General features: G+C 54.0%; 2 protein-coding genes across 2 annotated transcripts; both read right to left on the reverse strand.

Annotated features, from left to right (window-relative positions):
* Positions 1-16,748: 16,748 nt before the first annotated feature.
* On the reverse strand, positions 16,749-23,285 carry LOC120909784 (zinc finger protein 132-like). Its single transcript, XM_040321517.1, has 2 exons — positions 21,285-23,285; positions 16,749-18,179 (listed from the first exon to the last, which is right to left on the reverse strand). Exon 2 carries the CDS (start codon positions 18,143-18,145, stop codon positions 16,955-16,957), a length of 1,191 nt encoding a protein of 396 aa, XP_040177451.1. The 5' UTR covers positions 18,146-18,179; positions 21,285-23,285; the 3' UTR covers positions 16,749-16,954.
* A 2,594-nt stretch (positions 23,286-25,879) lies between these two features.
* LOC120909785 lies at positions 25,880-83,529 on the reverse strand. Its single transcript, XM_040321518.1, has 9 exons — positions 83,419-83,529; positions 82,474-82,568; positions 71,520-71,604; positions 66,941-67,060; positions 48,797-48,919; positions 48,018-48,095; positions 30,828-30,873; positions 27,042-27,090; positions 25,880-26,071 (listed from the first exon to the last, which is right to left on the reverse strand). The coding sequence occupies exons 2-9, from the start codon at positions 82,559-82,561 to the stop codon at positions 26,055-26,057; spliced, it is 606 nt and encodes a 201-aa protein (XP_040177452.1). The 5' UTR covers positions 82,562-82,568; positions 83,419-83,529; the 3' UTR covers positions 25,880-26,054.
* Between the last annotated feature and the right edge of the window lie 28,242 nt (positions 83,530-111,771).

Consider the following 111,771-nt stretch of genomic DNA (forward strand, 5'->3'; position numbering starts at 1 on the left):
ACACGCCCATTATGTGACAGGAGTGACACGCCCCTTATGTAACGGGAGGGACACGCCCCTTATGTGACGGGAGGGACACGCCCTTGTGTGATGGGAGTGACACGCCTCTTATGGGACACGCCCCTTATGTGACGGGAGTGACGCCCCTTATGTGACGGGAGTGACATGCCCCTTATGTGACGGGAGTGACACGCCCCTTATGTGACAGGAGTGACACGCCCCTTATGTGACAGGAGGGACACGCCCCTTATGTGACAGGAGGGACATGCCCCTTATGTGACAGGAGTGACACGCCCCTTATGTGACGGGAGTGACACGCCCTTGTGTGACGGGAGTGACACGCCCCTTATGTGACGGGATGGACACGCCCCTTATGTGATGGGAGTGACACGCCCCTTATGTGATGGGATGGACACGCCCCTTATGTGACGGGAGTGACACACCCCTTATGTGACGGGATGGACACGCCCCTTATGTGACGGGAGTGACACGCCCCTTATGTGACGGGAGTGACACGCCCCTTATGTGACGGGAGTGACACGCCCCTTATGTGACGGGAGTGACACGCCCCTTATGTGACGGGAGTGACACGCCCCTTATGTGACGGGAGTGACACACCCCTTATGTGACGGGAGGGACACGGCCCTTATGTGACACGCCCCTTATGTGACGGGAGTGACACGCCCCTTATGTGACGGGAGTGACACGCCCCTTATGTGACGGGAGTGACGCGCCCCTTATGTGACGGGAGTGACGCGCCCCTCTCCATGGAGACATCGGGGGTCTTCACCCCAAGAACAGAACATACCATGAAATCCTGGAAGGAAACTTTCCCCTAAACTAGGAAAAGAGATGAAAGTTCTCGGGAATATCTGGGAATTGTCTCTGTTACCCGGGATGAGGATCTGCTCTCTTCAGAGGAAGACTTTTCCTCCCCTCACAATCTATACTTCACTTTCTCTGCATTCTGCAGGTCTGTCCCGGGTCCCGGGCACCTTCACTCTGGGACAATACAGTGTCCCAGAATGAACCAGGTCCCAGCATGACCCCCCCAGAGCTAAAGATGTGACCCCCCACCCCCCAAATAGTGAAGAACTACAGGTCCCAGCATGACCCCCCCCGAGCTAAAGATGTGAGACCCCCCACCCCCCAAATAGTGAAGAACTACAGGTCCCAGCATGACCCCCCCCCCGAGCTAAAGATGTGAGACCCCCCACCCCCCAAATAGTGAAGAACTACAGGTCCCAGCATGACCCCCCCAGAGCTAAAGATGTGACCCCCCACCCCCCAAATAGTGAAGAACTACAGGTCCCAGCATGACCCCCCCCCCGAGCTAAAGATGTGAGACCCCCCACCCCCCAAATAGTGAAGAACTACAGGTCCCAGCATGACCCCCCCAGAGCTAAAGATGTGACCGCCCCCCAAATAGTGAAGGACTACAGGTCCCAGCATGACCCCCCCCCCAGAGCTAAAGATGTGACCCCCCCCACCCCCCAAATAGTGAAGAACTACAGATCCCAGCAAGACCCCCCCCAGAGCTAAAGATGTGACCCCCCACCCCCCAAATAGTGAAGGACTACAGGTCCCAGCATGACCCCCCCCCCCCGAGCTAAAGATGTGAGACCCCCCACCCCCCAAATAGTGAAGAACTACAGGTCCCAGCATGACCCCCCCCCGAGCTAAAGATGTGAGACCCCCCACCCCCCAAATAGTGAAGAACTACAGGTCCCAGCATGACCCCCCCAGAGCTAAAGATGTGACCGCCCCCCAAATAGTGAAGGACTACAGGTCTCAGCATGACCCCCCCCCAGAGCTAAAGATGTGACCCCCCACCCCCCAAATAGTGAAGAACTACAGATCCCAGCAAGACCCCCCCCAGAGCTAAAGATGTGACCCCCCACCCCCCAAATAGTGAAGAACTACAGGTCCCAGCATGACCCCCCCAGAGCTAAAGATGTGACCCCCCGCCCCCCAAATAGTGAAGAACTACAGGTCCCAGCATGACCCCCCCCCCAGAGCTAAAGATGTGACCCCCCACCCCCCAAATAGTGAAGAACTACAGGTCCCAGCATGACCCCCCCAGAGCTAAAGATGTGACCCCCCCGCCCCCCAAATAGTGAAGAACTACAGGTCCCAGCATGACCCCCCCCCCAGAGCTAAAGATGTGACCCCCCCACCCCCCAAATAGTGAAGAACTACAGGTCCCAGCATGACCCCCCCAGTGCTAAAGATGTGACCCCCCACCCCCCAAATAGTGAAGAACTACAGGTCCCAGCATGACCCCCCCAGAGCTAAAGATGTGACCCCCCCGCCCCCAAATAGTGAAGAACTACAGGTCCCAGCATGACCCCCCCAGAGCTAAAGATGTGACCCCCGCCCCCCAAATAGTGAAGAACTACAGATCCCAGCATGACCCCCCCAGAGCTAAAGATGTGACCCCCCCGCCCCCCAAATAGTGAAGAACTACAGGTCCCAGCATGACCCCCCCCAGAGCTAAAGATGTGACCCCCCCACCCCCCAAATAGTGAAGAACTACAGGTCCCAGCATGACCCCCCCAGAGCTAAAGATGTGACCCCCCCGCCCCCAAATAGTGAAGAACTACAGGTCCCAGCATGACCCCCCCAGAGCTAAAGATGTGACCCCCCACCCCCCAAATAGTGAAGAACTACAGGTCCCAGCATGACCCCCCCAGAGCTAAAGACGTGACCCCCCGCCCCCCAAATAGTGAAGGACTACAGGTCCCAACATGACCCCCCCAGAGCTAAAGATGTGACCCCCCGCCCCCCAAATAGTGAAGAACTACAGGTCCCAGCATCACCCCCCCCAGAGCTAAAGATGTGACCCCCCTACCCCCCAAATAGTGAAGAACTACAGGTCCCAACATGACCCCCCCAGAGCTAAAGATGTGACCCCCCCACCCCCCAAATAGTGAAGAACTACAGGTCCCAGCATGACCCCCCCCAGAGCTAAAGATGTGACCCCCCCCGCCCCCCAAATAGTGAAGAACTACAGGTCCCAGCATGACCCCCCCCCCCAGAGCTAAAGATGTGACCCCCCCGCCCCCCAAATAGTGAAGAACTACAGGTCCCAACATGACCCCCCCAGAGCTAAAGATGTGCCCCCCCCCCCCCCCAAATAGTGAAGAACTACAGGTCCCAGCATGACCCCCCCCAGAGCTAAAGATGTGACCCCCCCGCCCCCCAAATAGTGAAGAACTACAGGTCCCAGCATGACCCCCCCCCAGAGCTAAAGATGTGACCCCCCCGCCCCCCAAATAGTGAAGGACTACAGGTCCCAGCATGACCCCCCCAGAGCTAAAGACGTGACCCCCCCGCCCCCCAAATAGTGAAGGACTACAGGTCCCAGCATGACCCCCCCCAGAGCTAAAGATGTGACCCCCCCGCCCCCCAAATAGTGAAGAACTACAGGTCCCAACATGACCCCCCCAGAGCTAAAGATGTGACCCCCGCCCCCCAAATAGTGAAGAACTACAGGTCCCAACATGACACCCCCAGAGCTAAAGATGTGACCCCCCCGCCCCCCAAATAGTGAAGAACTACAGGTCCCAGCATGACCCCCCCCCCAGAGCTAAAAATGTGACCCCCCCACCCCCCAAATAGTGAAGAACTACAGGTCCCAGCATGACCCCCCCCAGAGCTAAAGATGTGAGACCCCCCACCCCCCAAATAGTGAAGAACTACAGGTCCCAGCATGACCCCCCCAGAGCTAAAGATGTGACCCCCCACCCCCCAAATAGTGAAGGACTACAGGTCCCAGCATGCCCCCCCCAGAGCTAAAGATGTGACCCCCCACCCCCCAAATAGTGAAGAACTACAGGTCCCAGCATGACCCCCCCAGAGCTAAAGATGTGACCCCCCCGCCCCCCAAATAGTGAAGAACTACAGGTCCCAGCATGACCCCCCCAGAGCTAAAGATGTGACCCCCCAAATAGTGAAGAACTACAGGTCCCAGCATGACCCCCCCAGAGCTAAAGATGTGACCCCCCCGCCCCCCAAATAGTGAAGGACTACAGGTCCCAGCATGACCCCCCCCAGAGCTAAAGATGTGACCCCCCACCCCCCAAATAGTGAAGAACTACAGGTCCCAGCATGACCCCCCCCCGCCCCCAAATAGTGAAGAACTACAGGTCCCAGCATGACCTCCCCCCCAGAGCTAAAGATGTGACCCCCCACCCCCCAAATAGTGAAGAACTACAGGTCCCAGCATGACCCCCCCGCCCCCCAAATAGTGAAGAACTACAGGTCCCAGCATGACCCCCCCCCCCCCAGAGCTAAAGATGTGACCCCCCCACCCCCCAAATAGTGAAGAACTACAGGTCCCAGCATGACCCCCCCGCCCCCCAAATAGTGAAGAACTACAGGTCCCAGCATGACCCCCCCCAGAGCTAAAGATGTGACCCCCAACCCCCCAAATAGTGAAGAACTACAGGTCCCAGCATGACCCCCCAGAGCTAAAGATGTGACCCCCCCGCCCCCCAAATAGTGAAGAACTACAGGTCCCAGCATGACCCCCCCCAGAGCTAAAGATGTGACCCCCCCGCCCCCCAAATAGTGAAGAACTACAGGTCCCAGCATGACCCCCCCCCCAGAGCTAAAGATGTGACCCCCACCCCCCAAATAGTGAAGAACTACAGGTCCCAGCATGACCCCCCCCCAGAGCTAAAGATGTGAGACCCCGCCCCCCAAATAGTGAAGAACTACAGGTCCCAGCATGACCCCCCCCCAGAGCTAAAGATGTGACCCCCCACCCCCCAAATAGTGAAGAACTACAGGTCCCAGCATGACCCCCCCAGAGCTAAAGATGTGACCCCCCAAATAGTGAAGAACTACAGGTCCCAGCATGACCCCCCCCCCAGAGCTAAAGATGTGAGACCCCCCACCCCCCAAATAGTGAAGAACTACAGGTCCCAGCATGACCCCCCCCCAGAGCTAAAGATGTGACCCCCGCCCCCCAAATAGTGAAGAACTACAGGTCCCAGCATGACCCCCCCCCCCCAGAGCTAAAGATGTGACCCCCCCGCCCCCCAAATAGTGAAGAACTACAGGTCCCAGCATGACCCCCCCCCAGAGCTAAAGATGTGAGACCCCCCACCCCCCAAATAGTGAAGAACTACAGGTCCCAGCATGACCCCCCCCCCCAGAGCTAAAGATGTGACCCCCACCCCCCAAATAGTGAAGAACTACAGGTCCCAGCATGACCCCCCCAGAGCTAAAGATGTGACCCCCCGCCCCCCAAATAGTGAAGAACTACAGGTCCCAGCATGACCCCCCCCCAGGCGTTGTGTGCTATGACTCCTCTACATGCAGGCGTTGTGTGTTATGACTCCTCTACATGCAGGCGTTGTGTGTAATGACTCCTCTACATGCAGGCGTTGTGTGCTATGACTCCTCTACATGCAGGTGTTGTGTGTTATGGCTCCTCTACATGCAGGCGTTGTGTGTTATGGCTCCTCTACATGCAGGCGTTGTGTGTTATGGCTCCTCTACATGCAGGCGTTGTGTGTTATGACTCCTCTACATGCAGGCGTTGTGTGTTATGGCTCCTCTACATGCAGGCGTTGTGTGTTATGGCTCCTCTACATGCAGGCGTTGTGTGTTATGGCTCCTCTACATGCAGGCGTTGTGTGTTATGACTCCTCTGCATGCAGGCGTTGTGTGTTATGGCTCCTCTACATGCAGGCGTTGTGTGTTATGGCTCCTCTACATGCAGGCGTTGTGTGTTATGGCTCCTCTACATGCAGGCGTTGTGTGTTATGGCTCCTCTACATGCAGGCGTTGTGTGTTATGACTCCTCTACATGCAGGCGTTGTGTGCTATGACTCCTCTACATGCAGGCGTTGTGTGTTATGACTCCTCTACATGCAGGCGTTGTGTGTTATGGCTCCTCTACATGCAGGCGTTGTGTGTTATGACTCCTCTACATGCAGGCGTTGTGTGTTATGGCTCCTCTACATGCAGGCGTTGTGTGCTATGACTCCTCTACATGCAGGCGTTGTGTGTTATGACTCCTCTACATGCAGGCATTGTGTGCTATGACTCCTCTACATGCAGGCGTTGTGTGTTATGACTCCTCTACATGCAGGCGTTGTGTGTTATGACTCCTCTACATGCAGGCGTTGTGTGTTATGACTCCTCTACATGCAGGCATTGTGTGCTATGACTCCTCTACATGCAGGCGTTGTGGGTTATGACTCCTCTACATGCAGGCGTTGTGTGCTATGACTCCTCTACATGCAGGCGTTGTGTGTTATGACTCCTCTACATGCAGGCATTGTGTGCTATGACTCCTCTACATGCAGGCGTTGTGTGTTATGGCTCCTCTACATGCAGGCGTTGTGTGTTATGACTCCTCTACATGCAGGCGTTGTGTGCTATGACTCCTCTACATGCAGGCGTTGTGTGTTATGGCTCCTCTACATGCAGGCGTTGTGTGCTATGACTCCTCTACATGCAGGCGTTGTGTGCTATGACTCCTCTACATGCAGGCGTTGTGTGTTATGACTCCTCTACATGCAGGCATTGTGTGCTATGACTCCTCTACATGCAGGCGTTGTGTGTTATGACTCCTCTACATGCAGGCATTGTGTGCTATGACTCCTCTACATGCAGGCGTTGTGTGTTATGGCTCCTCTACATGCAGGCGTTGTGTGTTATGACTCCTCTACATGCAGGCATTGTGTGCTATGACTCCTCTACATGCAGGCGTTGTGGGTTATGACTCCTCTACATGCAGGCATTGTGTGCTATGACTCCTCTACATGCAGGCGTTGTGTGTTATGACTCCTCTACATGCAGGCATTGTGTGCTATGACTCCTCTACATGCAGGCGTTGTGTGTTATGGCTCCTCTACATGCAGGCGTTGTGTGTTATGACTCCTCTACATGCAGGCGTTGTGTGTTATGACTCCTCTACATGCAGGCATTGTGTGCTATGACTCCTCTACATGCAGGCGTTGTGTGTTATGGCTCCTCTACATGCAGGCGTTGTGTGTTATGACTCCTCTACATGCAGGCGTTGTGTGTTATGGCTCCTCTACATGCAGGCGTTGTGTGTTATGGCTCCTCTACATGCAGGCGTTGTGTGTTATGGCTCCTCTACATGCAGGCGTTGTGTGTTATGGCTCCTCTACATGCAGGCGTTGTGTGTTATGGCTCCTCTACATGCAGGCGTTGTGTGTTATGGCTCCTCTACATGCAGGCGTTGTGTGTTATGGCTCCTCTACATGCAGGCGTTGTGTGCTATGACTCCTCTACATGCAGGCGTTGTGTGCTATGACTCCTCTACATGCAGGCGTTGTGTGCTATGGCTCCTGTACATGCAGGCGTTGTGTGTTATGGCTCCTGTACATGCAGGCGTTGTGTGTTATGACTCCTCTACATGCAGGCGTTGTGTGTTATGACTCCTCTACATGCAGGCGTTGTGTGTTATGACTCCTCTACATGCAGGCGTTGTGTGTTATGGCTCCTCTACATGCAGGCGTTGTGTGTTATGACTCCTCTACATGCAGGCGTTGTGTCTTATGGCTCCTCTACATGCAGGCGTTGTGTTATGACTCCTCTACATGCAGGCGTTGTGTGTTATGACTCCTCTACATGCAGGCGTTGTGTGCTATGACTCCTCTACATGCAGGCGTTGTGTGTTATGACTCCTCTACATGCAGGCGTTGTGTGTTATGACTCCTCTACATGCAGGCGTTGTGTGTTATGGCTCCTCTACATGCAGGCGTTGTGTGTTATGGCTCCTCTACATGCAGGCATTGTGTGTTATGACTCCTCTACATGCAGGCGTTGTGTGTTATGACTCCTCTACATGCAGGCGTTGTGTGTTATGACTCCTCTACATGCAGGCGTTGTGTGTTATGGCTCCTCTACATGCAGGCGTTGTGTGTTATGGCTCCTCTACATGCAGGCGTTGTGTGTTATGGCTCCTCTACATGCAGGCGTTGTGTGTTATGACTCCTCTACATGCAGGCGTTCTGTGTTATGGCTCCTCTACATGCAGGCGTTGTGTGTTATGACTCCTCTACATGCAGGCGTTGTGTGTTATGGCTCCTCTACATGCAGGCGTTGTGTGTTATGACTCCTCTACATGCAGGCATGTGTGTTATGACTCCTCTACATGCAGGCGTTGTGTGTTATGGCTCCTCTACATGCAGGCGTTGTGTGTTATGGCTCCTCTACATGCAGGCATTGTGTGTTATGACTCCTCTACATGCAGGCGTTGTGTGTTATGACTCCTCTACATGCAGGCGTTGTGTGTTATGACTCCTCTACATGCAGGCGTTGTGTGCTATGGCTCCTCTACATGCAGGCGTTGTGTGTTATGACTCCTCTACATGCAGGCGTTGTGTGTTATGACTCCTCTACATGCAGGCGTTGTGTGTTATGGCTCCTCTACATGCAGGCGTTGTGTGTTATGACTCCTCTACATGCAGGCGTTGTGTGCTATGACTCCTCTACATGCAGGCGTTGTGTGTTATGACTCCTCTACATGCAGGCAGGATACGGTGGGAAATATTCATGTGAAGAAAAGGACAAGTCGTAATTTTTCCCTCAAAGTTTTATAACAATAAAATATTTCAATATCTTTATAAATGAGAAAAGGAACTGAAAATAAAATGCAGATTTTCGCTCGGCTTCCACCCTCTCCAGACTCCGCCCCCAATCTATGGATAGTGACCACGCCCATAAGGCGGGGCTCACACTATTGTGGATCTCTATGGAGCCGGTTCACATATCTCCGGTGCGAATTTGCCTGGGAGTCCCGTGCGACTTTTGTTCCATTTCAGGGCTGAAATCGGACCTGAAATGGTGAACCAAGACGCACGGGACCCCCCAGCTGAGAGACGCACGGGACCCCCAGATGGGAGACGCACGGAACCCCCCCCAGCTGGCAGACGCACGGGACCCCCCACTGGGAGACGCACGGGACCCCCCAGCTGGGAGACGCACGGGACCCCCCCCAGCTGGCAGACGCACGGGACCCCCCAGCTGGGAGACGCACGGGACCCCCCAGCTGGGAGACGCACGGGACCCCCGCTGGGAGACGCACGGGACCCCCGCTGGGAGACGCACGGGACCCTCTGCTGGGAGACGCACGGGACCCCTGCTGGGAGACGCACGGGACCCCCCGCTGGGAGACGCACGGGACCCCCACTGGGAGACGCACGGGACCCCCCCAGCTGGGAGACGCACGGGACCCCCCCCAGCTGGGAGACGCACGGGACCCCCCCCAGCTGGGAGACGCACGGGACCCCCAGCTGGGAGACGCACGGGACCCCCAGCTGGGAGACGCACGGGACCCCCCAGCTGGGAAATGCACGGGACCCCCCCAGCTGGGAAATGCACGGGACCCCCCCCAGCTGGGAGACGCACGGGACCCCCAGCTGGGAGAAGCACGGGACCCCCCAGCTGGGAAATGCACGGGACCCCCCCCAGCTGGGAGACGCACGGGACCCCCCAGCTGGGAGACGCACTGGACCCCCCAGCTGGGAGACGCACGGGACCCCCCAGCTGGGAGACGCACGGGACCCCCCCCCAGCTGGGAGACGCACGGGACCCCCCCCCCCAGCTGGGAGACGCACGGGACCCCCCCAGCTGGGAGACGCACGGGACCCCCCCAGCTGGGAGACGTACGGGACCCCCCCAGCTGGGAGACGTACGGGACCCCCCCAGCTGGGAGACGCACGGGACCCCCCCAGCTGGGAGACGCACGGGACCCCCCCAGCTGGGAGACGTACGGGACCCCCCCAGCTGGGAGACGCACGGGACCCCCCAGCTGGGAGATGCACGGGACCCCCCCAGCTGGGAGATGCACGGGACCCCCCCAGCTGGGAGACGCACGGGACCCCCCCAGCTGGGAGACGCACGGGACCCCCCCAGCTGGGAGACGCACGGGACCCCCCAGCTGGGAGACGCACGGGACCCCCCCAGCTGGGAGACGCACGGGACCCCCCCAGCTGGGAGACGCACGGGACCCCCCGCTGGGAGACGATTGAGTTGTAGGTGGAGGCGGGGTGACCCAACTAATAACCTTCCATATTACCCCCGGGCTCCTTCCTCCCTACTGAACAGAGGCTCCATCACAATGTCTGTGTCTCCCCCCAGCTGGGAGACGCACGGGACCCCCACTGGGAGACGCACGGGACCCCCCCAGCTGGGAGACGCACGGGACCCCCCCCAGCTGGGAGACGCACGGGACCCCCCCCAGCTGGGAGACGCACGGGACCCCCAGCTGGGAGACGCACGGGACCCCCCAGCTGGGAAATGCACGGGACCCCCCCCAGCTGGGAGACGCACGGGACCCCCAGCTGGGAGAAGCACGGGACCCCCCAGCTGGGAAATGCACGGGACCCCCCCCAGCTGGGAGACGCACGGGACCCCCCAGCTGGGAGACGCACGGGACCCCCCAGCTGGGAGACGCACGGGACCCCCCCCAGCTGGGAGACGCACGGGACCCCCCAGCTGGGAGACGCACTGGACCCCCCAGCTGGGAGACGCACGGGACCCCCCAGCTGGGAGACGCACGGGACCCCCCCCCCAGCTGGGAGACGCACGGGACCCCCCCCCCCAGCTGGGAGACGCACGGGACCCCCCCCCCCAGCTGGGAGACGCACGGGACCCCCCCCCCCAGCTGGGAGACGCACGGGACCCCCCCCCCCAGCTGGGAGACGCACGGGACCCCCCCCCCAGCTGGGAGACGCACGGGACCCCCCCCAGCTGGGAGACGCACGGGACCCCCCCAGCTGGGAGACGCACGGGACCCCCCCAGCTGGGAGACGTACGGGACCCCCCCAGCTGGGAGACGCACGGGACCCCCCCAGCTGGGAGACGCACGGGACCCCCCCAGCTGGGAGACGTACGGGACCCCCCCAGCTGGGAGACGCACGGGACCCCCCAGCTGGGAGATGCACGGGACCCCCCCAGCTGGGAGATGCACGGGACCCCCCCCAGCTGGGAGACGTACGGGACCCCCCCAGCTGGGAGACGCACGGGACCCCCCAGCTGGGAGATGCACGGGACCCCCCCCAGCTGGGAGACGCACGGGACCCCCCCAGCTGGGAGACGCACGGGACCCCCCGCTGGGAGACGCACGGGACCCCCCAGCTGGGAGACGCACTGGACCCCCCAGCTGGGAGACGCACGGGACCCCCCCCCAGCTGGGAGACGCACGGGACCCCCCCCCAGCTGGGAGACGCACGGGACCCCCCCCCAGCTGGGAGACGCACGGGACCCCCCACTGGGAGACGCACGGGACCCCCCCAGCTGGGAGACGTACGGGACCCCCCCAGCTGGGAGACGTACGGGACCCCCCCAGCTCGGAGACGCACGGGACCCCCCCAGCTGGGAGACGCACGGGACCCCCCCAGCTGGGAGACGTACGGGACCCCCCCAGCTGGGAGACGCACGGGACCCCCCAGCTGGGAGATGCACGGGACCCCCCCAGCTGGGAGACGCACGGGACCCCCCCAGCTGGGAGACGCACGGGACCCCCCAGCTGGGAGATGCACGGGACCCCCCCAGCTGGGAGACGCACGGGACCCCCCCAGCTGGGAGACGCACGGGACCCCCCGCTGGGAGACGATTGAGTTGTAGGTGGAGGCGGGGTGACCCAACCAATAACCTTCCATATTACCCCCGGGCTCCTTCCTCCCTACTGAACAGAGGCTCCATCACAATGTCTGTGCTGGATGGGCGGAGCTGGGAACTCCATCACAATGTCTGTGCTGGATGGGCGGAGCTGGGAACTTCATTACAATGTCTGTGCTGGATGGGCGGAGCTGGGAACTTCATTACAATGTCTGTGCTGGATGGGCGGAGCTGGGAACTTCATTACAATGTCTGTGCTGGATGGGCGGAGCTGGGAACTTCATTACAATGTCTGTGCTGGATGGGCGGAGCTGGGAACTTTATCACAATGTCTGTGCTGGATGGGCGGAGCTGGGAACTCCATCACAATGTCTGTGCTGGATGGGCGGAGCTGGGAACTCCATCACAATGTCTGTGCTGGATGGGCGGATCTGGGAACTCCATCACAATGTCTGTGCTGGAGGGGGCGGAGCTGGGATCTCAATCACAATGTCTGTGCTGGAGGGGGCGGAGCTGGGAACTCCATCACAATGTCTGTGCTGGAGGGGGCGGAGCTGGGAACTCCATCACAATGTCTGTGCTGGATGGGCGGAGCTGGGAACTCCATCACAATGTCTTTGCTGGATGGGAGGAGCTGGGAACTCCATCACAATGTCTGTGCTGGATGGGCGGAGCTGGGAACTCCATCACAATGTCTTTGCTGGATGGGAGGAGCTGGGAACTCCATCACAATGTCTGTGCTGAATGGGCGGAGCTGGGAACTTCATTACAATGTCTGTGCTGGATGGGAGGAGCTGGGAACTCCATCACAATGTCTGTGCTGAATGGGCGGAGCTGGGAACTTCATTACAATGTCTGTGCTGGATGGGCGGAGCTGGGAACTTCATTACAATGTCTGTGCTGGATGGGCGGAGCTGGGAACTCCATCACAATGTCTGTGCTGGATGGGCGGAGCTGGGAACTCCATCACAATGTCTGTGCTGGATGGGCGGAGCTGGGAACTCCATCACAATGTCTGTGCTGGATGGGCGGAGCTGGGATCTCAATCACAATGTCTGTGCTAGATGGGCGGAGCTGGGAACTCCATCACAATGTCTGTGCTGTATGGGAGGAGCTGGGAACTCCATCACAATGTCTGTGCTGGATGGGAGGAGCTGGGAACTCCATCACAATGTCTGTGCTGGAAGGGCGGAGCTGGGAACTTCATTACAATGTCTGCGCTGGAGGGGGCGGAGCTGGGATCTCAATCACAATGTCTGTGCTGGAGGGGGCGGAGCTGGGAACTCCATCACAATGTCTGTGCTGGAGGGGGCGGAGCTGGGAACTCCATCACAATGTCTGTGCTGGATGGGCGGAGCTGGGAACTCCATCACAATGTCTGTGCTGGATGGGAGGAGCTGGGATCTCAATCACAATGTCTGTGCTGGAGGGGGCGGAGCTGGGAACTCCATCACAATGTCTGTGCTGGAGGGGGCGGAGCTGGGAACTCCATCACAATGTCTGTGCTGGATGGGCGGAGCTGGGAACTCCATCACAATGTCTGTGCTGGATGGGAGGAGCTGGGATCTCCATCACAATGTCTGTGCTGGATGGGAGGAGCTGGGAACTCCATCACAATGTCTGTGCTGGATGGGCGGAGCTGGGAACTTCATTACAATGTCTTTGCTGGATGGGCGAAGCTGGGAACTTTGCTGGATGGGCGGAGCTGGGAACTCCATCACAATGTCTGTGCTGGATGGGCGGAGCTGGGAACTCTATCACAATGTCTGTGCTGGAGGGGGCGGAGCTGGGAACTCCATCACAATGTCTGTGCTGGAGGGGGCGGAGCTGGGAACTCCATCACAATGTCTGTGCTGGATGGGCGGAGCTGGGAACTTCATTACAATGTCTGTGCTGGATGGGCGGAGCTGGGAACTTCATTACAATGTCTGTGCTGGATGGGCGGAGCTGGGAACTTCATTACAATGTCTGTGCTGGATGGGCGGAGCTGGGAACTTTATCACAATGTCTGTGCTGGATGGGCGGAGCTGGGAACTCCATCACAATGTCTGTGCTGGATGGGCGGAGCTGGGAACTCCATCACAATGTCTGTGCTGGATGGGCGGAGCTGGGAACTCCATCACAATGTCTGTGCTGGAGGGGGCGGAGCTGGGATCTCAATCACAATGTCTGTGCTGGAGGGGGCGGAGCTGGGAACTCCATCACAATGTCTGTGCTGGAGGGGGCGGAGCTGGGAACTCCATCACAATGTCTGTGCTGGATGGGCGGAGCTGGGAACTCCATCACAATGTCTGTGCTGGATGGGAGGAGCTGGGAACTCCATCACAATGTCTGTGCTGGATGGGCGGAGCTGGGAACTCCATCACAATGTCTTTGCTGGATGGGAGGAGCTGGGAACTCCATCACAATGTCTGTGCTGAATGGGCGGAGCTGGGAACTTCATTACAATGTCTGTGCTGGATGGGAGGAGCTGGGAACTCCATCACAATGTCTGTGCTGAATGGGCGGAGCTGGGAACTTCATTACAATGTCTGTGCTGGATGGGCGGAGCTGGGAACTTCATTACAATGTCTGTGCTGGATGGGCGGAGCTGGGAACTCCATCACAATGTCTGTGCTGGATGGGCGGAGCTGGGAACTCCATCACAATGTCTGTGCTGGATGGGCGGAGCTGGGAACTCCATCACAATGTCTGTGCTGGATGGGCGGAGCTGGGATCTCAATCACAATGTCTGTGCTAGATGGGCGGAGCTGGGAACTCCATCACAATGTCTGTGCTGTATGGGAGGAGCTGGGAACTCCATCACAATGTCTGTGCTGGATGGGAGGAGCTGGGAACTCCATCACAATGTCTGTGCTGGAAGGGCGGAGCTGGGAACTTCATTACAATGTCTGCGCTGGAGGGGGCGGAGCTGGGATCTCAATCACAATGTCTGTGCTGGAGGGGGCGGAGCTGGGAACTCCATCACAATGTCTGTGCTGGAGGGGGCGGAGCTGGGAACTCCATCACAATGTCTGTGCTGGATGGGCGGAGCTGGGAACTCCATCACAATGTCTGTGCTGGATGGGAGGAGCTGGGATCTCAATCACAATGTCTGTGCTGGAGGGGGCGGAGCTGGGAACTCCATCACAATGTCTGTGCTGGAGGGGGCGGAGCTGGGAACTCCATCACAATGTCTGTGCTGGATGGGCGGAGCTGGGAACTCCATCACAATGTCTGTGCTGGATGGGAGGAGCTGGGATCTCAATCACAATGTCTGTGCTGGATGGGAGGAGCTGGGAACTCCATCACAATGTCTGTGCTGGATGGGCGGAGCTGGGAACTTCATTACAATGTCTTTGCTGGATGGGCGAAGCTGGGAACTTTGCTGGATGGGCGGAGCTGGGAACTCCATCACAATGTCTGTGCTGGATGGGCGGAGCTGGGAACTCTATCACAATGTCTGTGCTGGAGGGGGCGGAGCTGGGAACTCCATCACAATGTCTGTGCTGGAGGGGGCGGAGCTGGGAACTCCATCACAATGTCTGTGCTGGATGGGCGGAGATGGGAACTCTATCACAATGTCTGTGCTGGAGGGGGCGGAGCTGGGAACTCCATCACAATGTCTGTGCTGGATGGGCGGAGCTGGGAACTTCATTACAATGTCTGTGCTGGATGGGCGGAGCTGGGAACTTCATTACAATGTCTGTGCTGGATGGGCGGAGCTGGGAACCTCATTACAATGTCTGTGCTGGATGGGCGGAGCTGGGAACTCCATCACAATGTCTGTGCTGGATGGGCGGAGCTGGGAACTTCATTACAATGTCTGTGCTGGATGGGCGGAGCTGGGAACTCCATCACAAAGTCTGTACTGGATGGGCGGAGCTGGGAACTTTATCACAATGTCTGTGCTGGATGGGCGGAGCTGGGAACTCCATCACAATGTCTGTGCTGGATGGGCGGAGCTGGGAACCTCATTACAATGTCTGTGCTGGATGGGCGGAGCTGGGAACTCCATCACAAAGTCTGTACTGGATGGGCTGAGCTGGGAACTCCATCACAATGTCTGTGCTGGATGGGCGGAGCTGGGAACTCCATCACAATGTCTGTGCTGGTTGGGCGGAGCTGGGAACTCCATCACAATGTCTGTGCTGGATGGGCGGAGCTGGGAACCTCATTACAATGTCTGTGCTGGATGGGCGGAGCTGGGAACTCCATCACAATGTCTGTGCTGGATGGGCGGAGCTGGGAACTCCATCACAGTGTCTGTGCTGGATGGGAGGAGCTGGGAACTCCATCACAATGTCTGTGCTGGATGGGAGGAGCTGGGAACCTCATTACAATGTCTGTGCTGGATGGGCGGAGCTGGGAACTCCATCACAAAGTCTGTACTGGATGGGCTGAGCTGGGAACTCCATCACAATGTCTGTGCTGGATGGGCGGAGCTGGGAACTCCATCACAATGTCTGTGCTGGTTGGGCGGAGCTGGGAACTCCATCACAATGTCTGTGCTGGATGGGCGGAGCTGGGAACCTCATTACAATGTCTGTGCTGGATGGGCGGAGCTGGGAACTCCATCACAATGTCTGTGCTGGATGGGAGGAGCTGGGAACTCCATCACAATGTCTGTGCTGGATGGGAGGAGCTGGGAACTTCATTACAATCTCTGTGCTGGATGGGCGGAGCTGGGAACTCCATCACAATGTCTGTGCTGAATGGGCGGAGCTGGGAACTTTGCTGGATGGGCGGAGCTGGGAACTTTGCTGGATGGGCGGAGCTGGGAACTCCATCACAATGTCTGTGCTGGATGGGAGGAGCTGGGAACTTCATTACAATGTCTGTGCTGGATGGGCGGAGCTGGGAACTTTGCTGGATGGGCGGAGCTGGGAACTCCATCACAATGTCTGTGCTGGATGGGCGGAGCTGGGAACTCCATCACAATGTCTGTGCTGGATGGGCGGAGCTGGGAACTTTGCTGGATGGGCGGAGCTGGGAACTCCATCACAATGTCTGTGCTGGATGGGCGGAGCTGGGAACTCTATCACAATGTCTGTGCTGGATGGGCGGAGCTGGGAACTCCATCACAATGTCTGTGCTGGATGGGCGGAGCTGGGAACTTTGCTGGATGGGCGGAGCTGGGAACTTTGCTGGATGGGCGGAGCTGGGAACTCCATCACAATGTCTGTGCTGGATGGGCGGAGCTGGGAACTCCATCACAATGTCTGTGCTGGATGGGCGGAGCTGGGAACTCCATCACAATGTCTGTGCTGGATGGGCGGAGCTGGGAACTCAAGGTCAGATAACCCAACTGGTGCTCTTTCAGATCTGTGAATCCAAGGACAACTAACCTGACCCTGCATGCTTCCTAACCAGAGTGGTCAGTTTTGGGTGGACTGTCTGGTAATAAGGGTCCTCCGGCTTTGCCGGGCGCCGCCCCCTCGGGGTGCTTGAAGTGGATCTTCCTCCAGGAGAAGGCTTTGATGACGGTGTGGACCTTCCAGTGGGCGGAGAGCTCCGCCTTGGTCTGGAACTTCTCGCCGCACTCGGAGCACACGAAGGATTGCCGCACGGGGTGGAGGATCTCGTGGTTGATCAAATCCGACTTGTTGTGAAAGGTGACGCCACACTTGGGGCACACCAGGCGCCGGTCGGTGTAGTGGACCCGCTGGTGCTGGATAAGAGCCGAGTTACTGGTGAAGGATTTGGCGCAGTCCTTGCAGCTGAAGGCGGGCTCTCGGTTGTGGACACGCTGGTGAAGGGTCAGCCCCAGCTTGGAGGAGAAGTAGCGGTCGCAGTTGGGACACTCGAAGGACTTCTCTCGGCTGTGGGCGGCCTCTTGGTGCTTCAGACACGATCCCTTCCGGGAGAACTTCTTCCCGCAGGTGGCGCAGGCGTAGATGGCCTCCCCCCGGTGAAGTCTCTGGTGGAGCCGATAGGCAGCTTTGCCGAAGAAGACTTTCCCGCACTCGCTGCAGTTCAGAGTCTTGTGGAGTTTGCGGATGTTGCAGGGGGCCCTCATGCAGTCATCCGTGCGGGTCACCATGTAGGTGTGGTCTCGTGTGGCGTAGTTGTCAGAGACCACCTCCGCAAAGTCTTCATGGGATGACTCCTCCCCCTTGATGCGCACTGTAGTGTATTCGATCTCTGTGTGGTCACTTAGGCTATCCGACTCCTCGTCTCCACCCAGGGCGGAGCCATCTGGTAACACCCCCGAGGTACGCCACTCCCCAACATCTGCTGAAGGAAAGACACCTTCGTCACCGGAGATTGGCTCCTCCTTTATGAAGACGGTGGTGTACTCCAGCGCCTCCTCCAGGCCATCCTCGCCTGACTCGCCTTTAATACATAAGGGGGTGGAGTTTAGAGGTGGGAACCGATCCTCACAACCATTACCCAGAGACTGATCTGCAGGTGGGCGGAGCACTCCCTCATAGTCATATGGCTCTTCTTTAATATGATTGGTCAGAAATAGAGAGTGAGTATCTTCATCCTCGGGGGGTTCCACTTTAATTTTATTATCTGAGCCGAGTTCCTCCATAACACCAGCATCGGCCATATTGTCCTCATTGGTGGCGAGTCGCAGTTCTCACCTCGAAGGAAACACATCCAATTACTGCCATGTATGCAAAAGGGGCGGAGCCATGGGCTCACTAACCAATATAATATAGTAATGGTAATATAAGCTCCTCCCCCTACAGAAGAGGATGAGGGGTATTGATACATGGGGGGGGGTAATAAAAATCCCCCCCATATCATTTACCATCATCCTCCACTGTGGTGGGAGGAGCTTATATTACCCCCCCCCCTATGTATCAATAACTCTAAGGGGGTAATATAATCTCCCCCTGCAGGATGATGGATAATGATGGGGGTAACATAAGCTCCTCCCCCCACAGGGGAGGATGGGTAATGGTACGGGGGAAGGGCCATCACAGATGGTGACAGGTAGTAATTTAGAGGTGTCATAACAGAATTTCCCCCAGTACAAGAGGATGATGGGTAATAATAATACTTGTGGGGGGGGGGGTGACTCATAATATAATTACACCCCAAGAAGGATGCTGGTTAGTAGTAATAACACATAAGCGGATTATTACTGGAGGGGGTGGTAGTATTAATACTCAGGAGGGGGTGGTATCAATAATACTTGGGGGGAGGGGGTGGTAATATTAATACTTGGGGGGAGGGGTGGTAATAATAATACTTGGAGGGATGGGGTGGTAATAATACTTGGGGGAGGGGTGGTAATAATAATACTTGGGGGAGGGGGTGGTAATAATACTTGGGGGGAGGGGTGGTAATAATAATACTTGGAGGGATGGGGTGGTAATAATACTTGGGGGAGGGGTGGTAATAATAATACTTGGGGGAGGGGTGGTAATAATACTTGGGGGGAGGGGTGGTAATAATAATACTTGGGGGAGGGGTGGTAATACTACTTGGGGGGGGTGGTAATAATAATACTTGGGGAGAGGGAGGGGGATAATATTAATACTTGGGGGGTAATATTAATACTGGGGGAGGGGTGGTAACAATACTACTTGGGGGGAGTAATAATACTACTTGGGGGGAGGGGTGGTAATAATAATACTTGGAGGGCTGGTAATAATACTTGGGGGAGGGGTGGTAATAATAATACTTGGGGGAGGGGTGGTAATAATAATACTTGGGGGAGGGGGTGGTAATAATAATACTTAGGGGAAGGGGGTGGTAATAATAATACTTGGGGGAGGGGTGGTAATAATAATACTTGGGGGAGGGGTGGTAATAATAATACTTGGGGGAGGGGTGGTAATAATAATACTTGGGGGAGGGGGTGGTAATAATAATACTTAGGGGAAGGGGGTGGTAATAATAATACTTGGGGGAGGGGTGGTAATAATAATACTTGGGGGAGGGGGTGGTAATAATAATACTTGGGGGGAGGGGTGGTAACAATAATACTTGGGGGAGGGGTGGTAATATTACTTGGGGGGGGGGTAATATTAATACTTGGGGAGAGGGAGGGGGATAATAATAATACTTGGGGGAGGGGTGGTAACAATAATACTTGGGGGAGGGGCGGTAATAATACTTGGGAAGAGGGAGGGGGATAATATAAATACTTGGGGGGTAATATTAATACTGGGGGAGGGGTGGTAATAATAATACTTGGGGGGAGTAATAATAATACTTGGGGGTGGGGGGTAACAATAATACTTGGGGGGAGTAATAATAATACTTGGGGAGAGGGAGGGGGATAATATTAATACTTGGGGGGTGGGGGTAATATTAATACTGGGGGAGGGGTGGTAATAATAATACTTGTGGGGGGGGTAACAATAATACTTGGGGGGAGTAATAATAATACTTGGGGGGTGGGTGGTAACAATAATACTTGGGGGAGGGGTAATAATAATACTTGGGGGGTGGGTGGTAACAATAATACTTGGGGGGGAGGGGTAATAATAATACTTGGGGAGGGGTAATAATAATACTTGTGGGGGTGGGGGGGGTAACAATAATACTTGGGGGGAGTAATAATAATACTTGGGGGGTGGGTGGTAACAATAATACTTGGGGGAGGGGGTGGTAATAATAATACTTGGGGGAGGGGGTGGTAATAATAATACTTGGGGGAGGGGTGGTAATAATAATACTTGGGGGGAGGGGTGGTAACAATAATACTTGGGGGAGGGGTGGTAATATTACTTGGGGGGGGGGGTAATATTAATACTTGGGGAGAGGGAGGGGGATAATAATAATACTTGGGGGGTAATATTAATATTGGGGGAGGGGTGGTAATAATAATACTTGTGGGGGTGGGTGGTAACAATAATACTTGGGGGAGTAATAATAATACTTGGGGGAGGGGTGGTAACAATAATACTTGGGGGAGGGGCGGTAATAATACTTGGGAAGAGGGAGGGGGATAATATAAATACTTGGGGGGTAATATTAATACTGGGGGAGGGGTGGTAATAATAATACTTGTGTGGGTGGGGGGTAACAATAATACTTGGGGGGAGTAATAATAATACTTGGGGAGAGGGAGGGGGATAATATTAATACTTGGGGGGTGGGGGTAATATTAATACTGGGGGAGGGGTGGTAATAATAATACTTGTGGGGGGGGTAACAATAATACTTGGGGGGAGTAATAATAATACTTGGGGGGTGGGTGGTAACAATAATACTTGGGGGAGGGGTAATAATAATACTTGGGGGGTGGGTGGTAACAATAATACTTGGGGGGGAGGGGTAATAATAATACTTGGGGAGGGGTAATAATAATACTTGTGGGGGGGGGTAACAATAATACTTGGGGGGAGTAATAATAATACTTGGGGGGTGGGTGGTAACAATAATACTTGGGGGAGGGGTAATAATAATACTTGGGGGGGGGGTAATAATAATACTTGGGGGGTGGGTGGTAACAATAATACTTGGGGGAGGGGTAATAATAATACTTGGGGGGGGGGTGGTAACAATAATACTTGGGGGGAGTAATAATAATACTTGTGGGGGGGGGGGGTAACAATAATACTTGGGGGAGTAATAATAATACTTGGGGGGGGGTAATAATAATACTTGGGGGGTGGGTGGTAACAATAATACTTGGGGGAGGGGTAATAATAATACTTGGGGGGGGGTGGTAACAATAATACTTGGGGGAGGGGTAATAATAATACTTGGGGGGGGGGTAATATTAATACCTGTATCTGTAGAGTGACTGCGAATATTTTCATCTGCAGCTTCTCCTTCCCTCCCCCTCCCATAATCCTTTTCTTGCCGCCATCTTTCCGGAGACCGGATGTTCCCCTCTAGAAACACTAGAAGACGACTTCATTTCCGGTCACATGACCTCTCTGGTTTTCCTTCACGCTCTTCTATTAGGAGGAATACATTTCCTCTGCTGCCATCTTGTGGCCGCAACTAATAACATCACCCACAAAATATCTCCGCTGCTCTGCTGCCATCTTGTGGTGACATGTGATAATTCACCTCTCAGTCTCAGACCAATTACAGTGAGCTCTGACAGGCTGGTGATGACATGAAACCACTTCAGCTGCCTCCCTCTGATCGATGTCCAGGAAGCCGAGACATTCTACTGGAACTGGTATTAGGCTAGGGTTATGTGATTAGGGTTTCGGCATTGGGATAGGGTTATGTGAATAGGGTTAGGGCATTGGGATAGGGTTATGTGATTAGGGTTTCGGCATTGGGATAGGGTTATGTGATTAGGGTTTCGGCATTGGGCTAGGGTTATGTGATTAGGGTTTCGGCATTGGGATAGGGTTATGTGATTAGGGTTTTGGCATTGGGCTAGGGTTATGTGAATAGGGTTAGGGCATTGGGCTAGGGTTATGTGATTAGGGTTTCGGCATTGGGATAGGGTTATGTGATTAGGGTTTCGGCATTGGGCTAGGGTTATGTGATTAGGGTTTCGGCATTGGGCTAGGGTTATGTGATTAGGGTTTCGGCATTGGGATAGGGTTATGTGATTAGGGTTTTGGCATTGGGCTAGGGTTATGTGAATAGGGTTAGGGCATTGGGATAGGGTTATGTGATTAGGGTTTCGGCATTGGGCTAGGGTTATGTGATTAGGGTTTCGGCATTGGGATAGGGTTATGTGATTAGGGTTTCGGCATTGGGCTAGGGTTATGTGATTAGGGTTTCGGCATTGGGCTAGGGTTATGTGATTAGGGTTAGGGCATTGGGATAGGGTTATGTGATTAGGGTTTTGGGATTGGGCTAGGGTTATGTGATTAGGGTTTCGGCATTGGGATAGGGTTATGTGATTAGGGTTTCGGCATTGGGATAGGGTTATGTGATTAGGGTTAGGGCATTGGGCTAGGGTTATGTGATTAGGGTTAGGGCATTGGGATAGGGTTATGTGATTAGGGTTAGGGCATTGGGATAGGGTTATGTGATTAGGGTTAGGGCATTGGGCTAGGGTTATGTGATTAGGGTTTCGGCATTGGGCTAGGGTTATGTGATTAGGGTTTCGGCATTAGGATAGGGTTATGTGATTAGGGTTTCGGCTTTGGCATAGGGTTATGTGATTAGGGTTAGGGCATTGGGATAGGGTTATGTGATTAGGGTTTCGGCATTGGGCTAGGGTTATGTGAATAGGGTTAGGGCATCGGGCTAGGGTTATGTGATTAGGGTTTCGTCATTGGGCTAGGGTTATGTGATTAGGGTTAGGACATTGGGCTAGGGTTATGTTTTTAGGGTTTCGGCATTGGGATAGGGTTATGTGATTAGGGTTAGGGCATTGAGCTAGGGTTATGTGATTAGGGTTTCGGCATTGGGATAGGGTTATGTGATTAGGGTTTTGGCATTGGGCTAGGGTTATGTGATTAGGGTTTCGGCATTGGGCTAGGGTAATGTGATTAGGGTTAGGGCATTGGGCTAGGGTTATGTGATTAGGGTTTCGGCATTGGGCTAGGGTTATGTGATTAGGGTTTCGGCATTGGGCTAGGGTAATGTGATTAGGGTTAGGGCATTGAGCTAGTGTTATGTGATTAGGGTTTCGGCATTGAGCTAGGGTTATGTGATTAGGGTTTCGGTATTGAGCTAGGGTTATGTGATTAGGGTTATGTGATTAGGGTTAGGACATTGGGCTAGGGTTATGTGATTAGGGTTATGTGATTAGGGTTAGGACATTGGGCTAGGGTTATGTGATTAGGGTTAGGGCATCGGGCTAGGGTTATGTGATTAGGGCATCGGGCTAGGGTTATGTGATTAGGGCATCGGGCTAGGGTTATGTGATTAGGGTTTCGGCATTGGGCTAGGGTTATGTGATTAGGGTTAGGGCATTGGGCTTGGATTATGTGATTAGGGTTTCGGCATTGGGATAGGGTTATGTAATTAGGGTTTCGGCATTGGGCTAGGGTTATGTGATTAGGGTTTCGGCATTGGGCTAGGGTTATGTGATTAGGGTTTCGGCATTGGGCTAGGGTTATGTGATTAGGGTTAGGGCATTGGGCTAGGGTTATGTGATTAGGGTTAGGGCATTGGGCTTGGATTATGTGATTAGGGTTTCGGCATTGGGATAGGGTTATGTAATTAGGGTTTTGGCATTGGGCTAGGGTTATGTGATTAGGGTTTCGGCATTGGGATAGGGTTATGTGATTAGGGTTTCGGGATTGGGCTAGGGTTATGTGATTAGGGTTTCGGCATTGGGATAGGGTTATGTGATTAGGGTTTCGGCATTGGGATAGGGTTATGTGATTAGGGTTTCGGCATTGGGCTAGGGTTATGTGATTAGGGTTAGGGCATTGGGATAGGGTTATGTGATTAGGGTTTCATCATTGGGCTAGGGTTATGTGATTAGGGTTTCGGCATTGGGCTAGGGTTATGTGAATAGGGTTAGGGCATTGGGCTAGGGTTATGTGATTAGGGTTTCGGCATTGGGCTAGGGTTATGTGATTAGGGTTAGGGCATTGGGCTAGGGTTATGTGATTAGGGTTTCGGCATTGGGATAGGGTTTCGGCATTGGGATAGGGTTTCGGCATTGGGATAGGGTTATGTGAATAGGGTTTTGGGGTAGGGTTATGTGATTAGGTTTTCGGCATTGGGATAGGGTTATGTGATTAGGGTTTTGGCATTGGGCTAGGGTTATGTGAATAGGGTTAGGGCATTGGCCTAGGGTTATGTGATTAGGGTTAGGGCATTGGGTTATGTGATTAGGGTTTCGGCATTGGGCTAGGGTTATGTGATTAGGGTTTCGGCATTGGGATAGGGTTATGTGAATAGGGTTAGGGCATTGGGATAGGGTTATGTGATTAGGGTTTCGGCATTGGGATAGGATTATGTGAATAGGGTTAGGGCATTGGCCTAGGGTTATGTGAATAGGGTTAGGGCATTGGCCTAGGGTTATGTGATTAGGGTTAGGGCATTGGGCTAGGGTTATGTGATTAGGGTTTTGGCATTGGGATAGGGTTATGTGATTAGGGTTTCGGCATTGGGATAGGGTTATGTGAATAGGGTTAGGGCATTGGCCTAGGGTTATGTGATTAGGGTTAGGGCATCGGGATAGGGTTATGTGAATAGGGTTAGGGCATTGGGATAGGGTTATGTGATTAGGGTTTCGGCATTGGGATAGGGTTATGTGATTAGGGTTTCGGCATTGGGCTAGGGTTATGTGATTAGGGTTTCGGCATTGGGATAGGGTTATGTGATTAGGGTTTCGGCATTGGGCTAGGGTTATGTGAATAGGGTTAGGGCATTGGCCTAGGGTTATGTGATTAGGGTTAGGGCATTGGGATAGGGTTATGTGATTAGGGTTTCGGCATTGGGATAGGGTTATGTGATTAGGGTTAGGGCATTGGGCTAGGGTTATGTGAATAGGGTTAGGGCATTGGCCTAGGGTTATGTGATTAGGGTTAGGGCATTAGGGTTAGGGTTATGTGATTAGGGTTAGGGCATTGGGATAGGGTTATGTGAATAGGGTTAGGGCATTGGCCTAGGGTTATGTGATTAGGGTTAGGGCATCGGGCTAGGGTTATGTGATTAGGGTTTCGGCATTAAGCTAGGGTTATGGCCGGCTAGGGTTGCAGTGACAGGGCTGTAGTTGGGTTTTTAGGATTAGTAATCAAGCTTCGATCTTAAGCTGGTAGGACAATGACATATCATAATGCTAAGCTTGGGGCCAGGTTTAGGAAAACATCTGGGACTGGAGGGTTAGGGTCAAGGTTATGGCTCCAGGGTTGAACAAGAGCTGGATAAGGATTAGGGTTTTGGATAGCGAGATAACCCCGCCCATGGTGAAATTGGGGCATCAGAATAGCACTAGGACTAATCCTAAATTTGTTAGGACTGTGTTTTGGGATGAGCAACCTCTGAAAGGCTGGGAGTAGGATAGACTCGGGGGTGGGTTTAGGGGAGAAGCCATATCAATGGGCTAAGGTTACAACTAGGGTTAGAGTTCATATTAGGTCAGCACTAAGGACGTGGTTCAGCCTATGGTTGTGGCAAAGGTTAGGACTAGATTTTGGGTTCCAGGTCTATAGGTTGGGGATAGGTTTAAGGTTATGGTTGGGCCTTGCATAGTTTTAGGAGTGTGCCTGAGATTATAGGGTTAATGTGAATCCTTGGTTGGGTCTAATGCCAGGACTAGGATCTAGGACAGGAGACTTGGGAGTAGGAAATTGGGTTGGTCTATAAACAGGACTGGAGTTGGGTGAATAGGATTGACTTTTATCAAAAACAAAACCCTTCCCTGGAAAATATCACTTTCAATTCTCTCCTCATTTTGTCAGATTGAACCCCCAGGAGCTGAAATTCCTCCAATCAGAAACAAGAGTCAGCAAAGTCCATTTTATTGGTACATTTAATGTTCCAGACTCATCATGTGACCAGCGGATGTTCCAGACTCATCATGTGACCAGCGGATGTTCCAGACTCATCATGTGACCAGCGGATGTTCCAGACTCATCATGTGACCAGCGGATGTTCCATTAGAAGAGGCTTCGCGAAGCTCACTCTGTGGCGTCAACTGTCAAAAAAGGAGATAAAAATGTGACCCCCAAGAAAGCCAACCCACAATCCCCACATGTCCAGGGCGAGGCCCATCCACCGCACAATCCCCACATGTCCAGGGTGAGGCCCATCCAACCCACAATCCCCACACGTCCAGGGTGAGGCCCATCCACCCCACACGTCCAGGGTGAGGCCCATCCAACCCACAATCCCCACACGTCAAGGGCGAGGTCCATCCACCCCACACGTCCAGGGTGAGGCCCATCCAACCCACACGTCTAGGGTGAGGCCCATCCAACCCACAATCCCCACACGTCAAGGGCGAGGCCCATCCAACCCACACGTCCAGGGTGAGGCCCATCCAACCCACAATCCCCACACGTCCAGGGCGAGGCCCATCCAACCAACACGTCCAGGGCAAGGCCCATCCACCCCACATGTCCAGGGCGAGGCCCATCCACCGCACAATCCCCACACGTCCAGGGCGAGGCCCATCCAACCCACACGTCCAGGGCAAGGCCCATCCACCCCACAATCCCCACACGTCCAGGGCGAGGCCCATCCACCGCACAATCCCCACATGTCCAGGGTGAGGCCCATCCACCCCACAATCCCCACACGTCCAGGGCAAGGCCCATCCAACCCACAATCCCCACACGTCCAGGGCGAGGCCCATCCAACCCACAATCCCCACACGTCCAGGAGGAGGCCCATCCAACCCACAATCCCCACACGTCCAGGAGGAGGCCCATCCACCGCACAAGTCCAGGGCGAGGCCCATCCACCCCACGATTCCCACACGTCCAGGGCAAGGCCCATCCAACCCACAATCCATACACATCCAGGGCACGTGACAAATTCTACACTGATTGGTTGGAACTCTGGGGGTGGACTTGCTGGATGGATTGTTTTCTGGGGTGGAGCTTCCTGATCTCTTCTCCAATGAACATTATTGTTAGTGTTTTATATTTGTTTTGCTTTCTTACGTAGACACAAGGCCATCTGGAGCCAATAACGCTTAATTCCTTTAACGAGCTGTAAAAAAACAGGGATGGAAATTATCAATAAGATGATCAGATAAGAGACAATAAGATTGATAACTAATAAGATGATTTTCAGTCAATTGCATCAGACCAGCTTCTGCTCTGAAAGGGAAGATGAGGCCTGTAAAGGGAAAGACGAGGCCCAGAAAGGGAAAGACGAGGCCCGGAAAGGGAAAGACGAGGCCCGGAAAGGGAAAGACGAGGCCGGGAAAGGGAAGACGAGGCCCAGAAAGGGAAAGACGAGGCCGGGAAAGGGGAAGACGAGGCCCAGAAAGGGAAAGACGAGGCCCAGAAAGGGAAAGACGAGGCCCGGAAAGGGAAAGACGAGGCCGGGAAAGGGGAAGACGAGGCCCAGAAAGGGAAAGACGAGGCCCAGAAAGGGAAAGACGAGGCCGGGAAAGGGGAAGACGAGGCCCAGAAAGGGAAAGACGAGGCCCAGAAAGGGAAAGACGAGGCCCGGGAAGGTGAAGACGAGGCCCGGGAAGGTGAAGACGAGGCCCAGAAAGGGTAAGACGAGGCCCGGAAGGGGAAGAAGAGGACCGGAAGGGGAAGACGAGGATTGGAAAGAGAAGACGAGGCACAGAAGGGGGAAGACGAGGACCGGAAAGGGGAAGACGAGGCACAGAAGGGGGAAGACGAGGCCCGGAATGGGAAAGACGAGGCCCGAAAAGGAGAAGACGAGGCCCGAAAAGGAGAAGACGAGGCCCGGGAAAGGGAAAGACGAGGCCCGGAAAGGGAAAGACGAGGCCGGGAAAGGGAAGACGAGGCCCAGAAAGGGAAAGACGAGGCCCAGAAAGGGAAAGACGAGGCCCGGGAAGGTGAAGACGAGGCCCGGGAAGGTGAAGACGAGGCCCAGAAAGGGTAAGACGAGGCCCGGAAGGGGAAGAAGAGGACCGGAAGGGGAAGACGAGGATTGGAAAGAGAAGACGAGGCACAGAAGGGGGAAGAAGAGGACCGGAAAGGGGAAGACGAGGCACAGAAGGGGGAAGACGAGGCCCGGAATGGGAAAGACGAGGCCCGAAAAGGAGAAGACGAGGCCCGAAAAGGAGAAGACGAGGCCCGAAAAGGAGAAGACGAGGCCCGGGAAAGGGAAAGACGAGGCCCAGAAAGGGAAAGACGAGGCCCAGAAATGGAAAGACGAGGCCCAGAAAGGGAAGACGAGGCCCAGAAAGGGAAAGACGAGGCCCGGGAAGGGAAAGACGAGGCCCAGAAAGGGAAGACGAGGCCCGGGAAGGGGAAGACGAGGCCCGGAAGGGGAAGACGAGGACCGGAAGGGGAAGACAAGGACCGTAAGGGGAAGACGAGGACCGGAAGGGGAAGACGAGGACCGGAAGGGGAAGACGAGGACCGGAAAGAGAAGACGAGGCACAGAAGGGGGAAGACGAGGACCGGAAAGGGGAAGACGAGGCACAGAAGGGGGAAGACGAGGCCCGGAATGGAGAAGACGAGGCCCGAAAAGGAGAAGACGAGGCCCGGGAAAGGGGAAGACGAGGCCCAGAAGGGGGAAGACGAGTACCGGAAAGGGGAAGACGAGGCCCAGAAAGGGAAGACGAGGCCCAGAAAGGGAAAGACGAGGCCCAGAAAGGGAAAGACGAGGCCCAGAAAGGGAAGACGAGGACCGGAAGGGGAAGACGAGGACCGGAAAGAGAAGACGAGGCACAGAAGGGGAAGACGAGGACCGGAAAGGGGAAGACGAGGCACAGAAGGGGGAAGACGAGGCCCGGAATGGAGAAGACGAGGCCCGAAAAGGAGAAGACGAGGCCCGGGAAAGGGGAAGACGAGGCCCAGAAGGGGGAAGACGAGTACCGGAAAGGGGAAGACGAGGCGAGGAAAGGGAAGACGAGGCCCAGAAAGGGAAAGACGAGGCCCAGAAAGGGAAAGACGGGGCCCAGAAAGGGAAGACGAGGCCCAGAAAGGGGAAGACGAGGCCCGGGAAGGGAAGACGAGGCCCGGGAAGGGAAGACGAGGCCCGGGAAGGGGAAGACGAGGCCCGGAAGGGGAAGACGAGGACCGGAAAGAGAAGACGAGGCACAGAAGGGGGAAGACGAGGACCGGAAAGGGGAAGACGAGGCACAGAAGGGGGAAGACGAGGACCGGAAAGGGGAAGACGAGGCCCGGAAAGGGAAGACGAGGACCGGAAAGGGGAAGACGAGGCCCGGAAAGGGGAAGACGAGGCCCGGAAAGGGAAGACAAGGCCCGGAAAGGGAAGACGAGGCCCGGAAAGGGGAAGACGAGGCCCGGAAAGGGGAAGACGAGGCCTGGAAGGGGGAAGACGAGGCACGGAAGGGGGAAGACGAGGCACGGAAGGGGGAAGACGAGGCACGGAAGAGGGAAGACGAGGCACGGAAGAAGGAAGGTGAGGCCCGGAAAGGGGAAGACGAGGCCCAGAAAGGGGAAGACGAGGATCGGAAGGGTGAAGATGAGGCCGGGCAAGGAGAAGATGAGGCTCGGAAAGGGTAGACGAGGCCCGGAAGGGGGAAGACGAGGCCCGGAAGGGGGAAGACGAGGCCTGGAAGGGGGAAGACGAGGCCCGGAAAAGGGAAGACGAGGCCCGGAAAGGGGAAGATGAGGCCCGGAAAGGAGAAGACGAGGACCGGAAAGGAGAAGACGAGGACCGGAAAGGGAAGACGAGGCCCAGAAAAGGGAAGACGAGGCATGGAAGAAGGAAGACGAGGACCGGAAAGGGGAAGACGCGGAACGGAAAGGGGAAGATGAGGCAAGGAAAGGGGAAGACGAGCACCGGAAAGGGGAAGACGAGGACCGGAAAGGGGAAGACGAGGACCGGAAAGGGGAAGACGAGGCAAGGAAAGGGGAAGACGAGGCGAGGAAAGGGGAAGATGAGGACCGGAAAGGGGAAGACGAGGCCCGGAAAGGGGAAGACGAGGCAAGGAAAGGGGAAGACGAGCACCGGAAAGGGGAAGACGAGGACCGGAAAGGGGAAGACGAGGACCGGAAAGGGGAAGACGAGGCAAGGAAAGGGGAAGACGAGGCGAGGAAAGGGGAAGACGAGGCCCGGAATTGGGAAGACGAGGACCGGAAAGGGGAAGACGAGGACCGGAAAGGGGAAGACGAGGACCGGAAAGGGGAAGACGAGGACCGGAAAGAGGAAGACGAGGACCGGAAAGGGGAAGACGAGGACCGGAAAGGGGAAGACGAGGACCGGAAAGAGGAAGACGAGGCAAGGAAAGGGGAAAACGAGGACCGGAAAGGGGAAGACGAGGACCGGAAAGGGGAAGACGAGGACCGGAAAGAGGAAGACGAGGACCGGAAAGGGGAAGACGAGGACCGGAAAGGGGAAGACGAGGACCGGAAAGGGGAAGACGAGGCGAGGAAAGGGGAAGACGAGGCGAGGAAAGGGGAAGACGAGGCCCGGAATTGGGAAGACGAGGACCGGAAAGGGGAAGACGAGGACCGGAAAGGGGAAGACGAGGACCGGAAAGGGGAAGACGAGGACCGGAAAGAGGAAGACGAGGACCGGAAAGGGGAAGACGAGGACCGGAAAGGGGAAGACGAGGACCGGAAAGAGGAAGACGAGGACCGGAAAGGGGAAGACGAGGCAAGGAAAGGAGAAGACGAGGCAAGGAAAGGGGAAGACGAGAGGGGTTATGAAGGAGGAAAAAAGACAGTGAACGGGAGGAAGAGAAGAAGGGATTGGAGGAGAAAACAGAGGAAGGAAAAAATATAAGAAAGGAAACGAGGTCTATTGATGGATTTGATTTTTATATTTACCAAAGACTCCGTCTGATCCTTCATATCACAGGTGGATTCTCCGTCTCTGTGACAGAAGAGGAAGAAAACACAGCATATAAAACCTCTGAGATGGGTGGAGCTACAAAAACTACTGCAGGAAACCTCCCCATTGTGGGAGGAGCTACAAAAACTACTGCAGGAAACCTCCCCATTGTGGGAGGAGCTACAAAAACTACTGCAGGAAACCTCCCCATTGTGGGAGGGGCAGAGACACAAACTACTGCAGGAAATCTCCCCATTGTGGGAGGGGCAGAGACACAAACTACTGCAGGAAACCTCCCCATTGTGGGAGGGGCAGAGACACAAACTACTGCAGGAAATCTCCCCATTGTGGGAGGGGCAGAGACACAAACTACTGCAGGAAATCTCCCCATTGTGGGAGGGGCAGAGACACAAACTACTGCAGGAAATCTCATCATTGTGGGAGGGGCAGAGACACAAACTACTGCAGGAAATCTCATCATTGTGGGAGGGGCAGAGACACAAACTACTGCAGGGAAACCTCCCCATTGTGGGAGGGGCAGAGACACAAACTACTGCAGGGAAACCTCCCCATTGTGGGAGGGGCAGAGACACAAACTACTGCAGGAAATCTCCCCATTGTGGGAGGGGCAGAGACACAAACTACTGCAGGAAATCTCACCATTGTGGGAGGGGCAGAGACACAAACTACTGCAGGAAATTTCCCCATTGTGGGAGGGGCAGAGACACAAACTACTGCAGGAAATTTCCCCATAGTGGGAGGGGCAGAGACACAAACTACTGCAGGAAATCTCCCCATTGTGGGAGGGGCAGAGACACAAACTACTGCAGGGAATCTCCCCATTGTGGGAGGGGCAGAGACACAAACTACTGCAGGGAAATCTCACCATTGTGGGAGGGGCAGAGACACAAACTACTGCAGGAAATCTCCCCATTGTGGGAGGGGCAGAGACACAAACTACTGCAGGAAATTTCCCCATTGTGGGAGGGGCAGAGACACAAACTACTGCAGGGAACCTCCCCATTGTGGGAGGGGCAGAGACACAAACTACTGCAGGAAATCTCCCCATTGTGGGAGGGGCAGAGACACAAACTACTGCAGGAAATCTCCCCATTGTGGGAGGGGCAGAGACACAAACTACTGCAGGGAAATCTCACCATTGTGGGAGGGGCAGAGACACAAACTACTGCAGGAAATCTCCCCATTGTGGGAGGGGCAGAGACACAAACTACTGCAGGAAATTTCCCCATAGTGGGAGGGGCAGAGACACAAACTACTGCAGGAAATCTCCCCATTGTGGGAGGGGCAGAGACACAAACTACTGCAGGAAATCTCATCATTGTGGGAGGGGCAGAGACACAAACTACTGCAGGAAATCTCCGCATTGTGGGAGGGGCAGAGACACAAACTACTGCAGGAAATCTCCCCATTGTGGGAGGGGCAGAGACACAAACTACTGCAGGGAAATCTCTCCATTGTGGGAGGGGCAGAGACACAAACTACTGCAGGAAATCTCCCCATTGTGGGAGGGGCAGAGACACAAACTACTGCAGGAAATCTCCCCATTGTGGGAGGGGCAGAGACACAAACTACTGCAGGGAAATTTCCCCATTGTGGGAGGGGCAGAGACACAAACTACTGCAGGAAATCTCCCCATTGTGGGAGGGGCAGAGACACAAACTACTGCAGGAAATCTCACCATTGTGGGAGGGGCAGAGACACAAACTACTGCAGGAAATCTCACCATTGTGGGAGGGGCAGAGACACAAACTACTGCAGGAAATCTCACCATTGTGGGAGGGGCAGAGACACAAACTACTGCAGGAAATCTCACCATTGTGGGAGGGGCAGAGACACAAACTACTGCAGGAAATCTCACCATTGTGGGAGGGGCAGAGACACAAACTACTGCAGGAAATCTCCTCATTGTGGGAGGGGCAGAGACACAAACTACTGCAGGAAATCTCACCATTGTGGGAGGGGCAGAGACACAAACTACTGCGGGAAATCTCTCCATTGTGGGAGGGGCAGAGACACAAACTACTGCAGGAAATCTCCCCATTGTGGGAGGGGCAGAGACACAAACTACTGCAGGAAATCTCATCATTGTGGGAGGGGCAGAGACACAAACTACTGCAGGAAATCTCCCCATTGTGGGAGGGGCAGAGACACAAACTACTGCAGGAAATCTCCCCATTGTGGGAGGGGCAGAGACACAAACTACTGCAGGAAATCTCCCCATTGTGGGAGGGGCAGAGACACAAACTACTGCAGGAAATCTCCCCATTGTGGGAGGGGCAGAGACACAAACTACTGCAGGAAATCTCCCCATTGTGGGAGGGGCAGAGACAAAAACTACTGCAGGAAACCTCCCCATTGTGGGAGGGGCAGAGACACAAACTACTGCAGGAAATCTCCCCATTGTGGGAGGGGCAGAGACACAAACTACTGCAGGAAATCTCACCATTGTGGGAGGGGCAGAGACACAAACTACTGCAGGGAAATTTCCCCATTGTGGGAGGGGCAGAGACACAAACTACTGCAGGAAATCTCCCCATTGTGGGAGGGGCAGAGACACAAACTACTGCAGGAAACCTCCCCATTGTGGGAGGGGCAGAGACACAAACTACTGCAGGAAATCTCCCCATTGTGGGAGGGGCAGAGACACAAACTACTGCAGGAAATCTCATCATTGTGGGAGGGGCAGAGACACAAACTACTGCAGGAAATCTCCCCATTGTGGGAGGGGCAGAGACACAAACTACTGCAGGAAATCTCCTCATTGTGGGAGGGGCAGAGACACAAACTACTGCAGGAAATCTCCCCATTGTGGGAGGGGCAGAGACACAAACTACTGCAGGAAATCTCCCCATTGTGGGAGGGGCAGAGACACAAACTACTGCAGGAAATCTCTCCATTGTGGGAGGGGCAGAGACACAAACTACTGCAGGGAACCTCCCCATTGTGGGAGGGGCAGAGACACAAACTACTGCAGGAAACCTCCCCATTGTGGGAGGGGCAGAGACACAAACTACTGCGGGAAATCTCCCCATTGTGGGAGGGGCAGAGACACAAACTACTGCAGGAAATCTCATCATTGTGGGAGGGGCAGAGACACAAACTACTGCAGGAAATCTCCCCATTGTGGGAGGGGCAGAGACACAAACTACTGCAGGAAATCTCCCCATTGTGGGAGGGGCAGAGACACAAACTACTGCAGGAAATCTCCCCATTGTGGGAGGGGCAGAGACACAAACTACTGCAGGGAAATCTCCCCATTGTGGGAGGGGCAGAGACACAAACTACTGCAGGGAAATTTCCCCATTGTGGGAGGGGCAGAGACACAAACTACTGCAGGAAATCTCATCATTGTGGGAGGGGCAGAGACACAAACTACTGCAGGAAATCTCCCCATTGTGGGAGGGGCAGAGACACAAACTACTGCGGGAAATCTCCCCATTGTGGGAGGGGCAGAGACACAAACTACTGCGGGAAATCTCATCATTGTGGGAGGGGCAGAGACACAAACTACTGCAGGAAATCTCACCATTGTGGGAGGGGCAGAGACACAAACTACTGCAGGAAATCTCCCCATTGTGGGAGGGGCAGAGACACAAACTACTGCAGGAAATCTCACCATTGTGGGAGGGGCAGAGACACAAACTACTGCAGGAAATCTCCCCATTGTGGGAGGGGCAGAGACACAAACTACTGCAGGAAATCTCACCATTGTGGGAGGGGCAGAGACACAAACTACTGCAGGAAATCTCCCCATTGTGGGAGGGGCAGAGACACAAACTACTGCAGGAAATCTCACCATTGTGGGAGGGGCAGAGACACAAACTACTGCAGGAAATCTCCCCATTGTGGGAGGGGCAGAGACACAAACTACTGCAGGAAATCTCACCATTGTGGGAGGGGCAGAGACACAAACTACTGCGGGAAATCTCATCATTGTGGGAGGGGCAGAGACACAAACTACTGCAGGAAATCTCACCATTGTGGGAGGGGCAGAGACACAAACTACTGCAGGAAATCTCCCCATTGTGGGAGGGGCAGAGACACAAACTACTGCAGGAAATCTCACCATTGTGGGAGGGGCAGAGACACAAACTACTGCAGGAAATCTCCCCATTGTGGGAGGGGCAGAGACACAAACTACTGCGGGAAATCTCTCCATTGTGGGAGGGGCAGAGACACAAACTACTGCAGGAAATCTCCCCATTGTGGGAGGGGCAGAGACACAAACTACTGCAGGAAATCTCCCCATTGTGGGAGGGGCAGAGACACAAACTACTGCAGGAAATCTCCCCATTGTGGGAGGGGCAGAGACACAAACTACTGCAGGGAAATCTCCCCATTGTGGGAGGGGCAGAGACACAAACTACTGCAGGAAATCTCCCCATTGTGGGAGGGGCAGAGACACAAACTACTGCAGGGAAATCCCACCCTAGTGGGAGGGGCAAAGACACAAACTACTGCAGGGAAATTTCCCCATTGTGGGAGGGGCAGAGACACAAACTACTGCAGGGAAATCTCCCCATTGTGGGAGGGGCAGAGACACAAACTACTGCAGGGAAATTTCCCCATTGTGGGAGGGGCAGAGACACAAACTACTGCAGGAAATCTCATCATTGTGGGAGGGGCAGAGACACAAACTACTGCAGGAAATCTCCCCATTGTGGGAGGGGCAGAGACACAAACTACTGCGGGAAATCTCCCCATTGTGGGAGGGGCAGAGACACAAACTACTGCGGGAAATCTCATCATTGTGGGAGGGGCAGAGACACAAACTACTGCAGGAAATCTCACCATTGTGGGAGGGGCAGAGACACAAACTACTGCAGGAAATCTCCCCATTGTGGGAGGGGCAGAGACACAAACTACTGCAGGAAATCTCACCATTGTGGGAGGGGCAGAGACACAAACTACTGCAGGAAATCTCCCCATTGTGGGAGGGGCAGAGACACAAACTACTGCAGGAAATCTCATCATTGTGGGAGGGGCAGAGACACAAACTACTGCAGGAAATCTCACCATTGTGGGAGGGGCAGAGACACAAACTACTGCAGGAAATCTCCCCATTGTGGGAGGGGCAGAGACACAAACTACTGCAGGAAACCTCCCCATTGTGGGAGGGGCAGAGACACAAACTACTGCAGGAAACCTCCCCATTGTGGGAGGGGTAGAGACACAAACTACTGCAGGAAACCTCCCCATTGTGGGAGGGGCAGAGACACAAACTACTGCAGGAAATCTCACCATTGTGGGAGGGGCAGAGACACAAACTACTGCAGGAAATCTCATCATTGTGGGAGGGGCAGAGACACAAACTACTGCAGGAAATCTCCCCATTGTGGGAGGGGCAGAGACACAAACTACTGCAGGAAATCTCCCCATTGTGGGAGGGGCAGAGACACAAACTACTGCGGGAAATCTCATCATTGTGGGAGGGGCAGAGACACAAACTACTGCAGGAAATCTCACCATTGTGGGAGGGGCAGAGACACAAACTACTGCAGGAAATCTCCCCATTGTGGGAGGGGCAGAGACACAAACTACTGCAGGAAATCTCACCATTGTGGGAGGGGCAGAGACACAAACTACTGCAGGAAATCTCCCCATTGTGGGAGGGGCAGAGACACAAACTACTGCAGGAAATCTCACCATTGTGGGAGGGGCAGAGACACAAACTACTGCAGGAAATCTCCTCATTGTGGGAGGGGCAGAGACACAAACTACTGCAGGAAATCTCCCCATTGTGGGAGGGGCAGAGACACAAACTACTGCAGGAAATCTCCCCATTGTGGGAGGGGCAGAGACACAAACTACTGCAGGAAATCTCTCCATTGTGGGAGGGGCAGAGACACAAACTACTGCAGGGAACCTCCCCATTGTGGGAGGGGCAGAGACACAAACTACTGCAGGAAACCTCCCCATTGTGGGAGGGGCAGAGACACAAACTACTGCGGGAAATCTCCCCATTGTGGGAGGGGCAGAGACACAAACTACTGCAGGAAATCTCATCATTGTGGGAGGGGCAGAGACACAAACTACTGCAGGAAATCTCCCCATTGTGGGAGGGGCAGAGACACAAACTACTGCAGGAAATCTCCCCATTGTGGGAGGGGCAGAGACACAAACTACTGCAGGAAATCTCCCCATTGTGGGAGGGGCAGAGACACAAACTACTGCAGGGAAATCTCCCCATTGTGGGAGGGGCAGAGACACAAACTACTGCAGGGAAATTTCCCCATTGTGGGAGGGGCAGAGACACAAACTACTGCAGGAAATCTCACCATTGTGGGAGGGGCAGAGACACAAACTACTGCAGGAAATCTCCCCATTGTGGGAGGGGCAGAGACACAAACTACTGCGGGAAATCTCCCCATTGTGGGAGGGGCAGAGACACAAACTACTGCGGGAAATCTCACCATTGTGGGAGGGGCAGAGACACAAACTACTGCAGGAAATCTCACCATTGTGGGAGGGGCAGAGACACAAACTACTGCAGGAAATCTCCCCATTGTGGGAGGGGCAGAGACACAAACTACTGCAGGAAATCTCACCATTGTGGGAGGGGCAGAGACACAAACTACTGCAGGAAATCTCCCCATTGTGGGAGGGGCAGAGACACAAACTACTGCAGGAAATCTCACCATTGTGGGAGGGGCAGAGACACAAACTACTGCAGGAAATCTCCCCATTGTGGGAGGGGCAGAGACACAAACTACTGCAGGAAATCTCACCATTGTGGGAGGGGCAGAGACACAAACTACTGCAGGAAATCTCCCCATTGTGGGAGGGGCAGAGACACAAACTACTGCAGGAAATCTCACCATTGTGGGAGGGGCAGAGACACAAACTACTGCAGGAAATCTCCCCATTGTGGGAGGGGCAGAGACACAAACTACTGCGGGAAATCTCATCATTGTGGGAGGGGCAGAGACACAAACTACTGCAGGAAATCTCACCATTGTGGGAGGGGCAGAGACACAAACTACTGCAGGAAATCTCCCCATTGTGGGAGGGGCAGAGACACAAACTACTGCAGGAAATCTCCCCATTGTGGGAGGGGCAGAGACACAAACTACTGCAGGAAATCTCCCCATTGTGGGAGGGGCAGAGACACAAACTACTGCGGGAAATCTCTCCATTGTGGGAGGGGCAGAGACACAAACTACTGCAGGAAATCTCCCCATTGTGGGAGGGGCAGAGACACAAACTACTGCAGGAAATCTCCCCATTGTGGGAGGGGCAGAGACACAAACTACTGCAGGAAATCTCCCCATTGTGGGAGGGGCAGAGACACAAACTACTGCAGGGAAATCTCTCCATTGTGGGAGGGGCAGAGACACAAACTACTGCAGGAAATCTCCCCATTGTGGGAGGGGCAGAGACACAAACTACTGCAGGGAAATCCCACCCTAGTGGGAGGGGCAAAGACACAAACTACTGCAGGGAAATTTCCCCATTGTGGGAGGGGCAGAGACACAAACTACTGCAGGGAAATCTCCCCATTGTGGGAGGGGCAGAGACACAAACTACTGCAGGGAAATTTCCCCATTGTGGGAGGGGCAGAGACACAAACTACTGCAGGAAATCTCATCATTGTGGGAGGGGCAGAGACACAAACTACTGCGGGAAATCTCCCCATTGTGGGAGGGGCAGAGACACAAACTACTGCGGGAAATCTCCCCATTGTGGGAGGGGCAGAGACACAAACTACTGCGGGAAATCTCATCATTGTGGGAGGGGCAGAGACACAAACTACTGCAGGAAATCTCACCATTGTGGGAGGGGCAGAGACACAAACTACTGCAGGAAATCTCCCCATTGTGGGAGGGGCAGAGACACAAACTACTGCAGGAAATCTCACCATTGTGGGAGGGGCAGAGACACAAACTACTGCAGGAAATCTCCCCATTGTGGGAGGGGCAGAGACACAAACTACTGCAGGAAATCTCATCATTGTGGGAGGGGCAGAGACACAAACTACTGCAGGAAATCTCACCATTGTGGGAGGGGCAGAGACACAAACTACTGCAGGAAATCTCCCCATTGTGGGAGGGGCAGAGACACAAACTACTGCAGGAAACCTCCCCATTGTGGGAGGGGCAGAGACACAAACTACTGCAGGAAACCTCCCCATTGTGGGAGGGGCAGAGACACAAACTACTGCAGGAAACCTCCCCATTGTGGGAGGGGCAGAGACACAAACTACTGCAGGAAATCTCACCATTGTGGGAGGGGCAGAGACACAAACTACTGCAGGAAATCTCATCATTGTGGGAGGGGCAGAGACACAAACTACTGCAGGAAATCTCCCCATTGTGGGAGGGGCAGAGACACAAACTACTGCAGGAAATCTCCCCATTGTGGGAGGGGCAGAGACACAAACTACTGCGGGAAATCTCATCATTGTGGGAGGGGCAGAGACACAAACTACTGCAGGAAATCTCACCATTGTGGGAGGGGCAGAGACACAAACTACTGCAGGAAATCTCCCCATTGTGGGAGGGGCAGAGACACAAACTACTGCAGGAAATCTCACCATTGTGGGAGGGGCAGAGACACAAACTACTGCAGGAAATCTCCCCATTGTGGGAGGGGCAGAGACACAAACTACTGCAGGAAATCTCACCATTGTGGGAGGGGCAGAGACACAAACTACTGCAGGAAATCTCCCCATTGTGGGAGGGGCAGAGACACAAACTACTGCAGGAAATCTCCCCATTGTGGGAGGGGCAGAGACACAAACTACTGCAGGAAATCTCCCCATTGTGGGAGGGGCAGAGACACAAACTACTGCAGGAAATCTCCCCATAGTGGGAGGGGCAGAGACACAAACTACTGCAGGAAATCTCCCCATTGTGGGAGGGGCAGAGACACAAACTACTGCAGGAAACCTCCCCATTGTGGGAGGGGCAGAGACACAAACTACTGCAGGAAACCTCCCCATTGTGGGAGGGGCAGAGACACAAACTACTGCAGGAAATCTCCCCATTGTGGGAGGGGCAGAGACACAAACTACTGCAGGAAATCTCACCATTGTGGGAGGGGCAGAGACACAAACTACTGCAGGAAATCTCACCATTGTGGGAGGGGCAGAGACACAAACTACTGCAGGAAATCTCCCCATTGTGGGAGGGGCAGAGACACAAACTACTGCAGGAAATCTCACCATTGTGGGAGGGGCAGAGACACAAACTACTGCAGGAAATCTCACCATTGTGGGAGGGGCAGAGACACAAACTACTGCAGGAAATCTCACCATTGTGGGAGGGGCAGAGACACAAACTACTGCAGGAAATCTCTCCATTGTGGGAGGGGCAGAGACACAAACTACTGCAGGGAAATTTCCCCATTGTGGGAGGGGCAGAGATACAAACTACTGCAGGAAATCTCCCCATTGTGGGAGGGGCAGAGACACAAACTACTGCAGGAAATCTCCCCATTGTGGGAGGGGCAGAGACACAAACTACTGCAGGAAATCTCACCATTGTGGGAGGGGCAGAGACACAAACTACTGCGGGAAATCTCATCATTGTGGGAGGGGCAGAGACACAAACTACTGCAGGAAATCTCCTCATTGTGGGAGGGGCAGAGACACAAACTACTGCAGGAAATCTCCCCATTGTGGGAGGGGCAGAGACACAAACTACTGCGGGAAATCTCCCCATTGTGGGAGGGGCAGAGACACAAACTACTGCAGGAAATCTCACCATTGTGGGAGGGGCAGAGACACAAACTACTGCAGGAAATCTCCCCATTGTGGGAGGGGCAGAGACACAAACTACTGCAGGAAATCTCACCATTGTGGGAGGGGCAGAGACACAAACTACTGCAGGAAATCTCCCCATTGTGGGAGGGGCAGAGACACAAACTACTGCGGGAAATCTCTCCATTGTGGGAGGGGCAGAGACACAAACTACTGCAGGAAATCTCCCCATTGTGGGAGGGGCAGAGACACAAACTACTGCAGGAAATCTCCCCATTGTGGGAGGGGCAGAGACACAAACTACTGCAGGAAATCTCCCCATTGTGGGAGGGGCAGAGACACAAACTACTGCAGGGAAATCTCTCCATTGTGGGAGGGGCAGAGACACAAACTACTGCAGGAAATCTCCCCATTGTGGGAGGGGCAGAGACACAAACTACTGCAGGGAAATCCCACCCTAGTGGGAGGGGCAAAGACACAAACTACTGCAGGGAAATTTCCCCATTGTGGGAGGGGCAGAGACACAAACTACTGCAGGGAAATCTCCCCATTGTGGGAGGGGCAGAGACACAAACTACTGCAGGGAAATTTCCCCATTGTGGGAGGGGCAGAGACACAAACTACTGCAGGAAATCTCATCATTGTGGGAGGGGCAGAGACACAAACTACTGCAGGAAATCTCCCCATTGTGGGAGGGGCAGAGACACAAACTACTGCGGGAAATCTCCCCATTGTGGGAGGGGCAGAGACACAAACTACTGCGGGAAATCTCATCATTGTGGGAGGGGCAGAGACACAAACTACTGCAGGAAATCTCCCCATTGTGGGAGGGGCAGAGACACAAACTACTGCAGGAAATCTCACCATTGTGGGAGGGGCAGAGACACAAACTACTGCAGGAAATCTCACCATTGTGGGAGGGGCAGAGACACAAACTACTGCAGGAAATCTCCCCATTGTGGGAGGGGCAGAGACACAAACTACTGCAGGAAATCTCCCCATTGTGGGAGGGGCAGAGACACAAACTACTGCAGGAAATCTCCCCATTGTGGGAGGGGCAGAGACACAAACTACTGCAGGAAATCTCCCCATTGTGGGAGGGGCAGAGACACAAACTACTGCAGGAAATCTCCCCATTGTGGGAGGGGCAGAGACACAAACTACTGCAGGAAATCTCCTCATTGTGGGAGGGGCAGAGACACAAACTACTGCAGGGAAATTTCCCCATTGTGGGAGGGGCAGAGACACAAACTACTGCAGGGAAATTTCATCATTGTGGGAGGAGCAGAGACACAAACTACTGCAGGAAAATCTCACCATTGTGGGAGGGGCAGAGACACAAACTACTGCAGGAAATCTCCCCATTGTGGGAGGGGCAGAGACACAAACTACTGCAGGAAATCTCCCCATTGTGGGAGGGGCAGAGACACAAACTACTGCAGGAAATCTCACCATTGTGGGAGGGGCAGAGACACAAACTACTGCAGGAAATCTCTCCATTGTGGGAGGGGCAGAGACACAAACTACTGCAGGGAAATTTCCCCATTGTGGGAGGGGCAGAGACACAAACTACTGCAGGAAATCTCCCCATTGTGGGAGGGGCAGAGACACAAACTACTGCAGGAAATCTCCCCATTGTGGGAGGGGCAGAGACACAAACTACTGCAGGGAAATTTCCCCATTGTGGGAGGGGCAGAGACACAAACTACTGCAGGAAATCTCACCATTGTGGAAGGGGCAGAGACACAAACTACTGCGGGAAATCTCTCCATTGTGGGAGGGGCAGAGACACAAACTACTGCAGGAAATCTCCCCATTGTGGGAGGGGCAGAGACACAAACTACTGCAGGAAATCTCCCCATTGTGGGAGGGGCAGAGACACAAACTACTGCAGGAAATCTCCCCATTGTGGGAGGGGCAGAGACACAAACTACTGCAGGGAAATCTCTCCATTGTGGGAGGGGCAGAGACACAAACTACTGCAGGAAATCTCCCCATTGTGGGAGGGGCAGAGACACAAACTACTGCAGGGAAATCCCACCCTAGTGGGAGGGGCAAAGACACAAACTACTGCAGGGAAATTTCCCCATTGTGGGAGGGGCAGAGACACAAACTACTGCAGGAAATCTCCCCATTGTGGGAGGGGCAGAGACACAAACTACTGCAGGGAAATTTCCCCATTGTGGGAGGGGCAGAGACACAAACTACTGCAGGAAATCTCCCCATTGTGGGAGGGGCAGAGACACAAACTACTGCAGGAAATCTCCCCATTGTGGGAGGGGCAGAGACACAAACTACTGCAGGAAATCTCCCCATTGTGGGAGGGGCAGAGACACAAACTACTGCAGGGAAATCTCCCCATTGTGGGAGGGGCAGAGACACAAACTACTGCAGGGAAATTTCCCCATTGTGGGAGGGGCAGAGACACAAACTACTGCAGGAAATCTCATCATTGTGGGAGGGGCAGAGACACAAACTACTGCAGGAAATCTCCCCATTGTGGGAGGGGCAGAGACACAAACTACTGCGGGAAATCTCCCCATTGTGGGAGGGGCAGAGACACAAACTACTGCAGGAAATCTCCCCATTGTGGGAGGGGCAGAGACACAAACTACTGCGGGAAATCTCATCATTGTGGGAGGGGCAGAGACACAAACTACTGCAGGAAATCTCACCATTGTGGGAGGGGCAGAGACACAAACTACTGCAGGAAATCTCCCCATTGTGGGAGGGGCAGAGACACAAACTACTGCAGGAAATCTCACCATTGTGGGAGGGGCAGAGACACAAACTACTGCAGGAAATCTCATCATTGTGGGAGGGGCAGAGACACAAACTACTGCAGGAAATCTCCCCATTGTGGGAGGGGCAGAGACACAAACTACTGCAGGAAATCTCACCATTGTGGGAGGGGCAGAGACACAAACTACTGCGGGAAATCTCTCCATTGTGGGAGGGGCAGAGACACAAACTACTGCAGGAAATCTCCCCATTGTGGGAGGGGCAGAGACACAAACTACTGCAGGAAATCTCCCCATTGTGGGAGGGGCAGAGACACAAACTACTGCAGGAAATCTCCCCATTGTGGGAGGGGCAGAGACACAAACTACTGCAGGGAAATCTCTCCATTGTGGGAGGGGCAGAGACACAAACTACTGCAGGAAATCTCCCCATTGTGGGAGGGGCAGAGACACAAACTACTGCAGGGAAATCCCACCCTAGTGGGAGGGGCAGAGACACAAACTACTGCAGGAAATCTCACCATTGTGGGAGGGGCAGAGACACAAACTACTGCAGGAAATCTCCCCATTGTGGGAGGGGCAGAGACACAAACTACTGCAGGAAATCTCCCCATTGTGGGAGGGGCAGAGACACAAACTACTGCAGGAAATCTCCCCATTGTGGGAGGGGCAGAGACACAAACTACTGCAGGAAATCTCCCCATAGTGGGAGGGGCAGAGACACAAACTACTGCAGGAAATCTCCCCATTGTGGGAGGGGCAGAGACACAAACTACTGCAGGAAACCTCCCCATTGTGGGAGGGGCAGAGACACAAACTACTGCAGGAAACCTCCCCATTGTGGGAGGGGCAGAGACACAAACTACTGCAGGAAATCTCCCCATTGTGGGAGGGGCAGAGACACAAACTACTGCAGGAAATCTCACCATTGTGGGAGGGGCAGAGACACAAACTACTGCAGGAAATCTCACCATTGTGGGAGGGGCAGAGACACAAACTACTGCAGGAAATCTCCCCATTGTGGGAGGGGCAGAGACACAAACTACTGCAGGAAATCTCACCATTGTGGGAGGGGCAGAGACACAAACTACTGCAGGAAATCTCACCATTGTGGGAGGGGCAGAGACACAAACTACTGCAGGAAATCTCCTCATTGTGGGAGGGGCAGAGACACAAACTACTGCAGGAAATCTCACCATTGTGGGAGGGGCAGAGACACAAACTACTGCAGGGAAATTTCCCCATTGTGGGAGGGGCAGAGATACAAACTACTGCAGGAAATCTCCCCATTGTGGGAGGGGCAGAGACACAAACTACTGCAGGAAATCTCCCCATTGTGGGAGGGGCAGAGACACAAACTACTGCAGGAAATCTCACCATTGTGGGAGGGGCAGAGACACAAACTACTGCGGGAAATCTCATCATTGTGGGAGGGGCAGAGACACAAACTACTGCAGGAAATCTCACCATTGTGGGAGGGGCAGAGACACAAACTACTGCAGGAAATCTCCCCATTGTGGGAGGGGCAGAGACACAAACTACTGCAGGAAATCTCACCATTGTGGGAGGGGCAGAGACACAAACTACTGCAGGAAATCTCCCCATTGTGGGAGGGGCAGAGACACAAACTACTGCGGGAAATCTCTCCATTGTGGGAGGGGCAGAGACACAAACTACTGCAGGAAATCTCCCCATTGTGGGAGGGGCAGAGACACAAACTACTGCAGGAAATCTCCCCATTGTGGGAGGGGCAGAGACACAAACTACTGCAGGAAATCTCCCCATTGTGGGAGGGGGAGAGACACAAACTACTGCAGGGAAATCTCTCCATTGTGGGAGGGGCAGAGACACAAACTACTGCAGGAAATCTCCCCATTGTGGGAGGGGCAGAGACACAAACTACTGCAGGGAAATCCCACCCTAGTGGGAGGGGCAAAGACACAAACTACTGCAGGGAAATTTCCCCATTGTGGGAGGGGCAGAGACACAAACTACTGCAGGGAAATCTCCCCATTGTGGGAGGGGCAGAGACACAAACTACTGCAGGGAAATTTCCCCATTGTGGGAGGGGCAGAGACACAAACTACTGCAGGAAATCTCATCATTGTGGGAGGGGCAGAGACACAAACTACTGCAGGAAATCTCCCCATTGTGGGAGGGGCAGAGACACAAACTACTGCGGGAAATCTCCCCATTGTGGGAGGGGCAGAGACACAAACTACTGCGGGAAATCTCATCATTGTGGGAGGGGCAGAGACACAAACTACTGCAGGAAATCTCACCATTGTGGGAGGGGCAGAGACACAAACTACTGCAGGAAATCTCCCCATTGTGGGAGGGGCAGAGACACAAACTACTGCAGGAAATCTCACCATTGTGGGAGGGGCAGAGACACAAACTACTGCAGGAAATCTCCCCATTGTGGGAGGGGCAGAGACACAAACTACTGCAGGAAATCTCACCATTGTGGGAGGGGCAGAGACACAAACTACTGCAGGAAATCTCCCCATTGTGGGAGGGGCAGAGACACAAACTACTGCAGGAAATCTCCCCATTGTGGGAGGGGCAGAGACACAAACTACTGCAGGAAATCTCCCCATTGTGGGAGGGGCAGAGACACAAACTACTGCAGGAAATCTCCCCATAGTGGGAGGGGCAGAGACACAAACTACTGCAGGAAATCTCCCCATTGTGGGAGGGGCAGAGACACAAACTACTGCAGGAAACCTCCCCATTGTGGGAGGGGCAGAGACACAAACTACTGCAGGAAACCTCCCCATTGTGGGAGGGGCAGAGACACAAACTACTGCAGGAAACCTCCCCATTGTGGGAGGGGCAGAGACACAAACTACTGCAGGAAATCTCACCATTGTGGGAGGGGCAGAGACACAAACTACTGCAGGAAATCTCACCATTGTGGGAGGGGCAGAGACACAAACTACTGCAGGAAATCTCCCCATTGTGGGAGGGGCAGAGACACAAACTACTGCAGGAAATCTCCCCATTGTGGGAGGGGCAGAGACACAAACTACTGCAGGAAATCTCACCATTGTGGGAGGGGCAGAGACACAAACTACTGCAGGAAATCTCCCCATTGTGGGAGGGGCAGAGACACAAACTACTGCAGGAAATCTCCCCATTGTGGGAGGGGCAGAGACACAAACTACTGCAGGAAATCTCCCCATTGTGGGAGGGGCAGAGACACAAACTACTGCAGGAAATCTCCCCATTGTGGGAGGGGCAGAGACACAAACTACTGCAGGAAATCTCCCCATTGTGGGAGGGGCAGAGACACAAACTACTGCAGGAAATCTCCCCATTGTGGGAGGGGCAGAGACACAAACTACTGCAGGAAATCTCACCATTGTGGGAGGGGCAGAGACACAAACTACTGCAGGAAATCTCCTCATTGTGGGAGGGGCAGAGACACAAACTACTGCAGGGAAATTTCCCCATTGTGGGAGGGGCAGAGACACAAACTACTGCAGGGAAATTTCATCATTGTGGGAGGAGCAGAGACACAAACTACTGCAGGAAATCTCCCCATTGTGGGAGGGGCAGAGACACAAACTACTGCAGGAAATCTCCCCATTGTGGGAGGGGCAGAGACACAAACTACTGCAGGAAATCTCACCATTGTGGGAGGGGCAGAGACACAAACTACTGCAGGAAATCTCTCCATTGTGGGAGGGGCAGAGACACAAACTACTGCAGGGAAATTTCCCCATTGTGGGAGGGGCAGAGACACAAACTACTGCAGGAAATCTCCCCATTGTGGGAGGGGCAGAGACACAAACTACTGCAGGAAATCTCCCCATTGTGGGAGGGGCAGAGACACAAACTACTGCAGGGAAATTTCCCCATTGTGGGAGGGGCAGAGACACAAACTACTGCAGGAAATCTCACCATTGTGGGAGGGGCAGAGACACAAACTACTGCGGGAAATCTCTCCATTGTGGGAGGGGCAGAGACACAAACTACTGCAGGAAATCTCCCCATTGTGGGAGGGGCAGAGACACAAACTACTGCAGGAAATCTCCCCATTGTGGGAGGGGCAGAGACACAAACTACTGCAGGAAATCTCCCCATTGTGGGAGGGGCAGAGACACAAACTACTGCAGGGAAATCTCTCCATTGTGGGAGGGGCAGAGACACAAACTACTGCAGGAAATCTCCCCATTGTGGGAGGGGCAGAGACACAAACTACTGCAGGGAAATCCCACCCTAGTGGGAGGGGCAAAGACACAAACTACTGCAGGGAAATTTCCCCATTGTGGGAGGGGCAGAGACACAAACTACTGCAGGAAATCTCCCCATTGTGGGAGGGGCAGAGACACAAACTACTGCAGGGAAATTTCCCCATTGTGGGAGGGGCAGAGACACAAACTACTGCAGGAAATCCCACCCTAGTGGGAGGGGCAAAGACACAAACTACTGCAGGAAATCCCACCCTAGTGGGAGGGGCAAAGCAGCATGTTATTACACTGGAAGTACTTTAAAGGGTAACTCCACTTTCATGGGAAAAAAGCATTGGAGTTACAATATGGTGACCTGGAGGTGCTCTGCATGCTATTGGTATATGGACCACCCACAGAAAAAGTGAAGTTACACCTTTAAGAATCAGAAATGGTCCCAGCAGAATGTGAACACGACCCGTTCCAGGTGAAGCCCCTCCCCCTGTACAATCCATTCTTCAGTATACACAGAGCGATCGAAGTACGTACAATCTGACGGCTATGTTGAAGGTCATGAAGCTGAAGGGCATTATTTCCCGTCTTCTTCTCTTTATGGCGATGACGTACCTGGCGGGAAAAATAAAACCTTCTTAGTACATCTACATTGTCTTTGTGGAGAGCGCCATCCGGAGGAAGATTCCCGCCATTGTGTCCAGGATGTCACCCGGAAATCACAGAGAAATGGACTCATTGCAGAGGATTTTTACCCTCTAATGCCGCGTACACACGGTCCTTTTTTCTAGCAAAGCGCGGTTACGTACAACACGTACGACGGCACTCTGTTCCATTCAAGCTCCCGTCCCATAACGTTGTTTTAGCGCACACACAATCATTTTTTATGACAAAAAATGACATTTTGAAAAACGACATAAAAAATTGAAGCATGTTCGAATTTTTTTTTGGACGTTTTTTTGAAGACAAAAAACTATGTGAAGCTCACACACCATCATTTTAAATGACGTTTTATATCATCACAAAAAACGACCGTGTGTACGCGGCATAAGGCTACCTTGGGCCTTTTATTACATAGTTCAGCCTATGGGGGAAGGGTGGTATTTCCAAATGTTTTTCTTGAACTGTCAGAGAATCTTCTCATCTCTTCCTAACAACAGTTCTGAACTGGGAAAGGTCAAAGGTCGATAAAAGGGCACCCCTTTATTGGCACAGCCCAACGAAACCCGTGACAGATTGAGCGAAGGGTGGGTGGTGCCTATGCGTTTCAGGTGTCCTGCCTAATTATCGGAGGTCATTAAAGTAGGAGAACTCACTTCTTTAGGGGCTCCGAGGTGTAAAGTTTACCCTCTGCCACATCTAGTTTAAAGCTGAACTCCATCTCGTCCTCGGGATTGCTTTGGTCTGCCGTCATCATGGTGCCGTCCACGTCTTGTGACCTGAGGACATAGAAGATGGGATGTCACCTTCGGAGTACGGAATACGGGGTATGGGGTACGGAATACGGGGTACGGAATACGGGGTACGGAATACGGGGTACGGAATACGGGGTATGGGGTACGGAATACGGGGTACGGAATACGGGGTATGGGGTACGGAATACGGAATACGGGGTACGGAATACGGGGTATGGGGTACGGAATACGGGGTACGGAATACGGGGTACGGAATACGGAATACGGGGTACGGAATACGGGGTATGGGGTACGGAATACGGAATACGGGGTATGGGGTACGGAATACGGGGTACGGGGTACGGAATACGGGGTATGGAATACGGGGTACGGAATACGGGGTATGGGGTACGGAATACGGGGTATGGGGTACGGGGTAAGGAATACGGGGTATGGGGTACAGGGTACGGAATACGGGGTATGGGGTACGGAAAACGGGGTATGGGGTACGGGGTAAGGAATACAGGGTATGGGGTACGGGGTATGGGGTACGGAATACGGGGTATGGGGTACGGAATACGGGGTATGGGGTACGGGGTACGGAATACGGGGTATGGGGTACGGGGTACGGAATACGGGGTATGGGGTACGGAATACGGGGTATGGGGTACGGAATACGGGGTATGTATCAACACATGACATGCATTGGCTCTTTTACACCATCGTCACCAGTCCTGACCATGGAAGACCTTCAAAGGGTTCAACCGAAATTGCTTCCTCCATGAGCGGAGCAGCCATTAGGAATGTGCCACCCATTACACCTGGAACCACCAACCTTCCCCTATGACCAGAGATCTCAGATAATAGGTGAAGTCCTCCTCCTCCTCCAACACGAGGGCAGACAGTACAGTCACCACACAATTCAGTACAGGAGGAATCAGAAGACCCTGAGAGTGGAGGGATTGGTAGAGAGGAGTGGAGGACACTGAATGGAGGTCAGTGGAGGGATTGGTAGAGAGGAGTGGAGGACACTGAATGGAGGTCAGTGGAGGGATTGGCAGAGAGAGGTGGAGGACACTGAATGGAGGTCAGTGGAGGGATTGGTAGAGAGGGGTGGAGGACACTGAATGGAGACCAGTGGAGGGATTGGTAGAGAGGGGTGGAGGACACTGAATGGAGGTCAGTGGAGGGATTGGTAGAGAGGGGTGGAGGACACTGAATGGAGGTCAGTGGAGGGATTGGTAGAGAGGGGTGGAGGACACTGAATAGAGGTCAGTGGAGGGATTGGTAGAGAGGGGTGGAGGACACTGAATAGAGGTCAGTGGAGGGATTGGTAGAGAGGGGTGGAGGACACTGAATGGAGGTCAGTGGAGGGATTGGTAGAGAGGGGTGGAGGACACTGAATGGAGACCAGTGGAGGGATTGGTAGAGAGGGGTGGAGGACAATGAATGGAGGCCAGTGGAGGGATTGGTAGAGAGGGGTGGAGGACACTGAATGGAGACCAGTGGAGGGATTGGTAGAGAGGGGTGGAGGACACTGAATGGAGACCAGTGGAGGGATTGGTAGAGAGGGATGGAGGACACTGAATGGAGGTCAGTGGAGGGATTGGTAGAGAGGAATGGAGGACACTGAATGGAGGTCAGTGGAGGGATTGGTAGAGAGGGGTGGAGGACACTGAATGGAGGTCAGTGGAGGGATTGGTAGAGAGGGGTGGAGGACACTGAATGGAGGTCAGTGGAGGGATTGGTAGAGAGGGGTGGAGGACACTGAATGGAGGTCAGTGGAGGGATTGGTAGAGAGGGGTGGAGGACACTGAATGGAGGTCAGTAGAGGGATTGGTAGAGAGGGGTGGAGGACACTGAATGGAGATCAGTGGGGGGATTGGTAGAGAGGGGTGGAGGACACTGAATGGAGGCCAGTGGAGGGATTGGTAGAGAGGGGTGGAGGACAATGAATGGAGGTCAGTGGAGGGATTGGTAGAGAGGAGTGGAGGACACTGAATGGAGGTCAGTGGAGGGATTGGTAGAGAGGGGTGGAGGACACTGAATGGAGGTCAGTGGAGGGATTGGTAGAGAGGGGTGGAGGACACTGAATGGAGGTCAGTGGAGGGATTGGTAGAGAGGGGTGGAGGACACTGAATGGAGGTCAGTGGAGGGATTGGTAGAGAGGGGTGGAGGACACTGAATGGAGGCCAGTGGAGGGATTGGTAGAGAGGGGTGGAGGACAATGAATGGAGACCAGTGGAGGGATTGGTAGAGAGGGGTGGAGGACACTGAATGGAGATCAGTGGGGGGATTGGTAGAGAGGGGTGGAAGACACTGAATGGAGGTCAGTGGAGGGATTGGTAGAGAGGGGTGGAGGACACTGAATGGAGGCCAGTGGAGGGATTGGTAGAGAGGGGTGGAGGACAATGAATGGAGGTCAGTGGAGGGATTGGTAGAGAGGGGTGGAGGACACTGAATGGAGGTCAGTGGAGGGATTGGTAGAGAGGGGTGGAGGACACTGAATGGAGGTCAGTGGAGGGATTGGTAGAGAGGGGTGGAGGACACTGAATGGAGGTCAGTGGAGGGATTGGTAGAGAGGGGTGGAGGACACTGAATGGAGACCAGTGGAGGGATTGGTAGAGAGGGGTGGAGGACACTGAATGGAGACCAGTGGAGAGGTTGGTAGAGAGGGGTGGAGGACAATGAATGGAGACCAGTGGAGGGATTGGTAGAGAGGGGTGGAGGACACTATATGTAGACCAGTGGAGGGATTGGTAGAGAGGGGTGGAGGACACTGAATGGAGGCCAGTGGAGGGATTGGTAGAGAGGGGTGGAGGACACTGAATGGAGGTCAGTGGAGGGATTGGTAGAGAGGGGTGGAGGACACTGAATGGAGACCAGTGGAGGGATTGGTAGAGAGGGGTGGAGGACACTATATGTAGACCAGTGGAGGGATTGGTAGAGAGGGGTGGAGGACACTGAATGGAGGTCAGTGGAGGGATTGTTAGAGAGGGGTGGAGGACACTATATGTAGACCAGTGGAGGGATTGGTAGAGAGGGGTGGAGGACACTGAATGGAGACCAGTGGAGGGATTGGTAGAGAGGGGTGGAGGACACTGAATGGAGGTCAGTGGAGGGATTGGAGGAGAGGGGTGGAGGACACTGAATGGAGGTCAGTGGAGGGATTGGTAGAGAGGGGTGGAGGACACTGAATGGAGGTCAGTGGAGGGATTGGTAGAGAGGGGTGGAGGACACTGAATGGAGGTCAGTGGAGGGATTGGTGGAGAGGGGTGGAGGACACTGAATGGAGGTCAGTGGAGGGATTGGTAGAGAGGGGTGGAGGACACTGAATGGAGACCAGTGGACGGATTGGTAGAGAGGGGTGGAGGACACTGAATGGAGGTCAGTGGAGGGATTGGTAGAGAGGGGTGGAGGACACTGAATGGAGACCAGTGGAGGGATTGGTAGAGAGGGGTGGAGGACACTGAATGGAGGTCAGTGGAGGGATTGGTAGAGAGGGGTGGAGGACACTGAATGGAGGTCAGTGGAGGGATTGGTAGAGAGGGGTGGAGGACACTGAATGGAGGTCAGTGGAGGGATTGGTAGAGAGGGGTGGAGGACACTGAATGGAGACCAGTGGAGGGATTGGTAGAGAGGGGTGGAGGACACTGAATGGAGGTCAGTGGAGGGATTGGTAGAGAGGGGTGGAGGACACTGAATGGAGGTCAGTGGAGGGATTGGTAGAGAGGGGTGGAGGACACTGAATGGAGACCAGTGGAGGGATTGGTAGAGAGGGGTGGAGGACACTGAATGGAGGTCAGTGGAGAGATTGGTAGAGAGGGGTGGAGGACACTGAATGTAGACCAGTGGAAAGATTGGTAGAGAGGGGTGGAGGACACTGAATGGAGACCAGTGGAGGGATTGGTAGAGAGGGGTGGAGGACACTGAATGGAGGTCAGTGGAGGGATTGGTAGAGAGGGGTGGAGGACACTGAATGGAGACCAGTGGAGGGATTGGTAGAGAGGGGTGGAGGACACTGAATGGAGGTCAGTGGAGGGATTGGTAGAGAGGGGTGGAGGACACTGAATGGAGGTCAGTGGAGGGATTGGTAGAGAGGGGTGGAGGACACTGAATGGAGGTCAGTGGAGGGATTGGTAGAGAGGGGTGGAGGACACTGAATGGAGGTCAGTGGAGGGATTGGTAGAGAGGGGTGGAGGACACTGAATGGAGACCAGTGGAGGGATTGGTAGAGAGGGGTGGAGGACACTGAATGGAGACCAGTGGAGAGGTTGGTAGAGAGGGGTGGAGGACAATGAATGGAGACCAGTGGAGGGATTGGTAGAGAGGGGTGGAGGACACTATATGTAGACCAGTGGAGGGATTGGTAGAGAGGGGTGGAGGACACTGAATGGAGGTCAGTGGAGGGATTGGTAGAGAGGGGTGGAGGACACAGAATGGAGGTCAGTGGAGGGATTGGTAGAGAGGGGTGGAGGACACTGAATGGAGGTCAGTGGAGGGATTGGCAGAGAGAGGTGGAGGACACTGAATGGAGGTCAGTGGAGGGATTGGTAGAGAGGGGTGGAGGACACTGAATGGAGATCAGTGGAGGGATTGGCAGAGAGAGGTGGAGGACACAGAATGGAGGTCAGTGGAGGGATTGGCAGAGAGAGGTGGAGGACACTGAATGGAGGTCAGTGGAGGGATTGGTAGAGAGGGGTGGAGGACACTGAATGGAGACCAGTGGAGGGATTGGTAGAGAGGGGTGGAGGACACTGAATGGAGGTCAGTGGAGAGATTGGTAGAGAGGGGTGGAGGACACTGAATGTAGACCAGTGGAGAGATTGGTAGAGAGGGGTGGAGGACACTGAATGGAGACCAGTGGAGGGATTGGTAGAGAGGGGTGGAGGACACTGAATGGAGGTCAGTGGAGGGATTGGTAGAGAGGGGTGGAGGACACTGAATGGAGACCAGTGGAGGGATTGGTAGAGAGGGGTGGAGGACACTGAATGGAGGTCAGTGGAGGGATTGGTAGAGAGGGGTGGAGGACACTGAATGGAGGTCAGTGGAGGGATTGGTAGAGAGGGGTGGAGGACACTGAATGGAGGTCAGTGGAGGGATTGGTAGAGAGGGGTGGAGGACACTGAATGGAGGTCAGTGGAGGGATTGGTAGAGAGGGGTGGAGGACACTGAATGGAGACCAGTGGAGGGATTGGTAGAGAGGGGTGGAGGACACTGAATGGAGACCAGTGGAGAGGTTGGTAGAGAGGGGTGGAGGACAATGAATGGAGACCAGTGGAGGGATTGGTAGAGAGGGGTGGAGGACACTATATGTAGACCAGTGGAGGGATTGGTAGAGAGGGGTGGAGGACACTGAATGGAGGCCAGTGGAGGGATTGGTAGAGAGGGGTGGAGGACACTGAATGGAGGTCAGTGGAGGGATTGGTAGAGAGGGGTGGAGGACACTGAATAGAGGTCAGTGGAGGGATTGGTAGAGAGGGGTGGAGGACACTGAATGGAGGTCAGTGGAGGGATTGGTAGAGAGGGGTGGAGGACACTGAATGGAGGTCAGTGGAGGGATTGGTAGAGAGGGGTGGAGGACACTGAATGGAGGTCAGTGGAGGGATTGGTAGAGAGGGGTGGAGGACACTGAATGGAGACCAGTGGAGGGATTGGTAGAGAGGGGTGGAGGACACTGAATGTAGACCAGTGGAGGGATTGGCAGAGAGGGGTGGAGGACACTGAATGGGGGTCAATGGAGGGATTGGTAGAGAGGGGTGGAGGACACTGAATGGAGACCAGTGGAGTGATTGGTAGAGAGGGGTGGAGGACACTGAATGGAGGTCAGTGGAGGGATTGGAGGAGAGGGGTGGAGGACACTGAATAGAGGTCAGTGGAGGGATTGGTAGAGAGGGGTGGAGGACACTGAATGGAGGTCAGTGGAGGGATTGGTAGAGAGGGGTGGAGGACACTGAATGTAGACCAGTGGAGAGATTGGTAGAGAGGGGTGGAGGACACTGAATGGAGACCAGTGGAGGGATTGGTAGAGAGGGGTGGAGGACACTGAATGGAGGTCAGTGGAGGGATTGGTAGAGAGGGGTGGAGGACACTGAATGGAGACCAGTGGAGGGATTGGTAGAGAGGGGTGGAGGACACTGAATGGAGGTCAGTGGAGGGATTGGTAGAGAGGGGTGGAGGACACTGAATGGAGGTCAGTGGAGGGATTGGTAGAGAGGGGTGGAGGACACTGAATGGAGGTCAGTGGAGGGATTGGTAGAGAGGGGTGGAGGACACTGAATGGAGGTCAGTGGAGGGATTGGTAGAGAGGGGTGGAGGACACTGAATGGAGACCAGTGGAGGGATTGGTAGAGAGGGGTGGAGGACACTGAATGGAGACCAGTGGAGAGGTTGGTAGAGAGGGGTGGAGGACAATGAATGGAGACCAGTGGAGGGATTGGTAGAGAGGGGTGGAGGACACTATATGTAGACCAGTGGAGGGATTGGTAGAGAGGGGTGGAGGACACTGAATGGAGGTCAGTGGAGGGATTGGTAGAGAGGGGTGGAGGACACTGAATGTAGACCAGTGGAGGGATTGGTAGAGAGGGGTGGAGGACACTGAATGGAGACCAGTGGAGGGATTGGTAGAGAGGGGTGGAGGACACAGAATGGAGGTCAGTGGAGGGATTGGTAGAGAGGGGTGGAGGACACAGAATGGAGGTCAGTGGAGGGATTGGTAAAGAGGGGTGGAGGACACTGAATGGAGACCAGTGGAGGGATTGGTAGAGAGGGGTGGAGGACACAGAATGGAGGTCAGTGGAGGGATTGGTAGAGAGGGGTGGAGGACACTGAATGGAGGTCAGTGGAGGGATTGGTAGAGAGGGGTGGAGGACACTGAATGGAGACCAGTGGAGAGGTTGGTAGAGAGGGGTGGAGGACAATGAATGGAGACCAGTGGAGGGATTGGTAGAGAGGGGTGGAGGACAATGAATGGAGACCAGTGGAGAGATTGGTAGAGAGGGGTGGAGGACACTATATGTAGACCAGTGGAGGGATTGGTAGAGAGGGGTGGAGGACACTGAATGGAGGTCAGTGGAGGGATTGGTAGAGAGGGGTGGAGGACACTGAATGTAGACCAGTGGAGGGATTGGTAGAGAGGGGTGGAGGACACTGAATGGAGACCAGTGGAGGGATTGGTAGAGAGGGGTGGAGGACACAGAATGGAGGTCAGTGGAGGGATTGGTAGAGAGGGGTGGAGGACACAGAATGGAGGTCAGTGGAGGGATTGGTAGAGAGGGGTGGAGGACACTGAATGTAGACCAGTGGAGGGATTGGTAGAGAGGGGTGGAGGACACTGAATGGAGGTCAGTGGAGGGATTGGTAGAGAGGGGTGGAGGACACTGAATGGAGGTCAGTGGGGGGATTGGTAGAGAGGGGTGGAGGACACTGAATGGAGGTCAGTGGAGGGATTGGTAGAGAGGGGTGGAGGACACTGAATGGAGGTCAGTGGAGGGATTGGTAGAGAGGGGTGGAGGACACTGAATGGAGGTCAGTGGAGGGATTGGTAGAGAGGGGTGGAGGACACTGAATGGAGGTCAGTGGAGGGATTGGTAGAGAGGGGTGGAGGACACTGAATGGAGGTCAGTGGAGGGATTGGTAGAGAGGGGTGGAGGACACTGAATGGAGGTCAGTGGAGGGATTGGTAGAGAAGGGTGGAGGACACTGAATGGAGGTCAGTGGAGGGATTGGTAGAGAGGGGTGGAGGACACTGAATGTAGACCAGTGGAGGGATTGGTAGAGAGGGGTGGAGGACACTGAATGGAGGTCAGTGGAGGGATTGGTAGAGAGGGGTGGAGGACACTGAATGGAGACCAGTGGAGGGATTGGTAGAGAGGGGTGGAGGACACTGAATGGAGGTCAGTGGAGGGATTGGTAGAGAGGGGTGGAGGACACTGAATGGAGGTCAGTGGAGGGATTGGTAGAGAGGGGTGGAGGACACTGAATGGAGGTCAGTGGAGGGATTGGTAGAGAGGGGTGGAGGACACTGAATGGAGGTCAGTGGAGGGATTGGTAGAGAGGGGTGGAGGACACTGAATGGAGACCAGTGGAGGGATTGGTAGAGAGGGGTGGAGGACACTGAATGGAGACCAGTGGAGAGGTTGGTAGAGAGGGGTGGAGGACAATGAATGGAGACCAGTGGAGGGATTGGTAGAGAGGGGTGGAGGACACTATATGTAGACCAGTGGAGGGATTGGTAGAGAGGGGTGGAGGACACTGAATGGAGGTCAGTGGAGGGATTGGTAGAGAGGGGTGGAGGACACAGAATGGAGGTCAGTGGAGGGATTGGTAGAGAGGGGTGGAGGACACTGAATGGAGGTCAGTGGAGGGATTGGCAGAGAGAGGTGGAGGACACAGAATGGAGGTCAGTGGAGGGATTGGCAGAGAGAGGTGGAGGACACTGAATGGAGGTCAGTGGAGGGATTGGTAGAGAGGGGTGGAGGACACTGAATGGAGGTCAGTGGAGGGATTGGTAGAGAGGGGTGGAGGACACTGAATGGAGACCAGTGGAGGGATTGGCAGAGAGAGGTGGAGGACACTGAATGGAGGTCAGTGGAGGGATTGGTAGAGAGGGGTGGAGGACAGTGAATGGAGATCAGTGGAGGGATTGGTAGAGAGGGGTGGAGGACACTGAATGGAGACCAGTGGAGGGATTGGTAGAGAGGGGTGGAGGACACTGAATGGAGGTCAGTGGAGAGATTGGTAGAGAGGGGTGGAGGACACTGAATGTAGACCAGTGGAGAGATTGGTAGAGAGGGGTGGAGGACACTGAATGGAGACCAGTGGAGGGATTGGTAGAGAGGGGTGGAGGACACTGAATGGAGGTCAGTGGAGGGATTGGTAGAGAGGGGTGGAGGACACTGAATGGAGACCAGTGGAGGGATTGGTAGAGAGGGGTGGAGGACACTGAATGGAGGTCAGTGGAGGATTGGTAGAGAGGGGTGGAGGACACTGAATGGAGGTCAGTGGAGGGATTGGTAGAGAGGGGTGGAGGACACTGAATGGAGGTCAGTGGAGGGATTGGTAGAGAGGGGTGGAGGACACTGAATGGAGGTCAGTGGAGGGATTGGTAGAGAGGGGTGGAGGACACTGAATGGAGACCAGTGGAGGGATTGGTAGAGAGGGGTGGAGGACACTGAATGGAGACCAGTGGAGAGGTTGGTAGAGAGGGGTGGAGGACAATGAATGGAGACCAGTGGAGGGATTGGTAGAGAGGGGTGGAGGACACTATATGTAGACCAGTGGAGGGATTGGTAGAGAGGGGTGGAGGACACTGAATGGAGGCCAGTGGAGGGATTGGTAGAGAGGGGTGGAGGACACTGAATGGAGGTCAGTGGAGGGATTGGTAGAGAGGGGTGGAGGACACTGAATAGAGGTCAGTGGAGGGATTGGTAGAGAGGGGTGGAGGACACTGAATGGAGGTCAGTGGAGGGATTGGTAGAGAGGGGTGGAGGACACTGAATGGAGGTCAGTGGAGGGATTGGTAGAGAGGGGTGGAGGACACTGAATGGAGGTCAGTGGAGGGATTGGTAGAGAGGGGTGGAGGACACTGAATGGAGACCAGTGGAGGAATTGGTAGAGAGGGGTGGAGGACACTGAATGTAGACCAGTGGAGGGATTGGCAGAGAGGGGTGGAGGACACTGAATGGGGGTCAATGGAGGGATTGGTAGAGAGGGGTGGAGGACACTGAATGGAGACCAGTGGAGTGATTGGTAGAGAGGGGTGGAGGACACTGAATGGAGGTCAGTGGAGGGATTGGAGGAGAGGGGTGGAGGACACTGAATAGAGGTCAGTGGAGGGATTGGTAGAGAGGGGTGGAGGACACTGAATGGAGGTCAGTGGAGGGATTGGTAGAGAGGGGTGGAGGACACTGAATGTAGACCAGTGGAGTGATTGGTAGAGAGGGGTGGAGGACACTGAATGGAGGTCAGTGGAGGGATTGGTAGAGAGGGGTGGAGGACACTGAATGGAGGTCAGTGGAGGGATTGGTAGAGAGGGGTGGAGGACACTGAATGGAGGTCAGTGGAGGGATTGGTAGAGAGGGGTGGAGGACACTGAATGGAGACCAGTGGAGGGATTGGTAGAGAGGGGTGGAGGACACTGAATGGAGACCAGTGGAGAGGTTGGTAGAGAGGGGTGGAGGACAATGAATGGAGACCAGTGGAGGGATTGGTAGAGAGGGGTGGAGGACACTATATGTAGACCAGTGGAGGGATTGGTAGAGAGGGTGGAGGACACTGAATGGAGGTCAGTGGAGGGATTGGTAGAGAGGGGTGGAGGACACTGAATGTAGACCAGTGGAGGGATTGGTAGAGAGGGGTGGAGGACACTGAATGGAGACCAGTGGAGGGATTGGTAGAGAGGGGTGGAGGACACAGAATGGAGGTCAGTGGAGGGATTGGTAGAGAGGGGTGGAGGACACAGAATGGAGGTCAGTGGAGGGATTGGTAGAGAGGGGTGGAGGACACTGAATGGAGGTCAGTGGAGGGATTGGTAGAGAGGGGTGGAGGACACTGAATGGAGACCAGTGGAGAGGTTGGTAGAGAGGGGTGGAGGACAATGAATGGAGACCAGTGGAGGGATTGGTAGAGAGGGGTGGAGGACAATGAATGGAGACCAGTGGAGAGATTGGTAGAGAGGGGTGGAGGACACTATATGTAGACCAGTGGAGGGATTGGTAGAGAGGGGTGGAGGACACTGAATGGAGGTCAGTGGAGGGATTGGTAGAGAGGGGTGGAGGACACTGAATGGAGACCAGTGGAGGGATTGGTAGAGAGGGGTGGAGGACACTGAATGGAGACCAGTGGAGGGATTGGTAGAGAGGGGTGGAGGACACTGAATGGAGGTCAGTGGAGGGATTGGTAGAGAGGGGTGGAGGACACTGAATGGAGACCAGTGGAGGGATTGGTAGAGAGGGGTGGAGGACACTGAATGGAGACCAGTGGAGAGGTTGGTAGAGAGGGGTGGAGGACAATGAATGGAGACCAGTGGAGGGATTGGTAGAGAGGGGTGGAGGACACTATATGTAGACCAGTGGAGGGATTGGTAGAGAGGGGTGGAGGACACTGAATGGAGGTCAGTGGAGGGATTGGTAGAGAGGGGTGGAGGACACTGAATGGAGACCAGTGGAGGGATTGGTAGAGAGGGGGGTGGAGGACACTGAATGGAGACCAGTGGAGGGATTGGTAGAGAGGGGTGGAGGACACAGAATGGAGGTCAGTGGAGGGATTGGTAGAGAGGGGTGGAGGACACAGAATGGAGGTCAGTGGAGGGATTGGTAGAGAGGGGTGGAGGACACTGAATGGAGACCAGTGGAGGGATTGGTAGAGAGGGGTGGAGGACACAGAATGGAGGTCAGTGGAGGGATTGGTAGAGAGGGGTGGAGGACACTGAATGGAGGTCAGTGGAGGGATTGGTAGAGAGGGGTGGAGGACACTGAATGGAGACCAGTGGAGAGGTTGGTAGAGAGGGGTGGAGGACAATGAATGGAGACCAGTGGAGGGATTGGTAGAGAGGGGTGGAGGACAATGAATGGAGACCAGTGGAGAGATTGGTAGAGAGGGGTGGAGGACACTATATGTAGACCAGTGGAGGGATTGGTAGAGAGGGGTGGAGGACACTGAATGGAGGTCAGTGGAGGGATTGGTAGAGAGGGGTGGAGGACACTGAATGTAGACCAGTGGAGGATTGGTAGAGAGGGGGTGGAGGACACTGAATGGAGACCAGTGGAGGGATTGGTAGAGAGGGGTGGAGGACACAGAATGGAGGTCAGTGGAGGGATTGGTAGAGAGGGGTGGAGGACACAGAATGGAGGTCAGTGGAGGGATTGGTAGAGAGGGGTGGAGGACATGAATGTAGACCAGTGGAGGGATTGGTAGAGAGGGGTGGAGGACACTGAATGGAGGTCAGTGGAGGGATTGGTAGAGAGGGGTGGAGGACACTGAATGGAGGTCAGTGGGGGGATTGGTAGAGAGGGGTGGAGGACACTGAATGGAGGTCAGTGGAGGGATTGGTAGAGAGGGGTGGAGGACACTGAATGGAGGTCAGTGGAGGGATTGGTAGAGAGGGGTGGAGGACACTGAATGGAGGTCAGTGGAGGGATTGGTAGAGAGGGTGGAGGACACTGAATGGAGGTCAGTGGAGGGATTGGTAGAGAGGGGTGGAGGACACTGAATGGAGGTCAGTGGAGGGATTGGTAGAGAGGGGTGGAGGACACTGAATGGAGGTCAGTGGAGGGATTGGTAGAGAAGGGTGGAGGACACTGAATGGAGGTCAGTGGAGGGATTGGTAGAGAGGGGTGGAGGACACTGAATGTAGACCAGTGGAGGGATTGGTAGAGAGGGGTGGAGGACACTGAATGGAGGTCAGTGGAGGGATTGGTAGAGAGGGGTGGAGGACACTGAATGGAGACCAGTGGAGGGATTGGTAGAGAGGGGTGGAGGACACTGAATGGAGGTCAGTGGAGGGATTGGTAGAGAGGGGTGGAGGACACTGAATGGAGGTCAGTGGAGGGATTGGTAGAGAGGGGTGGAGGACACTGAATGGAGGTCAGTGGAGGGATTGGTAGAGAGGGGGTGGAGGACACTGAATGGAGGTCAGTGGAGGGATTGGTAGAGAGGGGTGGAGGACACTGAATGGAGACCAGTGGAGGGATTGGTAGAGAGGGGTGGAGGACACTGAATGGAGACCAGTGGAGAGGTTGGTAGAGAGGGGGTGGAGGACAATGAATGGAGACCAGTGGAGGGATTGGTAGAGAGGGGTGGAGGACACTATATGTAGACCAGTGGGAGGATTGGTAGAGAGGGGTGGAGGACACTGAATGGAGGCCAGTGGAGGGATTGGTAGAGAGGGGTGGAGGACACAGAATGGAGGTCAGTGGAGGGATTGGTAGAGAGGGGTGGAGGACACTGAATGGAGGTCAGTGGAGGGATTGGCAGAGAGAGGTGGAGGACACAGAATGGAGGTCAGTGGAGGGATTGGCAGAGAGAGGTGGAGGACACTGAATGGAGGTCAGTGGAGGGATTGGTAGAGAGGGGTGGAGGACACTGAATGGAGGTCAGTGGAGGGATTGGTAGAGAGGGGTGGAGGACACTGAATGGAGACCAGTGGAGGGATTGGCAGAGAGAGGTGGAGGACACTGAATGGAGGTCAGTGGAGGGATTGGTAGAGAGGGGTGGAGGACAGTGAATGGAGATCAGTGGAGGGATTGGTAGAGAGGGGTGGAGGACACTGAATGGAGACAGTGAGGGATTGGTAGAGAGGGGTGGAGGACACTGAATGGAGGTCAGTGGAGAGATTGGTAGAGAGGGGTGGAGGACACTGAATGTAGACCAGTGGAGGGATTGGTAGAGAGGGGTGGAGGACACTGAATGGAGACCAGTGGAGGGATTGGTAGAGAGGGGTGGAGGACACTGAATGGAGGTCAGTGGAGGGATTGGTAGAGAGGGGTGGAGGACACTGAATGGAGACCAGTGGGGGATTGGTAGAGAGGGGTGGAGGACACAGAATGGAGGTCAGTGGAGGGATTGGTAGAGAGGGGTGGAGGACACTGAATGGAGGTCAGTGGAGGGATTGGTAGAGAGGGGGTGGAGGACACTGAATGGAGGTCAGTGGAGGGATTGGTAGAGAGGGGTGGAGGACACTGAATGGAGGTCAGTGGAGGGATTGGTAGAGAGGGGTGGAGGACACTGAATGGAGACCAGTGGAGGGATTGGTAGAGAGGGGTGGAGGACACTGAATGGAGACCAGTGGAGAGGTTGGTAGAGAGGGGTGGAGGACAATGAATGGAGACCAGTGGAGGGATTGGTAGAGAGGGGTGGAGGACACTATATGTAGACCAGTGGAGGGATTGGTAGAGAGGGGTGGAGGACACTGAATGGAGGCCAGTGGAGGGATTGGTAGAGAGGGGTGGAGGACACTGAATGGAGGTCAGTGGAGGGATTGGTAGAGAGGGGTGGAGGACACTGAATAGAGGTCAGTGGAGGGATTGTAGAGAGGGGTGGAGGACACTGAATGGAGGTCAGTGGAGGGATTGGTAGAGAGGGGTGGAGGACACTGAATGGAGGTCAGTGGAGGGATTGGTAGAGAGGGGTGGAGGACACTGAATGGAGGTCAGAGGAGGGATTGGTAGAGAGGGGTGGAGGACACTGAATTGGAGACCAGTGGAGGAATTGGTAGAGAGGGGTGGAGGACACTGAATGTAGACAGTGGAGGGATTGGCAGAGAGGGTGGAGGACACTGAATGGGGGTCAATGGAGGGATTGGTAGAGAGGGGTGGAGGACACTGAATGGAGACCAGTGGAGTGATTGGTAGAGAGGGGTGGAGGACACTGAATGGAGGTCAGTGGAGGGATTGGAGGAGAGGGGTGAGGACACTGAATAGAGGTCAGTGGAGGGATTGGTAGAGAGGGGTGGAGGACACTGAATGGAGGTCAGTGGAGGGATTGGTAGAGAGGGGTGGAGGACACTGAATGTAGACCAGTGAGTGATGGATAGAGAGGGGTGGAGGACACTGAATGGAGGTCAGTGGAGGGATTGGTAGAGAGGGGTGGAGACACTGAATGGAGGTCAGTGGAGGGATTGGTAGAGAGGGGTGGAGGACACTGAATGGAGGTCAGTGGAGGGATTGGTAGAGAGGGGTGGAGGACCACTGAATGGAGACCAGTGGAGGGATGGTAGAGAGGGGTGGAGGACACTGAATGGAGACAGTGGAGAGGTTGGTAGAGAGGGGTGGAGGACAATGAATGGAGACCAGTGGAGGGATTGTAGAGAGGGGTGGAGGACACTATATGTAGACCAGTGGAGGGATTGGTAGAGAGGGGTGGAGGACACGGAATGGAGGTCAGTGGAGGGATTGGTAGAGAGGGTGGAGGGACACTGAATGTAGACCAGTGGAGGGTTTGGTAGAGAGGGGTGGAGGACACTGAATGGAGACCAGTGGAGGGATTGGTAGAGAGGGGTGGAGGACACAGAATGGAGGTCAGTGGAGGGATTGGTAGAGAGGGTGGAGGACACAGAATGGAGGTCAGTGGAGGGGATTGGTAGAGAGGGGTGGAGGACACTGAATGGAGGTCAGTGGAGGATTGGGAGAGAGGGGTGGAGGCCACTGAATGGAGACAGTGGAGAGGTTGGTAGAGAGGGGTGGAGGACAATGAATGGAGACCAGTGGAGGGATTGGTAGAGAGGGGTGGAGGACAATGAATGGAGACCAGTGGAGAGATTTGGTAGAGAGGGGTGGAGGACACTATATGTAGACCAGTGGAGGGATTGGTAGAGAGGGGTGGAGGGACACTGAATGGAGGTCAGTGGAGGGATTGGTAAGAGAGGGTGGAGGACACTGAATGGAGACCAGTGGAGTGATTGGTAGAGAGGGGTGGAGGACACTGAATGGAGACCAAGTGGAGGGATTGGTAGAGAGGGGTGGAGGACACTGAATGGAGGTCAGTGGAGGGATTGGTAGAGAGGGGTGGAGACACTGAATGGAGGTCAGTGGAGGGATTGTAGAGAGGGGTGGAGGACACTGAATGGAGACCAGTGGAGGGATTGGTAGAGAGGGGTGGAGGACAATGAATGGAGACCAGTGGAGGGATTGGTAGAGAGGGGTGGAGGACACTGAATGGAGACCAGTGGAGGGATTGGTAGAGAGGGGTGGAGGACACTGAATGGAGGTCAGTGGAGGGATTGGTAGAGAGGAGTTGGAGGACACTGAATGGGGGAGGTCAGTGGAGGGATTGGTAGAGAGGGGTGGAGGACACTGAATGGAGGTCAGTGGAGGGATTGGTAGAGAGGGGTGGAGGACACAGAATGGAGGTCAGTGGAGGGATTGGTATGAGAGGGGTGGAGGACACAGATGGAGGTCAGGTGGAGGATTGGTAGAGAGGGGTGGAGGACACTGAATGTAGACCAGTGGAGGATGGTAGAGAGGGGTGGAGGACACTGAATGGAGACCAGTGGAGGGATTGGTAGAGAGGGGTGGAGGGACACTGATGGAGACCAGTGGAGGATTGGTAGAGAGGGGTGGAGGACACTGAATGGAGACCAGTGGAGGGATCGGTAGAGAGGAGTGGAGGACACTGAATGGAGGTCAGTGGAGGGATTGGTAGAGAGGGGTGGAGGACACAGAATGGAGGTCAGTGGAGGGATTGGTAGAGAGGGGTGGAGGACACTGAATGGAGGTCAGTGGAGGGATTGGTAGAGAGGGGTGGAGGACACTGAATGGAGGTCAGTGGAGGGATTGGTAGAGAGGGGTGGAGGACACTGAATGGAGGTCAGTGGAGGGATGGTAGAGAGGGGTGGAGGACACTGAATGGAGGTCAGTGGAGGGATTGGTAGAGAGGGGTGGAGGACAATGAATGAGACCAGTGGAGAGAATTGGTAGAGAGGGTGGAGGACACTATATGTAGACCAGTGGAGGGATTGGTAGAGAGGGGTGGAGGACACTGAATGGAGGTCAGTGGAGGGATTGGTAGAGAGGGATGGAGGACACAGAATGGAGGTCAGTGGAGGGATTGGTAGTAGAGGGGGTGGAGGACACTGAATGGAGACCAGTGGAGGGATTGGTAGAGAGGGGTGGAGGACACAGAATGGAGGTCAGTGGAGGGATTGGTAGAGAGGGGTGGAGGACACTGAATGGAGGTCAGTGGAGGGATTGGTAGAGAGGGGTGGAGGACACTGATATGGAGGTCAGTGGAGAGATTGGTAGAGAGGGTGGAGGACACTGAATGGAGACCAGTGGAGGGATTGGTAGAGAGGGGTGGAGGACACTGAATGGAGGTCAGTGGAGGGATTGGTAGAGAGGGGTGGAGGACACTGAATGGAGACCAGTGGAGAGGTTGGTAGAGAGGGGTGGAGGACAATGAATGGAGACCAGTGGAGGGATTGGTAGAGAGGGGTGGAGGACAATGAATGGAGACCAGTGGAGAGATTGGTAGAGAGGGGTGGAGGACACTATATGTAGACCAGTGGAGGGATTGGTAGAGAGGGGTGGAGGACACTGAATGGAGACCAGTGGAGGGATTGTTAGAGAGGGGTGGAGGACACTGAATGGAGGTCAGTGGAGGGATTGGTAGAGAGGGGTGGAGGACACTGAATGGAGGTCAGTGGGGGGATTTGGTAGAGAGGGGTGGAGGACACTGAATGGAGGTCAGTGGAGGATTGGTAGAGAGGGGTGGAGGACACTGAATGGAGGTCAGTGGAGGGATTGGTAGAGAGGGGTGGAGGACACTGAATGGAGGTCAGTGGAGGGATTGGTAGAGAGGGGTGGAGGACACTGAATGGAGACCAGTGGGGGGATTGGTAGAGAGGGGTGGAGGACACTGAATGGAGACCAGTGGAGGGATTGGTAGAGAGGGGTGGAGGACACTGAATGTAGACCAGTGGAGGGATTGGTGGAGAGGGGTGGAGGACACTGAATGGAGGGATTGGTAGAGGGGTGGAGGACACTGAATGGAGACCAGTGGAGGGATTGGTAGAGAGGGGTGGAGGGACACTGAATGGAGGTCAGTGGAGGGATTGGTAGAGAGGGGTGGAGGACACTGAATGGAGGTCAGTGGAGGGATTGGTAGAGAGGGGTGGAGGACACTGAATGTAGACAGTGGAGGGATTGGTAGAGAGGGGTGGAGGACACTGAATGGAGACCAGTGGAGGGATTGGTAGAGAGGGGTGGAGGACACAGAATGGAGGTCAGTGGAGGGATTGGTAGAGAGGGGTGGAGGACACAGAATGGAGGAAAAAGCCTTACGGAAACGACGTAAAAAAAAAAAGCGACGGCCGGACGTACGTTTGTGGATTGGCGTATCTACCTAATATGTACTAAAACGAACGCCAGTCGGATCGAGCCCAGCTTCAGGCGTATCTTGTTTTGTGGATACAAAAATTACTCGGCGTATCCATAGATACGCGGCGTATCGTTTGTGGATCTGGCCCCATGTGCTCATGTTGGCTCCGCCCATGATGTCAGATTTGTCAGTGAAAGATGGGTTCTGATTGGTCCCTGCTGGTTACGTTGCTCTCATGCTTAGTAAACTTACCGCTTTGTGGCGTCATCCAGTTTTCCGTTGTAGTTCATAATGACGTAGATCTCCCCGGGAGACGCTTCATGGAGGATGGAGGCAATGCAGCCATCGTGTTCTGAAGGGGACAGTCTCAGCCTATAACAGAGAGAAGAGGGGTTAGCACTTCCGCCTGGCAGCACTGGGGTTCAAAGGGAAGGTGGGGTAGAGGTGGGAAGGTGCGTGACGGGAAGGTGGGGTAGAGGTGGGGGACGGGAAGGTGGGGTAGAGGTGGGGGACGGGAAGGTGGGGTAGAGGTGGGAAGGTGCGTGACGGGAAGGTGAGGTAGAGGTGGAAGGTGGGGGACGGAAGGTGGGGGACGGCAAGGTGGGGTAGAGGTGGGGGGTGGGGGACGGGAAGGTGGGTGACGGGAAGGTGGGGGACGGGAAGGTGGGGTAGAGGTGGGGGACGGGAAGGTGGGGTAGAGGTGGGAAGGTGCGTGACGGGAAGGTGGGGTAGAGGTGGGAAGGTGGGGGGTGGGGTAGAGGTAGTGGACGGGAAGGTGAGGTAGAGGTGGGAAGGTGGGGGACGGGAAGGTGGGGGACGGCAAGGTGGGGTAGAGGTGGGGGGTGGGGGGACGGGAAGGTGGGGTAGAGGTGGGAAGGTGGGGGACGGGAAGGTGCGTGACGGAAAGGTGGGGTAGAGGTGGGGGACGGGAAGGTGGGGTAGAGGTGGGGGGTTGGGTAGAGGTGGGGGGTTGGGAAGGTGGGGTAGTGGGGGACGGGAAGGTGGGGTAGAGGTGGGAAGGTGCGTGACTGGAAAGTGGGGGACGGGAAGGTGGGGTAGAGGTGGGGGGTGGGGTAGAGGTGGGGGACGGGAGGGTGGGTGACGGGAAGGTGGGGTAGAGGTGGGAAGGTGCGTGACGGGAAGGTGGGGGACGGGAAGGTGGGGTAGAGGTGGGGGACGGGAAGGTGCGTGACGGGAAGGTGGGGTAGAGGTGGGGGGTGGGAAGGTGGGGTAGAGGTGGGAAGGTGGTGGACGGGAAGGTGGGGTAGAGGTGGGAAGGTGGGGGACGGGAAGGTGGGGTAGAGGTGGGGGACGGGAAGGGGGGAAGAGGTGGGAAGGTGGGGACGGGAAGGTGGGGTAGAGGTGGGGGGACGGGAAGGTGGGGTAGAGGTGGGAACGGGAAGGTGGGGTAGAGGTGGGAAGGTGGGGGACGGGAAGGTGGGGGACGGGAAAGTGGGGTAGAGGTGGGAAGGTGGGGGACGGGAAGGTGGGGTAGAGGTGGGAAGGTGGGGGACGGGAAGGTGGGGTAGAGGTGGGGGACGGGAAGGTGGGGTAGAGGTGGGAAGGTGGGGTAGAGGTGGGGGACGGGAAGGTGGGGTAGAGGTGGGAAGGTGGGGTAGAGGTGGGGGACGGGAAGGTGGGGTAGAGGTGGGAAGGTGGGGGACGGGAAGGTGGGGGACGGGAAGGTGGGGTAGAGGTGGGAAGGTGGGTGACGGGAAGGTGGGGTAGAGGTGGGGGACGGGAAGGTGGGGTAGAGGTGGGGAACGGGAAGGTGGGGTAGAGGTGGGAAGGTGGGGACGGGAAGGTGGGGTAGAGGTGGGGGACGGGAAGGTGCGTGACGGGAAGGTGGGGGACGGGAAGGTGGGGTAGAGGTGGGGGACGGGAAGGTGCGTGACGGGAAGGTGGGGTAGAGGTGGGAAGGTGCGTGACGGGAAGGTGGGGGACGGGAAGGTGGGGTAGAGGTGGGGGACGGGAAGGTGCGTGACGGGAAGGTGGGGTAGAGGTGGGAAGGTGCGTGACGGGAAGGTGGGGTAGAGGTGGGGGACGGGAAGGTGCGTGACGGGAAGGTGGGGTAGAGGTGGGAAGGTGCGTGACGGGAAGGTGGGGGACGGGAAGGTGGGGTAGAGGTGGGAAGGTGGGGGACGGGAAGGTGGGGGTAGAGGTGGGAAGGTGCGTGACGGGAAGGTGGGGGACGGGAAGGTGGGGTAGAGGTGGGGGACGGGAAGGTGGGTGATGGGAAGGTGGGGTAGAGGTGGGGGGTGGGAAGGTGGGGGACGGGAAGGTGGGGTAGAGGTGGGAAGGTGCGTGACGGGAAGGTGGGGGACGGGAAGGTGGGGTAGAGATGGGAAGGTGGGGTAGAGGTGGGGGGTGGGAAGGTGGGGGACGGGAAGGTGGGGTAGAGGTGGGGGACGGGAAGGTGGGGTAGAGGTGGGAAGGTGGGGGACGGGAAGGTGGGGACGGGAAGGTGGGGTAGAGGTGGGGGACGGGAAGGTGGGGTAGAGGTGGGAAGGTGCGTGACGGGAAGGTGGGGGACGGGAAGGTGGGGGACGGGAAGGTGGGGTAGAGGTGGGAAGGTGCGGGACGGGAAGGTGGGGTACGGGAAGGTGGGGGACGGGAAGGTGGGGTAGAGGTGGGGGACGGGAAGGTGGGTGACGGGAAGGTGGGGTAGAGGTGGGAGGTGGGGTAGAGGTGGGAAGGTGGGGGACGGGAAGGTGGGGGACGGGAAGGTGGGGGACGGGAAGGTGGGGTAGAGGTGGGAAGGTGGGTGACGGGAAGGTGGGGTAGAGGTGGGGGACGGGAAGGTGGGGTAGAGGTGGGGAACGGGAAGGTGGGTAGAGGTGGAAGGTGGGGGACGGGAAGGTGGGGTAGAGGTGGGAAGGTGGGGTAGAGGTGGGAAGGTGGGTGACGGGAAGGTGGGGTAGAGGTGGGGGACGGGAAGGTGGGGTAGAGGTGGGGAACGGGAAGGTGGGGTAGAGGTGGGAAGGTGGGGGACGGGAAGGTGGGGGACGGGAAGGTGGGGTAGAGGTGTGAAGGTGGGGGACGGGAAGGTGGGGTAGAGGTGGGAAGGTGGGGGACGGGAAGGTGGGGTAGAGGTGGGGGACGGGAAGGTGGGGTAGAGGTGGGAAGGTGGGGGACGGGAAGGTGGGGTAGAGGTGGGAAGGTGGGTGACGGGAAGGTGGGGTAGAGGTGGGGGACGGGAAGGTGGGGTAGAGGTGGGGAACGGGAAGGTGGGGTAGAGGTGGGAAGGTGGGGTAGAGGTGGGGGACGGGAAGGTGGGGTAGAGGTGGGAAGGTGGGGGACGGGAAGGTGGGGTAGAGGTGGGAAGGTGGGGGACGGGAAGGTGGGGTAGAGGTGGGAAGGTGGGGGACGGGAAGGTGGGGTAGAGGTGGGAAGGTGGGGGACGGGAAGGTGGGGTAGAGGTGGGAAGGTGGGGTAGAGGTGGGAAGGTGGGTGACGGGAAGGTGGGGTAGAGGTGGGGGACGGGAAGGTGGGGTAGAGGTGGGGAACGGGAAGGTGGGGTAGAGGTGGGAAGGTGGGGTAGAGGTGGGGGACGGGAAGGTGGGGTAGAGGTGGGAAGGTGGGGGGACGGGAAGGTGGGGTAGAGGTGGGAAGGTGGGGGACGGGAAGGTGGGGTAGAGGTGGGAAGGTGGGGGACGGGAAGGTGGGGTAGAGGTGGGAAGGTGGGGGACGGGAAGGTGGGGTAGAGGTGGGAAGGTGGGGTAGAGGTGGGAAGGTGGGGGACGGGAAGGTGGGGTAGAGGTGGGGGACGGGAAGGTGGGGTAGAGGTGGGGAACGGGAAGGTGGGGTAGAGGTGGGAAGGTGGGGTAGAGGTGGGGGACGGGAAGGTGGGGTAGAGGTGGGAAGGTGGGGGACGGGAAGGTGGGGTAGAGGTGGGAAGGTGGGGGACGGGAAGGTGGGGTAGAGGTGGGAAGGTGGGGTAGAGGTGGGGGACGGGAAGGTGGGGTAGAGGTGGGAAGGTGGGGGACGGGAAGGTGGGGTAGAGGTGGGAAGGTGGGGGACGGGAAGGTGGGGTAGAGGTGGGTGACGGGAAGGTGGGGTGGGAAGGTGGGGGACGGGAAGGTGGGGGACAGGAAGGTGGGGTAGAGGTGGGGGACGGGAAGGTGGGGTACTGCAGACACAAGTGCTGCCCTGGCATACCCTTCTAATTGAGATGGAGGGGTACAGGCACACGGGGGGAGGGGCGCACCTCAAGTTTCTTTTAATGAACCTTCCCTGTAACCCCTGAACCCGATATGCAAACTTGACTTTCTGTGGAAAAACCCCACAAGGGCTGGTCGGCCTCCGCACAAATTCTGCATCTTCCTATTGGTTCTTCTGCTTGATGGGTGGTCCCATTGTCTGAATGGGGGGGACCACATATCTTGTTTATGTCGGGGACACGGGTGGGATTTCAGGTGCTTGTGAAGTTAACGCCCCCAAGGGTCTCCACCAATCCCTTTCTATGGAAAGAATTCCGGACCTTTCATGGAATAAAGCTTTTGAATCTTTGGACGGTTCTCGTGGAACGGTCGCCTCCGCACACGTGCGTTCTTCAGCGATGGTTACATTTAGAAGCTCAGGTTCTGCTTTTATGGGTGTTCCCGTACAGGGCGGGGCCACATGAATTATTTATTCGATAGATAAAGCCAACAAACGAGGCAACACCCTTCCCAACCTCATTTCCCAACTCGAGAGCCACAATCCTTCTCACAGATCCCGGGGGAAGATATTCTCCTACACACAGCTGACTTCCTGTCCAAGAATCTGATGAAAGCTTCTTATCCAATCACAGGATACATTGAACAATATCATTCTCATTTCTATAACTTACGTGACTCTCTGTCCCTGGGGGTCTGTAATGCAGCCTCGGGCCACGGCTGATGGGATTTCCTTTGTTGCATTCATTGAGCACGTACCTGCAGGAAAAGAAGGCTGGTGTGAACCTCAGGGGTGGGCATTCCGCCCACTGCCCCGCCCACTTCTGCTCTCATTGTTTCAATGTCTCAGTCTATTCCTTCCCACCTTACAAAGAATACGAAATTCCACTTTCCAATGTAACTGCAGGAGGGGCCGACTCTAGAACTTCCGACCCCAGGAGCCAATCAATGGAGACTTTCCCGACTTTGTGGGTTTGTACAATCTCTGAGAAACGTCCAATGGGCACCAAGAGACTTTACATGCAGGATCGATCGTCTTCTGGTCTTTGGAAAGTAGTGCTACGAAAATGATCTCAACTTCCAATCTAATCCTAAGCCTAACCCTTCACCTTTACCCCTGAATCTAACCCTAAACCTCAACCTAACCTTCACCTTTACCCCCGAATCTAACCTTAAACCTCAACCTAACCTTCACCTTTACCCCTAAATCTAACCCTAAACCACAACCTAACCTTCACCTTTACCCCCGAATCTAACCTTAAACCTCAACCTAACCTTCACCTTTACCCCTGTATCTAACCCTAAACCACAACCTAACCTTCACCTTTACCCCTGAATCTAACCCTAAGCCTCAACCTAACCTTCACCTTTACCCCTGAATCTAACCCTAAACCTCAACCTAACCTTCACCCTTACCCCTGAATCTAACCCTAAGCCTCAACCTAACCCTTACCCCTGAATCTAACCCTAAGCCTCAACCTAACCCTTACCCCTGAATCTAACCCTAAGCCTCAACCTAACCTTCACCTTTACCCCTGAATCTAACCCTAAACCTCAACCTAACCTTCACCTTTACCCCTAAATCTAACCCTAACCATAACCCCTTAATCTAACCCTAAACCTCAACCTAACCCCTGAATCCAACCCCAAACCTCAGCCTAACCCTTTACCTTTACCCCTAAATCTAACCCTAAATCTCAACCCAACCTTCACCTTTACCCCAAACCTCAACCTAACCTTCAGCTTTACCCCTAAATCTAACCCTAACCTTAACCCCTTAATCTAACCCTAAACCTCAACCGAACCCTTACCCCTGAATCCAACCCCAAACCTCAGCCTAACCCTTCACCTTTACCCCCAAACCTCAACCTAACCCTTACCTTTACCCCTGAATCTAACTCCAAAACTCAATCTAACTTCTACCCCTAAATATAACCCTCAACTCTACCCCTTAATCTAACCCCAAACCTCAGCCTAACCCTTAATCACAACCTCTAACCTAACAAACTATTAACCCTAAACCAACACTTAGCCCTAAACCTCAATCTAACCGTAAATTAGAACCTTTACCCCAACATAACCTACTAACCCCAACCTAAGCCTTAACCCAGTACTTAACCCCACCCCTCAAGGTAAGCCCTAATTTTTTTTAACCTAAATGTAACCACTAGCCCCAACCTAACCCTTAATGTTAACCCTGAACCTAACCCCAACCCTCATTTCCCTAAACATAACCTTTAACCACTAACACAACCTTTTACTCTAACCCAGAATCCAACCCCAACCCTCAATCTAAGCCCCAAACATAACCTCTAACCACTAAAAAGTAACCTCAACCCTGAACCTAACCACTCAATAAAACATGGGGATAAGGTCACCTAGGGATGCCCCTGAGCTATGGGGGTCCTTCATGTATAGAAGTCCCTGATCTGTAGGAGCCCCTGATCCATAAAGGCCACCAATCTATGAAAAGCCCCTGGTCTGTGGAAGCCCCTGGTCTATAGGGCTCCCTGGTCTATGGAAGCCCCTGGTCTATAGGGCTCACTGGTCTATGGAAGCCCCTGGTCTATAGGGCTCCCTGGTCTATGGAAGCCCCTGGTCTGTGGAAGCCCCTGGTCTACAGAGCTCCCTGGTCTATGGAAGCCCCTGGTCTATGGAAGCCCCTGGTCTATAGGGCTCCCTGGTCTATAGGGCTCCCTGGTCTATAGGGCTCCCTGGTCTATGGAAGCCCCTGGTCTATAGGGCTCCCTGGTCTATGGAAGCCCCTGGTCTATAGGGCTCACTGGTCTATGGAAGCCCCTGGTCTATAGGGCTCCCTGGTCTATGGAAGCCCCTGGTCTGTGGAAGCCCCTGGTCTACAGAGCTCCCTGGTCTATGGAAGCACCTGGTCTATGGAAGCCCCTGGTCTATAGGGCTCCCTGGTCTATAGGTCTCCCTGGTCTATGGGGCTCCCTGGTCTATGGAAGCCCCTGATCTATAGGGCTCCCTGGTCTACAGAGCTCCCTGGTCTATAGGGCTCCCTGGTCTATGGAAGCCCCTGGTCTATAAGGCTCCCTGGTCTATGGAAGCCCCTGGTCTATAGGGCTCCCTGGTCTACAGAGCTCCCTGGTCTATAGGGCTCCCTGGTCTATGGAAGCCCCTGGTCTATGGAAGCCCCTGGTCTATAGGGCTCCCTGGTCTATGGAAGCCCCTGGTCTATGGAAGCCCCTGGTCTGTGGAAGCCCCTGGTCTATAGGGCTCCCTGGTCTATGGAAGCCCCTGGTCTATAGGGCTCCCTGGTCTATGGAAGCCCCTGGTCTGTGGAAGCCCCTGGTCTATAGGGCTCCCTGGCCTGTGGAAGCCCCTGGTCTATAGGGCTCCCTGGTCTGTGGAAGCCCCTGGTCTATAGGGCTCCCTGGTCTGTGGAAGCCCCTGGTCTATAGGGCTCCCTGGTCTATAGGGCTCCCTGGTCTATAGGGCTCCCTGGTCTATGGAAGCCCCTGGTCTATGGAAGCCCCTGGTCTATAGGGCTCCCTGGTCTATGGAAGCCCCTGGTCTGTGGAAGCCCCTGGTCTGTGGAAGCCCCTGGTCTACAGAGCTCCCTGGTCTACAGGGCTCCCTGGTCTATGGAAGCCCCTGGTCTATAGGGCTCCCTGGTCTGTGGAAGCCCCTGGTCTATAGGGCTCCCTGGTCTATGGAAGCCCCTGGTCTATAGGGCTCCCTGGTCTATGGAAGCCCCTGGTCTATGGAAGCCCCTGGTCTATGGAAGCCCCTGGTCTATAGGGCTCCCTGGTCTATGGAAGCCCCTGGTCTGTGGAAGCCCCTGGTCTATAGGGCTCCCTGGTCTGTGGAAGCCCCTGGTCTATAGGGCTCCCTGGTCTATGGAAGCCCCTGGTCTATAGGGCTCCCTGATCTATGGAAGCCCCTGGTCTATAGGGCTCCCTGGTCTGTGGAAGCCCCTGGGCTATAGGGCTCCCTGGTCTGTGGAAGCCCCTGGTCTATAGGGCTCCCTGGTCTGTGGAAGCCCCTGGTCTATAGGGCTCCCTGGTCTGTGGAAGCCCCTGGTCTATAGGACTCCCTGGTCTATGGAAGCCCCTGGTCTATAGGGCTCCCTGGTCTGTGGAAGCCCCTGGTCTATGGGGCTCCCTGGTCTGTGGAAGCCCCTGGTCTATAGGGCTCCCTGGTCTGTGGAAGCCCCTGGTCTATATGGCTCCCTGGTCTGTGGAAGCCCCTGGTCTATAGGGCTCCCTGATCTATGGAAGCCCCTGGTCTATAAAGATCCCTGATCTATGGAAGCCCCTGGTCTGTGGAAGCCCCTGGTCTACAGAGCTCCCTGGTCTATGGAAGCCCCTGGTCTATAGGGCTCCCTGGTCTATAGGGCTCCCTGGTCTATGGAAGCCCCTGGTCTGTGGAAGCCCCTGGTCTATAGGGCTCCCTGGTCTGTGGAAGCCCCTGGTCTATAGGGCTCCCTGATCTATGGAAGCCCCTGGTCTATAGGGCTCCCTGATCTATGGAAGCCCCTGGACTATAGGGCTCCCTGATCATCTATAATGCTCCCTGGTCTATAGGGCTCCCTGATCTATGGAAGCCTCTGGTATATAGGGTTCCCTGGTCTATAGATGCCCCTGGTCTATAGGGCTCCCTGGTCTATAGGGCTCCCTGGTCTATGGAAGCCTCTGGTCTATAGGGCTCCCTGGTCTATGGAGGCCCCTGGTCTATAGGGCTCCCTGGTCTATAGGGCTCCCTGGTCTATGGAAGCCCCTGGTCTATAGGACTCCCTGGTCTATGGAAGCCTCTGGTCTATAGGGCTCCCTGATCTATGGAAGCCTTTGGACTATAGGTCTCCCTGATCTATAGGGCTCCCTGATTTATAAGGCTCCATGATCATCTATAGGGCTCCCTGGTCTATGGAGGCTCCCTGGTCTATAGAAAATTATTTTAGGGGAAAAGGGTAAAGGGAAAATGCAAGTTGTGTCACTTATTGGATAGGTGTCATTAATTGAGTACACCTATAGGGGGTCATCCGTCAAGTGGGCGGTGCTGGTACTGTAACCGTATTGAGCATATAAATAAATTAAAGAAATAGAGAAGTGGGGGGGTGGGGGATAGTCTAAGTGAAGACTGCAGTATCTAGATAAGAGGGTTACTTTTAGTAGCAGAAATTGACCAAAAAACTTGATTTAGAAATGTATCAAAATGAAATTTATTTAGCACAGATTGGTGCAATTTGACAAATAATCAGATAAAAAATCTAATTAGTATTTGAGAGTTCCTGTACACATAAAACAAGACTTACAAGACTCACTGGACTACAAATAACGGCGCCCGTCTACGCGCGCTGAAGGTTCACACATCAGTGACATGCATCATAAGTTAGTTTCAATTTTTGGATGCCCCGATCATGAATCGTCGGGACTATAACCAGGATGGTTATATGTGGGGAACGTTAAATCTCACCACATGTATAATACTAAAGTATCTAATTGGTGCTTTACCTGATGGGTGAACCTGTGACTAGGGGGATGGGGGGAGGTGGGGAGTGTGGAGTATGTTGTATGTTGTCAGAGCTCTGAGTAATTTTAGAACGTTTTTTTCCAAAAAGGAAGTATGTATGTGCATTAAATGTATATACAAATTCGGTGGAAGTCCATAGATAATGTGGATCCAAAATTCAGTAGGTTTGATACTAGGTAGTTATTAGAAATTCTGACTGTATTAGTACCATGCTAAAATAGCGATACTTTGTTGGTATAGTTAATTCGAATAGCATCAATATTGGTTAATCAATCAAAGAATTTCCATAGATGTTGCTTGAAGTTATCGTTGGAATCAATTTGGAAATGAATTTCAGGTAATTCTATAATGTTTATAGTGTAATTTTATGACAACAATGGATCATGCTCTCGGCACCATGAGGGACTGCTGACCATAGTCTGTATTAGGATTACAGTATGGTAGTGTTGCTTGCTATGCATTCTTTCATTTGTTACCTTGACTTAAATACAGTTGCATCTTTGATCATCCGATCGAATATAGGTAAAATTACCGACCTGTATTTGTTGTGTGTTCGTCTTATTGGTAACGGCGTCTATGACTGTGTAGTAGCAAGTTTATCAGCTGTGTTCAGTTGGTCCGTGTGATCACTAAGGACCTTGATGGGCTGGTTGCCGTGATTCGCACAGCTGTTTTTTCCTCCCTTCTTCCGCGATCCCCTCCCTTTGGTCGAGGGAGGCTGCTCGAGGAGCGCTGGGTAGCGTGTAAGTCTTGGTGCTGGCTTTCAAGCAGTCATATTGGCACTGGGCGCCTCGTCTGCTCAACAACCCGTAGGTTGTATTTCGATGGAGCAGTCCCTCCGATCTCCCTTCGGTCAGCTGAGCGCCGGTGTAGACGTAGCGGGCGTCGGGTTGTGACGTCGACGCGTTTCGCCGTGCTTAGTGGCGTAGCTTCTTCCTGGACGTACTGCACAGATAGTCGGTGGGTGTTATATATTGTTGTCTTGATTGGTGTCAATCGAAAATAACGATCGTTCTAGGAGTTCTGTCAGAAATTAACTCAATGTAATACACCAGTGTAGAGGAACTTGTAATTTAAATGAAGTAAGCCCTGATTTGATTTTGTACTACCGTGGAAGTTTACGCCTTGGTTAAAGCAGCATGACAAAACTTTAAAAATATATTTTATATGTTGGAACATTTGTAATGTAGCAGAAAAACGAGAACAAAACAAAAATTAGAGGTAAAAAATTAGAAGTAAAGAATGAATAATAGCATTGTTTGTTGTGAGACTTAAATAGGTGTCTCTATGTTATCAAAGGTAATTTTCGTATGAGTATGTATTAATATCAAGGAATACAGTAGGGGATTTACATAAAGGACAGTCAACATAGACTAAGGTGGTGCATTTGTATAAACATTATTTTAGAAGGAGGTAAGGAGTGAAAGAACTATTATTATGTTGTTTGTGGAGGAAGAAAAATTAGTATATCAGCTGAATTAATAGATGACCAATTAGTTTATTCGCTTGTATTGATTTGGTCATATAATTTTAATTTTAAGTATTAGGATGTCATATAGTAGATGAGCTAAGGATTCAAGAAAATCTGTAAATTTAGCTCTGTATTTAAGCCGGCCGGCGTGAGCGATTGTAAGCGATAAATCCAGAGTTTTTCTTTTTGTAACAATATTTTGTCAAAGTCGCCACGTCGACTCGACAGTTTTAGATGATAAATTCCTTTTACTGTTAGTCCACGCGAGTCTCGGTTGTGGAATTGAGCAAAGTGTTTTGCTAGGGGCTTTTCTGGGGTTTTTACTTTCTCGTTTATCTCCCTCAAGTGCTCGCCAATTCGTACCTTTAGGGGGCGTTTTGTTTTCCCGATGTAGATTTTTTTACACGGGCATGTGATCATATAGATCACACGTTCCGTAAGGCAATTGATTAGATCCTGGATCTCAAGGGAGATAAACGAGAAAGTAAAAACCCCAGAAAAGCCCCTAGCAAAACACTTTGCTCAATTCCACAACCGAGACTCGCGTGGACTAACAGTAAAAGGAATTTATCATCTAAAACTGTCGAGTCGACGTGGCGACTTTGACAAAATATTGTTACAAAAAGAAAAACTCTGGATTTATCGCTTACAATCGCTCACGCCGGCCGGCTTAAATACAGAGCTAAATTTACAGATTTTCTTGAATCCTTAGCTCATCTACTATATGACATCCTAATACTTAAAATTAAAATTATATGACCAAATCAATACAAGCGAATAAACTAATTGGTCATCTATTAATTCAGCTGATATACTAATTTTTCTTCCTCCACAAACAACATAATAATAGTTCTTTCACTCCTTACCTCCTTCTAAAATAATGTTTATACAAATGCACCACCTTAGTCTATGTTGACTGTCCTTTATGTAAATCCCCTACTGTATTCCTTGATATTAATACATACTCATACGAAAATTACCTTTGATAACATAGAGACACCTATTTAAGTCTCACAACAAACAATGCTATTATTCATTCTTTACTTCTAATTTTTTACCTCTAATTTTTGTTTTGTTCTCGTTTTTCTGCTACATTACAAATGTTCCAACATATAAAATATATTTTTAAAGTTTTGTCATGCTGCTTTAACCAAGGCGTAAACTTCCACGGTAGTACAAAATCAAATCAGGGCTTACTTCATTTAAATTACAAGTTCCTCTACACTGGTGTATTACATTGAGTTAATTTCTGACAGAACTCCTAGAACGATCGTTATTTTCGATTGACACCAATCAAGACAACAATATATAACACCCACCGACTATCTGTGCAGTACGTCCAGGAAGAAGCTACGCCACTAAGCACGGCGAAACGCGTCGACGTCACAACCCGACGCCCGCTACGTCTACACCGGCGCTCAGCTGACCGAAGGGAGATCGGAGGGACTGCTCCATCGAAATACAACCTACGGGTTGTTGAGCAGACGAGGCGCCCAGTGCCAATATGACTGCTTGAAAGCCAGCACCAAGACTTACACGCTACCCAGCGCTCCTCGAGCAGCCTCCCTCGACCAAAGGGAGGGGATCGCGGAAGAAGGGAGGAAAAAACAGCTGTGCGAATCACGGCAACCAGCCCATCAAGGTCCTTAGTGATCACACGGACCAACTGAACACAGCTGATAAACTTGCTACTACACAGTCATAGACGCCGTTACCAATAAGACGAACACACAACAAATACAGGTCGGTAATTTTACCTATATTCGATCGGATGATCAAAGATGCAACTGTATTTAAGTCAAGGTAACAAATGAAAGAATGCATAGCAAGCAACACTACCATACTGTAATCCTAATACAGACTATGGTCAGCAGTCCCTCATGGTGCCGAGAGCATGATCCATTGTTGTCATAAAATTACACTATAAACATTATAGAATTACCTGAAATTCATTTCCAAATTGATTCCAACGATAACTTCAAGCAACATCTATGGAAATTCTTTGATTGATTAACCAATATTGATGCTATTCGAATTAACTATACCAACAAAGTATCGCTATTTTAGCATGGTACTAATACAGTCAGAATTTCTAATAACTACCTAGTATCAAACCTACTGAATTTTGGATCCACATTATCTATGGACTTCCACCGAATTTGTATATACATTTAATGCACATACATACTTCCTTTTTGGAAAAAAACGTTCTAAAATTACTCAGAGCTCTGACAACATACAACATACTCCACACTCCCCACCTCCCCCCATCCCCCTAGTCACAGGTTCACCCATCAGGTAAAGCACCAATTAGATACTTTAGTATTATACATGTGGTGAGATTTAACGTTCCCCACATATAACCATCCTGGTTATAGTCCCGACGATTCATGATCGGGGCATCCAAAAATTGAAACTAACTTATGATGCATGTCACTGATGTGTGAACCTTCAGCGCGCGTAGACGGGCGCCGTTATTTGTAGTCCAGTGAGTCTTGTAAGTCTTGTTTTATGTGTACAGGAACTCTCAAATACTAATTAGATTTTTTATCTGATTATTTGTCAAATTGCACCAATCTGTGCTAAATAAATTTCATTTTGATACATTTCTAAATCAAGTTTTTTGGTCAATTTCTGCTACTAAAAGTAACCCTCTTATCTAGATACTGCAGTCTTCACTTAGACTATCCCCCACCCCCCCACTTCTCCCTGGTCTATAGGGCTCCCTGGAAGCCACTGGTCTATAGGGCTCCCTGATCTATGGAAGCCTCTGGTATATAGGGTTCCCTGGTCTATAGGCCTTCCTGGTCTATGAAAGTCCCTGGTCTATGAAAGCCCCTAGTCTATAGGGCTACCTGGTCTATGGAAGCCCCTAGTCTATAGGCCTCCCTGGTCTATGAAAGTCCCTGGTCTATAGGGCTCCCTGGTCTATGGAAGCCCCTGGTCTATAGGGCTCCCTGGTCTATGGAAGCCCCTGGTCTATGGAAGCCCCTGGTCTATAGGGCTCCCTGGTCTATAGGGCTCCCTGGTCTATGGAAGCCCCTGGTCTATAGGACTCCCTGGTCTATAAGGCTCCCTGGTCTATGGAAGCCCCAGGTCTATAGGACTCCCTGGTCTAAAAGGCTCCCTGGTCTATAGGGCTCCCTGGTCTATGGAAGCCCCTGGTCTATGGAAGCCCCTGGTCTATAGGGCTCCCTGGTCTATAGGGCTCCCTGGTCTATGGAAGCCCCTGGTCTATAGGGATCCCTGGTCTATAGGGCTCCCTGGTCTATAGGGCTCCCTGGTCTATAGAAACCCCTGGTCTATATGGCTCACTGGTCTATGGAAGCACCTGGTCTATAGGGCTCCCTGGTCTATAGGGCTCCCTGGTCTATAGGGCTCCCTGGTCTATGGAAGCCCCTGGTTTATAGGGCTCACTGGTCTATGGAAGTCCATGGTCTATGGAAGCCCCTGGTCTATAGGGGTCCCTGGTCTATAGGGCTCCTTAGTCGAAGCCCCTGGTCTATGGAAGCCCCTGGTCTACGGAAGCCCCTGGTCTTTAGTGCTCCCTGGTCTATGGAAGCCCCTGGTCTATAGGGCTCCCTGGTCTATGGAAGCCCCTGGTCTATAGGGCTCCCTGGTGTATGGAAGCCCCTGGTCTATAGTGCTCCCTGGTCTATGGAAGCCCCTGGTCTATAGGGCTCCCTGGTGTATGGAAGCCCCTGGTCTATAGTGCTCCCTGGTCTATGGAAGCCCCTGGTCTATAGGGCTCCCTGGTGTATGGAAGCCCCTGGTCTATAGGGCTCCCTGGTGTATGGAAGCCCCTGGTCTATAGTGCTCCCTGGTCTATGGAAGCCCCTGGTCTATAGTGCTCCCTGGTCTATGGAAGCCCCTGGTCTATAGGGCTCCCTGGTCTATGGAAGCCCCTGGTCTATAGGGCTCCCTGGTGTATGGAAGCCCCTGGTCTATAGGGCTCCCTGGTGTATGGAAGCCCCTGGTCTATAGTGCTCCCTGGTGTATGGAAGCCCCTGGTCTAAAGGGCTCCCTGGTGTATGGAAGCCCCTGGTCTATAGGGCTCCATGGTCTATGGGGCTCCCTGGTCTATAGGGCTCCATGGTCTATGGGGCTCCCTGGTCTATGGGGCTCCATGGTCTATGGGGCTCCCTGGTCTATAGGGCTCCATGGTCTATGGGGCTCCCTGGTCTATAGGGCTCCATGGTCTATGGGGCTCCCTGGTCTATGGGGCTCCATGGTCTATGGGGCTCCCTGGTCTATAGGGCTCCATGGTCTATGGGGCTCCCTGGTGTATGGAAGCCCCTGGTGTATGGAAGCCCCTGGTCTATAGGGCTCCCTGGTCTATAGGGCTCCATGGTCTATAGGGCTCCCTGGTCTATGGGGCTCCATGGTCTATGGGGCTCCATGGTCTATGGGGCTCCATGGTCTATGGGGCTCCCTGGTCTATGGGGCTCCCTGGTGTATGGAAGCCCCTGGTCTATGGGGCTCCCTAGTGTATGGAAGCCCCTGGTCTATAGGGCTCCATGGTCTATGGGGCTCCCTGGTCTATAGGGCTCCATGGTCTATGGAAGCCTCTAAGACTGGGCTGATGTTATACATGATATAGAATGATAGTTTTAGTTCTACATTCAGATGATCTGTACTTCCAGTCCTTTAAATTCCAGACTTACATTGTCTCATCTTCTCCAGATCCCAGTCCTCAGCGCTGGCAGAAGGGAGGAGAACCCCGAAGATCATAGTGATGTACAACGTCCTCATGTCTGATCTGTATAGAAGGAAAGCCGTGTTATCTCCTATGAAAGGATCTCCAGGATCTCCTTCCCACATTCCGCCTCAGACACAGACAATCACTCAGCACAGTGCCGATCCTGACTTCCCTGGGGCCCTAAGCGGCTTGCATAGTGAGCCTATAGGGCGGATCGGCCCTGACTCAGCATTATGTGATCCGCCATCACAGGCTAGGACAGGAAATGAGCTGTGCGCAGGAGAATCCCTTCCTCTCAGGAACAGACAATTATCTCCTGAAAATTATTTTCTATAAGTTGAATGGGGAGTTCCTCTTCCTGACATTCCTTTATTTCTTAGGACTATTCACTACTTCACGCGTTCCATTGCTTTTTCTGCATCCGAAATGCATAGAAAGTAAGTTGCATTGTTTCCAATGGCATAGTTCACACCAGTGCTTGCAGTTCCAGCGTCTTCTGATTTCATAAAGAAGAAGAAAATAGAACATGCTGCATTTTTCCTGCACAGAACTTTACTGGAACGTGGAAAAGCAAATCAAAAACGCACCAGACCCCCTGAGTACATTGAAAAAGGAACAGAAAGGTTCACACCTAAAAAACGTCCTCCATATCCAGCAGCATGTTCTACTTCTTTCCTGGAACTGCGAGCACTGTGTGAACTTTGCCATTGGAAACCATGGAACCTCCTTACTAGGTGCACCGGAACGCGTGAGGACTCAAGTATCACGAGGAAGAGAAAATAAAGGAGAAAAGGATTTGGAACGCATAAAAAAACGCATCAAACACACACATTCAGAAACACACCTGTGACCTGGTCTTCATACTCCCCCCATTTTTATATCTTGTATTAGAGGCCCTGGAAGGTCTTACCTGAGTCCGGTGTTGTGAAGGAGAAGAATTTTCCCAGAATGAAGAGATGACCTGACACGACACCTTAATAAGACGAGATAATGCGGTGACACCCTACAAGGGAGAGAGAATACGGTGACACCCTAATAGGGAGAGATAATACGGTGACACCCTAATAGGGAGAGATAATACGGTGACACCCTATCAGGGAGTCACACCATTTCATCAGACCTCGGGGTGGAGTACATTGGGCACAAGGTGGAATCATCAGTCTGAGAAATGACACTTTGGGCAATTTTCCAATTCCTGGCATGTCTGTAAACTCCATGGCCCAGATTCTCAAAGAAGTTACGCCGGCGTATCTCGAGATGCGCGGCGTACGTGTAAATATACGCCGGCGTGTCTTTGTGCCGTACCCACAGAACCAGATACACCTGAAAATAGGCTTCTTCCGACCGACGTAACTTTTCTACGCTGGCGTAGCGTGGGCGCATATTTACGCTGGGCGCATCTGGCGCTCACATTGATTTTGTATTCAAATATGCAAATGAGGGAGATACGCTGATTCCCGAACGTACGTAAGCCCGACGCAGGCTACGCCCGGTGCGCATAAGCTGTACGTCCGGTCTAAAGTTACCCCTCATAAAGCAGGGGTAACTTTGCACCAGACGTGTGCAGGGCAGCTCCAGCAGCACCGTTACGGACGAGCTGAGCAACCACACTTGCTGGACAACATCTGTGTGCCAACATGCCAGGGGCAGGCATGGTCATAGCACTACTAGTGTGTTCAGAGGCATGTAGTAGGAGGGCACGGGAGAGGATATACCGCACGTGCATGAACGTCATTGGCATAGGAGATTCGGAGGTGTATCGTATCTTCAGATTCAGCCCTGCTGCCATCCTGGAATTAGCCACACCCCTGCATGATGACATCACCAGCCAGACACACCGCTCACATGCAGTGCAGCCACTGGTCAAGGTAATGGCAACACTGCATTTCCTCGCCACTGGATCTTTTCAGCGCACAAGTGGAGTCGTGTCTGGGATGTCACAATCCACCATGAGCAGATGTGTGCACCAGGTTGTCCCCGCAATCCTCAGACGCATGTCCCACCACATCATCAGACCCACCCAGGAGGACCTGCGGCAGAAGGCAATGACAGATTTCTACAGAATTGCAGGATTCCCACGCACTGTGGGGACCATTGATTGCACCCATGTGGCACTACGGCCCCCCCCGTGACACAGAGCACATATACCGCAATCGGAAGCAGTGGCATTCCATCAACGTTCAGGTGATAGCCGATGCCCAATGCCTCATATGGCACGTCCGTGCCAAACACCCCGGGTCCAGCCACGACAGCTACATATACCATCAAAGCAACATCCCAACAGAACGTGTATGGGGACAGCTGGCTGGTTGGTGAGTGACATGGGTGTCAGGTATGACTGTCCCCCCCCATGATGCAGACATCACGAGGGGCACATGCACGACTAACATCCTCCTGTCTTTTCCCTTCCAGGTGACTCTGCATATGCACTTGGACCCCATCTCATGACTCCATTCCGGAACCCCCAAACCAGAGGAGAGAGAAGATACAATGCTGCACACATACGTACCCGGGGAGTGGTGGAACGCACCTTTGGCCTCCTGAAGTCCCGTTTCCGATGTCTGGATAAGTCTGGGGGTACCCTGATGTATTCCCCAAACTTTGTGTGCCAGATCATTGGTGCATGTTGCATGCTGCACAACTACGCCATGAGAAAGGGCCTGGAGATTGACCTACGTGATGACCTGACCCCCGAACCACACAGTCCCCCCCTGCCCGAGGCTACCCCGTCTGCTGAGGGAACAGCAGTCAGAAGACGCCTCACAGAAGACATGTTTGCACGTTAAACACACACATTCACATTCATGACACAAGGAGAATGCACGCATGCACACCACTGTGGTCCCTAGCTCACACACCCCACATCCACCTCACATTGGATTAGCCCAAGTCCACCATGCCGGACATGGGAGCAGCAACGCCACGCCAAGGCTCCAATTATGTCGCTGAACATTCATACCACATTCACACGACCGTGGGGAACACTTCTCCCCAACGACCGAGGGTGAAACCCCTTTGCTGGCAGGAGTGTCACCCCCCCATTCACACACCAGTCACACTATAATCTGCACGCCTCACCGTGTGCAGTAATTGAAAAAAAAAAAACTCATGACCTGAGGAAAAACAAACAAAAACGCTCTTCACCAGAGCAAAAAAAAGGCAAAACCAAAAAATCAGTTGCCCTGTCGTGGGCCAAGCCTGCTGCCACGGCCACGGCTACGCAATTGCCTGGTAGAAGGCTCAGGTGGGGGGCATCAGTTGGAGGAGCATCCCCTGGTCTCTCCCTGACTGGAGGCCTGCCCTCTAAAGCCACGGCAATGCGGGTGAGGATGGTATTTGTCTCTGCCTGCACCAGCCGCGACTGCCTCCCCTCCGCCTCAATGGCAGCTGTGTTGCCCTGTACGGCCTCTGTCAGGGACCTCACCTCTGACACGAGGGTAGCCGTTGTGGCCTGCAGCTCCCCCAGGCAGGTGATCACCGCTACACTGTTGCCAGAGAGATCTTGAAGGGCGTCATTTATGTTGCCCGTGGAGGCCAGGCTGACTGCCACATGCCGCATCTCAACGGCCATCTCACCCAATTGGCGGGTCTGAGAGTCCTGTGCCCTGGTTAAATGTTCCGGAAGGAGTCTTCCTGGTAGCCTTCCTGGGGCCAGGAGAGGCTTGAGGCCTGGCATACGGGGAGGCACTTGAGGGAGTGGGTGTGTTGGGGATGGATCCTGAGGGGCTGGAAGAGATGGGGCTTGAGGTCCGCGACGGCTCACCCGATACGGAGGATTCCTCCAAATAGAGGCACACCTCCTCACCCATAGGGACTACATCCTCCTCAACCACCTCTTCATTGGAGGTCTGGGCACTCCCCTCCACCAATGTCTCTTGGCCTCCCAGGGGGTCAGGGGCATGAGGATCAGGGGGTGAAGGTGTGGGACGGGCAGAGGCACCAGATGGCCCAGCTCCCTCCTGGACATCTGTGGATGACACAAAACATTCACATGTTGGAGGACCCACACACTTGTCACATGTTCCCTTCCACCCCCTCACATGCTACACACCAGATAGGAGAAAAAACACACTTACCTGTCCTCAAGGCCGACTCAACTGAGTCATAGCCCGGCATTCCCTCCACTTGCTCCCTCTCAAGGCACCGGGCAACCACCTGCTCCTCAGGAGTCAGCCTAACAGTAGAGGCTGGTCCACCTCCAGTGCCCCTGGCATGCCTCCTCATCTTGCCCAGCTTCTCCTTGACCTTCCTGCGCAGGTCGTTCATTTTTTTGGCAATGTCCTGGGGCCTCCTCACCTCATTCCCTAGGGCATTGACCTGGGTGGTGATCCTCATCAGGATCTCATCCCTCTTCCCCTTGCTGGTGTCCTTGCTCTGTGCCCCATGGAGGCGAGCGTCATACCTCTCCATGGCCGATATTATAATGGCCCTCTCCTCTGGGGAGAAGTTTTTCTTCCTCTTGTCACTGCGACGAGCAGACATGGCACACAGGAAGATAGTACTTACACCACTAACAAACAGGCGGGTGTACTTTTGCACTCGACGGGCGCATGTCTGGGCGTATTTATGCCCTGGGCGTAAACGGTGGGCAGGCGTATCTCAGGGTTTACGCCGGGCGTAGTTGTGAGCATGCGCAGAGGGGCGCGGGACATACGATCACGTCACGGCGCATGCGCCGTTCGTTCGCCCCTTCATTTGCATGGGGTCACGCTTCATTTAAATGGATCACGCCCACTTGCTTTGTACTTTGAATTACGCCTTTGCTATGAGAATACGGACCTTACCTCTCTAAGTTACGTCGGCGTAACGCATATGAGATGCGCTACGCCGGCATAAAGATGCGCCGATCTACGTGAATCTCGGCCCATGTGTCCCCCAATACCATGTGATCAGACGTGGAAGGACAACGTGGGGCCCCAATGATCACTGTAAAACCTCATACACACGATCGGACTTCCATCTGACTTTTCCGTGGATTTTGACCCGAATGGGCGTTGGCCATGAACTTGTTCTGCATACACACGGCACAACTTTTTCAGCCAGCTTTCAACAAATCACGTGGTTTTTCAGCTCTTTACCGCCACCCTGTGGGCAACATCTGCTATTGTTGTCTGATCTCTTTAGCATTGGTCCTGAGCATGCGTGTGTAGCACTACCCCCCCGACAGGTGTCTTTTCTGTGCTTTTATTATCCAACGGGGTAAAAATGGTAAATAGTAGAAAGGTGAAGAGATAGAAGGAATAGAAGGTGACAGATTCAGGTGTAACTGGTTCCTGGAAACAGTCCTGCTTCCAATGACAATTCTCTTCACCACTCCAGCCAGAGTGGGTACAGTGCACCCGGACAGGCCTCTCTCACCAGCCTGGCAGCCAGAGTGGGTACAGTGCAACCGGACAGGCCTCTCTCACCAGCCTGGCAGCCAGAGTGGGTACAGTGCACCCGGACAGGCCTCTCTCACCAGCCTGGCAGCCAGAGTGGGTACAGTGCACCCGGACAGGCCTCTCTCACCAGCCTGGCAGCCAGAGTGGGTACAGTGCAACCGGACAGGCCTCTCTCACCAGCCTGGCAGCCAGAGTGGGCACAGTGCACCCGGACAGGCCTCTCTCACCAGCCTGGCAGCCAGAGTGGGTACAGTGCAACCGGACAGGCCTCTCTCACCAGCCTGGCAGCCAGAGTGGGTACAGTGCACCCGGACAGGCCTCTCTCACCAGCCTGGCAGCCAGAGTGGGTATAGTGCACCCGGACAGGCCTCTCTCACCAGCCTGGCAGCCAGAGTGGGTATAGTGCACCCGGACAGGCCTCTCTCACCAGCCTGGCAGCCAGAGTGGGTACAGTGCACCCGGACAGGCCTCTCTCACCAGCCTGGCAGCCAGAGTGGGTACAGTGCACCCGGACAGGCCTCTCTCACCAGCCTGGCAGCCAGAGTGGGTATAGTGCATCCGGACAGGCCTTTCTCACCAGCCTGGCAGCCAGAGTGGGTATAGTGCATCCGGACAGGCCTCTCTCACCAGCCTGGCAGCCAGAGCGGGTACAGTGCACCCGGACAGGCCTCTCTCACCAGCCTGGCAGCCAGAGCGGGTACAGTGCACCCGGACAGGCCTCTCTCACCAGCCTGGCAGCCAGAGTGGGTACAGTGCACCCGGACAGGCCTCTCTCACCAGCCTGGCAGCCAGAGTGGGTATAGTGCATCCGGACAGGCCTCTCTCACCAGCCTGGCAGCCAGAGTGGGCACAGTGCATCCGGACAGGCCTCTCTCACCAGCCTGGCAGCCAGAGTGGGTATAGTGCATCCGGACAGGCCTCTCTCACCAGCCTGGCAGCCAGAGTGGGTACAGTGCACCCGGACAGGCCTCTCTCACCAGCCTGGCAGCCAGAGTGGGTACAGTGCACCCGGACAGGCCTCTCTCACCAGCCTGGCAGCCAGAGCGGGTATAGTGCATCCGGACAGGCCTCTCTCACCAGCCTGGCAGCCAGAGTGGGCACAGTGCATCCGGACAGGCCTCTCTCACCAGCCTGGCAGCCAGAGTGGGTATAGTGCATCCGGACAGGCCTCTCTCACCAGCCTGGCAGCCAGAGTGGGTATAGTGCATCCGGACAGGCCTCTCTCACCAGCCTGGCAGCCAGAGTGGGCACAGTGCACCTGGACAGGCCTCTCTCACCAGCCTGGCAGCCAGAGTGGGTACAGTGCACCCGGACAGGCCTCTCTCACCAGCCTGGCAGCCAGAGTGGGTACAGTGCACCCGGACAGGCCTCTCTCACCAGCCTGGCAGCCAGAGTGGGTACAGTGCACCCGGACAGGCCTCTCTCACCAGCCTGGCAGCCAGAGCGGGTACAGTGCACCCGGACAGGCCTCTCTCACCAGCCTGGCAGCCAGAGCGGGTACAGTGCACCCGGACAGGCCTCTCTCACCAGCCTGGCAGCCAGAGCGGGTACAGTGCACCCGGACAGGCCTCTCTCACCAGCCTGGCAGCCAGAGTGGGTACAGTGCATCCGGACAGGCCTCTCTCACCAGCCTGGCAGCCAGAGTGGGTACAGTGCACCCGGACAGGCCTCTCTTACCAGCCTGGCAGCCAGAGTGGGTACAGTGCACCCGGACAGGCCTCTCTCACCAGCCTTTCAGCCAGAGTGGGTACAGTGCATCCGGACAGACCTCTCTCACCAGCCTGGCAGCCAGAGTGGGTACAGTGCACCCGGACAGGCCTCTCTCACCAGCCTGGCAGCCAGAGTGGGTACAGTGCACCTGGACAGGCCTCTCTCACCAGCCTGGCAGCCAGAGTGGGTACAGTGCATCCGGACAGGCCTCTCTCACCAGCCTGGCAGCCAGAGTGGGTACAGTGCACCCGGACAGGCCTCTCTCACCAGCCTGGCAGCCAGAGCGGGTACAGTGCATCCGGACAGGCCTCTCTCACCAGCCTGGCAGCCAGAGTGGGTACAGTGCATCCGGACAGGCCTCTCTCACCAGCCTTTCAGCCAGAGTGGGTACAGTGCACCCGGACAGGCCTCTCTCACCAGCCTGGCAGCCAGAGTGGGTACAGTGCACCCGGACAGGCCTCTCTTACCAGCCTGGCAGCCAGAGTGGGTACAGTGCATCCGGACAGGCCTCTCTCACCAGCCTGGCAGCCAGAGTGGGTACAGTGCACCCGGACAGGCCTCTCTCACCAGCCTTTCAGCCAGAGTGGGTACAGTGCACCCGGACAGGCCTCTCTCACCAGCCTGGCAGCCAGAGTGGGTACAGTAGTACGCCGCTAAAGCGTCCGGGTTCAGCTTGAAGAAAAAGTGGCAACCCGAACTCAGCATAGGACGCCGCTGTTCTATCAGATTACCGCTACCCATCAGATTGTATAATGGAAGAGACGTTTCAACCAAAAAATACTTATTGTGCATGCGCATGCGTTCCAACATGCGTTCCGCAGCACTATGCCTTCCAAACACTTCATGATCTGATGGGCAACGATAATCTATTAGAAAGCGGCAGCGGACATCTTACTACACCCAGCTACATCGTGACATTCAGAGAAATTTAGGCAATAACATTTGTGTATATAAAGAAATATAGTATATTGATATTTGTGATGCTGTTTTTATGATACATTGTGAAAGAAGCTGGAGGTGAGCAGTAGGAAGGTGGCGGAGGACATATTGGTACACCCAGCAGTAGGAAGGTGGAGGAGGACATGTTGGTACACCCAGCAGTAGGAAGGTGGAGGAGGACATGTTGGTACACCCAGCAGTAGGAAGGTGGAGGAGGACATATTGGTACACCCAGCAGTAGGAAGGTGGAGGAGGACATGTTGGTACACCCAGCAGTAGGAAGGTGACGGAGGACATATTGGTACACCCAGCAGTAGGAAGGTGGAGGAGGAGGACATGTTGGTACACCCAGCAGTAGGAAGGTGGAGGAGGACATATTGGTACACCCAGCAATAGGAAGGTGGTGGAGGAGGACATGTTGGTACACCCAGCAGTAGGAAGGTGGAGGAGGAGGACATGTTGGTACACCCAGCAGTAGGAGGGTGGAGGAGGACATGTTGGTACACCCAGCAGTAGGAAGGTGGAGGAGGACATGTTGGTACACCCAGCAGTAGGAAGGTGGAGGAGGACATATTGGTACACCCAGCAGTAGGAAGGTGGAGGAGGAGGACATGTTGGTACACCCAGCAGTAGGAAGGTGGAGGAGGAGGACATGTTGGTACACCCAGCAGTAGGAAGGTGGAGGAGGAGGACATGTTGGTACACCCAGCAGTAGGAAGGTGGAGGAGGACATGTTGGTACACCCAGCAGTAGGAAGGTGACGGAGGCCATGTTGGTACACCCAGCAGTAGGAAGGTGGAGGAGGAGGACATGTTGGTACACCCAGCAGTAGGAAGGTGGAGGAGGACATGTTGGTACACCCAGCAGTAGGATGGTGGCGGAGGACATGTTGGTACACCCAGCAGTAGGAAGGTGGAGGAGGACATGTTGGTACACCCAGCAGTAGGAAGGTGACGGAGGCCATATTGGTACACCCAGCAGTAGGAAGGTGGAGGAGGACATGTTGGTACACCCAGCAGTAGGAAGGTGGAGGAGGACATGTTGGTACACCCAGCAGTAGGAAGGTGGAGGAGGAGGACATATTGGTACACCCAGCAGTAGGAAGGTGACGGAGGCCATATTGGTACACCCAGCAGTAGGAAGGTGACGGAGGCCATATTGGTACACCCAGCAGTAGGAAGGTGGAAGAGGACATGTTGGTACACCCAGCAGTAGGAAGGTGACGGAGGCCATGTTGGTACACCCAGCAGTAGGAAGGTGACGGAGGCCATATTGGTACACCCAGCAGTAGGAAGGTGGAGGAGGACATGTTGGTACACCCAGCAGTAGGAAGGTGGAGGAGGACATGTTGGTACACCCAGCAGTAGGAAGGTGGAGGAGGACATGTTGGTACACCCAGCAGTAGGAAGGTGGAGGAGGACATGTTGGTACACCCAGCAGTAGGAAGGTGGAGGAGGACATGTCGGTACACCCAGCAGTAGGAAGGTGACGGAGGCCATATTGGTACACCCAGCAGTAGGAAGGTGACGGAGGCCATATTGGTACACCCAGCAGTAGGAAGGTGACGGAGGCCATATTGGTACACCCAGCAGTAGGAAGGTGACGGAGGCCATATTGGTACACCCAGCAGTAGGAAGGTGACGGAGGCCATATTAGTACACCCAGCAGTAGGAAGGGGACGGAGGCCATATTGGTACACTCAGCAGTAGGAAGGGGACGGAGGCCATATTGGTACACCCAGCAGTAGGAAGGGGATGGAGGCCATATTGGTACACCCAGCAGTAGGAAGGGGACGGAGGCCATATTGGTACACCCAGCAGTAGGAAGGGGACGGAGGCCATATTGGTACACCCAGCAGTAGGAGGGTGGCGGAGGCCATATTGGTACACCCAGCAGTAGGAAGGTGACGGAGGCCATATTGGTACACCCAGCAGTAGGAAGGTGACAGAGGCCGTGTTGGTACACCCAGCAGTAGGAAGGGGACGGAGGCCATATTGGTACACTCAGCAGTAGGAAGGGGACGGAGGCCATATTGGTACACCCAGCAGTAGGAAGGGGATGGAGGCCATATTGGTACACCCAGCAGTAGGAAGGGGACGGAGGCCATATTGGTACACCCAGCAGTAGGAAGGGGACGGAGGCCATATTGGTACACCCAGCAGTAGGAGGGTGGCGGAGGCCATATTGGTACACCCAGCAGTAGGAAGGTGACGGAGGCCATATTGGTACACCCAGCAGTAGGAAGGTGACAGAGGCCGTGTTGGTACACCCAGCAGTAGGAAGGTGACAGAGGCCGTGTTGGTACACCCATCACTAGGAAGGTGGCGGAGGCCATATTGGTACACCCAGCAGTAGGATGGTGGCGGAGGCCATATTGGTACACCCAGCAGTAGGAAGGTGGTGGAGGCCGTGTTGGTACACCCATCACTAGGAAGGTGTCAGAGGCCATGTTGGTAATCCCAGCAGTAGGAAGGTGGTAGAGGTCATGTTGGTACACCCAGAAGTAGGAAGGTGGTAGAGGTCATGTTGGTACACCCAGAAGTAGGAAGGTGGTAGAGGTCATGTTGGTACACCCAGAAGTAGGAAGGTGGTAGAGGTCATGTTGGTACACCCAGCAGTCTGATGGGCTCTGTTGGTAGTGAAGTGGAGAAGTGTGTGGAATGCATATCGCGACGTGAAATGCATGTTGGAACATATAGTCCAAAACCTGTCTGCTGCGGCCATCATCCCGAAAAACACTGCAACTTTCTCCACTGCAAAATGGCAGCACAAGCATGCGCAGTAGTATACATATGGATACTCTGATGCCCCTGGTGGTTTGACTTGGTAGGACACCTCTTATTATATCAAACACACAATGATACTGGTACTCTGATGCCCCTGGTGGATTGACTTGGTAGGACACCTCCTATCTTATCACACATAAGTTATCATCGGTACTCTGATGCCCCTTGTGGTTATAACTGGTAGGACACTATGATATCAAACACACAATGTTACACGCTAACTTTAGCCTTATCCCCCTCTATTGCTTACCCCAAAACCATAATGTGTACTTTAATCTTTCCTTCCCCCTAGGCCCTAACCCATAATTGACACCAAACCCTCAACCCCACACCTTTAACAACAGTCCTATCCTAACCTCCTAAACCCATCCTTTACCCCCCTTATCCTATCCCATCAGACACAACTAAACAAACCTTAAGACGTAGCTCTAACCTTATCTCAACCCATCTTTAATTTTATACAAACCATAACACATCCTTATACTGATCACACTAAACCTACCCTTCCCTAACCTCTAACACCAAACCCTTACCCCCTGATCCAAACATAAATCCACCAAACCCTTATACTACACCCTCATGGTCCTTCTATCATAACCACAAACCGAACTACCCTAACCCTCCCCCCACACTTCAGCCATCTAACCCTCATCCCTTCTTCTCAACCTCTAACTCATAAAACCTCTGCCTTTCGCACCCCTTCCTAACCCTCGTCCCAGGGGCCCAACGCCCCGAATTACCTGCACTGCCCCCAAACACTACCACTTCCCTATTCTTTCTAACCCTAAGGTTCATCCCAACCCTAAAACTCTAACCACCTAAACACTGCTGTAACCCCAACACTGATCCCCTAATTCCCATCCCTACTCCTCTCCACCCCCCCCCCCCAGGAGAAAGATACATGACCATACAGAGGGAGAGGGAAGAAAGGGGAGATCCATCACTGACCACACTAAGGGAGCAGGAAGGAAAGGCGAGAATGATGAGTGATGATCCTGGGGAGCAGGGAGAAGGACAAGCCACCATTCTGGGGGAGCAGGGAGAAGGATAAGCCACCATTCTGGGGGAGCAGGGAGAAGGATAAGCCACCATTCTGGGGGAGCAGGGAGAAGGATAATCTACCATTCTGGAGGAGCAGGGAGAAGGATAAGCCACCATTCTGGGGGAGCAGGGAGAAGGATAAGCCAAAGCCACCATTCTGGGGGAGCAGGGAGAAGGATAAGCCACCATTCTGGGGGAGCAGGGAGAAGGATAAGCCACCATTCTGGGGGAGCAGGGAGAAGAATAAGCCACCATTCTGGGGGAGCAGGGAGAAGGATAAGCCACCATTCTGGGGGAGCAGGGAGAAGAATAAGCCACCATTCTGGAGGAGCAGGGGGAAGGATAAGCCACCATTCTGGAGGAGCAGGGAGAAGGGTAAGCCACCATTCTGGGGGAGCAGGGAGAAGGATAAGCCACCATTCTGGGGGAGCAGGGGGAAGGATAATCTACCATTCTGGAGGAGCAGGGAGAAGGATAATCTACCATTCTGGGGGAGCAGGGAGAAGGATAAGCCACCATTCTGGGGGAGCAGGGGGAAGGATAAGCCACCATTCTGGGGGAGCAGGGAGAAGGATAAGCCACCATTCTGGGGGAGCAGGGAGAAGGATAAGCCACCATTCTGGGGAAGCAGGGGGAAGGATAAGTCACCATTCTGGGGGAGCAGGGAGAAGGATAAGCCACCATTCTGGGGGAGCAGGGAGAAGGATAAGCCACCATTCTGGGGGAGCAGGGAGAAGGATAAGCCACCATTCTGGGGGAGCAGGGAGAAGGATAAGCCACCATTCTGGGGGAGCAGGGGGAAGGATAAGCCACCATTCTGGGGGAGCAGGGAGAAGGATAAGCCACCATTCTGGGGGAGCAGGGAGAAGGATAAGCCACCATTCTGGGGGAGCAGGGAGAAGAATAAGCCACCATTCTGGGGGAGCAGGGAGAAGGATAAGCCACCATTCTGGAGGAGCAGGGGGAAGGATAAGCCACCATTCTGGGGGAGCAGGGAGAAGGATAAGCCACCATTCTGGAGGAGCAGGGAGAAGGATAAGCCACCATTCTGGGGGAGCAGGGAGAAGGATAAGCCACCATTCTGGGGGAGCAGGGAGAAGAATAAGCCACCATTCTGGAGGAGCAGGGGGAAGGATAAGCCACCATTCTGGGGGAGCAGGGAGAAGGATAATCTACCATTCTGGGGGAGCAGGGAGAAGGATAAGCCACCATTCTGGGGGAGCAGGGAGAAGGATAAGCCACCATTCTGGGGGAGCAGGGAGAAGGATAAGCCACCATTCTGGGGGAGCAGGGAGAAGAATAAGCCACCATTCTGGGGGAGCAGGGAGAAGAATAAGCTACTATTCTGGGGGAGCAGGGAGAAGGATAAGCCACCATTCTGGAGGAGCAGGGGGAAGGATAAGCCACCATTCTGGGGGAGCAGGGAGAAGGATAAGCCACCATTCTGGAGGAGCAGGGAGAAGGATAAGCCACCATTCTGGAGGAGCAGGGGGAAGGATAAGCCACCATTCTGGGGGAGCAGGGAGAAGGATAAGCCACCATTCTGGGGGAGCAGGGAGAAGAATAAGCCACCATTCTGGGGGAGCAGGGAGAAGGATAAGCCACCATTCTGGAGGAGCAGGGGGAAGGATAAGCCACCATTCTGGGGGAGCAGGGAGAAGGATAAGCCACCATTCTGGAGGAGCAGGGAGAAGGATAAGCCACCATTCTGGGGGAGCAGGGAGAAGGATAAGCCACCATTCTGGGGGAGCAGGGAGAAGAATAAGCCACCATTCTGGAGGAGCAGGGGGAAGGATAAGCCACCATTCTGGGGGAGCAGGGAGAAGGATAATCTACCATTCTGGGGGAGCAGGGAGAAGGATAAGCCACCATTCTGGGGGAGCAGGGAGAAGGATAAGCCACCATTCTGGGGGAGCAGGGAGAAGGATAAGCCACCATTCTGGGGGAGCAGGGAGAAGGATAAGCCACCATTCTGGGGGAGCAGGGAGAAGGATAAGCCACCATTCTGGGGGAGCAGGGGGAAGGATAAGCCACCATTCTGGGGGAGCAGGGAGAAGGATAAGCCACCATTCTGGGGGAGCAGGGAGAAGGATAAGCCACCATTCTGGGGGAGCAGGGAGAAGAATAAGCCACCATTCTGGGGGAGCAGGGAGAAGGATAAGCCACCATTCTGGAGGAGCAGGGGGAAGGATAAGCCACCATTCTGGGGGAGCAGGGAGAAGGATAAGCCACCATTCTGGAGGAGCAGGGAGAAGGATAAGCCACCATTCTGGGGGAGCAGGGAGAAGGATAAGCCACCATTCTGGGGGAGCAGGGAGAAGGATAAGCCACCATTCTGGGGGAGCAGGGAGAAGGATAAGCCACCATTCTGGGGGAGCAGGGAGAAGGATAAGCCACCATTCTGGGGGAGCAGGGAGAAGAATAAGCCACCATTCTGGAGGAGCAGGGAGAAGGATAAGCCACCATTCTGGGGGAGCAGGGAGAAGGATAAGCCACCATTCTGGAGGAGCAGGGAGAAGGATAAGCCACCATTCTGGAGGAGCAGGGGGAAGGATAAGCCACCATTCTGGGGGAGCAGGGGGAAGGATAAGCCACCATTCTGGGGGAGCAGGGAGAAGGATAAGCCACCATTCTGGGGGAGCAGGGAGAAGAATAAGCCACCATTCTGGGGGAGCAGGGAGAAGAATAAGCTACTATTCTGGGGGAGCAGGGAGAAGGATAAGCCACCATTCTGGAGGAGCAGGGGGAAGGATAAGCCACCATTCTGGGGGAGCAGGGAGAAGGATAAGCCACCATTCTGGAGGAGCAGGGAGAAGGATAAGCCACCATTCTGGAGGAGCAGGGGGAAGGATAAGCCACCATTCTGGGGGAGCAGGGAGAAGGATAAGCCACCATTCTGGGGGAGCAGGGAGAAGAATAAGCCACCATTCTGGGGGAGCAGGGAGAAGGATAAGCCACCATTCTGGAGGAGCAGGGGGAAGGATAAGCCACCATTCTGGGGGAGCAGGGAGAAGGATAAGCCACCATTCTGGAGGAGCAGGGAGAAGGATAAGCCACCATTCTGGGGGAGCAGGGAGAAGGATAAGCCACCATTCTGGGGGAGCAGGGAGAAGAATAAGCCACCATTCTGGAGGAGCAGGGGGAAGGATAAGCCACCATTCTGGGGGAGCAGGGAGAAGGATAATCTACCATTCTGGGGGAGCAGGGAGAAGGATAAGCCACCATTCTGGGGGAGCAGGGAGAAGGATAAGCCACCATTCTGGGGGAGCAGGGAGAAGGATAAGCCACCATTCTGGGGGAGCAGGGAGAAGGATAAGCCACCATTCGGCGACAGAGTAGCATGTAATATATTCTGTATAGAAAATCAATGTGAGTGTTACCAGAATCAGCCACTAGATGGCAGAATAGTGTTTGCATGAGATTAGGAGACCTGTCACAATGTGTAACGGAAGTGAGGTTCCGTCTCCGCCATCTTGGTACACCTCACACTCCTCCATAGTAAGGATACACTGAGAAGGGGAAGCGGACATCTTGGTACACCCACCCTAGTTTTGCATTTTCCAGTTATTTTTAACATTAAAGTGACTTTATATCGTGATATACAGGACTTAGAACTCCGTATTACTGGTTAGATTGAATTTTACAAGCCGCGGCAAGCCTTCTGATATCACATGTTTGCTGATCTGACAGAAGTTCACTGCTTTTAAAAATCAACATCCAACCAATCAGACGGAGTTCTAAGTCCTGTATATCTCTATATAAACGCACTTAACCGGTAAAAAATAAGTGTAAAATGCAAAACTGCGGTGGGTGTAGCAAGATGTCCGCTTCCCCTTCTCAGTGTATCCTTACTATGGAGGAGTGCGGGGTGTACCAAGATGGCGGCGATGTAACGTCAATTCCGTTACACGTTTTGACGCTTCTCGTAGCTCCGGGGTCATTATGTGACGTCATCTCCATGCGGGGAATTGTGTCTATAACAAACTGACGTCACTGGCTCCAAATCTAAGAAACATTATAAACTGTCCAATAAGAATAATGGGGGCGGAGCATGGCACACTTCCCCGCCCCTGTAAAACACGGCACTCTATCATGACATGGTCACGCCCCCTCACAGTGATTGGACAGTGAGGGAACTTCTGAAAAACGAGTCCAATAGGGAAATCTAACCCTGTGAGTAAAATGAACAGCGGACCGGCCGCCATATTACTGTAGACCAAAGTACTCTTTACTGCTCGCCCAACTGGCTGCTGCTTAGGTAATGCGCAGTACACTAAAACAAAAATTCCGCCGCGCTGCCATTTTCTTGAAGACCTAGGCAATTCTCTACAGTAAAATGGCGGCGGACTGGGCATGCGCTTTATCTCATGTAAAAACTGTGCTGCCATCTGGTGGCTGATTCTGGTAACGCTCACATTGATTTTCTATACAGAATATATTACATGCTACTCTGTCGCCGCCTTGTGGATGAATGTGGTAGCACTTCATATTTCTACACTATATATATATATGACATAATAATACTGCCATCTGGTGGCTGAATTTCGTATGTCTCCCTCTGAAGGTCCTGCACAGAATATTATATTTCCTCGGTATAATCCGGGTCGGGAAGGAATCGGCGGGATGAATAATGTGTCACATCCACATGTTGTGTTTGATATCATAAGTGGTGTATTACCAGTTACAGCCACCAGAGGGCATCAGAGTACCGATTAGACCGTAAGCGTGATATAATGGGACATGTCCTACCAAGTCGAACCACCAGGGGCATCATCAGAATATCCGTGTTCTGTGCAGTACTGCGCATGCGTGTGCTGCCATTTTGCGGTAGGAATGTTCTTCAAGAAGATGGCGGCCTCAGCAGACAGGTTGCAGGCGATGTTCGCATTGGGGTTTATCGGAACACTCAGGTGGTGCGGATGTTTCCTCATAGCAGGGGACACTATGCTCAGCGCACTTTCCATACAATTCTGTGCGGGTGAAAAGTCTCCATAATAGAGTATCCCTCGTTGTGTATACTACTGCGCATGCGTGTGCTGCCATTTTGCGGTAGGAATGTTCTTCAAGAAGATGGCGGCCTCAGCAGACAGGTTTCAGGCGATGTTCGCATTGAGGTTTATCGGAACACTCAGGAGTGGTGCGGATGTTTCCTCATAGCAGGGAACACTATGCTCAGCGCACTTTCCATACAATTCTGCGCGGGTGAAAAGTCTCCATAATAGTGTATCCCTTGTTGTGTATACTACTGCGCATGCTTGTGCTGCCATTTTGGAGTGGATAAATTTGCCGTACTCTTCGAGAAAATGGCGGTGTTTCGCCAGATATGGCGACCCGTCAGAATTGGTAACGAACGTGTCGCCATCTTGCTACACCCCGCACTCCTCCATATTGAGGATACCCTGAGAAAAGGAAAGCGGACATCTTGTTACACCCACCGGAGTTTGGCATTTTACACTTATATCTAGCAGTAAAGTGAGTTTATATTCGGAAATACAGGACTTAGAACTCCGTCTGACTGTTATGATGTAGAATTTAAAAAGCAGCGACAAGCATGCGCCTCTCAGGTTTGCTGATCTGACAGAAGATCGCTGCTTTTAAAATTCAATATCTATCCAGTCAGACGGACTTCTAAGCTCTGCATTCCACGGTATAAACCCACTTTCCTTTTACAAATAAGTGTGAAATGGAAAACTCCGGTGGGTGTACCAAGATGTCCGCTTTCCCCCTTATCAGGGTACCCTTACTATGGAGGAGTGCGAGGTGTAGAAAAATGGCAGCGACGGGACGTCACTTCCGTTACCAATTCTGTCAGGTCGCCAAAATCGACGAAACAGCGGCCGCAGCCGATAGATTTTCGGTGCAACCTGTAGTGTCACATTCCGCTCCCTATCATAGATTGCTCCGGAAGTGACGTTTTGTCGCCGCCATCTTTCTTCACCCCACACTCCTGCACAGTAATGATGGAGTGAGAAGGGGCAAGCGGACATGTTGTTACACCCACCGGAGTTTTAGAATTAAAAATACTGTATTTAAGCAAATAATCTCAGTTTTGTGTTGAAAATAAGTGTAAAATCTAAAACTCCGGGGGGGTGTAACAAGATGTCCGCTTGCCCCTTCTCACTCTATCATTACTGTAAAGGAGTTTGGGGTGTAGCAAGATGGCGGCGACAAAACGTCACTTCCGGAGCGATCTGTGGTGGGGAGCCGAATGTTACAAAACAACGGCGATGTTCGCATTGCCGGTGTTCTATCAGATTACTTCTACTCATCAGATTACTGCTCGCCTAAAAGAAAGCTGCTCTGGTCATGCGCAGTACATTAAAACGAAACGTCCGCCGCGCCGCCATTTTCTTGAAGACCAAAACTATGGGCATGCGCTGTATCTCATGTACTGTTGCCACCTGCTGGCTGGTTCTGGTAACGCTCACATTGATTTTCTATACAGAGGATATTACTTGCTACTCGGCTGCCGCCTTGTGGATGAATGTGGTATTACTTCGCATCTCTACACTATCTATATATATGACATAATAATACTGCCATCTGGTGGCTGAATTTGGTATGACTCCCTCTGAAGGCCCCGAACCGAATATTATATTTCCTCGGTATAATCCGGTCGGGAATTAATCGGCGGGATGATCTCCTCACACAGCGCCGCTCCGGGACTCTTTTTCTCCAGCGTGTCCCTCTGTGCGGCGCTGTGTGTCTGGATGTGAGCAGCGCAGGGGCGGGGCTCTGTGTTAGTGGACCTCCCGGCCAGCAGGGACACCATAGAGCGGCTGGATGGCAGGGAACGGCCAATAAATACTTCCCGTGAGGAGAGGCCCGGATGTGACGGTGAGGAGAGGCCGGATGTCAGGTAGGTGGGTCGGTCGGTCAGTGTGTGTGAAGTAGGTGAGCCAGTATATTCTTCTGGTAGGTTAGGTAGGTGGGTGAACCAGTGTATGGGTCAGGTAGGTGGAATGGGGGTCTGGGGTCTGTGTATATGGGGGGAATAGGAGGATGGAATGGAGGAGATGGAGGCTCCTGGGGGGGGGGGGTGTATGGGGTGAATAAGGAGATGGAATGGTGATTTTTTTGGGGGGGAGGGGCAATAGGGGGATGGAATAGAGGTCATGGGGGTGTGTATGGGGGGGATGGAATGGGGGTCTGGTGGGTGTGTTTGGGGATGGAATGGGGGTGATGAGGGCATGGGGTGTATGGGGGGTGTATAGGGAATGGAATGGGGGTCTGGTGGGTGTGTTTGGGGATGGAATGGGGGTGATGAGGGCATGGGGTGTATGGGGGGAGTAGCGGAATGGAATGGGGGTCTGGTGGGTGTGTTTGGGGATGGAATGGGGGTGATGAGGGCATGGGGTGTATGGGGGGAGTTGTGGAATGGAATGGGGGTCTGGGGGGTGTGTTTGGGGATGGAATGGGTGTGTATGGGGTAATGGGTGTATGGGGGGAGTAGCGGAATGGTCTGGGGGTCTGGGGGTGTGTTTTGGGATGGAATGGGGTGATAAGGGGCCTGGGGGTGTATGAGGGGAGACTAGTCAGATGGAATGGGGGTCTGCTGGGGAATAGGATGATGCAATTGGGGTGATGGGTGTATGGGGGGAGTAGTGGAATGGAATGGGGGTCTGGGGGGTGTGTTTGGTGATGGAATGGGTGATTAGGGCATGGGGTGTATGGGGGCAGTAGCGGAATGGAATGGGGGTCTGGGGGGTGTGGGTGTATGGGGGGAGTAGCGGAATGGAATGGGGGTCTGGTGGGTGTGTTTGGGGATGGAATGGGGTGATGAGGGCATGGGGTGTATGGGGGGAGTAGCGGAATGGAATAGGGATCTGGTGGGTGTGTTTGGGGATGAAATGGGGGTGATGAGGGCATGGGGGTGTATGGGGAGATGGGTGTATGGGGGGAGTAGCGGAATGGAATGGGGGTCTGGGGGGTGTGTTTGGTGATGGAATGGGGTGATGAGGGCATGGGGTGTATGGGGGGAGTAGCGGAATGGAATGGGGGTCTGGTAGGTGTGTTTGGGGATGGAATGGGTGTGTATGGGGTAATGGGTGTATGGGGGGGAGTAGCGGAATGGTCTGGGGGTGTGTTTTGGGATGGAATGGGGTAATGAGGGCCTGGGGGTGTATGGGGGGAGACTAGTCAGATGGAATGGGGGTCTGGTGGGGAATAGGGTGATGCAATTGGGGTGATGGGTGTATGGGGGGAATAGAGGGATGTAATTGGGGTCATGGGGAAGGGGGGGTTATGTGGGTGGAGTAGGATGGAAGATAGTCAGGAGGCAGCAGTCTTCCCCCCTATCACCCCAGACTCTCAGCTTATTTCTCTCCTCTCGGGGTAACTCGGAGTCTTATGAGGTTTTTCTCGTCACCTTTCAGATGGTCTGTGGAGTGAAGAGTCTTCTGAGGACAGAGAAGAAAGAAGCTGTGATCTTCCTTCCCTGACAGATGTCAGACACGTCCCGTCATCTACAGAGGACTTCTCCTGGATTGGGGGATGGGAGGAGCCCCAAGAACACCTGGCTGTGATGTAAGGTAGGAGGATTTTCCCAGCACATCCCATCAGATCCCGGCCTCCTCGCTGCTGATATTCCTAGTAATGGGACTGTGCAGCGGCTAGGATGTTGTCTCTGACTCAGACACACTCTAACACAGTCACACTATACCGGCCTCTTCTCTATTGCTGAGTCTGAACAAGGAAAGACATTGAGCCGGACTTCCCCGGACACTCACCCTGGAATGCCACTTTCTATGGGGGCACACCTGCAGCTCAATCCTGTGCCATGCAGTGTTTGTCTGTTGATGCACGCAGTGCTGCTCAACCCGTCACTCACTTTCTATTCCATGATTTGATGGACAGCAACAGGAGCCAATGTCTCCCGCTGCTGCCTCTGTGACCAGAGAGAGAGGAGAGAGCTGCTGTAGACGGGCACAGCGCCTGGATCATGATAGGACTCAGGTAAGTGTAACAAAACGCCTCACACTCCGCTTGTGTGATTTCATCATACGCCGCTTCCTCCAGTCTGAATACATAGATCAGATGTTCCAACCAATGACAACCAAGGACTGGACAGTACTGACTGCTGAACATGAACTGTTTATTAACACACAGGTACACAGAAGTAACACTCGGGACCATCCCCCCTCCCTTTCATTCAGGGCGAGGTAGACTGTCCAATCAGCAGGGAGAGCTGTGGGAGGATCTCCCGCCTCCCTCCTCACAGCACATCCCATAATACCTTTCTCCCAAGGCAGACACCATAGAACAATGGAATACAGCCACACCCCAAACAACCCAGCAGAAGGCAGACTACAGTATGAGACAATCTATGTATATACAACATTCTAGTGTGGTTGTACAATGAGTCTTATTAGTACAGATCAGACCGGGGTTCTTGTCACCCTGTGCCCCTAATAGACACGCCCCTCCCCCCCGCCCAAGTGACTCCCGTCACACATCTCTTTTGGCAGAGGACTAACACAGGAGGAGACCCCAGATGGGTTGACTCTAAAGTTAGTCAGTAGTTCCAGTCCCCCAATGCCCGTACCCCCACAGTACCCCAAATAAATTGTCCCAAACATAGAATTACTCACCCAGCCAACCTCTGTCTCCCTCAGAGAACATGCCCGCCGCTGGGGAGAAGAGTGGACTGACCCTTCTCCCTGGAGTCTTTTCAGCCGCTGGGGAGAAGTGTGGACAGGTCCTTCTCTCTGGAGTCTTTTCAGCCGCTGGGGAGAAGTGTGGACTGGTCCTTCTCCCTGGAGTCTTTTCAGTCGCTGGGGAGAAGTGTGGACTGGTCCTTCTCTCTGGAGTCTTTTCAGCCGCTGGGGAGAAGTGTGGACTGACCCTTCTCTCTGGAGTCTTTTCAGCCGCTGGGGAGAAGTGTGGACTGACCCTTCTCTCTGGAGTCTTTTCAGCCGCTGGGGAGAAGTGTGGACTGGCCCTTCTCTCTGGAGTCTTTTCAGCCGCTGGGGAGAAGTGTGGACTGGTCCTTCTCTCTGGAGTCTTTTCAGCCGCTGGGGAGAAGTGTGGACTGGTCCTTCTCTCTGTAGTCTTTTCAGCCGCTGGGGAGAAGTGTGGACTGGTCCTTCTCTCTGGAGTCTTTTCAGCCGCTGGGGAGAAGTGTGGACTGGTCCTTCTCTCTGGAGTCTTTTCAGCCGCTGGGGAGAAGTGTGGACTGGCCCTTCTCCCTGGAGTCTTTTCAGCCGCTGGGGAGAAGTGTGGACTGGTCCTTCTCCCTGGAGTCTTTTCAGCCGCTGGGGAGAAGTGTGGACTGGCCCTTCTCTCTGGAGTCTTTTCAGCCGCTGGGGAGAAGTGTGGACTGGTCCTTCTCTCTGGAGTCTTTTCAGCTGTTGGGGAGAAGTGTGGACTGGTCCTTCTCTCTGGAGTCTTTTCAGCCGCTGGGGAGAAGTGTGGACTGACCCTTCTCTCTGGAGTCTTTTCAGCCGCTGGGGAGAAGTGTGGACTGGTCCTTCTCCCTGGAGTCTTTTCAGCCGCTGGGGAGAAGTGTGGACTGGTCCTTCTCTCTGGAGTCTTTTCAGCCGCTGGGGAGAAGTGTGGACTGACCCTTCTCTCTGGAGTCTTTTCAGCCGCTGGGGAGAAGTGTGGACTGACCCTTCTCCCTGGAGTCTTTTCAGCCGCTGGGGAGAAGTGTGGACTGGTCCTTCTCCCTGGAGTCTTTTCAGCCGCTGGGGAGAAGTGTGGACTGGTCCTTCTCCCTGGAGTCTTTTCAGCCGCTGGGGAGAAGTGTGGACTGGCCCTTCTCTCTGGAGTCTTTTCATCCGCTGGGGAGAAGTGTGGACTGGTCCTTCTCTCTGGAGTCTTTTCAGCCGCTGGGGAGAAGTGTGGACTGGTCCTTCTCTCTGGAGTCTTTTCAGCCGCTGGGGAGAAGTGTGGACTGGTCCTTCTCTCTGGAGTCTTTTCAGCCGCTGGGGAGAAGTGTGGACTGACCCTTCTCTCTGGAGTCTTTTCAGCCGCTGGGGAGAAGTGTGGACTGGTCCTTCTCTCTGGAGTCTTTTCAGCCGCTGGGGAGAAGTGTGGACTGGCCCTTCTCCCTGGAGTCTTTTCAGCCGCTGGGGAGAAGTGTGGACTGACCCTTCTCTCTGGAGTCTTTTCAGCCGCTGGGGAGAAGTGTGGACTGGTCCTTCTCTCTGGAGTCTTTTCAGCCGCTGGGGAGAAGTGTGGACTGGTCCTTCTCTCTGGAGTCTTTTCAGCTGCTGGGGAGAAGTGTGGACTGGTCCTTCTCTCTGGAGTCTTTTCAGCCGCTGGGGAGAAGTGTGGACTGGCCCTTCTCCCTGGAGTCTTTTCAGCCGCTGGGGAGAAGTGTGGACTGGTCCTTCTCTCTGGAGTCTTTTCAGCCGCTGGGGAGAAGTGTGGACTGGTCCTTCTCTCTGGAGTCTTTTCAGCCGCTGGGGAGAAGTGTGGACTGGTCCTTCTCTCTGGAGTCTTTTCAGCCGCTGGGGAGAAGTGTGGACTGGTCCTTCTCCCTGGAGTCTTTTCAGCCGCTGGGGAGAAGTGTGGACTGACCCTTCTCCCTGGAGTCTTTTCAGCCGCTGGGGAGAAGTGTGGACTGGTCCTTCTCTCTGGAGTCTTTTCAGCCGCTGGGGAGAAGTGTGGACTGGTCCTTCTCCCTGGAGTCTTTTCAGCCGCTGGGGAGAAGTGTGGACTGGTCCTTCTCTCTGGAGTCTTTTCAGCCGCTGGGGAGAAGTGTGGACTGGTCCTTCTCTCTGGAGTCTTTTCAGCCGCTGGGGAGAAGTGTGGACTGGTCCTTCTCTCTGAAGTCTTTTCAGCCGCTGGGGAAAAGTGTGGACTGGTCCTTCTCTCTGGAGTCTTTTCAGCCGCTGGGGAGAAGTGTGGACTGGTCCTTCTCCCTGGAGTCTTTTCAGCCGCTGGGGAGAAGTGTGGACTGGTCCTTCTCTCTGGAGTCTTTTCAGCCGCTGGGGAGAAGTGTGGACTGGTCCTTCTCTCTGGAGTCTTTTCAGCCGCTGGGGAGAAGTGTGGACTGGTCCTTCTCTCTGGAGTCTTTTCAGCCGCTGGGGAGAAGTGTGGACTGGTCCTTCTCTCTGGAGTCTTTTCAGCCGCTGGGGAGAAGTGTGGACTGGTCCTTCTCTCTGGAGTCTTTTCAGCCGCTGGGGAGAAGTGTGGACTGGTCCTTCTCTCTGGAGTCTTTTCAGCCGCTGGGGAGAAGTGTGGACTGGCCCTTCTCTCTGGAGTCTTTTCAGCCGCTGGGGAGAAGTGTGGACTGACCCTTCTCCCTGGAGTCTTTTCAGCCGCTGGGGAGAAGTGTGGACTGGTCCTTCTCTCTGGAGTCTTTTCAGCCGCTGGGGAGAAGTGTGGACTGGTCCTTCTCTCTGGAGTCTTTTCAGCCGCTGGGGAGAAGTGTGGACTGGTCCTTCTCTCTGGAGTCTTTTCAGCCGCTGGGGAGAAGTGTGGACTGGTCCTTCTCTCTGGAGTCTTTTCAGCCGCTGGGGAGAAGTGCGGACTGGTCCTTCTCCCTGGAGTCTTTTCAGCCGCTGGGGAGAAGTGCGGACTGACCCTTCTCCCTGGAGTCTTTTCAGCCGCTGGGGAGAAGTGTGGACTGGTCCTTCTCTCTGGAGTCTTTTCAGCCGCTGGGGAGAAGTGTGGACTGGTCCTTCTCTCTGGAGTCTTTTCAGCCGCTGGGGAGAAGTGTGGACTGACCCTTCTCCCTGGAGTCTTTTCAGCCGCTGGGGAGAAGTGTGGACTGGTCCTTCTCTCTGGAGTCTTTTCAGCCGCTGGGGAGAAGTGTGGACTGGTCCTTCTCCCTGGAGTCTTTTCAGCCGCTGGGGAGAAGTGTGGACAGGTCCTTCTCTCTGGAGTCTTTTCAGCCGCTGGGGAGAAGTGTGGACTGGTCCTTCTCTCTGGAGTCTTTTCAGCTGTTGGGGAGAAGTGTGGACTGGCCCTTCTCTCTGGAGTCTTTTCAGCCGCTGGGGAGAAGTGTGGACTGACCCTTCTCTCTGGAGTCTTTTCAGCCGCTGGGGAGAAGTGTGGACTGGTCCTTCTCTCTGGAGTCTTTTCAGCCGCTGGGGAGAAGTGTGGACTGGTCCTTCTCCCTGGAGTCTTTTCAGCCGCTGGGGAGAAGTGTGGACTGGTCCTTCTCTCTGGAGTCTTTTCAGCCGCTGGGGAGAAGTGTGGACTGGTCCTTCTCTCTGGAGTCTTTTCAGCCGCTGGGGAGAAGTGTGGACTGGTCCTTCTCTCTGGAGTCTTTTCAGCCGCTGGGGAGAAGTGTGGACTGGCCCTTCTCCCTGGAGTCTTTTCAGCCACTGGGGAGAAGTGTGGACAGGTCCTTCTCTCTGGAGTCTTTTCAGCCGCTGGGGAGAAGTGTGGACTGGTCCTTCTCTCTGGAGTCTTTTCAGCCGCTGGGGAGAAGTGTGGACTGGTCCTTCTCCCTGGAGTCTTTTCAGCCGCTGGGGAGAAGTGTGGACTGGTCCTTCTCTCTGGAGTCTTTTCAGCCGCTGGGGAGAAGTGTGGACTGGTCCTTCTCTCTGGAGTCTTTTCAGCCGCTGGGGAGAAGTGTGGACTGGTCCTTCTCCTGGAGTCTTTTCAGCCGCTGGGGAGAAGTGTGGACTGACCCTTCTCTCTGGAGTCTTTTCAGCCGCTGGGGAGAAGTGTGGACTGGTCCTTCTCTCTGGAGTCTTTTCAGCCGCTGGGGAGAAGTGTGGACTGGTCCTTCTCTCTGGAGTCTTTTCAGCCGCTGGGGAGAAGTGTGGACTGGTCCTTCTCTCTGGAGTCTTTTCAGCCGCTGGGGAGAAGTGTGGACTGGTCCTTCTCTCTGGTGTCTTTTCAGCCGCTGGGGAGAAGTGTGGACTGGTCCTTCTCTCTGGAGTCTTTTCAGCCGCTGGGGAGAAGTGTGGACTGGCCCTTCTCCCTGGAGTCTTTTCAGCCGCTGGGGAGAAGTGTGGACTGGTCCTTCTCCCTGGAGTATTTTCAGCCGCTGGGGAGAAGTGTGGACTGGTCCTTCTCCCTGGAGTCTTTTCAGCCGCTGGGGAGAAGTGTGGACTGGTCCTTCTCTCTGGAGTCTTTTCAGCCGCTGGGGAGAAGTGTGGACTGGTCCTTCTCTCTGGAGTCTTTTCAGCCGCTGGGGAGAAGTGTGGACTGGTCCTTCTCTCTGGAGTCTTTTCAGCCGCTGGGGAGAAGTGTGGACTGACCCTTCTCCCTGGAGTCTTTTCAGCCGCTGGGGAGAAGTGTGGACTGGTCCTTCTCTCTGGAGTCTTTTCAGCCGCTGGGGAGAAGTGCGGACTGGTCCTTCTCCCTGGAGTCTTTTCAGCCGCTGGGGAGAAGACAGGGTGGCTTCATCATGCTGTTGAGGATCTGGTGCACTGATCTTTGCTCTGGAGGAAGCTTTCTCCACCCTGGCCAACTGATGAGAAGGGAAAACGACACTCCCTTCTCCCCCTCAATCTTAATCTGCTGCTGGGAAGTGACCATCTCCTTCTCACCCTGGGCCTCCAGAACTGCCGCAGGTGTGGGGCCGCGGTCTTGGACCCTCTGTCCGGTTGTCAGCGCTTCAGCTGGAGAAGTTTCTGGTAACTCCACAGATGCCGCTGTTGGTGATGGGCAGAGCTCAGTGATGTGTGGCCCTGATGCCAGCTCTTCTGCTGGAGGCTCATCAGATGGTCCTTCCACACATCCCATAATTCTTTTCTCCCAAGGAAGACAGACATAATAGAACAATAGAATACAGCCACACCCCAAATGCCACAAACAGAGATCACACCGTAGTATGAGACAATATATATATACACAACATTCCGGTGTGGTTGTACGGTGAGTCCGATTAGTACAGATCAGACCGGGGTTCTCTGTCACCTGTACCCCTAATAGACAAGGGGTGACTTACACATAGGAGGTGCATGGGGAGCTGAAACAAGGGTTTCTGGTTCCACAGGCCCCTCGCCCAAAGGGACTCCAGTCACAGTAAGTATAAAGGGGGTGATGGGGCAATACAGTTACTCTCTCTGAACATACAACAGGACTAAAGCTGGACCCAAAACTAAGATGGCGCACCCTCAGCCACATGTACAAAACTGATTGCATGTCCAAAGATGTTGTCTGCATGTAGCAGAGTAACGCCAAGTCTCCAGAATACCGGGCTCTGTGCTGCTGTGTCTGAATAAACAGGACTGTGCAGTAGTGAAGACGTCGGCTCTGACTTACTTACCACATGCACACCACAAAATTTGTCGGCCTCTTTTCTGCCGCACAGTCCTGTTTATTCAGATGCAGCAGCAAAGAGGCCGACATTTAGTTGTGTGCACATGGCTGGGATAAGCCGCGTCAATGTCTGCTGCTCTATCTGAACAAGGAACAGGACTGTGCAGCACATTAAAGACTTTATCCAGACCTTCCCTAGTCACATGTACACAACTAAATATCAGCCTCTTCTGCTGTGCTGTCCTATGTCTTCACACTCAGCAGTAAAGAGACTGCCATTGTGTTGTGTGTATGTATCGTAGTAAGGCCGAGCCAATGTCTTCTTTGCTGCTATATCTGAAGACGCAGACAGGACTCTGCATGTGACTAAGTAAGGCCCGGGCTCACATCGCTGCTATATCTGAACAGGACTCTGCATGTGACTAAGTAAGGCCCGGGGCTCACATCACTGCTATATCTGAACAGGACTCTGCATGTGACTAAGTAAGGCCCGGGCTCACATCGCTGCTATATCTGAACAGGACTCTGCATGTGACTAAGTAAGGCCCGGGCTCACATCGCTGCTATATCTGAACAGGACTCTGCATGTGACTAAGTAAGGCCCGGGCTCACATCGCTGCTATATCTGAACAGGACTCTGCATGTGACTAAGTAAGGCCCGGGCTCACATCGCTGCTATATCTGAACAGGACTCTGCATGTGACTAAGTAAGGCCCGGGCTCACATCGCTGCTATATCTGAACAGGACTCTGCATGTGACTAAGTAAGGCCCGGGCTCACATCGCTGCTATATCTGAACAGGACTGTGCATGTGACTAAGTAAGGCCCGGGCTCACATCGCTGCTATATCTGAACAGGACTCTGCATGTGACTAAGTAAGGCCCCGGGCTCACATCGCTGCTATATCTGAACAGGACTCTGCATGTGACTAAGTAAGGCCCGGGCTCACATCGCTGCTATATCTGAACAGGACTCTGCATGTGACTAAGTAAGGCCCGGGCTCACATCGCTGCTATATCTGAACAGGACTCTGCATGTGACTAAGTAAGGCCCGGGCTCACATCGCTGCTATATCTGAACAGGACTCTGCATGTGACTAAGTAAGGCCCGGGCTCACATCGCTGCTATATCTGAACAGGACTCTGCATGTGACTAAGTAAGGCCCGGGCTCACATCGCTGCTATATCTGAACAGGACTCTGCATGTGACTAAGTAAGGCCCGGGCTCACATCGCTGCTATATCTGAACAGGACTCTGCATGTGACTAAGTAAGGCCCGGGCTCACATCGCTGCTATATCTGAACAGGACTCTGCATGTGACTAAGTAAGGCCCGGGCTCACATCGCTGCTATATCTGAACAGGACTCTGCATGTGACTAAGTAAGGCCCGGGCTCACATCGCTGCTATATCTGAACAGGACTCAGCATGTGACTAAGTAAGGCCCGGGCTCACATCGCTGCTATATCTGAAGACGCAGACAGGACTCTGCATGTGACTAAGTAAGGCCCGGGCTCACATCGCTGCTATATCTGAACAGGACTCTACATGTGACTAAGTAAGGCCCGGGCTCACATCGCTGCTATATCTGAACAGGACTCTGCATGTGAATGAGTAAGGCCCGGGCTCACATCGCTGCTGTATCTGAACAGGACTCTGCATGTGACTAAGTAAGGCCCGGGCTCACATCGCTGCTATATCTGAACAGGACTCTGCATGTGACTAAGTAAGGCCCGGGCTCACATCGCTGCTATATCTGAACAGGACTCTGCATGTGACTAAGTAAGGCCCGGGCTCACATCGCTGCTATATCTGAACAGGACTCTGCATGTGACTAAGTAAGGCCCGGGCTCACATCGCTGCTATATCTGAACAGGACTCTGCATGTGACTAAGTAAGGCCCGGGCTCACATCGCTGCTGCAAACAATGGAATTCTCTGCAGCTGCACAGTCCTGTTTCTTCATACACAGCAGCACAGAGTCTGGAATGTAGTTGTGTGTGTGGCTGAGTAAAGCCGTGACAACTTCTTCGCTGCTGCACAGTCCTGATTGTTCACAGACAGCAGCAAAGAGGTTGGTCCGGCTTTGAGCCCAGTACAATAAAAAACTGACAGATCCCTGTACTAACACAAAGTGATGTTGGTGCGGTGATCTCTCCCGTATTCTGACAGGAGGACTTCCACCTCCCTGACAGAATACACTGAGCACCACCAGCAACCATTGGCTGCTGGTTTTCCAAC

The sequence above is a fragment of the Rana temporaria genome, chromosome 8 (genome assembly GCF_905171775.1).
Source record: "Rana temporaria chromosome 8, aRanTem1.1, whole genome shotgun sequence".
Taxonomy (NCBI): Eukaryota; Metazoa; Chordata; class Amphibia; order Anura; family Ranidae; genus Rana; species Rana temporaria.

What these genes read in the sequence shown, in the direction of transcription:
- LOC120909784 (XM_040321517.1), bottom strand. Translation starts at nt 18,145, where the DNA reads ATGGCCGATGCTGGTGTTATGGAGGAACTCGGCTCAGATAATAAAATT.
- LOC120909785 (XM_040321518.1), bottom strand. Translation starts at nt 82,561, where the DNA reads ATGAGGACGTTGTACATCACTATGATCTTCGGGGTTCTCCTCCCTTCT. An exon ending in TCTGGAGAAGATGAGACAAT is followed by an intron (nt 71,605 to 82,473) that starts GTAAGTCTGGAA and finishes CTTTTCCTGCAG; the next exon opens with GTACGTGCTCAATGAATGCA. An exon ending in CTGGATGACGCCACAAAGCG is followed by an intron (nt 48,920 to 66,940) that starts GTAAGTTTACTA and finishes CTATGTCCTCAG; the next exon opens with GTCACAAGACGTGGACGGCA.